The sequence below is a fragment of the Trachypithecus francoisi genome, unplaced genomic scaffold, assembly GCF_009764315.1.
Source record: "Trachypithecus francoisi isolate TF-2019V2 unplaced genomic scaffold, Tfra_2.0 Lachesis_group13, whole genome shotgun sequence".
NCBI classification, from domain to species: domain Eukaryota; kingdom Metazoa; phylum Chordata; class Mammalia; order Primates; family Cercopithecidae; genus Trachypithecus; species Trachypithecus francoisi.
The window spans coordinates 25,091,372-25,233,403 of NW_022681458.1; the positions used below are offsets into that span (position 1 = coordinate 25,091,372).

Below are 142,032 nucleotides of genomic sequence, written 5' to 3' on the forward strand. Positions count from 1 at the left end.
ATTGGAGTAATGTAGGACTGGCTAGCAGGAAGTAAAAAGAACTTGAACATGAGAATAGCAGAAATCAGGAGTAGCCTGCACTACTAGGGCTAAGACTGAGAGCTCAAAGAAGAGCCCTGGCCGGGCACGGTGACTGATGCCTGGAATCCCAGCACTTTGGGAGGCTGAGGTGGGTGGCTCACCTGAGGTCAGGAGTTTGAGACCAGCCTGGCCAACATGGTGAAACCCCATCTCTACTAAAAATACAAAAAAGTAGCTGGGCCGGTGGCAGGCGTGTGTAGTCCCAGCTACTAGTGAAGCTGAGGCAGGAGAATCACTTGAACCTGGGAGGTGGAAGTTGCAGTGAGCCAAGATTGCGCCACTGCACTCCAGCCTGGGTGACAGAGTAAGACCCTGCCTTTAAAAAAAAAAAAAAAGAAAGAAAAGAGCCCTCCACAGCACCCCTGGAGCTGACGCCCAGATTGAGTAGGGAGGACATGGTTGTGGCTCAGTGGAAGGCAGAGAAGTCACTGTGGTGCTCTGCTGGTGGAACTTGCTAGAAACCTGCCCTCTGGGGGCCTGAGGAAAACTGCACAGAGAGGTGTCCAAGCAGAGGCCTCTGATGCAAAACTCCCCACGGGAGGTACTGGGAAGCTGGTGCTGCTTAGCACTCCTGGGGAGCAGTCCGCACTGCGTGGATCAGGAAGCAAAACCCTCTTCCTCCTCCAATGTCTCTCCATCACTCTCTCCTGACAAAGCTTCAGAGCCCACTGGCCCAGGGAAACAACTTACAGGGCCCAGATCCATTTTCATGCAACAGAGAAGCAATACATCTGGAGCCAGCCGCTTGTCGACTGGCCATCCTGTGGCCCCTTGGTGTTCTTAAGGAGCAGTGCCACTTCAGGGCTCATCAATGGTCTGTGTTGCAGGAAGGCTGGACGTTCAGAGGCAGCAACAGCTCTGTTGACCTCGGTTAACGGGGAGTCCGTACTAATGGGCCGTCTACAGCCTCCCTCCATCCCTGTGCCTGTCACACCAGTTCTGGGCTGACCGTGATGAAGGCCAGCTATCAATCGACCGAGTCTTCTTGGCTGCTTGGTTGTTGTACGCCTCTTCCGTGAGGATTCCATTCTAGGGGCATTAACGTGGGAGGCGGAAATGACACTCCCCTGGAGCACCCACTCCCCTGGGCTCCTCCGTAGGCCTCTACCCCAGTCCTTATTTCCTGGCCACTGTATATATTCTCATCTTGGGCCACTTTTCATTCCCTTGTAGATACCAGTTGCTCCCTCGTACGCAGCCCATTAGAAAGCTTTTCCATCTCCACCATCAAGGGGCCACTCCTGAATAGTCCTATCATGAAGTTCTGTCAGCTGTGAAGGAGAGAAGGAAGGGAATTGGGTTGGAAAAAAAAACCACAGACTGCAGTACAGTCCAAGAAAGGGAGGACTAGGCGGATGGGAAGTTCTCAAGCCAAAGTCACCCCTGAGAGCCGCCCTTGTCCCAAGGGAACAGCCTAGATGGACAGCAGGACTGTGCTTGTCATGGGCCAGGAGCAGCCCGAGGGGGAAGGCAGTGGTGGATGGAGAGGGACAGCAGCTGGGACCCACAGCCAATTCATTTTGTTTCCCGTATCAGGAGGTCTAAGGGGTTTCTTTTCATGGCTGCCACTTGGCTCTTCTGCAACTGTAAAACTTCACCATTGATCTCATTCAGTTTTTAACACGACCTGCGGCTTGGCTCAAAGCAGTGCCACCTTGTGGTTAGTTGTGGAACACCAGCCTGTCTGGGCAGTGGCTTCTTAGGATTCAAGACCTGGCTGCAAAGCTTCAGCTTGAGCTTTAGTTTCTTCCTTTGGTATTTCTTTTGCACTCCTTGTTTACAAGGATTTCATTTCAGAAAAGGAGGCATCTATTGAAATAAGACCAACCAGCAGGAAGATTCTAAACCATATTCAAGAATGGTATACTACATCCAAACTAGCGATTATTGAGCCCAAACTGAATTATTTGGATGGGGGTAACATGGGGGAATGTGAGCTGACAACACATCAAGGTTACTGGGGAGAAACAGGACGGAGTTTTCACTGAGCCTGCCATAGTTTATGGTGGTTCGGGAGTGTGGCAGAGAGAGTGGAAGACCAGGTCCCAAATAGAATGTATGTTTGATGGTACAAAGTTATTGCCTTCTGACCTGGATTCTGCTCTGCAGGCCCTAGGAAGAACCCTGTATCCCTGGTCAGCCTCCCATGCTGGGTTAGCATTACCAGTGAGTCAGCTCTAGCATAAGCCAGTTGGGTAAATGGAGGGTTGCAAGAAATGGACAATGTCATCCAATTATTCTGTAGCATTGTTGTACCTGAGTTCATATGCTTTGAGTGGGGAAATTATATCCAGTTGGTAAATTTGGAAAAAAACTCAAAGAAATCAGCAAAGTAAAAACAATATTCCTTGTTTTTCTTGCATATTTTGGACAATTTGGCTTTTGTTTTCATATATCTGGACTGAGTTACAAGTTTAGTCAGAGTTTGTAGTTCTAAGTATGACTCAACGGAGTCAGCTTTTTCAAATGCAAATGATTATCATGGACTTAAATAGCAAGGATCTGAAGAAAAAGAGTCATTTCTGTAAGTGATTCACAGTAGATATAAGTCAGAATTTCTTACCCTGTAATTTTACCTTCTGCATGAAAAGCTGTCTACCAAAGGCTATTTTGTTAGATGTCTTTGGCTTCCTGTTCTCAGATGAACCAAGAAGACAGGAACAGCCTATTTCTGGTTTTACTGAAGCCTTTTAAAAATTCTTGATGATTTAAGAAATACAAAAATACAGAGAAATAGAGAGGTTCCATTTGAGTTTATAGTGAAAGATGAGGAGGAAGATGAGGTCCTCAGAAGAAGTTAGGTAAGACTTGCTGGGAGATTTAGCTGTGAGACATCGAATCTGGATTGGGATTAATGGGATTGATTGTGAAGTGGAGGTAGGCTGGCATGGACATTAGGGGAACTGGGGTAAATGAATGCTTTTATCCAATTCTTTCTTTTTTCCATTTTCTTTTTTGAGACAGATTCTTGCTCTGTCACCCAGGCTGGAGTGCAGTGGTGTGCTCATGGCTCACTGCAACCTCTGCCTCCCAGGTTCAAGTGATTCTCGTGCCTCAGCCTCCCAAGGATTACAGGCATGTGCCACCACGCCCAGCTAATTTTTATATTTTTAGTAGAGATGGGGGTTTCACCATGTTGGCCAGGCTGGTCTCAAGTGATCTCCCCGCCTCAGCCTCCCAAAGTGCTGGGATTACAGGGGTGAGCCACTGCACCTGGCTACCTTGTGGTTTTTGGGCTACTATTCTTACTTCAAAGTTAAGTTTCTCTTAGGGAGCTTCTAACTCTACTGGGTAATAGTGGTGAAGTGGTGGTGGCACGGCATTATTTGTTTAAAGATACTTTAATTCACATATTTTTTAGCTTCCAGCAAGTATATTCACACCATTTTTTTGTCTTTCTGTCACCAAATACCAAATGTATTACAGCAGAATATTCCTATCCCACTTTTCACATTTTACCAATAAGAGATGAATGAGTTCATCAAGTATCTTTGAATTGTTTGGAGTGTGCCTTTGCAAACAGATAATTATTTTGGACACCCTGAAATCTCTAAACATCATTTTTATTTCAAGAAACTTAAAAGAGTATATGTTCATAATACTTCAAACTCCTTTCGATGGAAAATATTCTTTACATGTAGACAGAAGTTATCTCTTATGTTTAAAGTACAGAGTTACATAATTTGGCTCTCCAGAGCCTACTACATGGATAGGATGCTTGATTTTAAGTACAGATAGTTTTACCTGATTTGCCTTGTGTGATTTAAGTTTGCTCTGAAGACAGAATAACATTTTAATAATTCCAAGTTATTAAAAAATTAAGGTTCTTATAGTAGAGGGTTTATTTTCATAAAGTGGGCTGTTCCCAGGGATTTTTGGGCTTGATTGTGTGTGTGTGTGTGTGTGTGTGTGTGTGTGTGTGTGTGTATGTTTTACCCCATTTCATTTAATTGAGGTGAAAACGACATAATATAAAAATTAACCAGTTTAGCCAGTTGCGGTGGCTCAAGCCTGTAATCCCAGCACTTTGTGAGGCAGAGGTGGGTGGATTGCTTGAGCTCAGGAGTTCAAGACCAGCCTGGGCAACATGGTGAAACCCCATCTCTACAAAAAATACAAAAATTAGCCAGGCATGGTGGCGCATGCCTGTAGTCCCAGCTACTCAGAAGGCTGAGACGGGAGGATCGCTTGAACCTGGGAAGGTTGCAGTGAGCCGAGATCGTGCCACTGCACTCCAGCCTGGGCAAGAGAGTGAGACTCCGTCTCAGAATAAATAAAATAAAATAAAATAAAATAAAATAAACCATTTTAAAACGAATGATCCAGTGGCATTTAGTACATTCACAATGTTGTGTAATCATCTTTGTCTAGTTTCAAAACTTTTTCATCATCCCAAGAAGAAACTCGATACACATTAAGCAGTTGCTCTTCATATTCCATCCCTCTCCCCTGCCCCCAGCAGCCACCAGCTGGAGTTATGTCTCTCTCTATGGATATTTAATGTATATTGAATCATATAATGTGTGACCTTTTGTGTTTAGCTTTTTTCACTTATAATGTTTTTGAGGGTCATCGACGTTGTCACATATGTCAGTACTTCTAGGGAAGAGTTTTCATCATGTTTATGTGGGTGAGACTGCTTCTACTTGTGGACAACTTCCTGAAATTTATTTCTAGAACGTTCCCTCCAAAGGGCCGAAGGCTTACGTGATCATGCCTGGAGGACTTAATCTTATGTTAAAGAAATCTGATAAAAGAATTCCTGGCATTTTGAGAGGAAGGAAATCCTGAGCTTGTGTGACTGCCCACAGGGATGGATTTTGGTGCAGGGATTGCCGGGCAGTGGCTGCTGAGATTGGTGGGCCCTAGATCCTCCCTCCGGAAGGAAGAAGCTGCTGGAAGTGTTGCCAGCCACGGCTCTAGCTGTCAGCCCACATCTGGGACAGCCTCCGCTGAAGAGGGCTGCCTCGGCCAAGGCCATGTTCCCTTCCCCAGTAGCCCTCATCCAAAGACTGATGTTCACGGAGGGGACAGAGAGGGCCAGTTCTCGCTCACCAACTCAGAACAGCTCTAAATTTTCATTCTGTCTTTAGAACTCCCCATAGGGTTGACTGAGGCCCAATCAGTTCCTTTGTGCCCTTCTTTTCCCCAGGTGTTGGTTCCATGCACATTCATAAGAAATCTATATGCTAAATTCCATCTCACAGTTAGCTTTCCTGGGAAGCTAATCGGCAGTACCAGATTTCTGGCCAGTTACGGAGAAGGAAGGAAGGTCTGCACTTCCTCTAAGTTGAGGAGCTTTGCTCTTTGGCTACTGCACTGTCTGTGGGTAGTAGAGGTCTTCTCTCCTAGTTTTACGATTTTTCCCGTTGAGATTTTAAATCAACCTCTTCTGGGTATCAGTGGGGCGGCAGCTAAGGATTTTGCCTTTGTTAATAAGTTTTGCCTTCCTACAAAACCATTCTCCTATGTTGCCATAGGAGAAAACATAAACATTAAAATGAGATGTGCATTTTCATGCATTCTCTTGCTTTTCAGGGATGTCATAGTGCCAGGAATCATGAAAGGGATACTCAAATTTTGCGTCAAACTGTTATGCCAGCACATCTTTATAATACGTTTTCTTTCTTTCTTTTTTTTTGAGACAGAGCCTTGCTCCATTGCCCAGGCTGGAGTGCAATGGTGTGATCTCGGCTCACTGCAACCTCTGCCTCCCGGGTTCAAGCAATTCTTCTGCCTCAGCCTCCCAAGTAGCTGGGATTACAGGGGTGGGCCACCATGCCCAGCTGATTTTTTTTTTTTTTTTTTTTTTTTTGGTTTTTAGAGATGGGGTTTTGCCATGTTGGCCAACCTGGTCTCAAACTCCTAACCTCGGTGATCCACCCACCTCGGCCTCCCAAAATGCTGGGATTACAGGCATGAGCCACCACACCCAGCCAATACATTTTCTATAGGCAAGAAACCGCATTTGTTTAACAACAACTGGACAGGTTCTGCTCTCCCTTGGACTGAGGAGTACTTGTGATAAGTCATTTGGCCTAGGGACAAAAGAGAGGGCACTGTGCCTCCTCTTTTTGTAATTTTTTGTACTTTTTTCTTTCAGACTGAGACTCACTCTGTCGCCCAGGCTGGAGTGCAGTGGTGCGATCTTTCCTCACTGCGACCTCTGCCTCCTGGGTTCAAGCAATTCTCTTGCCTCAGCCTCCTGAGTAGCTGGGATTACAGGTGCCCACCACCACGCCCGGCTAATTTTTGTATTTTCAGTAGAGATGGGATTTCGCCATGTTAGCCAGGCTGGTCTTGAACTCCTGACCTCAAGTGATCTGCCCGCCTCAGCCTCCCAAAGTGCTGGGATTACAAGCCTGAGCTAATGTGCCTGGCCAGCACCTGATCTTCTTACAGGGTATGTAGGAAAGATGTGTGCTATAGGGAGGGGTGGCTCAGTTTAAATTCCCTACCTGAAGTGACAAGACCTTTCTAGATTGAAAACAGCTCATGGAGAGAAGACCCTGCAAGGCTCGGCATGGGAAGGGAGACAAGCGCTTAGAGGCGGACAGTTTCAACTCCACAAACTGGTTCAAAGGGTATTCATGCATATGCTTGAAAGGGCCCTCTACTTTGGTCAAGCAAAATATCTAATATTAAGCATTTATCAATTGGAGAGGCTGGCCAGGTGTGGTGGCTTATACCTGTAATCCCAGCACTTTGGGAGACCAAGGTGGGCAGATCACTTCAGGTCAGGTCAGGCCGAGACAGCATGGCTGACATGGTGAAACCCTGTCTCTACTAAATATATAAAAATTAGCTGGGCATGGTGGTGGGCACCTGTAATCCCAGCTACTCAGGAGGCTGGTGCAGGAGAATCGCTTCAATCCCGGAGGCAGAGGTTGCAGTGAGATGAGATTGTGCCACTGCACTCCAGCCTGGGCAACAGAGAGAGACTCTGACACTGACACACACACACACTGAGACAGAGAGAGAGAAATAAAATGTAAAAACAAAAAGTTTCAATGGTTCATTTAAATTGCTTCCTTTGTATTATTTAAGAAATATATTTAGTGGCTTATACATTTTCCCATGGTTCTTAGGCTAATACATCAAATACCAGTGCTTAATAAGATGAAATGAAATAGTAATACAATAATCAATGCTATTTGGCACATGGTAGCCAAGAAAAGAGAGGACTTACTTATTGCTCAATTTAGCAGTGCCCTAACAGGTTTAGAGTTTAGTTTACAGCTAATTTAAATCTCCCACTTAAATATTACTATGTCCCTGTAAGCTCTAGGCTCATACAGGCATTGTGGCCACAGCAGCTTTCCATTTGTTGAGTAAAAGAAAGCTTCCGAACCTGTTTGAGATCCTTAGCCCCATCTCCAGAGACTGCAGTGAATTTACAATTGGAAGCCAGGAGGTGGCAGCACAGAGGATTATAGGAAGGTTTGTATAGAACCTTTGTAGGAAAGTCTAAGGTTTGTATATAACCTTTGTGGGGAAGCCTACCTGCTGTCTTTACTTTTGTAGAACTTGTCCGGAAGAGTTGCAGGGTTCTGGTCTGTTGATGTATCTCCTGAGTGTTGTGGAGAAAGAAACCATATAAAGGAATGGTGAACTAAAAACCCACAGGCATAAATTCGGTTATCTTTAACACTCAGATGGGGAAGGATCTGGGCTTCACATTGAGGCAAGCCTTCGGTGGCCTTTGATGGCAAATGTGAATGATGCTCAACTTTTCTCCTACTACAGTTTTTGATGCATATTTTCTCCTATTTTGTAACTTTGAGTCACCTTGCATATAGAAAGTGCTTAATAAATGCTTCTTAGAAACTCTGCTTCTGCTTTTTAGAGTTTAATTGAATTAGGAAGCACACCCATGATAGCTGAGTCCAGGCTTATGTTTAATTTTGGTTAGGTTTAATATGGAGAGACTTTGGAGAACACAGAAAACTTGGAATTGTAGGGGGCTTGTCTTCCGGAGGTAGGAAGAGGTTGAATTCCAAATCTCATCTCCAGGGCTGAGACTTGAGACTGTTCTGGGCATCTGGAAAGTGTTTGTTATGGCAGGAGAATTAGCTGTGACAACAGAGTTCGATATAGGAGTATAGTTAGAAATGGAGATATAATTAAAGTGGGAATATTGTTAGATGTAGCAGTATAATTAACCATGGGAGTCTAGTTAGAGATGACAACATAGCTAGCTATAAGAATCTACTTAGAGATGGCAGCATAGTTAATCATAGGAAAGATGGGGGTGAGGTAGGGAAGAAGATATGGTAGGAACCGAAGGATGGGTGACTCAAGGCACAGATGAATACAGAACATTTGAGTTTCATAATTTTCTACTTTTGGCTCTGGGTAGTACACTAAGGATAAGTACTGTTGTTATTATTTTTTTTGAGACAGAGTTTTGTTCGTCACCCAGGCTGGAACACAGTGGCACGATCTCAGCTCACTGCAACCTCCACCTCCCAAGTTCAAGTAATTATCCTGTCTCAGCCTCCTGAGTAGCTGGGATTACAGGTGCCAGCCAGCCACCACACTCAGCTAATTTTTCTAATTTTTGTGTTTTTAGCAGAGACGGGGTTTCACCATGTTGGCCAGGCTGGCATTGAACTCCTGACCACCTGCGCTGGCTTTCCAACGTGTTGGGAGTATAGGCATGAGGCACCACACTTGGCCAAGTACTGTTTATTTTTCTTCTTTGCATTGCAGAAGAGGTTGAGCACAGTGCCATGCTTACACAGTTCATAATAAATACTTGTTGAGTTGAATCGTTTCAGATGGTCACAGTTGCCTATGGAAGGTGATGGGGTTGGATCTGACTAAAGTATGAATACTTAACAATAATTGCAGCTAATGTTTATGCAGTGCTTCCCATTTCCCATGAAACTGTACTAAGGGCTTTCTGTGTATTATTTCACCCAATCCTGACAGCAGCCACAGGGAGGCACTCTCATGCCAAAGGCTATACTCTAAACAACCCCGCCAGTGGTTCATAAATTTGACATGCCTCAGAATTCCCAAGCCTCTGGAGCTTGGGAGCCTTTTAAAAACGCAGATTTGGCTGGGTACAGTGGTTCATGCCTGTAATCCCAGCACTTTGGGAGGCCGAGGTGGGTGGATCGCCTGAGCTCAGGAGTTCGAGACCAGCCCAGGCAACATGGTGAAACTCCATCTCTACAAACAAACAAACAAAAAACCAAAATATTAGCTGGTTGTTGTCGTGCATGCCTGTGGTCCCAGCTACTCAGGAGGCTGAGATTGGAGAACTGCTTGAGCCCAGGAGATAGAGGTTGCAGTGAGCCGAGATCGCACTGCTACACTCCAACCTGGGTGACAGAGTGAGACCGCATCTCAAAAAAGCCCAAAAAGCCCGAGAAATGGTATAAAACACAGATTCTCGGGCCCCTACCAAAGAACATCAATTCAAATGATGTCAAATAGGGCCCAGGAATCTGGAGTTTGGGTAAGCATCCCTAGGGATCCTAGTGCCAGGTCTTTAGGGTCATCGCTCTGTGAGAAACTCTGCTTCTGCCGACAGTCTCAGATGAGAGTCCCTTTACATTCAGTGAAATCATTTCTCTCTGTCTGTTTGGTTTGGGGGTAGATGTTGGTGAGGTCACCAGTTTTCTATCTGAATTTTTAAGGGACGCAGTGGGAGTCTGACGTTCCTCTTGCAGAGAGCTCCTGTAGTGTTTTGTGGGGCTTTGGCCCCACAGGACTATTCCCTGTGGAGTCCTTTCTGTCCATTCTAGATGGCGGTCCTCCTTGGATACACACATCCTGCTTGAAACAGTGCATTGGCAGCTGCCATTACCGAGAGTAGTGGATGTTTTCTCTGGCCCTGCCAGGATCCATTCCCCTTTTTGTGTTTCCAGTTGATTTTCCTTTGGAAATGAGACTTTTCCCACGCTTAGCCCTTTCCTGTCTCCCCAGTTCCTCTTCACTTGAGCTCTGCAAGGGTGTGCATGAGACTAGAATCTGCTAGGGAGATGTATTTCCTCCCTCTGAGCAGAGCAATTGGTTCTATTTGGGCCCAGGAGAGTCAAGGCTGGGCCTGTTGATCAACTGTCTGGGAAGGAGCTATCCTCTTTCTGCTAAGATCACTAACAGAAAAGAGGGTGCAATTCAGGCCTAGTGGGGACCTGAGAATGCCATAACTCAGAGCTCAGAGATGAAAAGAGACCAATGTTTATTTTATCTTTGGAGAGCCTTGGTCCAGTTATGTCTAAAGCTGGCATTACGTCTGAAGTTTCCAGTTACTTGAGGCAGTGCATTTCTTCTTATACTTAAACTCGTTTGAGTGATGTTTTTTGTCCTTAATAATTAGAAGATGATTAATATCCAGAGGATAAAGGTCATAAATCTCTACACAATAAAGGTGTTAGACACACAACAGGGCTAGAACCCCTTCATTGAAGGGCTGAAATAACCAAACTTTCTTGGAGAAAAACATCTTACTGTGCTCTACACCTCTTCCAGCCCAGCTTATGTGTATTTTTTTTTCTCCCTGGGAAAAATTACTTTCTCTTTTTAAAAGGGTAGAAATATTCCTGAGTATGAACTTGCCTAGAGAGTAATCTCTACTGAATTTTGAGAAATTATAATAGGTTTGTTGTTTGGAACTGAAGAATAAGAAAAGACTATGACTATTAAGATTTCCTAGAGTATATACTTTGGGGAAGGAGGGGAAGTGAAATTGACCAACAAACTGCATCTAATAAAAATAGTTTGAGGCTGGGCGTGGTGACTCACGCCTGTAATCCCAGCAATTTGGGAGGCCGAGGTGGGCAGATCACGAGGTCAGGAGATCCAGACCATCCTGGTAACATGGTGAAACCCTGTCCCTACTAAGAGTACAAAAACAATTAGCCAGGTGTGGTGGTGGGTGCCTGTAGTCCTAGCTACTTGGGAGGCTGAGGCAGGAGAATGGCATGAACCTGGGAGGCAGAGCTTGCAGTGAGCCGAGATCGCGAGATTGCGCCACTGCACTCCAGCCTGGTTGACAGAGCAAGTCTTTATCTTAAAAAAAAAAAAAAAAAAAAAAAAAAAAATTGAAAATGTAGAAAGTCATTTGTATTATGGGAAATGACAGGGTGATAGAACAGATAGAAACAGATAGATAGTGTCTGTTTCTCTTCAGGGAGGCGAAGCGAAGCAGATACACAGAAATAAAAATCTCACCTGACTAAACCCAACTTTGGTGTGTTGTACCCTGCCTAAAAGAGGGTTGTGTTCTTTCAGGATTAGCTCTCTCTCTCATCACAATTACCCTTTTCCTGCCTCTTAACCTACTTCAGGTGACTGTATGGGGTTAGTTCTGAAAGCAACAGACTCTAACACTGGTTAACTTAAGCCAAAAAAGAAAAAAATAATTAGTGTTGATTGACAAGTTATGGAGTAACCCATAGAATGATGGGAATACTAAACAGCTAGACTAAGAGACCTTGTTTCGGAAATGCAAGAGCAGGAAAGCTCTAAGCATCTAACGCCTAGAGCAATAGCGGTGGGCTGGCTCTTCAAGATGCTACCCTTAAAATCATTCATGCCTCAACTCCAACTGTTTTCCAACTTTGAGTCTTTGCCCTTAAGATGCAAATTATAGAAAAAGTGATTGGCTCATCTTGGTCACATGTCAATGTCTTGGTCACATGTCCATTTCTTGTTGAGGGTTAGGGATAAGGGATGGAGGGTACCTTCATTCTTATAGCCAGCCTATGGAATTGGGGGCGTGTTCTTCAAAGGAAAACAAAACGCTGTTACCAAAAGGCAGAGTGAGGGATACTACAGAGGCAGAAACAAGAGACTCTTTAAGGACCCGTGGCTGGATTTTACTTTGGTGATGTTAGTCATGTCACTCCCTAATGTGACTTCTCTGGAGAGGTGAGGCATGTTGCTTCTCTATCTTGGATCACTTGGGGTGAGTGATGATGCTTGGCTCAGAGTACTGGTTTATTTCAGAAGCTCTCTTTTTTCTCTAAGGAAGACGGTGCTTGTTAGTTTTTCTCTGCTGGATTTGGGGAGCTCATAAAAAGGCTCCTCAGAATTAAACATAACCTTCCATGCCAACACTAAATAGCTCTTTTTCTGTTTTCTTGCGCTTATTCAGCACATTTGTTAAGTGCGCACTATGTGCATGCATTGTTCTAGATGTTGTCGTATGGCAAGGTCTGCACTGTTCTAGATGTTGGGGATATTGCAAAGAACAAAAGAAAGTCCCTTACTCCATGAATGGACCCTACATTCTAGTTCACCATTGTATTCCCAGTGCCTGGCTTAACAAATTTTTGTAGAACGAATAACTGAATGATACCAGCTATTGCTATGTTGTCTAAGCACAACTTTTTGGTGAAATGTGTTAATGATGTGCCATAGGAGCTTAATTTTTTTTTTTTTTTTGAGGTGGAGTATCACTCTGTCGACCAGGCTGGAGGGCAGTGGTGTGATCTCAGCTCACTGCAGCCTTTGCCTCCTGGGTTCAAATGATTCTCCTGCCTCAACCTCCCGAGCAGCTGGGATTACAGGCATGTGCCACCACTCCTGGCTAATTTTTTAAAACATATTTTTAGTAGAGACGAGGTCTCACCATATTGGCCAGACTGGTCTCAAACTCCTGACCTCAGGTGATTCACCCACACTGGCCTCCCAAAGTGCTGGGATTATAAAGGCATGAGCCACCATGCCTGGGCGGAGCTTAAATGTTTTGAATTTAATTACTTCTTCCTCCCTGCCTATGCCTTTTCCTCTAACTCCCAGAAGTCGTCAAAAAATTCTTAAAGAGAGGGGCCTGCAAATTCTACTAGTTGTTTTCAAACCAGACTCTAGAGTTTCCCCTGCTATGGGGAAATCTGAAAATAGGAGCCAGCAGGTCTGCCTTGGAAACAAGGAGATAATGGGTCTGTGAGTCACTGATGTCAGGGGACTGCCTACTCCCCGGACATCAGGTGCCAAGGGGGCTCTTGGTAAAAGTCAGATGCTGCTGCCTGTGGTTGGCGGTGTTGGCTTCAACTCAGGCAGTAGGAGCCATCTAGCACCACTCTAAAAAAGGGGAAGCTTGCTGCTCCCCTGTGAATGCTATCTGAAATAGGAAATGGGATTGTCAAAATGTGATCTCAGCTACCACATTTGAATGTGAAACTGGAGAGTTTGGTCGTGTTTTCATTCCTATCAAAGTTGTAATTTATCAACAAGGAAACTATGAAGGCACTAAAATTCTGGGAAGATGAATGCTAAGAAAAATACTGATCTAAAAATCCCTTAAAACTTAATAAACAGAATACTCCCATCAGTTAATAAGAATGAGGTAGTATTATGTATACTAACAAGCATTGCTTTCCAAGACATATTATTAAGTAGATAAAGCTTGCAAATAGATGCATGCATGCCTTTTAGATAAACAAAATAAAACAAAACTCACTGATAATAACAGCACACACAATGATGCTACATCACAAGCACATATGTGTTTATGTGTCCAGAAAAAGGTTTGTACCATATTGATAATAATGGTTACCCTGGGGAATGTGGGGGGTGGAGGTAGAAAGGGGATTAGTGTTGTGGGTAGTCAACAGAGGAAATCTGAACTGTAATATTCCAATTTTTTAGAAGACTATTTCATTTAGAAGTTTTAGAACTTAAAATTAATTTTAAAAATGTTAGTAACTGTTAGAGTTGGCAAACATTCGACATAATCCTTAGCAAGGCAGGACATTAACCTCTTGATCAAGTTTGTTAAATAGATGTAGTTTTGTGGCTTTCTATAAATACCCTGTCTGAAACAAACCACATAAAAGATGTCAGTATATTGCAGAGGTACAAATGTCATATGCAAGCCAAGTAATGCTGGAGCAGACATTTCCCCCAACAGGCCTATATTATTTGAATTTGTTTAATAATATTGAATTCTGATATTTCTTCAGGGTTTTATAAAGGTTTTAAAACTGTCTCATTTGAGTCTCACAACTGTGTTGAATAGGGTAAGACTTGTCACCTCTATTTCACAGATTAGAAAACTGAGGTTCAGAAAAATAAGTGACATGTTTAAAAATCAAAGTTAGTAATGGGGCACAGCACCTATATTTTCCAGGAGCTGAATGCTCCAATTACTCCATTCTCAGCAAATCCAATAGTTACTAGTAGTTGTCCGTCCCTAGATTTCATTTTCTTGCTGAGTTCACATTTTGGGACCCTCCTTTACCCACTTTCTACTTGAACCTAGGTAGATTATCTTAAAATCCAAAATCCAATTTCAGAATATAGTCATTTTTACCAGGGGATTTTCCAGCCAGTAGGAAGTGTGCTTTCTAAAACCACACTCAGCCTTCATCCTGGCACCAGGTGCAAGTGGTAAGCGACATAGTGTGGGCATGACAACACAGTCCTGTGCTGTCTGGTGACAGCTGGTTCTCTGTCACATCCTGTTAATGTTTCATGATGGGTCCATATCCTGTCTCCTCAGCTAAGCCAGAGGCTGCAGGGACCTTCTGTTATTTTTACTTATCTGTTAGTAGCCTCTCAATGAATATGTACTTGGTAAGTCCCTTCAGCCTCACACTGTAGCTGGAACAGGACAAACCTATGTGTAGTAAGACATTTTTAAAAATAATTCACCACCCATGAGGACTGACACTTTCATAAGCTCTTGCTCCTCCTCCTCACCCTCCAAACCGGTTCCTCCCACACTCCTCTATCTCAGCCAGTGGAGATTCAGCCTGCAAGTTTATAAATCCAAAACTTGGGACTCACTTTTTTCTTTTTTCTTTTTCACACTCTTACAATCCTTCAGCATATTCTGTTGGCTCTACCTTCAAATTCCATCCAGAGTCCAGTCATTCCTTATCACCTAGACTGCTACCACCCACCACCCTGGTCTAAACCACTGTCATCTGTCACCCGGGCTATTAGAATGGCCTCCATATACATCTCCCTTGACACCTAGATTTTTCTCAAGACAGCAGCCAGTGGATCCTATTACCATCTTAGTCAGACCATATCGTTCCCTCTACTCAAAAACCTCCGAAGATTTGCTCAGCTCATGTGGAGCAAAATCCAGAGTCCTTGCAATCAATGTCCTACAACGTCCCATGTTCCACTATCTCCTATAACTCTTCCCCTTCCATGGCCCCCTTCTCTCTAGGGCCCCTGGAGTCCATACTCTCTCACAGGTACCCTATAGTTCATTCTCCCTCCTCTAGGGTTTTGCCCATAGCTTTCTCTCTGCCTGAAATACTCTTCCTGGCAGTATCATGGCTAGCTTGCTCACCTCCTTCAAGTTTTTCTTACATATCATAGTCTCCGCGAGGCCTTCCCTGACCACCTCATTTAAAAGTGCAGGCACCACTCCCCTCCACGCAACACACACACGCGCGCGCGCGCGCACGCACGCACATGTGCGCGCACGCACACACATACACACACCCCTCTCTCCCTGGCACTTCTTACTCCCTTCCTCGCCTTATTTTTCTCCATAGTACATATCGACTCCTAACATACTGAATAATGCTTTGTTTGTCTGACTTCCCACTAGAACGTTTGCTCCATGAGAGTAAAGATTCGTATTTGTTTCATTCACTGCTGTATTCCCAGCTCTTAGAAAATGCCTGGCACATAACAGATGAGATGCTTCATAAATATTTGTTGAATAAATCAGACTGGAAAAGACAACACTTCAGATTGAACCTTGTATTTGGCCAGGGTATAGGGAAGTAGACACTTTCATATGTTGCTGAAATATATCAGAGTGCAAATTCGGATTATTTCTTTGGGGAGCAATTTGGCAAGATCCATCAAAATTAAAAAGGCACCAGACCAATGACCCAGCAATTCAACTGCCAAACATTTATCCAATAGATATTCTTTTTTGTTTTTAATTTAATTTAATTTTTTTTTTTTTTTTTTGAGACGGAGTCTTGCTCTGTCACCCAGGCTGGAGTGCAGTGGTGTGATCTCGGCTCACTGCAACCTCCACTTCCCGGGTTCAAGTGATTCTCCTGCCTCAGCCTCCTGAGTAGCTGGGACTACAGGAGCGTGCCATCACGCCCGGCTATTTTTTGTATTTTTAGTAGAGATGGGGTTTCACCATGTTGGCCAGGAGGGTCTCGATCTCCTGACCTCGTGATCCGCCCCCCCCTCGGCCTCCCAAAGTGCTGGGATTACAGGGGTGAGCCACCGCACCCGGCCTATCCAATAGATATTCTTGCAGATGTGTTCAAATACGTTGGTTCAAGAACGTTCACTGCAGCATTATCTTAATAACAAAAGGCTGGAATCCACCCCATGTGTCCATCAATAGAGGTCTGAGTAAGTAACGTGTGGGCATCCTTAAAACTGCTTAGCATGAAACTGTTAAAATGAGAGGAGGATATCCACGCGCTGACATGGGACAGCCTCCATGATACACTGAGTCAAACAAACCAGGTGCAGAAATGTGTGGAGTTTGCCGCTGTCTGGGTCAAAGGGAGGAGGACAGGCACATATATTAACAAGTTTTTACAAGCACAAATAAACACAACTGCATATAAATAAATAACTCTGGAAACTCACAAGTGGTTGCTTCACAAATAGGGGCTACTTAAGGACTAGGAGGTTTGAAAACAATTTTTCAAATCATTGTAAATATATTACTTAAAAAACAACAACAACAACAACAACAAACTCCTACGTCTAGATGCATCAATCCATGCTCTTTTGGTAACTTTTTCTCTGTGTGGAGCTGACATCAAAAACATGCCCAAAACTCTGCTTTGAAGGCGTGGGGGTGGGGGTGGATGAAGAACTTTAATTTCCTCGCGCAGTGAAGCCAATAAAAGGTATGAATAGATTCAGCCCAACCTCGTGCTCTGTGGCTCCAGGGCTTTCCCCTCTCCGCCCTCCCCCAGCCTGGCTGCCAGTCTTCGGTGCCCTGGGATTTTGAGGACTGGCTGGAGTCTCTGCTTCCCCCTTAGAGGGCGGCAGCGGGGCGTCTCGGGGACGCATGCGCCCCAAATTGCGCTCGGGGAATTAAAAGAGAGGGAAAAAAGCCCCAAGAAAACTCACGCCCCAAACAAAACGCAAGTAGAGGAGGGCGCGCGGCCTGCAGCCCTCGCCCGCGTCCCCGGCCGCGGCGTGATGCGCGCGGACCAGCACGCGACGCCCGGGCTGCAGCTGTCCCCGCACCTGGACGCCGGCCCGGTGGCCGCGCCCCAGCCTCGATCGCTCGCCGCGGCGACTGGCCCCCAGCCTTCCGGCGCCGGTGGGGCCCCTCGCTCTCCATGGGGCTGAGGGACTGGCTGAGGACCGTGTGCTGCTGCTGCCGGTGCAAGTGCCTGGAGGAGCGCGCCCTGCCTGAGAAGGAGCCCCTGGTCAGGTGGGTGCACCGCCCGGGCCGGGATCTGGGCTTACCTGGGCCGAGGCCGGGCGCCGGGAGTGTGGACACCTGTGTGCTTGTGTGAGTTAGGGAGGTGGGCTTGCTAGTAGGGCACGCGGAGGCGCCATCTCAGCCCCTTGGTTCCTTATAGGATGTTTTGCGTTTAATTCTTGGGTAAGATTTTTGCCGAAAAGCACAAATCTTCGGAGACACCTGAGACCCAGCTGGATGTCTGTACAAAGTGCCAAGAATTCGGGTGTCCTGCCTGGGCAGGGAAGTAAGGGAGAGAAGTTGATCAGAAGTTTCCATAGGGGTCTGATAAAATACAACTGTGACTGGGTATTTGATCGGTATATTACAGTGAAACGGGCGACTGTGGATTTCTGTGTCATTCAGCAAAAAAAGTTGTCTATTTCTCATTAAATTCTGTTACCCAGAGAAGACAATTCCAGTGACTGAGTACGAGGAAATATTTTTCACATGAAAAAAATGCATGTTTCATCAAGGGGCAGCCTATTCACTAGGATGTTGATTCATTACAGGTTAAGCTATGAAGGGTGAGGAAATGTAATTCTCATTAGCAATAAGCTAAGAGGCTTTGTGAAGAGACCATACCAGCCCAGTTTTGTTCAGGGCTGTGATTTTAAGCAATGGTTTTCTATCTCGAGTTTGCTGAAATCGAGGCTGGACTAGGTCATGCCTCAGGGGTAGACATGACAGAAACAGAATATTTAAAATGGAATTAGGAAACAGTATTTCAGGTGGAACTCCAGGGTTGAGTAAGCCAATACTGAAGCCAGGGTTTCTTTCTCTGAAGTATGCAAGTCACGTAACACAGCTTGCACAACTTTTTCTAAGGGATGATTTACCTTTTCTTACTCTATCAAGTCCAAACACCCCCTTGACTTTGGAGATCTTACATAACCCCTTCCTGTCTGTCCACTGTGATTTTCCAGTACATTAAACAGTGTACACTTCTTGCGGCCGTGGGAATAATCCACTCATTTGCTCCAACCCTCCCTCAAGTGGTGACCTTTATCCTTGCTCCTCCTTACCAAAAGCTGTTTTGAAGGCCTTCTCAAGCAATCTTCTTTGATTACTTTGCCCTTATCCATCTTCTTCTTGTAGGATGTAGGACTTAGAAATTACCATCTACTCCTTGCTGTTTGGTGAGCACACATGTATATAAACATGTAACTCTTGTATATTATATATATAAAGTCATACACACAGTACACGGTGTTTTTGATTGCTCTTGTTGATGGCACTCCCACTTAGATGTTTAGATTATTGTGGGTAGGGAGAAATGGAATAATCTATCTCTAATCTAATAGGTAGTGGGCAACTACAATCTAGAATTTTATGCTTAGGTTATATGCTGAACTTGTCAGGGCTCTTAGTAACATGAAATACAGGCTTGAGCTTAGTTTCATCCTCAGAGGCCTGAGTATTTCCAGTTTTCTGTCCAGGATTGCTGTTTCAGTTAATAGTTCTGGTGGTTTTAAGATCTAGACCCTCTCCTGTCTTGGCTTCTATCCAGTGAGTACAAGTCAGTGAATTTTGCATGTGATTTTAGAAAGCCCCAGGGTCAATTGGAGCGGAATAGCATAGTGCTTGTGAATCAGGTTGCCTGGAAGGAGTCTGCTCACCCAACTGGGTGACCTGGCACAAGTTATTAAAATTATTTGTGCCTCAATTTCCTCATCTGTAAAATGGGGATGATAATGGTACATAATTCAAAGGGTTGCTGTGAGAGATGAAAAGAGATAATACATATAAAGTGCTTAGTAGAGAGTGTGACACATGGTTAACACTCAATAAATTGTAGTAATTAATTATCATTGTTATTCTGAGCATGTGGGTATGAGTGGACTGGTCTCATGTGGTTTAGTGTCATACTGGCATCATTTCCATGTAAGAATATTTGGGAAGAACAGCTTATTAATGGATACATGGAACAGTGGCATGTGTGTATATGGGTACCTGCAGGTTCTTTCCTATACAAGGCATCTGAAGATTGGATCTGAAAACTTTTTTTAGTTGATTTAAAATTTTTTTAAAGTATGCAATTCAGTAGTTTTTAGTATATTCACAAAGTTGAGCAACCATCACCACTACCTTTTTTTTTTTTTTGAGACAGAGTCTCGCTCTGTCGCCCAGGCTGGAGTGCAGTGGCGTGACCTCGGCTCACTGCAAGCTCCGCCTCCCAGGCTGACGCCATTGTCCTGCCTCAGCCTCCCGAGTAGCTGGGACTACAGGTGCCCGCCACCATGCCTGGCTACTTTTTATTTGTATTTTTAGTAGAGATGAGGTTTCACTATGCTGGCCAGGATGGTCTTGAACTCGTGACCTCATGATCCACCCACCTTGGCATCCCAAAGTCCTAGGATTGCAGGCATGAGCACTATCTAATTCCAGCAGGTTTCATCACCCCCAAAAAGAAACACTATGCCCTTTTGCAGTCACTCTTCCCTCTCTTCCTGCCCCCACTGAGGCAACCACTAGTCTACTTTTTGACTCTATGGATTTGTCTGTTCTGGACATTATGTATAAATGGAATTATGCAATATGTGGCCTTAGGTATCTGGCTTATTTCACTTCACAGAATGGTGTCAAGGTTCATTGTGCTTTAGCGTGTATCAGCACTTCATTCCTTTTTATGGCTGAAGATTTCATTGTGTGACTCTATCACAGTTTGCTTATCCATTCATTAGTGGATTGACATTTTGATTGTTTCTACTTTTGGGCTATTATGAGTGCTGCTGTGAACATTCAAGTACATACAGATTTCTGTGTAGATGTGTGTTTTCAGCTCCCTTGGGTAAATACCTAGGAGTGGAGTTGGTGGACCATATAGTAACAGTATATCTAACTTTTTGAGAAGCTGGCGTGCTATATACAAAAATGACTGGTTTGAAATCTTGATGTGGTGAAATCCTGTGGGCGGATGGTCTGAATTATTATTTTATTAAGAGCATCATTCTTCATGTCAATTTTTTCCATCTATAAAAAAAGTTTTGTTCAGACATCTTTTATTCCCAAACCAAATCCTTTACTGATTGAAAGAATGGTTTCCGTGTTTTCGCTCCCTAAGGCAATAGTGCATGGAAGAGGTGAGGTCAGGGAAGACATTTGTCACCTGTGTGCATGGTCACCTCCAGTCCTTTTCCAAAATGCACCAGGGACTCTGTTCATTCAGGAAAAACAATGCTTGGTCCCAGCTCATTTGCCAGACTGACAATACCACTGATGACATTGGTCCTTTTGACTTTGGTCCTTTTTCTTTTTCTGGAACCATGTCCCTGCGGGGGGAATGCCTGTGCTTTCTCTGATTTGCATCTGTATTTCTCTCTGGCCCACTAGTTTCCTTCCTTCCTTCCTTCTTTCCTTCCTTCCTTCCTTCCTTCCTTCCTTCCTTCCTTCCTTCCTCCTTCCTTCCTTCTTCTTTCCTTCTTTCTTTCTTTCCTTTTCTCTTCCTCCCTCCCTCCCTCCCTCCCTCCCTCCCTCCCTCCCTTCCTTCCTTCCTTCCTTCCTTCCTTCCTTCTTTCCTTTCTTTCCTTTCTTTTCTTTCTTTCTTTCCCCTTTGTCTAGAAATCTGCTGAGGCTTCCCCCAACTAAAAATTTATCTTGCTGTGGTCCTGCCCTTCAACTCCTGTTCTCTGCTGTTCACTGTATAACGCACAAACGTCTTTAAAGAATAGTAAACTGTACCCCCACCTGCTTCTTCACCTTTGTATTTTCCCCCCACTTAGAATCACCTGGTAAATTTGCTTAAAATGCAGCTTTTGGGACCTATCCCTAAAGATTGTGACTCACTGGGTCTGGGGTGGAGCCTAGAATTCTGCATTTTGGTAAGTATACCAGATAGTTTTGCTGAAGGTGGTCTAGGAACACCCTTTGAGAAGCACAGCTCTAAATGCTGATGCTCAAGATGGGACTGAAGGATTGCATCCATTTGGGTAGCATCCATTTATTAAGTGAGTAGTTATTGGGCTTCTACTGTTTGCCAGGCACTGAAATCTGGTTTCTGCCTCTGGTATAATTACATGAAAAGTGCTCTCTTGAAAGAGAAAGAAATTGGATGTTCTTTTCTCAGTGTACATGGAGTACCTCTGTGCAGACTATTCATCCTTTCTTTTGCATTTTCTGCTGCCCTGGCTTCTCTGATTTTGCTTTCTCTAGTCTTTTTGTCTGTGATCAACCTCATCATGCAGGTTTTCTTCCTGGTGCCATCGCCAATGCCATAATTGTTAGCAGAGACACCTTTTTGTTTTCTTTACTTTTTAAAACTCTGCTCAGATTTTAAAGACTACCTTTTCAGTTGCCACCTTTTTGATGAAGTCTTAGAAATTCTCCCCAAGAAGTTATGGTATCTCGTTTCTTTCTTTTTACCCCTCGAGTCACTTACTGCATTTTGCCTAGTATTACGTTATAAGGTGGGTGGTATAGTTCCAGTGAAATTGGAGAGGCTGAATCTTACCTTAGTATCCTCTGTGGTGCCCAGCACAGTGGTCTACATGGAATAAGAACTGAATAAATCCTTTTTTTTTCTCTCTCGAGACGGAGTCTTACTATGTTGCCCAGGCTGGAGTGCAATAGCATGATCTCAGCTCACTGCAACCTCTGCCTCCTGGATTCAAGTAATTCTCCTGCCTAAGCCTCCTGAGTAGCTAGGATTACAGGTGCACCCCACCATGCCCAGCTATTTTTTGTATTTGTAGTAGATACGGGGTTTCACCATGTTGGCCAGGCTGGTCTCAAACTCCTGACCTCATGATCCTCCCGCCTCGGCCTCCCAAAGTGCTGGGATTACAGGCATGAGCCACCGCATCTGGCCCATACTTTTTGAATAGTAATAATTACAATGAATGTTTGTTTATTAATTGCTTTCTATGTGTAAAAATTTTAAATGGTATTTAAAGCAAAATATTGTGAAGAATAATAAAGCTAATACCCATAGCTAGCTACCCTAGCACTCACCTTAAGAAAGAAAACATTAAATAGAGTTGAGTGATGCACATATTTCTCCATAGCCGCATCCTGCTCTCACCTGCAGTGGTGACCTTTACACTGAATCTGTGTTTAGTTTTCTTAAACATGATGCATACTGGCTCTATGAACCAAGCCTAGTGGGAGTTAGGAGACCAGGGTCCTCATCCCAGCTATTAACCAGCTGTGAGATCCTGGGGAAGTCTCCTAACTTCCTTGAACCTTAGTTTCTTCTTTTGTAGAATAAGGAGATCAGACTTTAATCATGATCTTGAAGGGCTGTTCCAGGCTTGATTGTCCTCTGCCCATGGACTTGTGTTAGCTGACGTTCTGTTTGACCCGACGTGGAATACAGAGCAGTGAGGCTGGCGGTAGTGCCCGGAAGGAGGCTGAAGACCCAGGAAATATGAATCCTGATCTTTTGTCTAACTCTTCTGTCCAGAGTTGTCTCAGCAGTGAATAATTTTGAGTGAGCAATTTTTATGGAAGGAATTTTTATTTTTATGGAAGGAGCAATTTTTATGGAAGCAATTTTTGTGGAAGGAAGAACAAGTCTGGGCCTGGAGAAAGGACACATGGCCTGATTCTAACACAGCCTTGATCCTAACCCAGGCTTCAGTCCCAAATATTTGAATCATCTACTTACTGTTTTCTCACGTTTTCCCCAATTTTAGGACTGAGTCATCTAAGAGTCACAATATCAACCGTCCGTATAAGGTTTGAGGTTCTGTATGCTACTCTCCCCTACACTGACCACATTTCTAAAACAGGGTAAATAGTGATCAAACAACAACAACAACAATAAACCGGTATGCATTGAGGAGAGGATAATGATGCAAATGGATTGTTTTGGTGTGGCTAGATCATTGATCATTTGTCTGTAAAATAGTGAGTGGCTTTTGGTTCAAAATTTCATGTTATTAATTAAAAGAAATACTTGGAGTATGTAATCACCAGTTTTCTGGGGTTGCCACCACCACTTCCCATAAATGTGGTAGCTTTAAAACAAGATAAATCTATTCTTTCACAGTTCTAGAAGCCATAAGTCCGAAATCAAGGTTTCAGCAGGGCCACAGTCCTTCCAAAGGGTCTAGGGGAGAATCATTTTTCACTGATTCCAGCTTCTGGTGGCTCCCAGTGTCCCTTGGCTTGTGGCCACAGAGCCTCATTGTTTGCCTCCCTTCATCTTTGATGTGTCTCTCCTCTGTGTCTCAAATATCCCTCTCTTTTCTCTCTTGAGGACACCAGTGATTGGATTTAGAGTCTGCCCTAAAACCTAGGATGATTTCATCTCAAGATCCTTGACTTAATTACATCTGCAAAGCCCTTGTTTTCAAATAAGGTCATAATTATAGCTACTGGGGATTAGGACTTGGACATATCTTTTGGGGGGAAACTATTCAACCCATTACAGAATGCCTTTGGAAAGATGTGTGAGCCCAAAGCATTGGTTATTATTTCACTTTTGTAGCATGGCTTTCTTCTGTCAGTGATAAGAGCATGCTCTTGCCATATAAAAATCTACCTGAGGCCAGGTGCGGTGGGTCATACCTGTAATCCCAGCACTTTGGGAGGCCGAGGCAGGCCGATCACCTGAGGTCAGGAGTTTGAGACCAGGCTGGCCAACATGGTGAACCCCGTCTCTATAAAAATTAAAAAAAAAATTAGCCAGGCGTGGTGGTGGGCACCTGTAATCCCAGCTACTTGGGAGGCTGAGGCAGGAGAATCGCTTGAACATGTGATTCTTCTGAGCATGTTTGTGTTCCTGGTGGCACAGCTGCAGTCACCTTTAAGGAGAGAGAGATGCTCAGGTCCTCTGGCACCATGGAGCCTACTGCCGTGTAGGAACTAATACAGACATCAGAGGCCTGGGAGATGCTGAGTCAGGACACAAAAGAGCTGGCTGTGGTGTAAACGTCATGCACCGAGGGATCTTTCACAAGGGTTACTTTGAACTTTTTCAGGGAAGTACAATTGTTACTCTCTAATTTCTATTAGCTGTTAATAACTGATAAACATCATTACATCTGTCTGATTTTTCAAAAGCAAAAGAAGAAATGGAAAGAATGAACAACGATAGCTATGTTTTTATGCGTGGCTCTCTCTTAAGCCACCCAAGAGGACCATATAATGAGCTTCCAAATCTATTTTGCTCCTTGTTCATCTCGATGCCCACCTGCAGCTTCCATTCATGATAACAAACTTGATGCCCTCTGCAGGCAATGAATGGAGAACAGATGTCACTGTTTTATTTTTCTACAGTGCCTGAATTCCTGTGAGGGAAAAGTAAAATAAAATCTCAGTTTGCTCTAGATGACTATTTTGTGCCCACAAAAGGATCATTCTAAAAAGAAATTGATCAGGGCCTTCAGGTGTGGGTCAAATTCCAAACAAACTGAATTTTCCCGAATGACCCACAGATAGAAAGCATTTACAACAGTGCCTAGTCTATCACAAGCCCAATCTGTGCAGGATCAGGAGCATGAGGGCAGGTAAGATGAACTTCCCTGTCAGAGACACTTTCCTCCTCAACTCAGTCTCTGCCCCAAGCAGTATGACTCAAACTAAACCATTTCTTCTGTATCTGTTAATAAAATCCTCACCATAGCCCTATGAGGCACAGCTGATTCTTGTTGTCTGTGGTAGTTAGATTCTGTAAAGTCACTTGAACACTGAATTAGTGAATACTGAACCATTGTTCCTAGGAGAAATACAGGGTTAGGTTCCTGTGAGCCGATGGCAGGATTAGATCCCTGTCAACCAATCAATACATAACGTTGTTTTTTGGGTTTCTGCCTAAAGACACCTTATTTAATATATATTGTTGATCTATCAATATTGAACTCATGGGCAACACCCTATATCCCACGTTGGAGTGAAGCTTATCCAACATGTATGTTAGCACTTCAGCACTACATTTTGGGAGATATTCTAAACAGTGAAATTGCCAGCTAAAAGTACAAAAATGAAAAAAAAAATGCCGCTAAATGGGGGTCAGGTGCAGTGGCTCACACCTGTAATCCCAGCACTTTGGGAGACCAAGACAGGTGGATCACTTGAGGTCAGCAGTATGAGACCAGCCTGGCCAACATGGTAAAACCCCGTCTCTACTAAAAATACAAAAATTACCTGGGCGTGGTGGCACATGCCTGTAATCCCAGCTACTCTGAAGACTGAGGCAGGAGAATCACTCGAACCTGGAGGCGGAGGTTGCAGTGAGCTGAGATTGAGACACTGCACTCCAGCCTGGATGACAGAGCGAGACTCCATCTCAAAATAAATAAATAAATAAAATGTTGCTAAGTGATCACAAAAAGGACACTTGTTTCCAATCTGATAGCTGAACCAAGAAGCCTGAGTATTGCCTTTTGACCGCATCTGGGTTGTGCATCTCAGGCAACTCTAAATTTTTTTCCATTCTAGGCATGTTCACGAATGGCCTTGGAAACATCACTAGTATTGATTTTGGGGTTACAGGTAAATTTTGATGAGTGGGCGAATTTTCAAATAGAGAATCTGCAAATAATGAGGATTGGCTGGAATTATGTCCGCCATCCCCACTTGGCCATTGAGGAAACTGAGGCATAGAGAACTTCAGTAACTTGCTTAGAGGCACACATGGTTGAACTGAGATTCATATGCTAGTAGATTTCAATGCCATAGAAAGAGCAGAGCCCTTCTGGTGCACCGAGAGGTATGGAACTAACTGCGTATGTGGTGTGTGTTAGAAATTGTGTTTGGAGTTTGAATCTGTCCCTGAATTGTTACAGCCTGGGGTCCAGAAACACTGGGCCTTTTCCTGCATTGAGGCTAGGGAAACCAGGTGCCAGTGGGAAAGAAGGGTGGGGGTAAGGCAGGGCTCACAACATGTAAAAGGGAATCACCACCAACTCTAGAAGTATCACAATCTTTCACATTTGTAGAGTTTTTCATTTTACAGTGTGGACTTGTGACCTTGGAGCTGATCAAATCGTCTTCTCCCCATTGGAAGGGCTTTTAGAGAGTGTTGACGAGTATGTTTATGTCAGTGAGATTTCTCAGACCGGGGCCCAGATGGCCTGACTTTTCCCACCACATACTATTGGATTTTGCAGAGCCAGGTCTCTGAGCAGATTGGGAAGATTGGCACACCTCATCTGTGGCTTCCTGCAGAAACCTGCAGTTTACAAAGCTCCGGGGCCAGACAGTGATTCACAGGAAGTGCCTGCAGGGGCACAAAGGGTTTGTACTGAAGGAAAGTGCCCTAGATGGAAGATTCTCATTGCAAGGCTGGCACTTTTGCCTGCTTGAAAGGCAGGGGAGTGATAGGGGAGGGCCAAAGGGGCATGAATATGCCCAACAAGTAGGAGGGAAGCTGTTTATAAGAAGTCAGCTGTCCAAAATTCACAAGGATGACTTTTAAAGGTTTTCTTCCCCAGAAAGCCACAGCATCCCTCTTCTTTTTTTGTGACTTGCATTAGTCAGTCTTAGTGACGTTGGAAGTTCCTGAGAAGATGAAATTTTTTTCTCCTATACATCATGTGAGAGTTTGCTGGAACTTTTTATTCTCTAGAATCTTGAAGTGATCTTATCAGTACACCACCTATGTTTAAAAAGTAAACTCTGCTTAAATGCTGGGTAAAATAGTTTATTCCATTAGCAACTGAAGTTGTTTTAGTCTTGTTAATAAATCGTTGTTTTGTGACAGTTACATACCGTGCACTCTATTCTTTTGTGCCCTTTTAGGAAATAATTTTGGTGATACAGTGTGCAATAAAAGAACCCTGAACTGTTTGACACTGTCCTGAATCGGCTTTTACTTAGCTTTTTTTTTTTTTTTTAACAAAAATCTTTTAAAAACATGTGTTCGAATATGTGATATTACAGACAAAAAAACATACACAAATATGTTCAGTATAAAGAATAACTATAGGCTGGATGCTGTTGGCTCAAGCCTGTAATCCCAGCACTTTGAGAGGCCAAGGCAGGTGCATCACTTGAGGTCAGGAGTTCGAGACCAGCCTGGCCAACATGGTGAAATCCCGTGTCTACTCAAAATACAAAAAAAAAATTAGCTTGGTGTGGTGGCAGCACTTATAATCCCAGCCACCCTGGAGGCTAAGAAAGAAGAGTCACCTGAAGCTGGCAGGCAGAGGCTGCGGTGAGCCAAGACTGCGCCACTGCACTCCAGCCTGGGTGACAGAGGTAGACCCTGTCTCAAAAATAAATAAATAAATAAATAAAATAAAAAGAATGACTAGAAAGTGAACACTCCTGTAACCACCTCCCATGGTGAGAGATAGCTATTGCCAGCCCCTTATCTCCTCCTTGATCATATCTAGACTTCTAGCTTTCCCACCTATGTGTGCACCTTAAAGATGTACTTTTGTATTGCCTGCCTTTAAACTTTGCATAAATGGGATCAAACTGTGTGTTCTCATAGAACTCACTTTGTTGGTGGAGCTTTGTGAGATTCCTCCGTGTTGTTGTGTGTAGGCTTGTTCATGGTTCTTATTGCTTTAGAGTGTATTCCATTTTGTTCCCCTATTCTGCTCTTGGTGGACTTTTGGGTGGTTTCCAGTTTGGGGCTATTAAGTATGGTTTAAAGTCAGCATATAAGGTGAAATTAATTATTCATCCTTCAGTCATACTGGCCTGCCCCTGGTTCCTCAAATATACCACCCACACCCCTGCCTCATGGCCTTTACACTTCCTGCCTGCCCTGCCTTGAAGACTCTTTCTCTAGTTTTCTGTGTGGATAACTCCTTCACTTTATTTAGATCTCTGCTCAAAGTCATTTTATCAGAACATTCTTCCCTGACCATTCTCTTAAAACCGTGCCCCACTCTTCACTGTGTCCCTTACTCACTATGTATTTCTTTATAGTCCTGAATATCATGTGACATAAACATATGTGCTTATCATCTGCTTCCTTCCACAAGACTGTAGGGCGAATTTTCATAAATTTAAACAGCTAAAAAATGTTAGGAGCTCATCTGTGAGCCTGAAGACACAGAGTCATACTCATCTGTACAGTTTAGAGCCCTGTGAACTTGGGAAACAAGGGTGCATTGGGTCAGGAAATATTTATTGAGCATTTACTATGTGCCAGGCACTGGTTTTTTTTTGTTTTTTTGTTTTTTTTTTGAGGCAGAGTCTAACTGTCGTTTAGGCTGGAGTGCATTGGCACGATCTCAGCTCACTGCAACCTCCGCCTCCTGAGTTCAAGTGATTCTCCTGCCAGGCACTGTTTTAAGCACTTGAGATATATCACTGAGCAAAGTAGATGCAGATCCCTGTCCTAGTGGCTTTTATTCTAGTCCTAGTGGCGGTGGTAGTGGTGGGGGGCACAATAAACAGTAATAAGTAAACTAGGAGATAAATAAGATAAATAAGTATGTAGGAAACAAAAGTAGAGCAAGGGAGGGAGCATGTTGCAATTTTAAATAGGTTGGTCAGGGCAGGCCTTGTTGAGGAGGTGGTGTTTAAACAAAGACTTGCAGGAGAGGGAGGAGTGAGGATATGGCTGTCAGGAGAAAAACATTCTAGGCAGATGGAGATCAGCCAGTGCAAGGCCCTGGGGTCAGAGTGTGACTGATGGGTTCAGGGAACCGAAGAGGACAGGGTGGTGGGACTGTCACTGCAGGCCTGTGGACCACTGCAGGACTTTGGCTTATCCCGTAGGCCAAATGGGTTAGCCACTGGCAGGTTTTGAGCTGAGGGATGACATGATCTGATTTACATATTAAAATGATCACTTTGGCCATCCTGTTAATAAAGAGAAATAGGTGGGTAAAAAAGACAACTGCAGAAATTCTTTTGCAAAACGTAAGAGGCCTTGGCTCAGGGTGTAGTGGTAGAGGTGGATGGTTTTTGAATGTGGAGCCAATAGGATTTTCTGATGGATAGGATGTAGGGGATGAGGGAGTGGGGGATGCCGTCAAGGGTCTTGGCCTGAGCAATGGGAAGGATGGAGTTGCCATCATCTGAGTGGGGAGCCTGTGGATGGGTTTAGTGGGAAGATCAGGTGCTTGGTCTGGACCACACTGAGCTTGTGTTTTCTGTGAGACATCCCAGTGGAGATGGGAAATTTGAAATTTGGGAGAGAGTACTGAGCTGGGGATTCCAATTCAGGAATCTTCCTCATGTAGATGATGTTTAAAGGCGTGGCACTAGATGAAGTGACCAGATGTGAATGAGCGCAGAGGAGACACCAAGGACTGGGTCTTATCTTCCTGAGCCCTCGTATTTCCTCAGCTGGATGACATAACAGTGCTTGCTTCACAGGGTGCCTGTAAGGACCATCTTCAAGCCTCGAAAGCAGGGCACAGATGTGTGAAGCAGCATCATACGGGGCTCTGCCTCAGTGTGAGAATAGAAAGCCCAAAGGATAGGAGCACATCAGAGTGGGATGCCAGGAAAGGGGTGCCCAGGGCTTTTCTTCCTTTACACTGAGGCAGGTCACATCTCTGGGGTTGAAGGAGGTCATGAGTGTAGGTGGCAAGTGCTGAGGAAAGTGCTGGAACCAATGGAACAATCGCCCCACGGCACCCCAGCTTGGGCAACAGAGCAAGACTCTGTCTCAAAAAATAAAAAATAAATAAAAAAAATAAGAAATAAACTTGGGAATAAAACATGTTTAAACACTGGATCAACTAGGTAAGACAAAGCCTGTATCTGAAAGAACAAAAGAAGGAGAGATAGAAAGAGAGAAAGGAGAAGGAAAGAGAGAATGAGAGAGAAGGAAAGAGAGAATGAGAGAGAAGGAAAGAGAGAATGAGAGAGAAGGAAAGAGAGAGAGGAGGAGAGGGAGAGAAAGAGAGAAGAGAGAGAGAAAGAGAAGAAGAGGGAGAGACAGAAACCAAGAAAGGAGAGGAAGAGAGAGGGGGGAAGAAAGAAAAAAAGAAAGAAAAGAGGAGAGGGAGAAAGGAAGGACTGAAGGAAAGACAAGGAAGGAGAGTGAGGAGGGAAGGAAGGCGATGATGGAGAGAGAGAAGATCTTTGGTTCACCTTCTCCATCCCAGGGAGGTCTCAATAGAGGGAAGAAGGGAAAGATCTTGAAGCCAGGGGAGGTAGCAGGCCAGCGACTTCCTAGTAGGAAATCAGACCAAAATCTGTGAGTGTCAAGGGCGTGGACCTGGCAGCCTGTTTTTCTGGACCATTGATTGCTGTTGACTGGAGATTTTCTTTCCTTGCTGTTTTCAGAGTTTCAGTCTTAAGCTAGTGGCCACTGCCACATGGCCTGTGGGGAGAGCAGTAAAGTCACTGGAACTGCTGGTGTCGGCAGCCAGCCTGTGTGCACTGTATTTTGTGGAGCCTTCCAAGGTCTTTTACATGCAGCCCTTGTTAGTAGTGAGGAATCCTGAGGAATTCTTGGTAAATGGCTTCAATGCTGACTGGCACTTTGCAGCCGTATCCCCAGGCAGAAGTTAGTACCTACAGACCTTTGTCTCTTGTTTAGCTGTAGATCATGTTGAAAGAAAAGACTCTGGATTGATTGGGTCTCATTCCCCTGGGTGGGATTAAGGGTGAAATCTGAGACTTTTCTCACCCTACCTTTTGAGAATAAAAGCAGCTTAGTGTGTAATCTCAGAGCCACCTCTCAAATGCCTGATGTTAATAAAATATTTATCATCAGCAGATGGTGGCCAGGGGAAAACAACCACTCTCACTTTCTTTAGAGCCTTTTAGAACTCATGATATGGGGGAGGGAGGGAAAGGGAAGTTTCTGATTTCTGGTCTGCTTCCCCTCATCTGTCTTCCCAGGGGTTTTCAGGCCCAGACCCCTGGGCCTTTGCACTAAATTCTCTTGGCACAGGCCCCAGAGCCCTTCATGGTCTGGGATACATAGAGGTTCCAAAGCTGCTTCTCCTTAGGCCATTTGCTGTAGGCTTCTCTCTGTTCTAGTTTCTCTGTCCAAAGTGGCTTGATACCTTGACCTGATGGCTGTGAAGGAGTGAAAGGGGCAGGCCCAGAGAACCGGACCCAGGATCCGGTGAGCCAGGCCAACTCTCACAGATGCTTCTGACGCTGCTGAATGAGCTCACAGCCCCTGTGCATTTTCACCAGTATTTTGAAAAAAGTTCTTTCTTTATTTAACAGTGGCACCCCACCTTTCCTATGCCCCAAAGAAACCTTGCAATTACTGAATAAGAACGAAACAGGAGCCAGGTCTGGGTCTGGAGAGGGAGCGGGGCAGAGTGGAAGAGGCTGCTCTGTGGCCACGAGCAGGTCAGATCCTGCTGGGAAGGGCCCAGGAGCTCACAGAGATTACCACTGCTGGGAGGCATTGCCCGTCCAGGGGCATAGCCGTTGGTTCTCTTTCCTGATTTACATCATTCCCTGAATATCAGTGACGAGGCAGAGTTGGAGGCTTGTTAGGGGAACACTGCTTCTAATTAGGGCAGGGCTAGATATGGTGAGATCCCAGGAGGCACTCACCTTCTGGAGACATGGGCACTTCTAAACAGGCTGGGGTTGACCTTCCTATAGAGCTTTACTTGGGCTTGTAGATTAAGGATGAGAGGCTAGTGTTTTATGCTGGCTGAAGTCATGTGTGTATGTGTGTGGATGGATGTGATAGGCGAGAGAAAGAGAGGAGAGACAGAGATGCAGAGACAGCTAGAGAGAGGAGAGGAGACATAGAGAAAGAGGAAAAGAAGCGAGAGTGAGAGAGAGCAAGAGAGAGGAAAGAGAGACAAAGACAGCTAGAGAGAGGAGGGACAGAGAGACAGAGAGGTTGTGAGAGGGTGGGGAACTGGCCAGGGAGGCAGCTGAGATCGTCATTTTAAAATAGGAAAATAAATTGTGGCTTAGTAAAGTAAAAGGTGGCTAAATTATTCATGGTCTAATGTTATTTTTACTGATTTTTCAGGTGCATACTGGCTCCTTTCTAAAGCTCCTGCTTTAGGGAAATTTTTAAAAGGCAGTAACCATGAGTTATGTCTGGGATTTCCTTCAGCAGATTTTGGGGTTACAGCGCAGTTTGTTGCATTCAACAAGTACTTTTAAGGCAACTGCTGTGTACTAGGACCCTGCTAGGTGATGTGGGAAAGAAATGTAGAAATGTAGAAGAGAAACTGGATACAACCCCTGCCCTAGAGGAACTGACCCACCTGTTGAGGAGACAAGACATAGAAATGAAACCCATCTGGGAGAAGATGGAAGACCGATGTCAGGAAAAGTCCCAGGGTTTCATTGCCCCAGAAGTTCATTTATTGTGATGTTGGAAGCCATGGTTGCCACTCTTGGTAGAAGCTCTGTGCCAGGTCTGGGTGACTCAAGGACAGTGCGTCCTGGAGACAAGCTCCCAGGGGAACCTGCTGGTTTGTACAGGGAGCATCCACATAGGTAGTCATGATCTGAGCTGCTTCACTGGCATTTGGACATTGAGTTATATGACAGTGGCTTGTCTGAGATCCCCACCCAGGAACTCATGTTGGGGGGACTGTCAGCTGGCTGCCTGGCCCAGAAGAAGTCAAGCACTGCAGTATTCTTATCCCTATCTGCAAAGGATGGGTCCTGACACCAGGACCCATGCTTGTGTAACATGAGGGGTGGAATGCAGGAGCGCTTGTCTCAAGCCCTGAATATATTATGCAGTGGTTGCATATCATCGGCTGCAGAAAGAAATTGGAGTCAGCATCCTTCATGTTATTGACACTTCTCTGGCGTCCACCTGCTCTTTGGCATTCCTCTTTGTCCTGCCTGATCTCTCTTTCTGGACTCACCTATTCTCTTCTGTCTCCTAATCCCCTAAGACTGTTCTTGTGATTCTCTGACCTGCTTCTGTGATGCCATGAAATGTTGTGTATTGCTCCCACACCTAGATCTCTGCCCTGTCCTCGCTCCTAAACCCAGGTCCCTGACATCTCCGTGAACATTCTGCAGACTCATGAGGTCAGTCTTGGCTTCTGCCCCATACATTGCAGTTAAAGGCATCACCTTTGCTGGTATCTCTGTGCCTCCCACAATGGGCTGCTGTCACCCCTCTCAGATGCTGCTGGAATCAGTCCTCATTGCCACTCTCACTGCTATTTCCCTCACTCTCAACCTCACTTACTTTTATCTCAATCATAATTTCAGAGTGTTCAAAATTATGTATTTGTTTAGCGATAGAACCCCATTTTTCCTGTTCCTCAAACAACCTTCCTTCTAGCTCTAACAAAGACTATTTGAATGGAGAAGCTGCTCTGGTTGTGGTTGGTTTGTGGGTTCTTTCTATCTCTGCCAGAGAAGCCCTGTCCATCTCTTTCTCTATTCCTGCCCCACTGTGGTCCCAAGGCCCCCTGACACCAGGACTTCAAAGAGCATGGCTTGAAAATTACACCTACCCCCATGTGACAGTTGATTGTGACACCCTCCTAAGCCATCTTCTTGTTCTTCCTTCACCCAGAGTTATTTCTCTAAAATCCAGACCTGACATGGCTCAAAAGCCTGTTGATAATGTTGCAGTTCTCAGAATGAAGCTTGGACGTCAGCACTACTTTTAGTCTGACCCCATATTACCTTTTCTTCTTCATGTCCCTTCATTTTCCTTGCTCCATGCACCACATGCTGCAGTCATTCAGGAATACTTCAATTCCCCAATCCTGTGGGCTCCCAAAGCCCCCATATCCTGCTTTGACTTGAGCTGATCTTTCTTTCTTTTTTTTTTTTTTTTGAGACGGAGTCTTGCTCTGTCTCCCGGGCTGGAGTGCAGTGGCCGGATCTCAGCTCACTGCAAGCTCCGCCTCCCGGGTTTACGCCATTCTCCTGCCTCAGCCTCCCGAGTAGCTGGGACTACAGGCGCCCACCACCTCGCCCGGCTAGTTTTTTGTATTTTTTTAGTAGAGACGGGGTTTCACCGTGTTCGCCAGGATGGTCTCGATCTCCTGACCTCGTGATCCGCCCGTCTCGGCCTCCCAAGAGCTGATCTTTCTGCGAGGAATAGCTCTGCTCTTGTGTCTCTTCCTGCTGGAAGCCTGTTCAGTCCTCAGGTCTGGTTAGTTCTTGAACTTCCTTCTCATCATACATAACTTATCACTTCTTCCAGTTTGTTCCTACAACAATCTGTGCATGCTTTTTTTTAAAAAAAAAAATGTACTGATCTCATTGCATTATAGTTATGTTAAGGGCAGAGACAATGTCCCATTTATCTTCATGTCCCCATGGCACCCAGCGCAGGACTCAGTATACAGCAGGCATTTATTCCACATTTGTTGAATAAACAAACAATGGAACGAATGAAATGAATGAATTTGACATGCTCATTAAAGTTCACATGGGCAGCGCCCAAAGGCATCATTTTCCTCCTCTTTCACTGGTTCCTCATTCTCAGGAAGAGTCAGGCTGTAGGGCTGCCTGTGTTCTAGCTTTTGTGGTATCAATCAGTAAAAACAGCGTGGTTCTGAGCATAGTGTGCTTGAGCTGTGTCTGGTTTCCCATCATCTGCACCTTTCCCCATAGGGCCAGGTACTTTGTTCAGTCCCAGACCCTAAACTTCTGACCTGCAGCCACAGGGATTTCAGGAGCACTGTTCAACATTCAGTCTCTAAACTCCATGCTGATTCAGGTAGCTGGCCTCCTGCTAGCCTTGGTTCCAAGGTTCTGTCCTCACCTTTTGCCCTAGTTTTTGTAAGTGGGCCCTGGTTGTTGTCCCAGTTTATTTTATTTTATTTATTTTATTTTTTTGTGAGCTGGAGTTTCGCTCTCGTCACCCAGACTGCAATGCAATGGCGCGATCTCAGCTCACTGCAACCTCTGCCTCCCCGGTTCAAGCAATTCTCCTGCCTCAGCCTCTCGAGTAGCTGGGATTACAGGCATGTGTCACCACACCTGGCTAATTTTTGTATTTTTAGTAGAGATGGGGTTTTGCCATGTTGGCCATGCTGGTCTTGAACTCCTGACCTCAGGTGATCCACCTGCCTCAGCCTCCCAAAATGTTGGGATCACAGGTGTGAGCCACCGCGCCTGGCCCTGTCTTTCAAAATTTGAGACTGTGATTGGCAGTCTGACCTGTACATCATCACTCTAGGGCTGGAGCCCCTCCCTAGCTGGGTGGGTTCCTGCTGCTGAACCCCAATCTGGGGACTAGCACTTTGCTTCCTGTTGCAAGATTTCCTTAGTGCCAACTTCTGAGCATCTCATATTGACATCTTAACATTTCATGTTTCCTTCCACCCCAGGCCTTTGAAGATGCTGTTTCCTTTGCCTGCAACTCTGTTCCTGTTTTTCCACTTAAAGGTGGAAAAACCTTTAAGAAGAGGTGCTCCAGCACCTCTTCTTTGTGACGCCTACCTGATGCCTGCCTTCGTGAGGGTTTTCTCTTAGCAGCTTGCATATGTTCTCATGGCCTCCTGAGCTCCCCCTTAATGGCACTTATCACAATTCTTATTTTATATGAAATATATGATCATTCATTAATGTGTTTCCCATACTAGTGAGATCCAAGGGCAGGGATGATGTCTGTTTTGCTCACAATTTTATTGAGCCCTATGATTAGCATGTGGTCAGTGCTTTATACATATTACTAGATGAAGTGAATAGCTTCAGTATGACCCTACCTGTCCTTCCCACAGAATTCAACTGGGGGTTACAGAATTAACTGGGGCTGTGTGCAGGCATGCCCCAGATGTGATGTTCTGTCACTGATCTCTGTAAGTCCACACCCAGGTACCACCTTATAAGGCATAAATCATAAAACAAATGTACAAAACGGGACTGCTGAAATTCTCACTCAACATTCTGTCTTGTTTATTGAAAGTCTTTGGGTATGCATATATATTACTTAATTTTCCTGGTGTAAGGAATTTTATAGCTATTATATATCATTGTACTCCAAGTTTACTGTGCTTCCTTGAACTCAGAGCCAGTCAAACGTTCACCCCTTCATGTTACTCGTTTTCTTTTAATCACACAAGAATTCTATTCCTGGCTGGGCACGGTGGCTCACCCCTATAATCTCAGCACTTTGGGAGGCCGAGATGGACAGATCACTTAAGGCCAAGAATTCAAGTCCAGCCTGACCAACATGGTAAAACCCTGTCTTTATGAAAAATACAAGAATTAGCCGGGCGTGGTGGCAGGCGCCTCTAATCCCTGCTACTTGGTAGGCTGAGGCAGGAGAATCACTTGAACCTGAGAGGTAGAGGTTGTAGTGAGCTGAGGTTGTGCCACTGCACTCCAGCCTGGGTGACAAAGCGAGACTTTGTTTCAAAGCGGAAAAAAAAAAAAGAACTGGATATCCTTTGTTGTCTTAGCTTCTGGGGTACTCAGTGCTGAATTTCATATTTAACTGTAGTAATTACATCTGCTCAGGTACATCTGTTCTCTGTTCTTTTTAAAGTGATTTATTTATATTTTTGGTTTGTTTTTACTGCTCTATTGTGTTATGCTTAATTATTAAAGACAATTGAGACCTTTTTGACAATATATTTATATATTACATTGTATAAGTTTTAGTTGATATTGTATGTTGCATGCATATGATATATAACATTATATATATTATAAAACCCCAATCTTTCCTTTTTTCATACAACAGTGATAGCAATCCATATTCCTCATTTGGAGCAACTCTGGCGAGGGATGATGAGAAGAATTTATGGAGTATGCCCCATGATGTGTCCCACACAGAGGCAGATGACGACAGAACCCTGTACAATTTGATAGTCATTCGTAATCAGCAGGCCAAAGACTCAGAGGTGAGCACCTTTTGAAGTCTTGCTGTGTGCAGATGATACTGTATAGCAAAAAATAGTAATTCCTGAGAAGATCAGCTTGAAATAACAAAAAAATTGAAGGATGAGATGTTTGAAATGAAGGGCAGGTGTTTCAGCAGCATATATTATCACTGGTTGCTAATTATAACTAGTCTTGATTGACCTGCTTGATATAGAGATAAGGCTCATTTCTAATTCCTATCTTAATGGCACAAATTACATGCAAGGCAATGCTGTTGAAGTTTGTGAAGATAGTTTGCCATCTTAAATGGCTTACCCCGTCCATCTCTAATCTTTCCAGTTGTTTACTAAGCCACAGTTACTTGATTCAGACTGAAATTTGAAGGGTACTTTGCCTTATCACTAATTTTGAATTAGTGAAGCCTGAATTATTTTTCCCCCCTGTTTAAAGATCCTTAAATTGTGCATATTGATCAGACAGCAGTGGATCCACTATATATTAGAGATTCTTCTTGTGATAAGGCTTGAACCCTCGCAATAACTCTAAATCCAAAGTGATTGATTTAAGAACACTAGAATATTAAAAAGGAGAGAACTCTGTAAGTTAAGAGAAAACAGCAAAGAGGATCATAGTCTTTTTCTCCTTTCTTTCAAAAGTCATGTTTGAGTTAGGTTTACCGACTTCTGTGTTCATCAGCTAGCTCTGAGGAGGAACCTGTGCTAAATATACACTCCATGCTTCTTTGTGTAGAGGAATTGAGCAGGGTAGGGAACCTTATAGTTGGGTTTAGTATGTATGTTGGCAGTGGGGGGCGGGTGGAGGTGCTGTGGAGCTCGTCTTTTCCTTATTGAGGTTTCTTTATTTTTGGTAATTAATTGCTATCTCTCCCCTCCCCCCCCAAAAAAACATATTTTAGCAGGAGGTGATAACTTTTAGAAGTGCCATGTGTCCCAGTCCTTTTATTCTGATGTGACTTGGATGCTTTGGAGGGGTTAGAGATGCAGATCACAGGGTCGGGGAAGGGCCTGCAGTTGCTTCTGCTCTCGAGGCCTGGGGAAGGGTGGACTGGGACTCCTTCAGTGGCTGCTGTGTAGCATCCCACTAGTGACTGAGCACCCACTACCTCTGGCTGCCCATGTCCCCAGCAAAATCCCCTCTGTGATGAGCAATGCTGAAGGCAAGTCATAAAGCCTGCTGCTGCCAAGAACTGCACTCCCTGGCTGCTCTTTCTGAGCATATATTTGGGAATGTGTGGCCTTGTTTTCTCTTTAGTAGAAAGAACAAATTCTTACACTCCTATATTACATTAACCAGCTAAAGTTTCCGCTGGTGAAAACAGTCAGTTCTTCTCTTTTCTTCCTCTTCTTCCCTGACTCTGCCCAAAGCAGTAAGAGCAATATGGAAATAATGTATAGTGTCTCTCTCCCTTTCTCTCTTTCTGTCTGTCTCTCTCACCAGGCCCCATGCAAATGTGAAAGGGGCTGGAAAAGGTATTTGGCCTGAATTTGGCAGCTCTCCCTGGAGGAGCTCCCACCTTTCTGCTCACTTATCTTTACTTTTCAAAAGACAGCAGAGGCAACATGAACTACAAAGCCCCTCGAAAAGCACAGCTTCTAAAGTGGCCCATTGTGTCTTTTTTGTGTGGTCCTTGGGCCTGGTGTGATGGGTCTTCCAGAAGCCACTGCCTCTGCCTTCGCCTCCTCCTCCTCCTCCTTCCTCTTCCTCTCCTTCTTCCTCTTCTTCCTTTTTTTTAAAAATTATACTTTAAGTTCTGGGATACATGTGCAGAACGTGCAGGTTTGTTACACAGGTATACACGTGCCATGGTGGTTTGCTCACCCATCAATTGTGATTGCTCAATCACAGACCCAGGTCTGTGATGTTCCTCTCCCTGTGTCCCTGTGTTCTCATTGTTCAACTCCCACTTACGAGTGAGAACATGTGGTGTTTGGTTTTCTGTTCCTGTGTTAGTTTGCTGAGAATGATAATTTCCATCATTCTCGAGAGCAGAGGCAACTGAGAATGATGGAAACCATCATTCATCCATGTCCCTGCAAAGGACGTGAACTCATTCATTTTTACGGCTGCATAGTATTCCATGGTGTATATGTGCCACATTTTCTTTATGCAGTCTATCATTGATGGGCATTTGGGTTGGTTCCAAGTCTTTGCTTTTGTGAACAGTGCTGCATTAAACATACGTGTGCATTTGAGATACGTTCCGTCAATACCTAGTTTATTGAGAGTTTTTAGCATGAAACGGTGTTAAATGTTATCAAAGGCCTTTTCTGCCTCTATTGAGATAATCATGTGGTTTTTGTCATTGGTTCTGTTTATGTGATGGATTACGTTTATTGATTTGCATGTGTTGAACCAGCCTTGCATCCCAGGGATGAAACTGACTTGATTGTGGTGAATAAGCTTTTTGATGTGCTGCTGGGTTTGGTTTGCTAGTATTTTATTGAGGATTTTCACATTGATGTTCATCAGGGATATTGGCCTGAACTTTTCTTTTTTTGTTGTGTCTCTGCCAGGTTTTGGTATCAGGATGATGCTGGCCTCATAAAATGAGTTAGGGAGGATTCCCTCTTTTTCTATTGATTGGAATAGTTTCAGAAGGAATGGTACCGGCTCCTCTTTGTACCTCTGGTAGAATTTGGCTGTGAATCCGTCTGGTCCTGGGCTTTTTTTTGGTTGGTAGGCTGTTAATTACTGCCTCAATTTCAGAACTTGTTATTGGTCTATTCAGAGATTCAACTTCTTCCTGATTTAGTCTTGGGAGGGTGTATGTGTCCAGGAATTTATCCATTTCTTCTAGATTTTCTAGTTTATTTGCATAGAGGTGTTTATGGTATTCTCTGATGGGTGGTTTGTATTTTTGTGGGATCAGTGGTGATCTCAGCTTTATCATTTTTTATTGTGTCTATTTGATTCTTCTCTTTTTTCTTCTTTATTAGTCTGGCTAGCGGTCTATCTATTTTGTTAATCTTTTCAAAAAACCAGCTCCTGGATTCATTGATTTTTTTTTTTTGAAGGTTTTTTCGTGTCTCTACCTCCTTCAGTTCTGCTCTGATCTTAGTTATTTCTTGTCTTCTGCTAGCTTTTGAATTTGTTTGCTCTTGGTTCTCTAGTTTTTTAATTGTGAGGTTAGGGTGTCAATTTTAGGTCTTTCCTGCTTTCTCCTATGCACATTTAGTGCTATAAATTTCCCTCTAAACACTGCTTTAGCTGAGTCCCAAAGATTCCGGTACGTTGTGTCTTTGTTTTCATTGGTTTCAAAGAACTTATTTGTCTCTGCCTTAATTTTGTTATTTACCCAGTAGTCATTAAAGAGCAGGTTGTTCAGTTTCCATGTAGTTGTGTGGTTTTGAGTGAGTTTACTAATCCTGAGTTCTAATTTGATTGCACTGTGGTCTGAGAGACTGTTATGATTTCTGTTCATTTGCATTTGCTGAGGAGTGTTTTACTTCCAAGTATGTGGTCAATTTTAGAATAAGTGTGATGTAGTGCTGATAAGAATGTATATTCTGTTGATTTGGGGTGGAGAGTTCTGTAGATATCTATTAGGTCCGCTTGCTCCAGAGCTGAGCTTAAGTCCTGTATATCCTTGTTAACTTTCTGTCTTGTTGATCTGTCTAATATTGACAGTGGGGTGTTAAAGTCTCCCATTATTGTGTGGGAATCTAAGTCTCTTTGTATATCTCTAGGTACTTGCTTTATGAATCTGGGTGCCCCTGTATTGGGTGCACATATATTTAGGATGGTTGGCTCTTCTTGTTGCATTGACCCCTTTACCATTGTGTAATGCCCTTCCTTGTCTTTTTTGATCTTTTTTCCTTTAAAGTCTGTTTTGTCAGAGACAAGGTTTGCAACCCCTGCTTTTTGTTGCTTTCCATTTGCTTTGTAGATCTTCCTCCATGCCTTTATTTTGAGCCTATATGTATCTTTGCACATAAGATGGGTCTCCTGAATATAGCACACTGATGGGTCTTGACTCTTTATCCAATTTGCTAGTCCGTGTTTTTTAATTGGGGTATTTAGCCTATTTACATTTAAGGTTAATATTGCTTTCTGTGAATTTGATCCTGTCATTATGATGGTAGCTGGTATTTTGCCTGTTAGTCGGTGCAGTTTCTTCGTAGTGTTGATGGTCTTTACATTTTGGTATGTTTTTGCAGTGACTGGTACTGGTTTTTCCTTTCCATATTTAGTGCTTCCTTCAGGAGCTCTTGTAAGGCAGGCCTCATGGTGACAAAATCTCAGCATTTGCTGGTCTGTAAAGGATTGTATTTCTCCTTCACTTATGAAGCTTATTTTGGCTAGATATGAAATTCTGGGTTGAAAATTCTTTTCTTTGAGAATGTTGAATGTTGGCCCCCACTCTCTTCTGGCTTGTGGGGTTTCTGCAGAGAGATCTGCTGTTGGTCTGATGGGCTTCCCTTTGTGGGTAACCCGACCTTTCTCTCTGGCTGCCCTTAGGATTTTTTTCTTCATTTCAACCTTGGTGAATCTTACAATTATGTGTCTTGGGGTTGCTCTTCTTGTGGAATATCTTTTTGGTGTTCTCTGTATTTCCTGAATTTGAATGTTGGCCTGTCTTGCTAGGTTGGAGAAGTTCTCCTGGATAATATCCTGCAGAGTGTTTTCCAACTTGGTTCCATTCTCCCTGTCACTTTCGGGTACACTAATCAAATGTAGATTTGGTCTTTTCACATAGTGCCATATTTCTTGGAGGTTTTCTTTATTCCTTTTCCTTCTTTTTTCTCTAATCTTGTCTTCTTGCTTTATTTCATTTAGTTGATCTTCAATCTCTGATATCCTTTATTTTGCTTGATCGATTTGGCTATTGATACTTGTGTATGCTTCATGAAGTTCTTGTGCTGTGTCTTTCAGCTCCATCAGGTCATTTATGTTCTTCGCTAAACTGGTTACTCTAGTTAGCAATTCCTGTATTCTTTTTTCAGGTTCTTAGCTTCCTTGCATTGGGTTAGAACATGCTTCTTTAGGTCGGAAAAGTTTGTTATTACCCACTTTCTTAGGTCTTCGTCTGTCAATTTGTCAAACTGATTCGCTGTCCAGTTTTGTTCCCTGCTAGCAAGGAGTTGTGATCCTTTGGAGGAGAAGAGGCATTCTGGTTTTTGGACTTTCCATCATTTTTGCACTGGTTTTACTCATCTTTGTGGATTTATCTACCTTTGGTCTTTGATATTGGTGACCTGCGGATGGGGTTTCTGTGTGGATGCCCTTTTTGTTCATGTTGATGCTATTCATGTTGATGCTATTCCTTTCTGTTTGTTAGTTTTCCTTCTAACAGTCAGGCCTCTCTGCTGCAGGTCTGCTGGAGTTTGCTGGAGGTCCACTCCAGACCTGTTTGCCTGGGTATCACCAGCAAAGGCTGTAGAACAGCAAAGATTGCTGCCTGTTCCTTCCTCTGAAAGTTTTGTCCCAGAGGGGCACCAGCCAGATGCCATCAGGGGCTCTCCTGTATGAGGTATCCGTTGACCCCTGCTGAGAAGTGTCTCCCAGTCAGGAGGCGGAGGGGTCAGGGACCCACTTGAGGAGGCAGTCTGTCCCTTAGCAGAGCTCAAGCACCGTGCTGGGAGATCCACTGCTCTTTTCAGAGCCAGCATGCAGGAACGTTTAAGTCTTCTGAAGCTGTGCCCACAGCCACCCCTTCCCCCAGGTACTCTGTCCCAGGGAGACGAGAGTTTTATCTATAAGCCCCTGAATGGGGCTGCTGCCTTTCTTTCAGAGAGGCCCTCCCCAGAGAGGAGGAATCTAGAGAGGCAGTCTGGCTACAGCAGCTTTGCTGAACAGTGGTGGGCACCACCCATTTCAAACTTCCCAGCGGCTTTGTGTACACTGTGAGGGAAAAACCGCCTACCCAAGCCTCAGTAATGGCGGACGTCCCTCCCACAACCAAGCTCAAGCATCCCAGGTTGCCTTCAGACTGCTGTGCTGGCAGTGAGAATTTCAAGCCAGTGGATCTTAGCTTGTTGGGCTCCGTGGGAGTGGGATCTGCTGAGCCAGACCCTTTGGTTTCCTGGCTTCAGCCCTTTTCCAGGGGAGTGAACGGTTCTGTCTTGCTGGTGTTCCACTGCCACTGGAGTATGAAAAAAAACTCCTGCAGCTAGCTTGGTGTCTGCCCAAGTGGCCACCTTGTTTTGTGCTTGAAACCCAGGGCCCTGGTGTTCTAGGCACCCAAGGGAATCTCCTGGTCTGTGGGTTGTGAAGTCCGTTTTAAAAGCATAGTATCTGGACTGGAGAGCACCCTTCCTCACAGCAAAATCCCTCACGGCTTCCCTTGGCTAAGAGAGGGAGTTCCCTGACCCCTTGCTTTTCTCTGGTGAGGCAACACCCCACCCTGCTTCAGCTTGCCCTCTGTGGGCTGCACCAACTGTCTAACCAGTCCCAATGAGATGAGCCAGGTACCTCAGTTGGAAATGCAGAAATCACCTGTCTTCTGCATTGATCTTGTTGTGAGCTGCAGACTGGATATATTCCTATTTGGCAATCTTGAAAGAACCTCTTCCTCTTGCCTAAGAAATGAATTCAGGCTCAACTGTAGAGGAACAGGAACTCTGTTTCCAAAACAGGCACTCAAATAAATAACATGAAGATGTGATGATACTTATGCATGAAATGATTCGAAATAACTCTTTTCATCATACTTCCTTTTTTTTTTTTTAATTTTTTTAAAAATTTTTTATTTTGAGACAGAGTTTCACTCTTGTTGCCCAGGCTGGAGTGCAATGGTGTGATCTCAGCTCACTGCAACCTCCGTCTCGTGGTTTCAAGCGATTCTCCTGCCTCAGCCTCCAGAGTAACTGGGATTACAGGCATGTGCCAGCACACCCAGCTAATTTTTGATTAACTATCGGCTAATTTTTGTATTTTTAGTGGAGACAGGGTTTCACCATGTTGGTCCAGCTGGTCTCGAACTCCTGACCTCATGTGATCTACCTGCCTAGGCCTCTCAAAGTGAGCCACTGTGCCCATCCACTGTCTTCTTTTACATGTGTAACAGTAATGTAGTTTTAAAAAGTTGCTTATGTTGCTGGGTGTGGTGGCTCATACCTGTAATCCCAGCACTTTGGGAGGCTGAGGTGGGTGGATCACAAGGTCTGGAGTTTGAGACCAGCCAGACCAACATGGTGAAACCCCATCTCTACTAAAAATGCAAAAATTAGCCTGGTGTGATAGTGCTCGCCTGTAATTCCAGCTACTCAGCAGGCTGAGGCAGGAGAATCGCTTGAACCTGGGAGGCAGAGGTTGCAGTGATCCAAGATCGTGCCACTGCACTCTAGCCTGGGAGAGAGAGCGAGACCTTGTCTCAAAAAAAGAAAAAAAAAAAAAGTTGCTTATGTTTTCTTCTAAAATGTTGAAATTCATTTTCCCTACAGATTGGATCATATATTATGTACTGTTCTGTACTTTGCTTTTTTCCCACTTAATATATTTTGGACATATTTGCATTTTAATATGCTTAGATTTACTTTTTTGCTTTAGGTGACTCTCTAGTATTCTCTTGCATGGATTCACCATCATTTATTCAACCAGTTCCTATTGATATTTAGGTTGATTTAATTTTTTTCCTGTTGAAAGCAGTGTTGTAGTGGACATCCATATATATTTGTATGACCTTCCATAATTTTTTCAGTAGAATTGTTGTATCAAAGTATGCACATTTGAAATGTTGGAATTGTGACAGTGCTTCATGTATTAGTCTGTTCTCATGCTGCTAGTAAAGGCATGTCCAAGACTGGATAATTTATAAAGGAAGGAGGTTTAATTAATTCACAGTTCCTCATGGCTGACGAGGCCTCACAATCATGGCAGAAGGCAAAAGAGGAGCAAAGTCATGTCTTACATGGCAGCAGGCAAGAGAACTTGTGCAGGGGAACTCCTATCTATAAAACCAACAGGTCTGGTGAGACTCACTACCACTAGAATAGTATGGGGGAAACTACCCCCATGATTCAATTATCTCCACCTGACCCTGCCCTTGACATGTAGGGATTATTACAATCCAAGGTAAGATTTGGGTGGGGACACAGTCAAACCATACCACTTCATTCTTGGGAAACTAGGAAAAATACCTCAAGGTGGAGAACAGAGGTTGCAACCTCAGATCTCTCCAGGGACTAGGCAGTAACATCAGTGAGGGAAATGGGCACCCCCTACCCTTCACCGCACATATTGAATGGCATTGGAAACTCATACTGCTTTTAATGGGAGCAGCTGTTAAGCTCTAGATAACTGTTTGCCATGTTGAGAATGTGGAGCCACTGGCCATGTTGAGAATGTGGACCTGCAAATACTGCAACTTTTAATTTGTCAAAAGAAGCTGAAAATCCAAATTTTCATATAAAATGTCCAGAATTTAAAATAACCCAATTAAAAAATATGTCAGCTAACTAAAATATGTTTTCTTTCCAGTAGGAGATAGCTTAAAATAAAATAAAATAAAATAAAATATGCCTATGGGCTACTGATATGTAAAGATGTTTGTAGCAAGGACTACTACTACTTATGATTATTGTTGTTTTGTCCATGATAATTGAAAACTGAATTCACCATTGATTTAGAAGGTGAAAGTGGGAAGCTAGAGGGGGGTTGTTTTTAACTTTGAATGATTTCCATATTTATTACTATTGCTTATTTTCTTTTCCACACAGGATAAAATTGGTACAGATTTTAATTTAAAAAAAGGATTCTGGTTTTGGAGGAAAATCAAATTTCACTTACTAAGGAACAAGGAACCCTAGATATATTTTGTATAATACAATTTAGAAGCTCAAGAAAGGTATTAAGAAGAATGGAACATAATATTTTTCCTTGAGTAGCAACAGCACAAAAGACCTAGAAATGTCCATATTTGGAATTCTCTAAATGATGAAAAATAATTTCAAGATAGTGTATGTATTATCTGCATTCCCCTTGGAATCTGAAGCTGGTAGAGGAAGGACCACAAATAATTAAGGCTAAATTTACAGTATTCCAAATTGAAAAAGAGTCAGGAAAAAAAAATATACATATAGAAGAGCGAATAATGAAACAAAGGCATGAGCTTGAAGTCAGTTGGTGTCAAAAAATACAAAACAACATTATTTAAATCTCATAGACAGAATCCACCTTCATTTACATAAGCCTTCTGGAGCTGATGGAAAACAGACCTTCAGCAGAAGAAATGATGCATTTGCAAACCTCTAAGTAGTGGAAAAATTATTGCTCTTGTCATTGAATGATGCCATAAAGAATATTATGTTTGCCTAAGAAGTAGTAAACAGCCTCAAAGTCATGTCCCTAAATTATCCTTATGTTCATTTTCATTATAGTTGTACTTTACATAACACGCTCTGCTCTAGGGAGCTGAATAATTGTTAATGAAATATGGATACAACTTATTATGTAATAATTGTAATCATACTGAGTGAACTTATTCTCTAAGATATTAATAATAATGAAAATAGTGCCAGGCACTGTTCTAACCACTTTGCCTATATTAACTGTGTCCTCTTTAACAACAACTCACTGAAGCAGACCCCATTATTATTTCCATTTTAAGCAACTTTTCCAAGGGCACACAGCTGCTGAGTTTGGATGCAGGATTTGAATCTGGGTTTGTGGCTCCAGAGATATATAATGAATATCAGGATTGAAATGGACAGAAAGGAACAGATATTGTTTGTGATTCAATATAGATTTCAAAATGTATAAGCCAAGTCTGCTCATAAGTCTGTCTCTGTGTCTTGTTGGTGCCAGTGAGTATGAAAGGGATTTTCATGTCAGTGGGATGACAGCTGCGTTTGGTCTGAGGATGGTGACCATGTTTCAGGAAGTGCTTCCAGGCACAACACACATGTTTCCCAACTTACGCTTTTCCATGGTGATTGCAACTGGTTAAGACTTACTTTCCGGGCTTCTGTTTTATTACCTCCAAAATATTTCATTCTACTCTTTTCCATCCCTTCTTCACTTTGTTTAGTGTTCTCTGACCTGTTTTAGTGCCTGTTTCTATGGTTTGGCAGTTCCTTTAGGAGTTTGTACGTAGCTTTAACATTTTGACTCTGCTAAAAAAGCCTTAATTTTTATTTTTATTTTATCTTATTTTTTTGGTGACAAGGTCTTGTTCTGTTGCCCAGGCTGCAGTACAGAGGGGCAATCATAGCTCACGATAGCCTCGACCTCCTGGCCTACAGCAGTCCTTCTGCCTTGGCCTCCCACACAGCATTGGGATTACAGGCATGAGCCACCGTGACTGGCTGCTTTTACATTTTTGATTAAGGAGATATATGCTAACTAATACGGTTTGGCTGTGTCCCCACTCAAATCTCACCTTGAATTCCCACATGTTGTGGGACGGACATGGTGGGAGCTAACTGAATCATGGGGGCAAATCTTTCCCATGCTGTTCTCTTGATAGTGAATAAGTGTCATGAGATCTGATGGTTTTAAAAAGAGGAGTTTTCCTGCACAAGTTTTCTCTCTTAGCCTGCTGCCATCCATGTAAGATGTGACTTGCTCCTCCTTGCCTTCTGCCATGATTGTGAGGCTTCCCCAGCCGTGTGGAACGGTAAGTCCTATTAAACCTCTTTTGTAAATTTCTCAGTCTGGGGTATGTCTTTATCAGCAGCATGAAAATGGACTAATACACTGACTATCAGATCATTCTCATAAACCCTTTCTAGTACTGTTTTGGTTCAAAAATAGATGATGTTTATTTGACATAATGAGTGACAGAAATTCTACGCTTATCCTTTAAGGCTATTAAGTAATTGTATGCTCACAAATGCATATCCCTCTCATGACATGTGTCTGCCTGCTTGTCATTCATCAGCAGGAACCACATGGTCATCAGATGCTTGTGTGGCTGGAGTGATCTCTGAAAACCACACTTGGCCAAACCCCCTGGGAGCAGCTAAACTTTATTTTTTTAAAACTACAGAGGCAATACTTCCTAAATACATACAAGTATTACATATCAACTAAAAATAAAAGTGAAAAATTAATACTGCAGAGGCAGACACATAAATGATCCTTGTTTATAATGTATTTGCCCCTAGTACATCAAGACTACCTGCTAGGGTGTTGCCAGACATTGTAAACAGTTCCTTAAAAATGTTGAAGATAGGAACAGACCTTCCCAGGGGCTGTCTCCAATGTGTGGGTCATACACTTAGCCTATCATGTCCCTAATACAAAAAGAGGCAACAAAGCAGAGTTGATTGGAATAATTGGTGGGAGAAACAGGGAAATGGGGGTTGAATTGATCGTGTACCAGCCACAGAATGCTTAAGCACTCAGAAACCCAGAGATTCCAGTTTGACTCTGTAAAACTGTGTCTCAGCATGTCCCCAAGAATTGGACAAAGCCCACTCTTTCGGGGCCATCTGATTTCTCCAGAAGTGGGTGAACATTGGCTACATTTGGAGATAGGACTGCAAGTTTTACCCCAGCCATGGAGGAGCAAAATAACTGGAAAATGGAAGTGATTCTGTAGATAATTTTGGGATCCTCCAAAGGCCTCTTTCTTTGAGGTCCAGATTATCTGGATTATTGAATGCATTTATTCTTTCTTTTACTTTGCTAGTGACTATTTGGGTTTAGAGGATTTGGGGCAGGGTGGAGGGAGAGAATAAACAAGCTTACTAGGATCTGAGAATCAAGGGTTCTTGCACTCTATGTTCTAGAGAATAATATTTACAGAGTATTACCCTGTGTGCTAAGCAGCATGCTTCATGTTCTCCAGACAAATACTGAATCCTCACGGTAACCCTCTGAAAGAGGCATTTTGACTCAGATGATTAGAGACTTTGTCACTGCTACAAAGTGTTAGAGGAAATGACTGGGAAAATTGGGATCCCAGCTCAGTTCGGTGTGACCCAGAAACCTGCATGACTGGAAACAGTACTCCAGGCTCTCCAGTGAGTTTAGAAAGAGCTTCAGTGGAACCTCTTTGGTCGAAAACAAAGTTACCAAGTGGATGTTGGCTTCCTTCCTCGAGTAGACACTCTGGTCTGTGTTTGCTGATCATTACTCACCCTGTGTCAACTGATTCATGGAGTGACTGGTTTTGGTGTTTTTGTATCTACCTGCTTTGGGGACTGTGTATCACATGGCCCTGATGCTGTTGCACCATTCGGTTACTAAAATCCACTGGATTATACCAGAAGACATTTTGTTCATCAGTCTGTGATGTTTCTACTCTTTGCTCATCCCCTGTCTCCTTTTTAAAGAAGACATAAGCATTTCTTTTGATTAGCATTAAGAGAATCTTTCTTTCTTTCTTCTTCTTTCTTTCTTCTTTCTTTCTTTCTTTCTTTCTTCTTTCTTTCTTTCTTTCTTCTTTCTTCTTTCTTTCTTCTTTCTTCTTTCTTTCTCTCTCTCTCGCTCTCGCTCTCGCTCTCTCTCTCTTTCTTTCTTTCTTCCTTTCTTTCTCTTTTTTGACAGAGTTTTGCTGTGACAGAGCTTTGCTCTTGTCACCCAGGCTGGAGTGCAATAGTGTGATCTTGGCTCACTGCAACTTCTGCCTCCCAGGTTCAAGTGATTCTCCTGTCTCAGCCTCCCAAGTAGCTGGGATTACAGGCATACATCACCACATCTGGCTAATTTTTGTATATTTTTAGTAGAGACAGGGTTTTGCCATGTTGGTCAGGCTGGTCTCAAACTCCTGACCTCAGGTGATCCACCTGCCTCAGTCTCCCAAGGTATTGGGATTACAGGTTTGAGCCACCGCGCCTGGCCAGTGTTTCTTACTAAGTAGGTAGCACATCAGTGCTCCATGTAAGTCAGCAGAATTGACACAATAAATAGTGGCAAACCTGATGTATGCCAGGTAGCAACATCATTAGCAATTCTGCAGGATGTGTGGTGGTGAAGAATGTGGTCTCTGGAATCAGACAGGATTGTGGATAAGAATCATACCTCTGCCATATTCTAACGAGATGACACTGAATAGTTGTTTAACCTTAGAGTGATTATACTCTCTGTTTTCCAGTTTGGGACATACTCACCTAAGTTCTTAAGTAAGAGGAGAGGGGCTGCTAATATTAAGTATTCCGGGCCAAAAATATAAACTGGGACTGCCCTAGACAAGGATCACCTTTCTTTTTTAATTTAAAATGTATATAACAAAAATTTCCTATTTTAATAATTTTTAAGTTAAGTGGTACAGTTCGGTGGCGTTGAGTACATTCATATTTTTTGGCAACAATCACCACCATGCATCTTCAGAACTTTTTCATCTTTCCAAACTAAAACTCTGTGCACACTAAAAAATAACTCCTCAGCTCCTGGCAACTTTCTACTTTCTTTCTCTATTAATTTGGCTACTTTAGGTACCTACTATAAGTGGAATCATGCAGTATTTGTCCTTTCATAGCTAGCTCGCTTCACTTAGTGTAATGTTTCCAAAGTTCATTCATACCGTAGCAGCCGTCATAATTTCCTTCCTTTTTAAAGTGGAATCATATTCCACTGCGTGTATGTGCCACATTTGGTTTATTCATTCATCCATTGATGGACACTCGGGTTGCTTCTGTGTTTTGGCTCTTGTGAGTAACGCTGTTGCAAACACGGGTGTACAAATATCTGCTTGAGTCTCTGCTTTTGGTTCTTTTGGGCATGTATCTAGAAGTGGAGTTGTTGGATCATAGAGTAATTTAATGAGTTATTAATTATTTAATTTATTTAAGTAATTTATTTCATTTGTTAAATTTTTTGAGGAACTGCAATACTGTTTCCCACAGTATCTGTACCATTTTGCATTTTCATCAGCAAGGTGCAAGAGTTCCAGTTCCTCTACATCTTTGCCAACACTTGTTGTTAATCTTCCCTTCCCCTCCCCTCCCTTCCCCTGCCTTCCCCTGCCTTCCCCTGCCTTCCCCTGCCTTCCCCTCCCTTCCCCTCCCTTCCTTCTCCTCCTTCCCCTCCCCTCCCCTTCCTTCTCCTCCTTCCCCTCCCTTCTCCTCCCTTCCCCTCCCTTCCCCTCCCTTCCCCTCCCTTCTCCTCCCTTCCCCTCCCTTCCTTCTCCTCCCTTCCCCTCCCTTCCCCTCCCCTCCCCTCCCTTCCCTTACCCTCCCCTCCTTTCCCTTCCCCTCCCTTCCCTTCCCCTCCCCTCCTTTCCCTTCCCCTCCCTTCCCCTCCATTCCCCTCCCTTCCCTTTCTTTCCCTTTTCTTCTTTCTAAGCCAGAGTCTTGCTTTGTTTCCCAGGCTGGAGGGCAGTGGCGCAATCTCGGCTCACTGCAACCTCTACCTCCTGGGTTCAAGTGATTCTTCTGCCTCAGCCTCCCGAGTACCTTGGCCTCCCCAAGTGCTGGGATTACAGGCATGAGTCACTGCACCCGGCCTCTATCACTTTTGTTAACCTCCAAATTGCTCAATAAAAAAATAGCCGACAGCTTCATACTGATCAGTTTTCGCACCTGCATAAAGTATATGCACTGAAACTGTGGGCCAGTCACAACCACTCAATATCATCATGAGGGATGTAAACCTGGAAGAGGCTGATATCTGGTGGAGCCTCCCTCGAAGCTGCTTGGCCATGGAAGGTAAAGGAAAGGACAGGAGACTGAGGAGCTTTTGGTAACTGAATTCTACTCTGTTTTCTGGGCATTCATATTCTAGGATGTGATGACCAGGCCTCCTTGTTTTACTATTCTTTAGAGTCTGTCCTCATTGACCTCCTTCCCCTGGAGCCCCAGAAAGATATATGAAGGCCAAGGGTAACGTAACTTGTGAGTCCTGACAGGTCAGTGAAATAGGAAGGATGGATAACAAGTTGGGGCCCTCTAGGAGAATGCAGTGCCTGGAGGAAAAGGGCAGACACTGGCCAACTTTCTCCATATCCAGAACCTCGCTGTCACAGCAACATGTTGCTGGACCTCTGCGTTTCCTGCATGTTGTGCTTGTGATGGTCAAAATTTCTGGAAAGCCACATATTAATTGGGAGGCATGTGCAGGATAGTTTGCTGACAGAAATGGGCTCTTTCCATTAGTTTATTATTATTTTTTTCACATCTTGCATATAACAACTGGGCCTGAAAGGAAACTGAAACCATAAAACTGCCTCAAAGGTTTTATTTTTTAAAAATCAGTCAATGACATACACATTTTGAAACACTAGGGATTAATACCAAGTCAAGCCTCCAGTGACCTACTCAGTATTGACTTTGGTTTTTCTTAGAGTATCTGAGATCATTAGAGATGGCTGCCTGTCATACAGTCAAGGCACCTCCTGTAGGCATTTGCTGGCTTCTCATAGCAGTCTTTTCAAATAAATAAACTATTTATTTTAAAAGAGAGTGAGTGAGAAACCCAAAGAGGTTAAGTGACTTTTCTCAGTAGTGCCCAAGCAGAAATGCACTTCTTACTTGGTGTCAATGCTATTTACTATAAAGTGGAGAAGGAAAGCTACAAGGTTCAGTGAATTTAGGGCAGATAATTGAATACCTTTTTTTTTTTTTTACCATTTATTATTATTATTATTGTTTTTGGGACAGAGTTTCACTCTTGTTGCCCAGGCTGGAATGCAGTGGCAGGATCTCGGCTCACCACAACCTCTGTCTCCCAGGTTCAAGTGATTCTCCTGCCTCAGCCTCCCGAGTAGCTGGGATTACAGTCTTGCACCACCATGCCCGGCTAATTTTGTATTTTTAGTAGAGATGGGGTTTCTCCATATTGGTCAGGCTGGTCTCGAACTGCTAACCTCAGGTGATCCATCTGCCTCAGCCTTCCAAATTGCTGGGATTACAGGCGTGAGCCACCTCGCCTGGCCTATCTTTTATTTTAAATGTGAACAGGAATAAGCTTATAGGCATACAACTTTGTAGAAAAAAAAATGTAAGATAGCGTCCAGCTTACTTCACTCTTATGAGAACTCCAATGTGTGATTGTTATTTCAAAGGCATCTAGGCTATTGTCATACACAGGGCATGCTTTAACAAAAGCTCAAATTCTACCTGATGTGTCCATTCATCAGTTAATTTTATTTAAAATAATGTGTCTCACATTAAATCAGGAAGCTTTGATTAGTAATTAGAGTGTTGTCATTTCTTCATACACCTGAAAGGCTACTTTTTGTTTTGAGTCTTGATGGTAATTTTGGCCTAGGAAATTCCTTTCTGTTTTTCCTAGATTCCTCACCTCTAAAGTCAGTATGAGAACTGAGTGGTCGATATTGCCACACATTAGATTTTCTCCATCCGCCACCATATGGGCCCACTTCCAGTTTTGCATCTATTCTTAGGGTCAGCATGGTAGATGTGTGAGGAGGGAGGCTGGTCGATTGTTCATGCAAAGCTCACAGACTTGCAGTGCCATCGGTGTGGTGACTTCTGCTCTGATGATCAGCTGTGCAGGTCTCTGAACTTGATTTTTTTCAGGGCTAGGGCTGTTTGAACTTAGTGGGTGTATTAGTCAGCATCCTCTAGAGAAGCAGAACCAACAGGATGGAGAGAGAGAGAGAGAGAGAGAGATTTATTTTGAGGAATTGGCTCACGTGATTTTGGAGGCTTGGCAAGTTCAGAATCTGAAGGAAGCCAGCAGGCTGGAGGCCCAGGGAAGAGTTGTAGTTCAGATCAAAAGGTAGTCTGCTGGCAGAATTCCTTCTTACTTGAAGGAGGTCACCCTTTGGTCTATTAAGGCCTTCAACTGATTGGATGAGGCCTGCCCACATCATGGAGTAAATGCGCTTTATTCAGAGTCCTCTGATTTAAACATTAATCTCACCCAAAAACACTTTCAGAGAAAATCAGAATAATATTTGACCAAATATCTTGGCACTGTGGCCCAGCTAAGTTGACACATAAAATTAACCATCACACAGGGTTTCACTAAGACTAGCCAAGTTCTCAAAAACTGCTGTATAAACCCACATGCGTATAACCATCAGGTGGGACATAAACTTGACTGGTCAGTGCGGTCTCTCCTCTTTAATAGAATCTGTTAGGGAAGAGAGTGAACATACAGGAAGGTGACTTGATAAAAAGGAATCAGATAATAAGAAAAATGACAACTGACATTTATTTATTTATTTATTTAATTATATTTTAAGTTCTAGGGTACATGTGCACAACATGTAGGTTTGTTACATAGGTATACACGTACCGTGTTGGTTTGCTGTACCTATTAACTCATCATTTACATTAGGTATTTCTCCTAATGCTATCCCTCTCCCTGACCCCCACCCCACAACAGGCCTTTGTCCAAATGTTCTCATTGTTCAGTTCCCACCTATAAGTGAGAACGTGCGGTGTTTGGTTTTCTGTCCTTGCGATAGTTTGCTCAGAATGATGGTTTCCAGCTTCATCCATGTCCCTGCAAAGGACATGAACTCATCCTTTTTTATGGCTGCATAGTATTCCATGGTATATGTGTGCCACATTTTCTTAATCCACTCTATCATTGAGGAACATTTGGATTGGTTCCATGTCTTTGCTATTGTGAACAGTGCCACAATAAATATACGTGTGCATGTGTCTTCATAGCAGCATGATTTATAATCCTTTGGGTATATACCCCGTAATAGGATGGCTGGGTCAAATGGTATTTCTAGCTCTAGGTCCTTCAGGAATCACCACAATGTCTTCCACAGTGGTTGAACTAGTTTACCCTCCCACCAACAGTTTAAAAGTGTTCCTATTTCTCCACATCCTCTCCAGCATCTGTTGTTTCCTGACTTTTTAATGATCGCCATTCTAACTGGTGTGAGATGGTATCTCATTGTGGTTTTGATTTGCATGTCTCTGATGACCAGTGATGATGAGCATTTTTTCATGTGTCTGTTTGCTGCATATATGTCTTCTTTTGAGAAATGTCTGTTCATATCCTTTGCCCACTTTTTGATGGGGTTGTTTGTGTTTTTTCTTGTAAACTTGTTTAAGTTCTTTATAGATTCTGGATATTAGCTCATTGTCAGGTGGGTAGATTGCAAAAATTTTCTCCATTCTGTAGGTTGCCTGTTCACTCTGATGGTAGTTTCTTTTGCTGTGCAGAAGCTCTTTAGTTTCATTAGATACCATTTGTCAATTTTGGTTTTGTTGCCATTGCTTTTGGTGTTTTAGTCATGAAATCTTTGCCCATGCCTATGTCCTGAATGGTATTGCCTAGGTTTTCTTCTAGGGTTTTTGTGGTTTTAGGTCTAACATTTGAGTCTTTAATCCATTTTGAATTAATTTTTGTATAAGGTGTAAGGAAGGGATCCAGTTTCAGCTTTCTATGTATGACTAGCCAGTTTTCCCAGCACCATTTATTAAATAGGGACTCATTTCCCCATTTCTTGTTTTTGTCAGGTTTGTCAAAGATCAGATGGTTGTAGATGTGTGGTATTATTTCTGAGGGCTCTGTTCTGTTCCATTGGTCTATATCTCTGTTTTGGTACCAGTACCATGCTGTTTTGATTGTGTAGCCTTGTAGCATAGTTTGAAGTCAGGTAACGTGATGCCTCCAACTTTGTTCTTTTTGTTTAGGAATGACTTGGCAATGCGGGCTCTTTTTTGGTTGCATATGAACTTTAAAGTAGTTTTTTCCAATTCTGTGAAGAAAGTCATTGGTAGCTTGATGGGGATGGCATTGAATCTATAAATTACCTTGGGCAGTGTGGCCATTTTCACATTTATTCTTCCTATTCATGAGCATGGAATGTTCTTCCATTTGTTTGTGTCCTCTTTTATTTCGTTGACCAGTGGTTTGTAGTTCTCCTTGAAGAGGTCCTTCACATCCCTTGTAAGTTGGATTCCTAGGTATTTTATTCTCTTTGTAGCAATTGTGAATGGAAGTTCATTCATGATTTGGCTCTCTGTTTGTTAATGGTGTATAGGAATGCTTGTGATTTTTGCACATTGATTTTGTATCCTAGACTTTGCTGAAGTTGCTTATCAGCTTAAGGAGATTTGGGGGCTGAGATGATGTGGTTTTCTAAATATACAATCATGTCATCTGCAAACAGGGACAATTTGGCTTCCTCTTTTCCTAATTAAATACCCTTTATTTCTTTCTCCTGCCTGATTGCCCTGGCCAGAACTTCCAACACTATGTTGAATAGGAGTGGTGAGAGAGATGACAGTTTTCAAAGGGAATGCTTCCAGTTTTTGCCTATTCAATATGATATTGGCTGTGGGTTTGTCATAAATAGCTCTTACTATTTTGAGATATGTTCCATCAATACCTAGTTTATTGAGAGTTTTTAGCATGAAGGGCTGTTGAATTTTGTCAAAGGACTTTTCTGCATCTATTGAGATAATCATGTGCTTTTTGTCGATGGTTCTGTTTATGTGATGGATTATGTTTATTGATTTGAGTATGTTGAACCAGCCTTGCATCCCAGGGATGAAGCTGACTTGATCGTGGTGGATAAGCTTTTTGATGTGCTGCTGGATTCAGTTTGCCAGTATTTTATCGAGAATTTTCACATCGATGTTCATCAAGGATATTGGTTTAAAGTTGTTGTGTCTGTGCCAGGCTTTGGTATCAGGATGATGTTGGCCTCATAAAATGAGTTAGGGAGGATTCCCTCTTTTTCTATTGACTGGAATAGTTTCAGAAGGAATGGTACCAGCTCCTCTTTGTACCTCTGGTAGAATTCAGCTGTGAATCTGTCTGGTTCTGGACTTTTTTTGGTTGGTAAGCTATTAATTATTGCCTCAATTTCAGAGCCTGTTAGTGGTCTATTCAGAGATTCAGTTTCTTCCTGGTTTAGTCTTGGGAGGGTGTATGTGTCCGTGAATTTATCCATTTCTTCTAGATTTTCTAATTTATTTGCATAGAGGTGTTTATAGTATTCTCTGATGGTAGTTTGTATTTCTGTGGGATCGGTGATGATATCCCCTTTATTATTTTTTATTGCATCTATTTGATTCTTCTCTGTTTTCTTCTTTATTAGTCTTGCTAGTGGTCTATCAATTTTGTTAATCTTTTCAAAAAACTAGCTCCTGGATTCATTGATTTTTTTGAAGGGTTTTTTGTGTCTCTGTCTCCTTCAATTCTGCTCTGATCTTAGTGATTTCTTGCCTTCTGCTAGCTTTTGAATTTGTTTGCTCTTGCTTCTCTAGTTCTTTTAATTGTGATGTTAGGGTGTTGATTTTAGATCTTTCCTGCTTTCTCCTATGCACATTTAGTGCTATAAATTTCCCTCTACTCACTGCTTTAAACGTGTCCCAGAGATTGCTGAACATTGTGTCTTAGTCCTCATTGGTTTCAAAGAATATCTTTATTTCTGCCTTCCATTTCATTATTTACCCAGTAGTCATTCAGGAGCAGGTTGTTCAGTTTCCATGTAGTTGTGTGGTTTTGAGTGAGTTTCTTAATCCTGAGTTCTAATTTGATTGCACTGTGGTCTGAGAGACAGTTTGTTATAATTTCTGTTCTTTTACATTTGCTGAGGAGTGCTTTACTTCCAGCTATGTGGTCAATTTTGGAATAAGTGCGATGTGGTGCTGAGAAGAATGTATATTCTGTTGATTTGGGGTGGAGAGTTCTATAGATATCTATTAGGTCTGCTTGTTGCAGCGCTGAGTTCAAGTCCTGGATATCCTTGTTAATTTTCTGTCTTGTTGATCTAATATTGACAGTGGGGTGTTAAAGTCTCTCGTTGTGTGGGAGTCTAAGTCTCTTTGTAGGTCTCTAAGGACTTGCTTTATGAATCTGGGTGCTCCTGTATTGGGTTCATATATATTTAGGATAGTTAGCTCTTTTTGTTGAATTGATCCCTTTACCATTATGTAATGGCCTTCTTTGTCTCTTTTGATATTTGTTGGTTTAAAGTCTGTTTTATCAGAGACTAGGGTTGCAAACCCTGCTTTTTGTTGCTTTCCATTTGCTTTGTAGATCTTCCTCCATCCCTTTATTTTGAGCCTATTTGTGTCTCTGCATGAGAGATGAGTCTCCTGAATACAGCACACTGATGGGTGTTGACTCTTTATCCAGTTTGCCAGTCTGTGTCTTTTAATTCGGCATTTAGCCCATTTACATTTAAGGTTAATATTTTTATGTGTGAATTTGATCCTGTCTTTATGATGTCAGCTGGTTGTTTTGTCCGTTAGTTGGTGCAGTGTCTTCCTAGCATCGATGGTCTTTACAATTTGGCCTGTTTTTGCAGTGGCTGGTACCGGTCTTTCCATTCCATGTTTAGTGCTTCCTTCAGGAGCTCTTGTAAGGCAGCCCTGGTGGTGACAAAATCTCTCAGCATTTGCTTGTCTGTAAAGGATTTTATTTCTCCTTCACTTATGAAGCTTATTTTGGCTGGATATGAAATTCTGGGTTGAAAATTCTTTTCTTTCAGAATGTTGAATATTGGTCCCCACTCTCTTCTGGTTTGTAGAGTTTCTGCTGAGAGATCTGCTGTTAGTCTGATGGGCTTCCTGACAACTGACGTTTATGGAGCACTCCCTGTACTCCAGATGCTGCTCTAAATATGTTACATATACCACACCAACTACCATTGTCCTCCAGGTATGATAACTTGGTGCTTTCCTCTCCAGTATAAAGTTATTCATGTCATTTGGCTAGAACCTCCTGTCCTTTGATGGTGGTAGATGGTAAATTCTGAATGTCATCCCTAGATGAGTAGTAGCCTTAAGCACTGGGTACATGCAGAAATTTGGGAAGGAAGATAGCAGAATGTGGAATCAAGGCAAATCTAGAATAATGTAACATTGTGTGAATATGGGGCCAGGAGCAAGGGATGTATTTCAAATAAAGGCTCCAGTTGAAGAGGCTGGGCAGATACCCAGACAGAGCCAACAGATTTGGAATAGAAGGCAAGATGCATGGGATAGAATGGAAGGTAGAGTTTCAAGAAATTGTAGTCCGAGTGAAACACACAGATTGTTGCAAGTAGAACTTAATGCACTGCCAAGGCTCAGTGAGGAAATAACATCCTACTGTCCCTTTTTTTTTTTTTTTTGAGACGGAGTCCTGCTCTATCACTTGGGCTAGAGGGCAGTGGTGCGATCTTGGCTCACTGCAACGCCTACCACCTGGGTTCAAGTGACTCTTCTGGCTCAGCCCAGCTCCCCCGCACCACGCCCCCCATGAGTAGCTGGGATTACAGGTGCATACCACCACGCCCTGCTAGTCTTTGTATTTTTAGTGGAGACAGTGTTTCCCCATGTTGGCCAGGCTGGTCTTGAACTCCTGACCTCAGGCGATCTGCCTGCCTCAACCTCCCAAAATGCTGAGATTACAGGTGTGAGCCACCATGCCTGGCCCCATGAGACTTCTTGACTGTCTTCCCATCAAATAATGATATCATCTCTGTTGCCCATTGATAGTTACACTTTCCCAGCTGAAGGCTCATTCATTTTCTTGATTCATTATTTAATATATAAAGCTGACTGAAGGTACAGATACCTATGAGGATATTAAGCTTTGGGGAATCTCTGTCCGAATGGATTGTGGCAGTGTCTAGTAAAGATTTACATTTTTCTCTTGGCTGAGCCCATGGGAAGTGGCTGCCCCCAAATGGTATTCCTTGTGATCAAAACAGCTCCTTGGCTTCTGTGTCAGTCATTTAGGTTGCTCTGACTAGCTCTTTTTAAGGTAGAATAGCCTACATATTGCATCTAAATTAAATCAGCTCATCCAGCAGTTTTGCTGTCAATCTAGCCTACGGTCAGTGGGCACCATTCTCACACTGCTAAACAAAGTTATATGTCTCCTGGAGTATGGTTATGCAAGGCAAAAGTATAGAAATAAAACTACCTAATGAAAGTACTGGTTAAGTATATCTTAAGTAGCTTCATTAATGAATGCTATATACCTTGAAAAATAATGAGATAGGATTTATAGATAGTGAATTGGAAAGATGGTTATGATTTATTGCTAAGTGGGTATGTATAATGTTATCCCATTTGTGTAAAAGCATATATGCTAATGTACAGAGATAAGGTTTGTGGACAGTTACCTGTATTAGAAGTAGGTGGAGGGAAGGAGGCTTTTACTTTCCTTTAACTTTATAGTTTTCTGTACAGTTTGAATACAATTCAGAGGTATTATTTCATATATATATAATTCATATAAAATGAAATTCTCTCCCTATTATTTCCTAACACATTTTGTGGTGGCTGTTTCCCTGGGTTTTTCTAAACTGTTTTGCTTTGATTTACTGTGGGTGGCTGGAGAAAGTGGGAGGTGGAGAGAGAGAGAGAGAGTGTGTGTGTCTGCGTGTGTGTGTGTTTAGGAATTGTGTCTGTGTGTTTAGGAACTGGAGCAGGCTTTGAGGAATTGCACCAGAGTAGATAAAGCAAAAAGGCGATGACGCCATTGGTTAGCATTTATCTTTCCAAGGGTCTGAGATTCTTCCTTTACATTAGGCCCTTTCTTTGCAGCTGTCTTCCCCTCCACCTACCTGTGAAGTCGCATGATAATTAATAGATCTTTGTGTGCTGCCTTTTTCACCACTGTGCCCTCAACACCACTCCTAGCCCTGCCTCTTCACCTTGGTTGTTCTTGCTCCTCTTACAGTTAATGAAAATGGCTCTTAATTGCATGGATCCCAGGAGAGCCCCAGATACAGACGCAATGGAACCTCCTGATGTATGTGGGCTCGGGTGGGGCATTGAGGAAGGTTCTGAGGAGCCCTCCATAAGAACACTGGGCTTGCTCTCTGGCTTTAATTGAATATGTGGGGAAGTGGGAGCACCTGCCCAGTTCTGATGGGGGCTGAGACCTGCTGCTTCTCAGACTTAAATCTGCAGGGTTCTGGAAAGAGACTGAATTTTTCTTGACATGAAACAGTCCTTTCCTTTGGGTGCCAGGTCCCCAGATACCTGTTGTTACATAATCCTTACACGGGGTTGTGCTATTTACAGCCCAGGAGTGAGCTGTGTCATTTTATGGTTTTGCAATCTAGGAGGCAGGCCACACAGCAAATGAATACAAGCTGGGCACACCCTCTTGAAATAATTGCCATGTTGAATTACAATTTAGGTGAGGTAAAGTCACACCCAAGCTCTTTTATCAATATGCTGTTGACTTTGTTGTTAATAAAGCACTTAACGTGGGGTGATTTTCAATGGACCCAAGTCCAAATTAACCTAGTTTCTTCTTCCATAAAGAACATGTTTTGCAACAGGAGGCCACAAGCATGCAGGAAGTGTGTTGGAGTCACAGATTGCCAGACCTGGCTGTGGAGTTGCATTTTTCAACTAAGAAGTAGAAGGTCCAGGTGCCCTTGACGATTAACCAGGCCCAGGTATTGGGCTGTCCTCAGAGAGGGCTGTGATGGGAGTAAGCCTGTTGCAGCACAACCAAAATATTTTTTGTTCCAGTGTACAACCGAATGTACTTTAATCTGTTCTAGTTTCTTTTCTTTTCTTTTTCGCCAGTGTTGGTGTGTACCAGAAAGTTTGGAAAACAGGTCCAAGTGGTAGAGATAAAAATCTACTGCAGTTGAATTCATTGATAAGCCCAGGACATGCCTCAGGGATGTGGCATTTATCCATTTGCTCCAATCTCTTTCCCAGCAATCACTTAACATTTGGGGGAGTTGGAGGATAGCTGGGAGTAGGCATGCAACAGCTTGTAAGGAGAGAGAGGCCTGTGGACTGTGGACTGGACAGGGTGTCCACTCTTTAAATCCAGGCTTGGCAGTCTACAAAAATAAATTCGAATATGTTCTTTGTTGTCTTATGCTGCATGTGGTGTTATCTGTTTAATGTTGATGAGGTTTCAGCGTGAGCCATTATCCTTTTGCTTCTCCAGGCAGAAGTTTGGAGGGAATGGGCTTTGGAGTAGGACTGAGCTACCCAAAGATGTATTTGTAACCAGCAAGGTGGGCTGCCTTTGCATGCAAGGTCATTTTCCCTATTGTCCTGGGCTCTCCTCTTAACTCCCGGAGGGCCCCTTCTCCAGGGTCATCCAGCCTCAAGGGTTCTTGCCCTGTCATCCTCTGCCTGTGCCCCTTTGGTTGCTCCTTACCAAGTTTAGCTCACCCCAAAAGGACCCCAACACTCATATTTTTTTCTCCCTTCTTTTCACCCAGTTACATGTCCATTGACGCTACCTAGGCTTAGCTCAGCTGGGAATTGTTAAGAAGCAGGTATTAGGAGACAACCAGAGGAGTTCAGTGAGGGGTGTGAATGGCCAATGAATTTAACCTGCTCTGCAATTTTGGAAGAGGAACTTGTAAAGCGAAATTCATCGTAACTGGTGAAATTGAGGGAGAGGAGAGGTTTTCTGAACAGAGAGGCCAGTTCAATGCTTTCTTGCCGGACTTCCAGATAACCTATGGATAATGCTGCTGAAGTTTTTTTTTTCCCAAGTTGGAGTTGGAGCAGCCTTATCATCTGAGAAACACCACCAGAAGCTTGATTTCCAGGATTCCTAGGAAGGAGACAGGGTCCTGAAGGTAGAGGACGTGGCACTGGACCATCCAGGTGGCTTCTTGTCCAAAATGACTTTGTGGAGCCCAAGGGCTGAATGGTCTAGAAGGGGTGATCCCTGGCATGAGCTAGCAATCAGCACCTGGAACATCTTTGAGTTGCACTGTTGGGCAACTCACTGTGGGTGCCAGGAATGTTTTTCCCATCTGATGGGTTAAGTAAGGCAGCACGTTTGAGAAATGACCTCCCTTCTCACAGGCAGATCCTTGGCTGACGTTGAAACACAAACTGTCCTTCATATACTCACTCTACCTGTTCATCTGCCCTAGTTTCGAAAGGTGTTCTCTTGTTCTTTTGTCTCTGCTGCTTTGGACTCTTTGCCCAGCTACAGTAAGTTGAGAGCAGGGCCGTGTAACACAGGCAGAAAAGGAAGTAAGCAGGACTTCTGCTCCTTTGATCCATTTTTTTCTTCATTCAGCTTGCCCAGGATATTCTACCTCATTCTGTCTGTGCCTGTCTTTATGCGAACTTCTCATCTGACACAGGGCAAGATCCGGTCATCTGGAGGAACTGGCTCCGGACCAGATATATCTAGGCTTTTGATTGCTAGGTGTCCAAAAACATAAAATTTCATTGACTCCTTAATATTTTAATCCATGACATGATATTTACTGCTTGCCTGTTTTGAAGTGATGTTTGCGGAATAAAAAGCACCTTAGGGTATATAGAAACTAGAGAGAGGGCATATGCTGACATGTGTCAGAATGATGATTTTCTATTGAACTCCTGCCTCCAAGCATGGATAGCAGTTGTAGTTGTCACTATTTTATTTTATTTTTTAAAATTTTACTTTAAGTTCTGGGATGCATGTTCAGAACGTGCAGGTTTGTTACATAGGTATACATGTGCCATGGTGGTTTGCTGCACCCATCAACCCATCATCTAGGTTTTAAGCCCTGCATGCACTAGATATTTGTCCTAATGCTCTGCCTCTCCTTGCCCCCATCCCCTGACAGGCCCCAGTGTGTGATGTTCCCTTCCCTGTGTCCATGTGTTCTCATTGTTCAGCTGCCACTTATGAGTGAGAACGTGCAGTGTTTGATTTTCTGTTCCTGTGTTCGTTTGCTGAGAATTATGGCTTCCAGCTTCATCTATGTCCCTGCAAAGGACATGGATGAACTCATTCTTTTTTATGGCTGCATAGTATTCCATGGTATATATGTGCCACATTTTCTTTATCCAGTCTATCATTGATGGGCATTTGTGTTGGTTCCAAGTCTTTGCTATTGTGAATGTCACTATTGTTTTTTTAACCCACTGTAGCAGCTGAAGCTGTGATTATCTTGTCCTAATAATTAACATTTGTGCAGTACTTTTCTTTGCAGCGTGCTCTCTTGTGTAATGTTTGAGCTCCACAAGCCTATGGCATTGGCAGGCAAGTGTCTTTCACTCTACAGTTGGTAAAACTGAGGTCACAGAGGCTGAATGACTTGCTAGTCAGGGGTGAAGCTCAGATTCAGACCCAGAGCCCATGCATTTCCATACTGCCCTTGTGCATGTATGGCTGTGCAGATGAGTAAGAGACGCTTGTTAAAGAGGCTTGGGTCACAGTCCTTTGATGCAGAAGTCTCAAAGTAGAAAAACTCATATTTCATTACTGGCTCTGTTTATTTGATTCATCTTGTGAATTCAAAATGGAAAATCCATGCATTTAGTGGCTGTATTGTTTGCTGGGGCTGCCATTCCAAAGTACCATTAACTGGGTGGCTTAAACAACAGAAACTTGTTCTCTGACAGTTCTGGGGGCTAGAAGTCTGAGATGAAGGGTTGGTTCCTCCTGAGGGCAGGATGTTCTCCAGGTCCCCCTCCTTGGCTTGGAGGTGGCTGTCTTTTCCCTGTATCTTCATGTTGTCTTACTGTGCACGTGTCTCTGTCTAAAGTTCCCCTTCTTATTGGGAAACTAGTTGTACTGGATTAGGGCCCACCAGAATAACCTCATTTTAACTTGATTACTTCTGTAAAGAGAGTGTGTCTAAGTAAGGTCATCTTCTGAGGTGCTGGGGCTTAGCACTTCAACATACCAATTTTGAGGGGACTTTATTTAACCCATAATGATAGGCATGCAGTTGATAAAACAAAAAATGTAGGTCATGGTGAGAATTTTTAACTCTGTCCTAAGAGTTAAATACTTTCTAGTGAATACTAGAAAATACTAGAAAATTCTAGAAGTGAATACTTCTAGAAAGTGAATACTTTCTAACTAAATGAGTAGAAAACCCTTCTTTGTCCCTTTGCAAGGTTTTCTCCTTCCCTTTGAACCCTCTGACTCCCAGCCTGAGAAGCTTACATTGGGAGTTCTAAGTAGGCCTAGCTTTAACTGCACCCCCACCCCTCCATGACTCCCACATTGGGAGACAGTTCTCCCTGGGTCTGCTGGTCTCTGCACATCTTGTGAGCAGAGGCATCATTTGCCCTTTGTTCTGGACTACTTTTTCAAAGATGTTTATATAACGCATGGCCTTGGGAGGTGGACATATTGTCTCCCTCTGGCACAAAGGGCAGGCAGGATTATTGCCCATTATAAAAGATTCAGGTTCCCTAAGTTCAGGGTTTCTCCTTTGTAATGCAATCTACTGTATATGCATCATTTGTTTTTCTTTGCCTTACAATATGAAAACTGGGACTCGGAGATATGGCATAAAAAATACTGATCCAGGAATCTCATTTCTTTTGCCAGCACCCATGAAATTGGCAGGAGAACTTGTTAGCTTGTAAAGGGGGTAAAATCTCAGATGCTTTACAATTCTTGACACACTTAAAATAGCTTGTGTACTGGCATTGCGGCTCATATCTTAATCATGGGTCAATGCTTTGGCATAAGTCTGTGCTTTTTATGCTTTTTTATGTTATCTCTGAAACTCTTTTCCCTCAAATGAAATCCAGCAGGAAACTAATACAATTAAAGCTTCTCTGGATCAATGACATAGGGGTCATTGACTAGAAGCCTAGATTTCTAGAAGCCTAGATTTCTCCATCTTAGCTCTAGAGACGTCTTTGGAGAAGCTGCCCAATTTCAAAAGCATTGTGTTGGGCTACTAAAGACCCCTTTAAAACTCAAATCTGATGTCTGGGAAGAATAACACATTAAATTCTTATCAGACAATGCCAGGTGCAGTGCCTGACGCCTATAACCCCAGCACTTTGGGAGGCTAAGGCAGGAGGATTGCTTGAGCTCAGGAGTTTGAGACCAGTCTGGGCAACATAGCAAGACCTCATCTCTACTAAAAATAAAAACAAAATTAGCCAGGCGTGGTGGTGTGCGCCTGTAGTCCCAGCTACTCTGGAGGCTGAGGCGGGAGGATTGCTTGAACTTTGGAGGTTGAGACTGCAGTAAGTCATGATTGCGCCACTGTACTCTAGCCTGGGTGACAGAGTGAGGCCCTGTCTCAAAGAAAAAGGTCTCATGAGACAAATTAATTATATTTAGCAAAAAATTAAGTTACCAGTTACTCATAGGTCAGCACAAATTCGTTTTTCAAAGGATTGGGCTCCAGGACTAGTATGTTTTGATTGTAGGCTACAGAGGGGAAGTTTGTGAGAGGGAACACTGCATCGGCGAGCCCTGGGCATAGGGCAGGGCTGAGAGGTAGAGGAGGGGAGTGCTAGAACTGAGAGGTGCTAAGAGTATAGTAGATGGTAATGAAAGTCACTTTTGAACTACTTGGTTTCTGTGATTATTAGGATCCCTTCAAGCTGTCCTATGAACTTTGGGTAGGGCCAGGCAGTGGGAGAGAGGCACCTTTCTTCCATGTGTATTTTATGTTGGGGTTCTGTTGTGAGGCATCATTTGAAAAAATTACTATCCTGCTGAAGCAAGATTAAAAGCTCATCTTTTTTACTCTCTTACCTGACGCTGTGGTAATGAGTGTTGAAAAGTAAAACAGATGCTTGTTCCCTAGAGCACAAGAGGAAGGTGGCTCAGCAGAAAGGGTTCCTGGGGTTGGGCCCAACTCTGCTACTGTCTTTTGACTCTACTGTGAATTTGCTATGTGACCTTTGGCTGGCCACTCAACTTCTCTGGGCTTGTTTTCTCATCTAACAGAAGGGATACCTCCTTCTGGAGACATGATTTCAAAAAGTCCCCATATTTAAAGGCTGATGTACTGTGAAAAGGTGATGTAGCTTTTAACCCCAAAAAAACATTAAACATTGGATTCCTATGTGTTTGCATCTTAAGCTGCTAGACCTCATTCATGCCAGACCTCATTCATGCCCTTTGAGCAAGATGCATGCACTTGACCTGAAGTGGAAGTTGTGGGCATTTTTGAGAGTAAAATGTGTGGATTTGATTCCTCCTGCTACATTTCCCTTCACACTTAGGACACACTATGACACGTGGGCCAAATCCAGTTTGCTGCCTATTTATAAATAAAGTTTTATTGGAACACAGTCGTGCCCATGAGGTTACATACTGACTATGGCTGCTTTTGTGCTACAAATGATGTTTCACACAGAACCCCAACATAAAATACACATAAAAAGTTTGCTGGCCTCTACTTGAGGCCACTTGGTGCTCAGTAGAGTTGGCCCAAATGACTGTGTTGATTTAATTTTTCATACAAAAAGGACACATGAGCAACCTCTTTGAGGAAGACTTCTTATACCCACTGGTGTATGATACTTTGGAAGAAGAGATCCTCTTTAGAAATTGATAGAATCTTCTAGCTTTTTCATTTATGGGTATAAAACATTTTTCATTTACTGGTGATTTCTTTCTTTTGAAAAATGGCTAAACAGTGCTCTATTATGTGAGATTAGTCTAAGTGAAAAAGTGCACTATAATTTTCAAATATATTAAAATGCACCCTCTCTTGGGCTAGTGCCACTCTGCTGTTTTCCTTTCATAATCTGGGGTTTTAAATCCACAGGAAATGTTTTAATGGCTTTGTTTGAAGCCTATCATGTTGACAAGGAGGCAGGCAGATGACTGACAAGGTAAATGTCTCAGAAACTGGGAATGGCTGCAGAATTCAGCATTCACAAGGTAGCTTCCTAACTTGCTTGGTGAGGAGTCATTCATATGTCTATAACAGCGAGGAAAGACTGGGGTAATTATAAACAAATGTGTTAACCAGTGAGTTTCCAGACAATCCCAGGACTGCTTCAGCTTAAGTGACTATTTTGCCTGAGGCTTTTGGCATCAGGGTTTGTAAGAGTAAACCCCAACACTTGAATAGGGGAGGCAGAATCTGCAGGCTCAGTTAAAGATTATGGGTGAGTAAAAATGGACAGTGAATGGGATACTAGAATTGTAACGGAAAATGTTTGCCAGGTGCGGTGGCTCGTGCCTGTAATCCCAGCACTTTGGGAGGCCAAGGTGGGAGGATCATGAGGTCAGGAATTCGAGACCAGGCTGACCAACAGGCAAACCCTCATCTCTACTAAAAATACAAAAATTAGGCAGGTGTGGTGGCGTATGCCTGTAATCCCAGCTACTTGGGAGGCTGAGGCAGAATAATTGCTTGAACCTGGGAGGCAGAGGTTGCAGTGAGCTGAGATCGCACCAGTGCACTCCAGCCAGGGTGACAGAGTGAGACTCTGTTTCAAAAAAAATAAAAATAAAAATAAAAAAATAAAAGGGAAAATGTTTTACAAGGCTTGAACTTAAGTAATAATTCTTAGCTGTTAAAGGAATCCTGTTGCCATTGACAAGCACAACATACTGTCCCTTTTATTAAAGGATCAGTGTGACCGGGTTTGTTTGTAGGGACACAGTGTGCTCTAGATGTGCTTGGGGTGATTAGGGAAGTGGTTTAATTTGTGGCTCTGAGTCTTAAAAAAAGAATATAGGTAATTTGAGAAGATCAGGGGTAGGTCATGAAAATATGAAAAAATTAGAAAGTAGAAATCAAGCTATGGAAGTGGGGCGGGATGAGCAAAACCCATTGTCAAATCAGATCCACACGGATCATAAATTTTACCCATCATTAAGCTTTACTAATAATTCCAAAGAGGCAGGCAATTGAGAGGCTCAGATAAAGCAGAGAGATGTCTGGGACACTGAGGATGTCTCCCTGGGACCTCCTTGCCCTCCCTAGACCTGTCCCTCTGACTCACAATACTAAATGGGTCTAGGTAAAGTGTACAATGCAAAGCTTTTAAGTTATAAAAGAACTCCATTTGATACCCCTCATTATTTTGTTGGCTACATGACATTTTCCAGGGAGCCATGCCTCAAAAATTTTGAGTATTGCAACTCTAAGAAATCCTTTGGTCAGAGACATCCTTCTAAGGGTATTCAGTAGGCAAGGTTTTTCCTCCTAGCAAGGATCATTCCTCTCATTACCTGGAGGTGCAGTTCATGAAAAATTAGATAGGATCACCTGTCTTCTTTCCTTTCTTCCTAGGATCATTCATCCCTTCTCACCACCAAGTCCCCTACTCCCTTTAGTTGAATGAATGGATCACAGCCCTGCTGCTTTAACTTCTTCCTCCTAGAGAGTAAAGGTAAAAAGGACTGGAATTGTTCAGTGTCAAGCAGAAATAAACAACTTGACAGCTTGCAAACAAAGGAAGAGCAAATGTAAGTAGGGTCCATGGTCATAGGTTTCCTGAAGAATAATTAGGAAAGGGTTCACCACTACGACAAGAAGCTTTTGGGCTAAAGAATGAGAAACTCAGATTCTAGGATTGTTGGTTTTTCTATAAAAGCACATTTTAACTTTCTAATTTCTTCTTTTCCTTCCTCCCTCTGTATCCCCTGCCTATCTCTGCTGAATGTTCTCCCTTACCCCCTGAGATGACCTCAACTCTGCTGGGGCTCCTGTCCTTGTCGTCACCTTGTTCTTGTTGTCGCCATGCTCCCTGTCTGCCTCCTCCCCTTTGAGGCTGGCAGAGATCCTGGAATACAGGGTCAATGCCCTGTAGAAGCAACAGTGTTGTCGGCTGAATTCGGGGACATGCACAGGAACCTGCAAATTTATCAATAGGACTTTCAGTTTAACAAAATTCTTTGAAATCAAATGAGCTATGGCCTGTGAGTTGCCATCCTAAACATAGCAAATACCTTTTAAAATAAATGTAAGTTATAATAGTACTCAGACCTAGACTTTTCCATTTTTGAGCTAATTAGATGCTAGATTAGGTTTACAAAGGAAGCTTTAAAAATAATCATTCTTAGGGATTTTAAAGTTTCTGTTCTGATTATAAAAGAAGTATGTGAGCATTGTGGAACATTTGAAAAGTACAGGAGGAAAAAAGTCACTCATATGTAATCCTAGTCAAGATAAATACTATTGTACTATTTTATTGCATTTTTCTTCTGGTATTTTGAAAAGAGATATCTGTCCTTCTATCTATCTATCTATCTATCTATCCACCTACCTACCTACCTACCTAGAGTCTTAGAACTGGAATTCTTGGGTTAAAGATTTTGCCCATTTTTATATGCTTTGATACATCCTGCCAAATAGTTTTCACAGAAAGTGACAAAAATTTTATAACTCAATCATAATACAAAATAGCCCCTTTCACTAGACCCTCTCAAGCACTGGCAACTTCATTTTATTTTTATTAGATAATTTGGCTAGACAACAATAGCAAAACAGTGTTCATTGTTTGAGAATTTATTTGATTATTATAGGGTGGATATTATATCTTAATTGATATTTTTGTGAATTATCTCACTGTCTTTTGCTCATTAGTGTGATTCTCTTCTCTTTCTCTCTCTCTCTCTCTCTTTCTTTTTTTGAGACAGAGTCTCACTCTGTCATCCAGGCTAGTGTACAGTGGTATGATCTTGGCTCAACTTCAACATTGACTTCCTGGGTTCAAGCGATTCTGGTGCCTCAGCCTCCTGAGTAGCTGGGACTACAAGCATGCGCCACCACACTGGGCAAAGTTTTTGTATTTTTAGTAGAGGCGGGGTTTCCCCATGTTGACCAGGCTGGTCTTGAACTCCTGACCTCAAGTGATCCATCTGCCTCAGCCTCCCAAAGTGCTGGGATTACAGGTGTGAGCCACCATGCCTGGCCTGACTTTCTTTCTATGTTAACCCCCTGCTATATTGATATCAAATACTTCTTCTGGTATTTTCTTGCCATTTTATTGTGATTTTTTCCCGTAACTGTATAAAAGTTTCAAAATTTTACTAGTCACGTTTATCTTTTCTGTTGTCTTGGAAGTCTTTTAAAAGTAATGAGACGTGTCTAAGTGTAGCTGTCAGTTAAGTGAGATTATGGATATGAAAACATTTTTGTAAAACGAAAGACACTTATTTCTTTCCCTTCACATATAGAAGTTTCAGATTTGTATTTAGTAAAATTTATTTATCTTTTTCTTGTCTTAGGGGTCTTTTCAAAGCAATGACGTTAGTCTAGGTGTAGTTATCAGTTAATGAATTAGGGTTATGAAAGCATTTTTTTAAACTGAAAGACACGCTTCAACTATGGGACTAAAAGGGCGATGGATCTTCACCTCCATTGTCACCTGGAGAGGGCCTGAAATCCTGAAGGATCCACACGAGAGTGTTTTCTGGTGGCATTAGGCTAAAGAGACATTCCTTTGCAAGTTTTGCCATCCTTTAAAATTAAACAATTGAGTATAATGTTGTGTAGATCAGCACTGCCCAATAAAAAGGCAATGTAAGCCATATAAGTCATTTTAAATTTTCTAGTAGCCACATTAAAAAAGTAAAAATAACATAGGTGAAATTAAATTTGATAGTCTAATTTAATCAGTTATATAACAAAATTATCATTTCAACATGTAATCAATATAAAAGTTCCATTTTTTGTTTGTTTTTTTTGAGATGGGGTCTCACTCTATCACCCAGGCTGGAGTACAATGGCATGGTCACGATCTCAGCTCACTGCAATCTCCGCTCCCAGGCTCAAGCCATCCTCACACCTCAGCCTCCTGAGTAGTTGGGACTACAGTATTTTTGGTAGAGGCGAGGTTTTCACCATGTTGCCTAGGCTGGTCTTGAACTCCTGGGCTCAAGCAGTCCATCTGCTTTGGCCTCCCAAATTGCTGGGATTACAGGCAGGAGCCACCATGCTTGGCCCTTTCTTCTTAAGTCTTCAAAAATCTGATGCATATCTTACCCTTACAGCCCATCTCAGTTTGGACCAGCTACACTGAGGTGCTCAGTAGCCATGTGTGGCTATTGGCTGCTGTATTGGACAGCACAGGTCTGGATGTGAAGGGATAGCAAGATGTTTGAGATGTTTTCTCTACCCTGGATTCAGAGTTCAAATTAAATTTGGGTCACTACTTTGAAGAAGTGGCCTTTCCCAATGGTACATGCTTAAACTAATTGAACGAATTGGCAATTTCTGCCTTGTTAGAAATGTAAGTCTTCTTTTTCTATTCACGAGCAGGAATTTAGTCATGTTATCCTTTGTCTTTGCTGTAACCAATTATCTTTCTTTCTTGCAGAGCCCCAGAACTCAGAGGTGGTTCCAACTAGTTGATTAGGAATAACAATATCACATGGAAAATGGCAAGGCCCAGCCCTCCCACTGACAGCAATAGCAAAATCTCATCCTGAGTTTTGCTCTTTTAACCCTAATGAGGTAGGAGTCCCCAAATTAGACAAAACTAGCTCGAATCTTATGCTTAGTGGCCCCTTCCTGTGGCTTTGCAGACACACTTGGGCAGCAGGAGCTGTGAGCTCTCCCTTGGCTTAATCTGGTTAAAACCAGGATAAAGAATTAGGTCAGGGGCCTCTGGCTGCAAAGCAGTCTGTTTCCAGAACTCAAGTGGAGCCGTGGAGTAAAAATAAATAGAATTGGAAAAGCATTACTCAGCCTTCGCATTTGACCTTTTCTAGGTCAAAACTCTAGCTTGGATTCAGAGTAAAAACAGATAAGCATTGCAAAGAGTGGTGGGACTGCATTAGTGACCAGGCTACGCATGTACCTGTCTAAGGTACTCTAAGCAGTAACTCCAAGGTGCGATTTGGGATTTGAGGCTCTGCATGGTATATAGAGATGAACTGCCCCCAAATTTCACTTTATTAATCTTTTAAGTATCAGAGCATCTGGGGTGGGGCCTTAGGGCCTGGTGATGGGAGCAGCAGGTGGTCCTAGGCCTGGGGGCATCGTGAACTCCGCTAAGACCCAGTTTTTCCTGGGATTCAGTGAAAGGGCAAGTAGATAGCTCTGGGTCAAAAAGGAGAAGAGGCTGGGTGCAGTGGCTCACGCCTGTAATCCCAGCACTTTGGGAAGCTGAGGCAGGCAGATCATTTGAGGTCAGGAGTTCAAGACCAGCCTGGCCAATATGGTGAAACCCCATCTCTACTAAAAATACAAAAATTAGCCAGGCATGGTGGCGGGCACCTGTAATCTCAGCTACTAGGGAGGCTGAGGCAGGAGAGTCACTTGAACCCAGGAGACGGAGGTTGTGCATTGTGCCACTGCACTCCTGCCTGGGTGACAGAGCGAGACACTGTCTCAAAACAAACAAACAAACAAACAAACAAAAACCTACATGTGAATCTGATACCTAGAAGCTGGTTCTCATCTCACTGAATGGGTAGGTCTAATGAGGCATGGAGAGAGATACCTACATCTGAGTTTGACCTGCCCAGCCAAAAAGGCTCATTTTCATCAGCTCTGGTTACCAACAGACAAACCTTTCTTAAAGTGAGTGCTCCAAGGTGATGAGACATCCAAGCTAAAGCATTAAGCAACCATTGTTGGGAGTTATTGAGGGCCCCTCTAAGTCCTGAAGGTGCCAGGCCACTGGGCACAGGTTCCTCCTGGCCTCCACCCCCTCCCACCTGCTAGTCCAAGATTAGTCCAGTCTTTTGCTTATCCTCTAAGTTACTATGTTTCTTTGCTGTGTCATTTGATCCTTTTCCATTTGGGCTGAGGAGAGGGCAGACAGTTAATGAGTGCACCAGCTGTCTAGGAACAGTGAAATATGATCCTATCTTTTTCGCTTGCACACCATGCCTGGTAGATGCAGAAAGTCAGCTTTTGTAGTGCTGGAAGAAGATGACACCATCCAGGCCCAGGTGTGTTTAAAGGAAGCTTGGAGCTTCTTCTGCATGATCCCCCATCCCTCATCTTCCCTGCCAAGTGTCCTCAGTCTGCACCTTCCCCTGGGATCTCACGGCATTGACCTTCCTACAGCTGGCAGTGAGAAGGGTGTTGGTGAGGGCACCTGGAGAATGGAGGAGGGAGGCCCATCTGTATTCTGGACCTGAGTAGCCAGGCCAGAAGCTACTTTTGGAAAGAAAGTTTCTGCTCACTATGTTCTGTTTCTTTCTTTGTGTTTCCACATTGGTGACAAGGAAGGACAATATGGTGGACTCAACTTGGACCTAATTGTGTGGCAGCTTAGAGTGCTGGGAGTAGCATAGGCTTTGGAGTCAGACAGACAGAATTCTGGGCTCCCCACTTACCAGCTGTGAGATCTCAGCTGAGATGCTTAATCTCATAGATCCTCACTCTACACATGTCAAGAAAGGGATCCATAGCCTCACCCATCTCCTGGGATTTTGTGATGAATGCAGTGACACATGTGGAGTGCCTGGGACAGTGCCTGCCACACAGCACATCCTCAGTGTTGATGACTTAAAGAGACGTACTGAAAAGTACTTTTCAAATATCAAATGCTTAATTACGCACAGAGGAGAAGAGGTGAATGGGTCATTTTGTTTTATTCCACCTTTCTTGAATTCATTCTATTTTCCCAAAATATTGGAATCCAATTTTTGTTTGTTTGTTTGTTTTTAGATGGAGTCTCGCTCTGTCACCCAGGCTGGAGTGCAGTAGTGTGATCTTGGCTCACTGCAACCTCCACCTGCAAGGTTCAAGCGATTCTTCTGCCTCAGCCTCCCAAGTAGCAGGGATTACAGGTGTGGGCCAATATGCCTGGCTAATTTTTACATTTTTGGTAGAGATGGAATTTCACCATGTTGGCCAGGCTGATATTGAACTCCTGACCTTAGGTGATCCACCTGCCTCGGCCTCCCAAAGTGCTGGGATTATGGGTATGAGCCACCGTGCCCGGCCCAAATATCTTAATTATATAAACCTTCCTTGTTCAGAATTGGCATGGATTATAGCCCAAGTGGCTTTTTCCAATAAAATTTAGTGCCGCTTTCTATATTCACAATAGGCACTTGAGCACGGCCAGAACTTGGCTTTTACATGCATCATCATGTGCAGTGCAGTTCAGCAGCCCCGCTGGAGGACCTGCTGTGTACAAAGCACTGGGTAGGACCTGGGAGAATCCTGGTTCTTGTGGTCAGGTAGCCTATACTCTGGTAATAAAGGAGACATTATACATACCTATGGTATAAAAGTGTATTGGCCGGGCGTGGTGGCTCACACCTATAATCCCAGCACCTTGGGAGGCCGAGGTGGGTGGATCACGAGGTCAGGAGATGGAGACCATCCTGGCTAACACTGTGAAACCCCGTCTCTACTAAAAATACAAAAAATTATAAAATAAATTTAAAAAAACAAAAATAAAAAATAAAAAAATAAAAAAATAAAAATTAGCCGGGTGAGGTGGCGGGCGCCTGTAGTCCTATCTACTTGGGAGGCTGAGGCAGGAGAATGGTGTGAACCTGGGAGGCAGAGCTTGCAGCGATCTGAGATCATGCCACTGCACTCCAGCCTGGGCGACAGAGCGAGACTCTATCTAAAAAAAAAAAAAAAGGAGTATCTATACAGTCAGTAACTCTACAACAATTTTCGTAAAGGAGCTGAGGAAGTTCAAAGCAAGCAGCAGTTACTTTCAGTTGGTAAGAACAACAGAGACTTCTTAGAAGTGGTGGCATTTGAGCTGAGCCTTGAGGGGTGAGTAGGATTTAGATCACAGAGGAAGGAGGGCATGAATGAACATGGTCGAGGCATGCAGGTTCAAGGTGTGCTGGAGGATAGAGTGGTGGTCCCGAGTGACAGAGGCAGACTATGTGTGGACAGCTGTCATTGGGAGCAAGACCAGAAAGGTCAGATCATGGGTAACCTTCTTGGGACTGAAACTTTATTCAGTAAGTGATATGGAACAACTGAAGTTTTCAGAGAGGGAAGTGACCCAGTCTCATCTTTGAGAAGACAGCAGGTTGGGAGGAGATTGGAGAATTTAGCTTCTGGAAGCAGAGGAACCAATTTCTGCAGGCATTCAGGCCAATTAAGGCAGAAAAGAGTAAGAATCTTTTGCAGAGGGAAAGTCAACAAGTTGAGGTGGCTGGCTTAGATTTGGAAGATGGGATTAAGGGAGTGAGCAGCAGTTGACAAAGTTGGGAACATAAGGTGAAAGGGTGACTTATGGGAGGATGGTGGAGTCTGATTGGGCTCATCCACATGTCAGCAGCCTGTCCACTTGGACACATCCAGCAGAAAGGTGGAAATTGAGACCTAGAGCCGAGGCCTGGGGTGAGGACTAAAGTAAGAGACTTAGGAGTCACTAGAGAGAAGTAATAACAACAGAAATTGAGGCATTAGGGGAAATTATCTAGGGAGAGAGAGGTGAGAAGACCTAGGACAGAGCCTTAGGAAAGGACTGCAAAGGAAGAGATGAAGGAAGAGGAACCAGCAGAGGGAAGAGAGCTGAGAATGAGGGGGATCAGTTGGAGGATGTGCTTTAGAGGCAGCAGATCCCAAATCCCAGAGTTCCTCCTGACTTAGACTCTAGGCAGGATACTGTCGCTTTCCTCCCCAAAATAGGGATAATAATACCCACCTCACAGGGTGGTGGGGGACTTACCACCCATGGCGCTCAGTGGGCACTTAATAAATGCTCATCTCCTTTTCCCTTTCCCATAGAAACCTAGAAAGGCACGTTAAGAAGGGTATGGCCATCAGGATTAAATACTTTAGAGGCGGTGATGGTCTTTGGGAAGGACTATAACACTCCCCTAAATCAGGTCACTAGTGGGATGGGGAGAAGTATTAATACTTTAGCCCTTTCCATAGAGAGCAGGCCTGAAGAAGGCAGATTGCTGGGGGCTGGTGATCAGGGGGTAGGAGGAAGTGAGAAGAGCAACGGAGGCTCCCAGTCTAAGCCATTTGGCAGTGAAGGGAGGGATGGAGAATGGATTGGAGCTTGAGGAGGTCAAGGAGTTTGTTAAGGGCAGGGGGCTGTGGCTGCTTGCATCAGTGCAGCCAGCTGTCCTCTGAAGAAAAATGAGCTTGTTTCTTGCAGAATCCTTTTTCTCTTGGGTGTGGCAAATGCCATCAAGCATTTGGATGTTTGTTAAAATGTGCAGCTGATTAACTCTGGGAGGAAGAGGCCCATCATGTGAGTGAGTGAAACTGGTTTGCTGCACGAACTCTGAAGAGGACTTGGCTGGGTTCTGAATCAGGAGTTCTCGTAAGGCTGTCATCTCACAGGCCTGGGGTAAGAAGGGTGCATGCTGTCCAGGGAGGTTTCCAAGGAGAGGCTTCCTTTTGAGATAAGAGCTGGGGGAAGGAAGTGGGAAGAGCAGAGGAAGTACCTTAGGTAAGTCTTCCTGGGGGTTTCTCAGTCTGGAAGACTGAAACCTCATTTCAGAAAAGTATTAGGGAGTCTCACAGCCCTCCCTGCTGCAATCACAGCTCAGTCCTAAATATTTACCTTCTCTCCTCAGTCCTTAGAATCTCAGACCTCTGCGGCTCCTGCCCGCTTCCTCTCTTTCTTCCTCTTGAGGGGAATGATTTGCCTTCATCAAACTCCTTGAAAGATGAAGTGGAGACAAGTGGAGAGGAGGTGTGGGGGAGGGAGGGATGGGAAAAGTAGGAGGGGCTGGAGGGTCCTGCCACTGGCTCTGAGGAGGAAGAGGAGCGCTGAGGTCCTCAGAGGAAGCACCAGGGCGCTGTGTCCCATGAATCCACCCTTCACAAAAAGATCGTCCCTGAGTTTGGCAATCTCTGCCTCTAGAAAAGTTGTGTTTCTCCCAGATTTCAGTCGTGTTTTCCTAGTTCCTCCTCAGGCGTAACTGAGGAAGCGTGGCTTCAAGTTGATCTTTTCTCAAATCAGTTGTTTTTTCTCTATTTTTTCTACTTCTTTTCCTTCCTTCCTCCCTTGCCCACCCTCTCCCGTCCTGTTCGAAGAGGCAGTGTGGACGGTGGCTCAATGTGTTGGCCGCACAACCAGACTATCTGGGTTTCATATCCCAGTTTTTCACTTACCTGCTGTGTGCGCTTGGGGAAGTTACTTCAGTCTCAGTTTCCTCATCTTAAGATGGATTATAAGGGTATCTGTCTCATAGGGTAACATAGCCCTCCCCAACTGGAACACTGAAGTATAATTTTTAGACTTTATATAGAAACACACTATATGCTTTTTAGTCCACGTATAGTGACTCACACCTATAATCCCAACAATTTGGGAGGCCAAGGCAGGAGGATCACTTGAGCCCAGGAGTTTGAGACTAGCCTGGGTAACATAGTGAGACCTCATCTCTACAAAAAATAAACAAAATTAGCTGGGTGTGGTGATGCACACCTGTAGTCCCAACAACTCGGGAGCCTGAGGCAGGAGGATTGCTTGAGCTTGGGAGGTCAAGGCTGCAATGAGCCATGATCATGCATGCCACTACACTCCAGCCTGGGCAACAGAGTGAGACACTAGCCCAAAAACAACAACAAGCAACACCAAAAGAAATGAAATGTACTATAAAATTTTTAATTTCTAGAAATTTAATTTCTACAGGCTATTTCAATATAACATGTTATTTCCTGTATTGCCTGACAAAACCCAAAAAGGATTTAAAGGCATCTGCAAAAAAGGGCAGATAGATGATTGATAGATTAGATAGGTAGGTAGGTAGGAAGGTAGATAGATAGATAGATAGATGCAATATTTGCAGAGTATTTACTATTTCCTAGGCAACACTCTAATCTCTTAAACTCATTAATCCTCATGAATGCCACATTTTGGGTAGATTGTAATGTTTGGTTTATCCAAGCCCTCAGCCTTTCTTTCACATGAACTGCTGTGTAGGCAGTTCTGCTGCTTTGGCTGTGTTGATTTTTTCAACCTAAAAATAGAGGTATTTTTATTTATTCCTAATAAATTTTGGTCTTTAGATTGTGCCTCACAGGCTTTATTTGTTATACATTTGACATTATAATTCCATGTACTAGTAGTAATCCTTTCTACTTTTGTGATCTTTGACTTCATCGAGTCACTGATAAAAATCAGCTCCAAAATTGAGCCCCACAGTGCATTACTGGAGACCTTTCTCCAGACTGACACCAACAGTTCTGTGTACTCTTTAATAGTGGTAGAACTACCCTAGTCTGCATTATCTATTCCACATTTCTCTGTGAAAGGCAAACATGAGAGGATTTCTTAGATGCTGGTGGCAATCCAGATCCCCACCGCGTATTATATGTCTTTCTCCACCTTATCTGATATTTCCCACTACCTACAAAATGAGAGAAGACTAAACTGGAGAAGCAGTCAATACAGGTTTTCTATCTTTTAGATGATCCCTCTTCGTTTTAAGTAGAAGCAGCATAAGATGATGTCAATGGGTGAAAACTGGAAGAGACAACAGTCATCGTATTCAAAGAATTCATTTTACCAAGAAGTTGCCACTTTCAAGTAAAAGTATTTAACAACTCTAATTCTTAGTCTGTGATTTAGATGTATTTAATTTTTGTAAAGCAGTATTGTCATCATCCCAGCAGTGTGGCATATTCTTTTAGTGTGTGGTTTGAGTTGAAATGAAAATTCCTGAAGGGTTGTATATAGTGCATGAATCCATGTGGAAACTTAATACTTTTCAACAGTGATATTGGAAAGAATGACTAGGAAGCAAAAAAATCTTAAGGAATGTTCAAGTTTTAAGACACATGTAGGAAAGTATTTTTCTGTCTATACCAAATGGTAAAAAAGTCAAAGAAAGAGCCCAAATCTTACATTTTCGTAAAGACTGATTACTAAAACATATTATAAAGTCAAAAGTGCAAGGTATAATATGCTACTATTTATGGGGAAAATGCTGCTAAAATTGGTAACATTAATTACCTGTAGAGAGAATACTAGTGACTGGGGGACAGAGCCTTTAGTACTTTTTGAATCATATAAATGTATTACCTTAACAAATAATGAATGTGGCCAGGCGAGGTGGCTCACGCCTGTAATCCCAGCACTTGGGGAGGCCAAGGTGGGTGGATCACCTGAGGTCAGGAGTTTGAGACCAGCCTGACTAACATGGTGAAACCTCATCTCTACTAAAAATACAAAATTAGCTGGGCATTGTGGTGCATGCCTATAATCCCAGCTACTCGGGAGGCTGAGGCAGGAGAATTGCTTGAACCCAGGAGGCAGAGGTTACAGTGAGCTGAGATTGTGCCATTGCACCCCAGCCTGGGCAACAAGAGCGAAACTCCTTCTCTAAAAAAATAAAATAAAACAATTGAATGCATAAGAAAAAAGAAGCAGGATTTGAGGAAACAACAATAGTCATTCTTTTCTGTTTTTTTCTTTTTTATAGGGTCTGTGGGCTTTGGAATTCGATGCATTTAGATTTGAGTTCTGGCTTAGCTGCTGTTTGCAGTTGGGCATGGGGCAAATTACCTAACTTCACCAGAGTGTCATCTATAACATTTTGAGTGATACTCTTCTGGTTGTTCTGTGTGCGCGCGCGCGCGTGTGTGTGTGTGTGTGTGTGTGCGCGCGCGCGCGGATCAAATACAATAAGGATCATTTTAGCCTGAGTTTGAACATCTTCCCCTGAAGATGGTTTTTCACCATCCAAGAAAGACAAAAGACAAAGTCATCTTAATGGTTGGTCTTCAGACGGTGAATAGATTTTAGCTCCAAGTTTTTAATCAAATGTAAACTTTGAACTGGTCATTACATCCAGCCAGAAGGATTCAACCTGTCTTCATAAGAGAGTTGAATGGTTAAGTCAATCATAGTTAGACCCTTCTCACTTGAATCTTCAGAAGAAATTAGCCAATTAGATATAAGCCACCTCTTTCCTTTGTTATAGCAACATCTCATGAGAGTCAGAGGCTTTGCTCTGCTGGACAGAATTCAGGGGAGGTACCATAAAGTAAGCCCTGGCTACAGACAAGGGCTGCTGTTATATCTGTGTCATTGCCTAAGACACTTTTGGGACAGAAAGATGGGGATCTAGGCAGAGCCATTAACACTACATCCTCTGTAAGCTCTATCTATTCCCAGTTAGATAAATCCATGCACTGAAAATTTTTCCTGAGGGCGAGGGTGGGAAAATATGAAACTAACATTTTGTGTGGTATCTATATTGTCCTTTATATACTCAATGAGTGGGCTTTGCAACATGAATCTTTCTAATGCAAGGGCTAGAAAAAGAACTCCAGTTGTCTAAACCCAAATGGATTGGCTAAGATAACAGAGAGTTCCTGAAGTAGGTCTGACTTCAGACGAGAATTGACCCAGAGGCTCAGAATATCCATAGGCTCTATATCTCTGTGATTGTTTCAACTTTGTTCTCTGAGTGTTACTTCTTGTTTAATCTGGCTCTTCTCAGGCTAATCAAAGTGATGAGAGCATTTCCTGATTTTGCAGCTTCATATCACATTATGCAGGAGAGAGAAAACACCATTCCTGATTGCTCCAGAAGCTTCATGGATTTCACAGCCTCTCTTTTGGCTTGAGTTGGGTTATGTGCCCATCCCTGAACCAATAGGTTATGCCAGTTGGCTTAGGTCATTGGATTGCAAACCTGGAATCCTTCAAGGGATTCTGATGTCATTGGTCTGGGAAGTGAATCCCATCCATGGTTATTTTAGAACACTCCTTGGATGATTCTAATATATAGCCAAAATGAGTTTATTGGCATAAGCCAATCAGTGTCTGCTCTGATAGCTAAGACTACAACTGTTCTGCAAGGGAAAGTCTCGGTATACTTAATAGATTGATGGGAGAAGGGGATAACAGATGTTGGCAAAGAAAACATCATATTACTTGTTATTAGCTACTTGTTAATAGCAAACATATTAGCTGCCCTGGTGTTCATGCCCTTTATTTCTTCCTTGCCATCAGAACCCAGTTTTTGTTTGGGGCAGCAAGGTGCCAACCTTAGGCGACGAATTGTGGTTGTCCAAAGTGCTATTGATAATCTGCTTCCTCACTTTTCCAGCCTCCCTTGCAATGAGATAGAGGGGAGAGAGAGAGAGAGAGAGAAAGAGAGAGAGAAAGAGAGAGAGTGCACATGTGCACAGAGGGAAAGCTAAGGTACTCTTTGTTCATAGAGGGAGTACAAGGAAGTTTAAAGTTAACACATGAGAAAATTGGAAGTATAAGCCTATTCTTGGCGTTATGGAAGTAGCTATCAGAAAAAGGAGAAGAAGAAATGTTGAACAGTAGCTATCTCTGAGGAATTAGACTGGAAGAAGAGGATTAAATGAAAAATGAAAACCTTTAGTTTCATTTTGTATCTTTCTGTTCTCTTTGTTATTTTATTTCTATGTGATTATATTATTATTATTATTATTATTATTTTTTGAGACGGAGTCTTTTTTTTTTTTTTTTTATTATACTTTAAGTTCTAGGGTACATGTGCATGACGTTTATATCATGTATAACTCCCCAATGCAATCCCTCCCTCCTCCCCCCTCCCCATGATAGGCCCCAGTGTGTGATGTTCCCCTTCCCGAGTCCAAGTGATCTCATTGTTCAGTTCCCACCTATGAGTGAGAACATGCGGTGTTTGGTTTTCTCTTCTTGTGATACTTTGCTAAGAATGATGGATTCCAGCTGCATCCATGTCCCTACAAAGGACGCAAACTCATCCTTTTTTATGGCTGCATAGTATTCCATGGTGTATATGTGCCACATTTTCTTAATCCAGTCTGTCACAGATGGACATTTGGGTTGATTCCAAGTCTTTGCTATTGTGAATAGTGCCGCAATAAACATACGTGTGCATGTGTCTTTGTAGTAGAGTAATTTATAATCCTTTGGGTATATACCCAGTAGTGGGATGGCTGGGTCATGTGGTACATCTAGTTCTAGATCCTTGAGGAATCACCATACTGTTTTCCATAATGGTTGAACTAGTTTACAATCCCACCAACAGTGTAAAAGTGTTCCTATTTCTCCACATCCTATACTGCCCAAGGTTATTTATAGATTCAATGCCATCCCCATCAAGCTACCAATGAGTTTCTTCACAGAATTGGAAAAAACGGCTTTAAAGTTCATATGGAACCAAAAAAGAGCCCGCATTGCCAAGACAATCCTAAGTCAAAAGGACAAAGCTGGAGGCGTCACGCTACCTGACTTCAAACTATACTACAAGGCTACAGTAACCAAAACAGCATGGTACTGGTACCACAACAGAGATATAGACCAATGGAACAGAACAGAGTCCTCAGAAATAATACCACACATCTACAGCCATCTGATCTTTGACAAACCTGACAAAAACAAGAAATGGGGAAAGGATTCCCTATTTAATAAATGGTGCTGGGAAAATTGGCTAGCCGTAAGTAGAAAGCTGAAACTGGATCCTTTCCTTACCCCTTATACGAAAATTAATTCAAGATGGATCAGAGACTTAAATGTTAGACCTAATACCATAAAAACCCTAGAAGAAAATCTAGGTAGTACCATTCAGGACATAGGCATGGGCAAGGACTTCATGTCTAAAACACCAAAAGCAACGGCAGCAAAAGCAAAAATTGACACATGGGATCTAATTAAACTAAAGAGCTTTTGCACAGCAAAAGAAACTACCATCAGAGTGAACAGGCAACCTACAGAATGGGAGAAAATTTTTGCAACCTACTCATCTGACAAAGGGCTAATATCCAGAATCTACAAAGAACTCAAACAAATATACAAGAAAAAAACAAACAACCCCATCAAAAAGTGGGCAAAGGATATGAACAGACATTTCTCAAAAGAAGACATCCATACAGCCAACAGACACATGAAAAAATGCTCATCATCACTCGCCATCAGAGAAATGCAAATCAAAACCACAATGAGATACCATCTCACACCAGTTAGAATGAGACGGAGTCTTGCTCTTTCGCCCGGGCTGGAGTGCAGTGGCCAGATCTCAGCTCACTGCAAGCTCCGCCTCCCGGGTTTTACGCCATTCTCCTGCCTCAGCCTCCGGAGTAGCTGGGACTACAGGCGCCCGCCACCTCGCCCGGCTAGTTTTTTTTTTTTTTTTGTATTTTTAGTAGAGACGGGGTTTCACCGTGTTTGCCAGGATGGTCTCGATCTCCTGACCTCGTGATCCGCCCGTCTCGGCCTCCCAAAGTGCTGGGATTACAGGCTTGAGCCACCGCGCCCAGCCGATTATATTATTTTTATAATTAAAAATGAATTGATCTCTTTTGAAGATGTTCCTAAGAGTTTAAGGTGATTTAAAATGTATATGTTATTGTTAGAGTATATTTCTTTAAGTGTGTAAGTCACCTTTTTATAAGAAATAAAAAGTACTTTTAAACTATCCCACTTATCTACAATCAATAATATAGATGAGAATCAAATGTTGTGTTTTAAAATATTTAATTGACAAGTGAAAGTTATATATATTCAAGATATACAACATGATGCTTTGATATGCATATACATTGTGTGGTGATTGCCACAGTCAAATTAACACATCCATTACCACTCATAACTACCATCAGTGTGTGCCCGCGTGTGTGCATGCAGTAAGGACACTTAAAATCATCTTGAATTCCAAGTAAACAATATAGTATTATTAACCATAGTCACTATATACACCATGGGGATGTATATCTGTACCCCCATGTTCACTGCAGCATGGTTCACAATAGCCAAGATATGGAAACAACTTAAGTGTTTCTGGATGAATGAATGGATAAAGATAATTTATTAAATATATTGCAATGGAATACTATTCAGCCTTAACAAACAAGGAAATCCTGCCACTTGTGATAACATGGATGGACCTAGAGGTCACTGTGCTAAGTGAAATAAGCCAAGCGCAGAAAGACAATTACTGCATGATCTCACTTATATGTGGAACCTAAAAAAGTCAAACCCGTAGAAACATAGAATAGTCATTGCCGAGGAATAAAGGGTAGGGGAAATGGGAAGATGCTGGTCAAAGAATCAAATGTCATTTTAGTTTTATGCATGAGAAAGTGATCTGAGGAGCTTAAATCAGGACTCAAGGTCAAGGTCAGCTCCTGGGGATCGAAAGCTGGAGGAGAATTAGCCATTGATGGTGGCAGGACATTGAGTTCTTTCTGCCTTTCATCTTGTTGCCTCAACCTTCTTATCTAGCAACCCTAATCTGATTTGGCCAACAACTGATGAGGAAAAAAAACCCCAAGAATTCAGCTATAAACATCTTCAGTTATTGATTTTCAATTATGTTTTTCAGTTTGACTTGTTCTCAGGTATCTTATGAAATTAGCTCAGTATGTTTTCTTTTGCTACACCTTTGCTAATTTACCCGTTGTTAAAGTTCAGGGCCATGGCATCACATTGATCAGAATATATTATTTCAGAAATTAAGGAGAAACAAATAATATTATTTTAGAAAATAAGACTTTAGCTTTTGATGTCTGGTAGAATTGCATTGAAGTCACTTGGGAAGAATATGTAATTGACCTTTAACTGTTATTTTCAAATTATTTGTTTCAAACTTAAAAAAATAAATCATTACTATTTAAAAATTGGAGAGGGACATCAGAAGACTTGCTCTAACGCCAGGGAGTAGGGGAGTTAGTTTCTTTAGTTGTGGAGAGACGTAACTGGATAAAATTTTTTACATCACTATTTTTCATTTGCTGCATTTCGACCTGTATTAGCTTGTTCTCACACTGCTATAAAGAACCACCTGAGACTGGGTAATTTATGAAGAAAAGAGGTTTAACTGACTCACAGTTCCACAGGCTATACAGGAAGCATGGCTGGGAGGCCTCAGGAAACTTACACTCATGGCAGAAGGGCGAAGGGGAAGCAAGCACCTTCTTCACACGGTGGCAGGAGAGAAAGAGAGAGAGACAGAGAGAGAGAGAGAGAGAGAGAGAAGTGGGAAGTGCTACACGCTTTCAAACAACCAGATCTTGTGAAAACTCTATCACGAGACAGACAGCACCAAGGGGATGGTGCTAAACCATTAGAAACCATCTCCATGATCCAGTCACTTCCCACCAGGCCCCTCCTTCAACACATGGGGATTACAATTCAACATGAGATTTGGGTGGGGACACAGAGCCAAACCATATCAAGATCCAATTCTTTAGAGTCACATGTTTAAGAGGAATCCAGATTCTCCTCTTACCAATTATTTAATCAAGTGCCTATTCTTAGTTAAAACCCTACCAATGCTTCTACTGGTTTTAGAGCTTTAAATTTTGCATAAAATTTCCAGATACTTTCATGTATGATTATTCATGACTATCCTGTCAAAAGAAGACAATAATAATATGGAAGTATGACATCCATGTTTTCATTCCACTAATTTTAACAAGCACCTGCCATGTGCAAGCTGTCCCCAAACCATGGTAGGGGAAGGTGGGATCCAAAGATGCATCAACTATGGATTCATCCTTAGCAAATCTTTAATCTCATATTGATTACTAGTTATGTGTTGCTTCCCCATAAAATGTTTTATCAGAATAACAGGCACTGAAACAGAATGAATTCATATAACATTCATTGTGGATATTTAGGAATAGCAAAATGACTAATAGGTGGACAGCAGGAAGGGAAGGATATTTTAGAAGTCCAAAGCCTGGATGATCCAATGATGAATGGGTCTCTGAAAAACGGAGATTTGGCTGCACTTAGAACAAGGCCTACAAGGCCTAAGACATCAGCCTATGGAGCTAAAAGAAAAATTGGTAGAGACCTCTAATTGCAAGTTGGCGAAGCCACCTAGTGGTTTGTTTCACAAGTTAAAGTTGTGTGAACATATGAGGCAACTCATCCGTGGATTGAGTGGGTCTCTAATCAAGTGTGACTAAGAATCGGGTCACTTTTCATGAATTCCAGAAAGCAGGGTCATTTTCATTGAGAGTAAGCACAGTGTAATTCTGCCTAATATTTCGTTTATTTTACTGCCATCTTTTTATCTAAAAGGAGTTAAGGCAACTTACATGAAAATATAGTGAGATAAGATAAACTAGAATAAGACAGGAAAGAAAGAAGAAAACATGAATAAAGACATAAAAAGTAGCCAGAAATTGAAGTAATTCAAAAATGCTTGTGAAATCCTGTATATATATATATTTTTTCCTGAAAGGACTTGAAATTTTCAGGCACAAATGGAAATGGATCAGTTATAAAATTTATAGCATCCAGAAAGATGAAATAATTTTTAGGAAAGATAAAACCATCTGATACTTAGAACAGATAAATTTTTCTTCTGGAGGTCCTCACAAACTGCATACTGTATAATGTAATGTATCATGTCTTCCATGCTCATAGTAGAAATAATTCTGAGTCCTAGAGGAATTTTTTTTTTTTTTTTGAGACAGACTTTTGCTCTGTTTTCCAGGCTGGAGTGCAGTGGCACAATCTCAGCTCACTGCAACCTCTGCCTCCCAGGCTCAAGCAATTCTCCTGCCTCAGCCTCCCAAGTAGCTGGGACCACAGGCACACACCACCACACCCGGCAAATTTTTTGTATTTTTAGTAGAGGTGGGGTTTGACCATGTTGACCAGGCTGGTCTTGAACTCCTGACCTCAAGTGATCCGTCCGCCTCAGCCTCCCAAAGTGCTGGAATTATAGGTGTCAGTCACCACACCTGGCCTTCTGATTTTTTTTTTTTTTTTTTTAGACAGAGTCTCACTCTCACCCAGGCTGAAGTGCAGTGGTGTGATCTCGGCTCACTGCAACTTCTGCCTCCTGAGTTGAAGCGATTCTCCTGCCTCGACCTCCTGAGTAGCTGGGATGACAGGTGTGCGCCACCACCTCCAGCTAATTTTTGTATTATTATTATTATTATTTTTAGTAGAGACAGGGTTTTGCCATGTTTGCCAGGCTGGTATGGAACTCCTGACCTCAAGTGATCTGCTCACCTCTGTGTCCGAAAGTGCTGGGATTAAAGGTGTGAGCCAGCACGCCTGACCTAGGATTGTTTCTTAATTGTGCTACACTGATTTGGAGGAGCATGTGGACCAACCTCCATTTTAAGGGCTTGTATTAACTCATCTGATCCTCACAATAAGCCAATGAGGTAGGTTGTTTTATTATCCCAATATTGCAGATGAAGCAACTGAGGAACAGTGAGGTTAAGAACTCTGAAGTCAGGCTGTCAGTAAATAACAGAGCTGGGATACAAACCCAGACACTCAGGCTTAGCACCCACAGTATTTTCCAATATGCTATACTGAGTGGCCAAGTAAGTATAATAAGGCCCATCCAATGAAGACAGCAGTACTTGAGTTTTTCCCCCTACAACTTATATAGTCTGTGGGGGATGAGATAGGTATGCTTTAACATGATACCAAAGATATGGCCAGGGTTGCATATTTCTTATATGACTTAGTTAACTTTGCCCTCTTCCAAGGTCACAGACTTTGTCTCAGACCCCAACCACCATGCACACGTGCACATGCACATTCAACATGCCTTTGGTAAAATACAAGAGGACCAGGCGAAAGTGTTCAAACTTGCCACTTCCTGACTTCTAGAAAATAGCTGAAAGCCCATGGCCTGCTGATGGCACATCCGCAGATTCAAGATCTAAAATGCAGTCATAACAAAACACAATTGGTTTTGCTACTTTTTTTTTTTTCAAAGTGGTATCTATAAACATTTGGGAAAGGCAGCTAAATTGGGTTTTCTTAACCAGTCATGAGTTGATTAGCAATCAACAAGGCAAGCCTTGAGCAGAACTTAGTAGAGAAATAATGGCATCATTGAAACATTTTCAGTTAGAGGAGTCAAAATATCATATAACTTGAGTCCTAAATTGAGCATTTAGAATGATGTTCTTTTGGGCTGTGCATTAGGATAGCTGTGTGGTTAATGTCTTTGCTAAGAAACAGTAAAAGGTATACTCTATAAAATGACTGCTCCATAGTGACAAGGCTCGTTAAAAACAAATTTCTTTGACATTTTAAAGGCACACTTATCTCAATAAAGATCCTAATGCTCCTAAAAGATTCAAGTTCTGTATTGGAACAACATGATGGCATCCTATACATAGGACTGATAAAGAACTTTAATCAGTTGATAAAGTTGAATTTGTGACAGATTCATCCTGTCAAAGGAATATAAAAAGAATGTTGCTGAGATATGGTGAAGGAAACATTGCCCAGGAATCAAGAAACTTGGGATGTTCAGGTCTACTTTATTCTGATTACAAAAGGAGACATAGATTTTTGTGTGTGTCAGTTTCTTATGAACTTTGGAGCCAGACTTGGGTTCAAATATCTATTCTGATACCTATTAGCTGATGACATTGGATTAGCCAATGAAGCTTTTTGAGCCTCAGTTACTGTATCTGTAAAATGGCTTTAATAATATATAGATTTTATTAGGTGCTCACTGTATGCAGATATTGTGCTTTCTGTATGCCATCAGTCTTTATAACATTCGTAAATGGAATATTTATCATTGTTAACTCCACTTTACAAGTGAGATCACTAAGTTGAGAGACTATGTAATGTGAAGAGTTTCAGTAAGATAATTTATGCAAGGTGCCATATCACCTGGTGCAGAGCAGATTCTCCAGCAGTGGAAGCTGATACTATTCCTATCAACTTTATCTCATCCGTCTCCTTCTCTTCTTTTAGGCATGCTTTGAAGATTAATAAAAGAGAAGAGCCATGTGTTTAAGCAACATGAAGTTTGGGAATGAGATAGAGGTTTAAGCCAAGGGGTATAAACAAAACTAAACTTTTATTTTCCTACAGGAGTGGCAGAAACTCAACTATGATATCCATACCCTGCGGCAGGTTCGAAGGGAAGTGAGAAACAGATGGAAACGCATCTTAGAAGATTTAGGTAAGTCTGAAAGAGATTGTGAAATGGTAAAAATAACTAGTTATGATCATTATTCTTCAATTTCTCCACCATGGTTTTTATAAAAGGAATGTCAATAATTGACTGATTAAGGCTACTGTGTACTAATTATTTTCCCAATCTTACTCTTATATCCTCAAGCATAAATGCCTGATGTTTCTGTTGTCACCAGTCCATGTCTTCTGGATACACTCTGCCATGTGTTACTACATCTGTCCCTAGTATAGGGTACACAGGCCAGTGCAGTCATATAGGCACTACCATTTTTTTTTTTTTGGCATTGTACATTAATTTAATTAGATGTGGGTATTGGCCAATTAGTCATAGCTTTGTATGATGAAGCATGTTGGGAGAAATATTGTTTGCAAGACAGACAGCAAAACTCAGTGTAGAATTTCAGAAGAAATATGGAAGAAAAGCTTCAAGGTTGGCAAAAATACTTGTGACATTAGGTTGGATACCTGCCCTCATCACTAATGGTTAATGATAATGATTTTTCTCAGTTGTCCCAGGATTGTGATGTAATAAATGTGACCCCCACATTATAAAATAATCCTGCTTCAGTGTTTAAAAAGTGAATTGATCAGTTCTGAAGTCCTTGATCCTTTTGCTTTGGAAGAGAACATGACATCTTGGCATCATCGCTTTTCAAGTGTGGAGTGCCATGTGACCAGTCTCTGTTGCTTTGGTTGGCATGCAATGGGATGGGATGGGACCTCTGCCCTCTTTGCACATCCAGTATTGTTGTGAGCTAATAGTCATTTTTTTTTTTTAAACAATGTAAGTTACTCCAAGTAGGTTTAAGTCTTTGAGTTCTTTATACTTTTGGGTAAGTGATTTTTACCAGCTAATCATATTACCCTGAGGAAAGAAATCTAGGATTGGAGAAGGACAGCCTTGAGGGAACCACTTTGCAGGCTGGGAGGCAGGTAGGAATTCTGGGGACGGGGAGAAGGTAAACAGTAGGAAGGACAGGAAAGAGGGCTTCAAACCAGACACAAGGTGGCAAGTAGCTGGTGGATGAGTATCTGAGGCTCTGAGGGAAAAGTTAACAAAGAGAAAAAAAAAATACCAAAAGAATTGTAATTAAATATCCTGCCAATCACAGAGATCTGGGAGGCAGCACATGGAATGGTGCCTTTGGCTTCAGTTTTCTGATGCTTTATACTTGTACAGAATCCACATGGGTCTGCTTGTAATCTAAAAGGAGTTAAGGCAACTTACATGAAAGTATAGTGAGATAAGATAAACTAGAATAAGACAGGAAAGAAAGAAGAAAATATGAATAAAGACGTAAAAAGTAGCCAGAAATTGAAGTAATTCAAAAATGCTTGTGAAATCCTGTATATATATATATTTTTTTCAACAACAAGTGCAGGACACTTGTTAACTTGGGACCACTATACATGAGTGGTACATTTTTCTACCTTAGGTTTTCAAAAGGAAGCTGACTCTTTGTTGTCAGTGACTAAACTCAGCACCATCAGTGATTCGAAAAACACAAGGAAAGCTCGAGAGATGTTGTTAAAACTGGCTGAAGAAACCACTATTTTCCCAACAAGTTGGGAGCTCTCAGAGAGATATCTCTTTGTTGTGGTAAGTGGATGCTTTTTGTCATCTGCCCTAATTTTGCCTTAATTATTTGCTTTTTAAAAACTATTCACTATCCTACTTATTCCAGCACCACCATCACTATCACATATGAGGTGGCAGATGCTGGCATTATATACTCTGATTCCCGGTAGCCCGCAGCATCAGAATCACCTAAAGAGCTTTAAAAGTTCAGATTTCTGTATCACATGTAGACCTACTGAGGCTTGGGTTCCAGCTCAAGAGTTTGTATTTTTTCAGTGGATTCTACTGCGTAGTCTGTTTTCTGAACCATTTGTAGGTCAAAGAGATGTGAGAAGTATTGTTTATATAACCTATAAGACTAAAAAATAATCTGAAAGGACGTTAAGGAGTGGGGAAATGTTTCCTGGATAATGTAAGTAAAGGATTAAGGTATGTCTCTACATTTGTTAGGAAAAAATTAATAAACATCTTACTTGCTCATTGTCATTTCCAGGGTGAGTTTTGTTGTTGTTAGATTGATTTTTCCTATTGACATGTCTTGGTTCCTATCTTGCCAGCAGGTTTTTGGTTTGTTGTTTGTTTTTGCAGGACCGTCTCATTGCACTTGATGCTGCAGAAGAGTTCTTTAAGCTTGCTCGTCGAACTTACCCCAAGAAGCCTGGGGTTCCATGCCTGGCAGATGGCCAGAAAGAACTGCACTACCTTCCATTTCCAAGTCCCTAAAGGAGAGGCTCAGGGACAGAATGGGAATTCTTCCATGAGGACTCAGCAGTCAACCAAATTTGGACAATTACATGTAGAAGAGAGTGAGCAAATAGTTTGTTTAGTGAAAAATGATAATGAATTCTACATAAATGCAAAGTCTTTAATCTGAGGACCCTGCCCCATGAATTGTGCAGGGTGCACTGAAACGCCTTGGTGATCTCACATTTAGGAAGAAAGTTACAGAGTTGGTCAGATGGATAGTTCATAATGGGTGGTTCCATTCCAAGACCTGATTGCCCCAGCTTTGGTTTTAGTTGTATCATAATCTCTGATCGTTAATCCTACTGACAGAGTGTACTATTTCAGTTAATAAAACAATATGATTAATAGAGAGAGCTGTCACTGAGTCCCAAAATGGATTACCAATTTTAAAATAATTATTATAAGATGTATACTAACCCCAAAATAATACTAGGCATGATGTGACCTCTCTGATTTGGTCACCTCGTAGAACCTTGGAGATGTCAGGGCATCGCTTTGAGTATCAGTTTATGATTATTCAGAGGTATAGATGTATCAGATGACAGACATGACAAGGAGTGGCTGGGCGTGGTGGCTCACGCCTGTAATCCCAGCACTTTGGGAGGCCAATGTGGGTGGATCATGAGATCAGGAGTTCGAGACTAGCCTGACCAACATGATGAAACCCTGTCTCTACTAAAAATACAAAAATTAGCCAGGTGTGATGGCATGCGCTTTTAATCCCAGCTACCCAGGAGGCTGAGGCAGGAGAATCACTTGAACCCGGGTGGTGAGGTTACAGTGAGCCAAGATTGCACCATTGCGCTCCAGCCTGGGTGACAGAGTGAGACTCCATCTCAAAAAAAAAAAGAAATGACAAGGAGTGCTGCTCAGAGGGGAGACCCAAATGGAGGTTCCTACAGCTGCATTTAAAGAGTTCTGTGTTCATGTGTGGTACATGCATTTTAAATTCCCAACATTATTGATACCTGGTTCTCTTATCTTTTTATATTGTCCTTTTCTTTTTTTTTCTTTTTTTTTTTGAGATGGAGTCTCACTCTATTGCCGGGGCTGGAGTGCAGTGGCCGGATCTCAGCTCACTGCAAGCTCCGCCTCCTGGGTTCACGCCATTCTCCTGCCTCAGCCTCCCGAGTAGCTGGGACTACAGGCGCCCACCACCTCGCCCGGCTAGTTTTTTGTATTTTTTAGTAGAGACGGGGTTTCACCGTGTTCGCCAGGATGGTCTCGATCTCCTGACCTCGTGATCCACCCGTCTCGGCCTCCCAAAGTGCTGGGATTACAGGCTTGAGCCACTGCGCCCGGCCTATATTGTCCATTTGTATTCCAAAAGCCTTTGGCTTTTTTTTTTTTTTTTGATGGAGTCTTGCTCTGTCACCCAGTCTGGAGTGCAGTGGTGCAATCTCGGCTCACTGCAACCTCCACCTTCCGGGTTCAAGTGATTTCCCTGCCTCAGCCTCAGGAGTAGCTGGGGCTACAGGCACATGCCACCACACCCAGCTAATTTTTTGTATTTTTAGTAGAGATGGGGTTTCACCATGTTAGCCAGCATGGTCTCGATCTCCTGACCTTGTTAGCTGCCTGCCCCAGCCTCCCAAAGTACTGGGATTACAGGCGTGAGTCACTGTGCCCGGCCATGCCCTTGGCATTTTATCTGGAATAGCATCTGTAAAATGAAGCGTTTGACCTCTGTTTTCTTCTCTTGTCTTTCATCTGTTTCTGGTTCATTGACTGGCAGCTCCACCTGTCGGGGGACCTCTCATGCAGACTTTTGCACATATGCAGGGAGTATTGCACTGAAGATCTTTGCTGGACCTTCTGTTCAGAAGATAAGTTTCAAAACGGAGCAATGCTGCGAATGCAGGTTGCTTCTCCCTACAGATTGAGAAGTCCAGCTTCAAAAGTTACTTGCCACTTAAGCAAGGAACTTACCAAGAGATCATGGTTTATTTTACTGAAAAGACTTTAAGGATTTGTAAGTTTAATCCATAGATTGCTGAGAACATGACAATATTTTTATTTTTACAGATTTTGCACTTCTGAATTCAGGTTAAAAACTAACTTGTATTTAGTCTGCTTAGAGGATTGTGACTTGAAAATTTTTGTATACCAATGAGCTTTTTGGTAGCGTCCACAGTGTTTAAAATATTTCATAGGCAAGATCCGTGTTCTCCATTTATTAATGCATTGCAGACCAATTTAACTGCTGTGTTTCAGGAAAATTCTTCCTAGTTTAATAAGTAAACTAAAAGTTTTATTTTATATATTTAGTGCTTAATCTTTGTCTCATGTTATGTAAAATTAGCCTGCAGATATTTTCTCTCACTTCTGTAGGCTCTTGCAAGATAAACATTCAAACAGCGAAACAAACAATAAAATAAACAAATCTAAGGATGTTGTGTTGTTTTAATCTCTGTCTCAGAATTTGCATTTTGCCTTTCCGCCTTTTTTATGTCAAAATAGATGAGATTGTTTGCATCTATAGAGTATAAATTGTTACCACAGTATTTTTGATAATGAATAAGTATAGGACTATCTCTGTGATTATTAAAATACATGGAATTATCCAGGAAATTTTCCTTACAAGGAATTAAAAGACTCCTGTATTTACATTTCAGCTGGATGTGTGTTATATTTCTGACATAAGAAGGGATAGATATTCTTTCCCATAATCCCTTTAAATTAAAGGGCAGAGAGGCTGAAACACTCATGGGTTTAAGGACCTCCCATCATCCTAAAGCTAGTCAAGGATTAGATGTGTGCTAAAGTCCACTGGACATGGCAGTGCATGAGAGAGGTGCAGGGGTGCCTCAGGTGGCCACTGGAGATGTCACAGTGTGCTTGGCAGGACCAGGAGCCACAGATGTGTGGGAGGCCAGAGAGTTTCCCACTTTTTGTCTCCCTATCGACTACTTTAGTACTCCTTTTTTATTTTCTTACTTTAGTACTTTTATTATTATTATTATTATTATACTTTAAGTTCTAGGGTACATGTGCACAACATGCAGGTTTGTTACATATGTACACTTGTGCCATGTTGGTGTGCTGCACCCATCAACCCATCAGCACCCATCAATTCGTCATTTATATCAGGTACTTTAGTACTTCTTAAAGGCTCATCTGTGTATGCAGGTTGATTTTGGGTGGTAGAGGGATTGAAGTTTTTATATTAGTATTTATTCTAATACACACCAGGGGAAAAACCCTATAACTAGTAGATCAAACACCTGGTTTTACAGTTCATGGATGTATTGCACAGAATGTTATTTATGCTTTCTTAAGGGCAAAGGGACACCCAGGAAGGCACAGAGGACACATGTACTAAAGGGATAAGGAATGCATTGGTCAGAGGGCACCAGCATCCCTGAGAAGCTCAGTGGCAGTTCTGAAGGCCAGATGCTGTTACAGAAGTGAGCTCACTGACAGCAATGGACATGGAAGAACAGAGGCCCAATGGCAGTGAGTCACTATCAGAAGACAAATGGATACAATTATCACAATGAGTGGCCAGGTTGAAGGATTCCTGCACAGAGCTTTGGAGACAATTAATGGAATATGGCATCTTTAGGAGCAAAATATGTATAAAATGAGTATTGCTCAAACGATACCTTCAAAAGACCTCAAGGGTGGGTGATCAGGAGATAGGGCACAGCCTCCTTAATAAAAGGTTGTAATCTTTTGCCAAATTTTCAGACCTTTGTTATTTTCCAAATGCAGAAACTGCTGATTGAAGGAAAGTCTAGGTCTCCAAGAAGGTCTTTGTAAAACCACTGCAAGTGTGTATAGCAATGATGTCCCTGTGGTTATTTACTTGGATAACTGTATACTGGGGAAGGGGAGTACATGAATAATCTGAGGGCGCTGAGACACAAGGTCCAAGCTGACATTGATACTTCAGGACCAGAGTATCACTAGAGTCCACCTTTTGGAGCGAGGGGCATATGGGATTCAGATAATACAAGGAGTTCTTTTCCATGTATTACTTAGCACTAGGTCCACTGAATTCACGGCTCTACCCAATGGTAGGGTCCCTGTCGATACTACTTTCAGAATAAATGATCATTTCCCTACTTAGACTCCCTGTCATCTCCTTACTTTCAGAATAAATAATCAGAGTGAACATACTTGGGAGTTGACAGAACCGCCATTCCTTTCTTGGTGTGTGTGTTAGAATTGTCTTAAACGGAAAGCCATGTGGAAGCCTCTGAAACTGCCCCACCTCCTGGCCAAGATGGTAAACCAAAATTAATATTCCATCCCATGTGAAGGCAGAGATTAGTGCTACCCGTCAAGACCTAAAGCGTGTGGGAATGTTGAGCCTTATCATAATTCCATTTAATTCACCACTCTGACCTCTATAAAAACTAGACACTGGAGGATGAAAGTGGACTATTGAAAACTCAGCCAAGTAGTAACCCTAACTGCAGCATCTGTACCAGATGGGAAACCTTGGCTAGAATAGATTAAGACAATGTCAGCTACATGGTTTGTGGTCACTGCTCTGTCAAATGTGTTCTTTCTCTACCCATCAGAATGGTAGATCAAAAACTGTATTCCCTTGAGATAGAAAATATTTATGATGGCCACACACACACACACACACTCTCTCTCTCTCTCTCTTACATTGCTCCAGAGTTCCCTATTAGGTTGGCTGAGGCTTTTGTTAAATCTCTCCCTTTCTCCAAGTCTGTCTTCCTTCTCTCCTCCACAGGAATTTGCTAATAGACTTCTTTCATGCCAATCTCCATCTCAAAATAATTTCCCTCAGGGAACCCAACTGTGACAGTATCTGAGTTGCCAATACAATCACTATCACATATTTTCCAATGTGATGGTTTTTCAAGACTATCATCAAGTATCCTTTCTTTAGTGAGGACATTAAATGTAAGTTTCTCTAGGTGTTATCTGACTAATGGCAGTAACTTTTGGAAGAGAAATCGATTTATCTGACTACTTTCCAATGCCCAGAGAGGGATCATGGCACAGCCCTGGCTTCCTTTCCATTGAATTAATGTATTTATTCATTTCCTTGGATCACTTTCTATTACTAATATCACAAGAAATATTTTGCAGTGAAGAGAGTATACTCTCATAACTTCTAAATCACAACCACGTACAGGATGAAAATCGCCACTTTGAACTTGCTATTTACAATGTTTCAGCAAGTGTTATTAACTTCTAGAATATTCTTCCATCTTCTGTTTTGACACACTATGGATGGACATTTCGGTATCCAGTTTTCAAGTCACTTAACCTATGGGTTTAGAACACTGGGTTGTGGAGAACTAAGTCAGGCAATCAGATTTTAGCTTGAGTCTCATCGTTTGATCACTTATTAGCTATAGGGGATTTATTTGATATTGTTTCTCACCTATGTTCTAAGTATGTAAAGATAATCAATTTGGAGAGAATAGAATTAGAAATACAAAAATAAAATTATGACATAATAGCTAGAAGAAGCTTAAGCCTACAGATCATTACTTTTTAAAAAACCAACATCCGGTTTACTCATTCTGCCTCAGCCTCCCAAGTAACTAGGACTACAGGCGCCTGCCACCACGCCCAGCTAATTTTTTGTATTTTTTTTTTTTTTCAGTAGAGACGGGATTTCACTGTGCTAGCCAGGATGGTTTCGATCTCCTGACCTTGTGAATCACCTGCCTCAGCCTCCCAAATACCCGGCCAACATCTGTAGTTTTTATGCAACAATTTATTTTAAACATTTTTGACATGAGTAGTGTGAAATATGCATATGTGTAACTGAACTTTATCATATATTTTAGAGACATATAGTTAGCATTTGAAGTATCTTCATCAGAAATCCACTTTCTAAAGATGGTTGCTTAATCATTTCAATTATCTTCATCAACATTTGTATCCAAAAGTTTATTAAGCTGTGTAAAGGATACTAGGAATACTCTTCTGTCTGGTTTCCGTCACCTTTTTGAGGAAGAAGATACTAAAAATCTGTCAAACCCAGCGGTACTCAAGGCCTAGAGCTCTATTTGTTTTTTATCTGTCTAGTTCACACACCTGACAATATGTTGTCGGATCTTATTATTGGAATATTGTTGTGTCTGCCTAAGAATGAAACTTCGCTCCCGTTTCATGGAAACTTTTATTTCAATAGTTGTGCCTGAGAACAGAAAGGAGGACTTATTTGGGATTACAGGAAGCAAAGGTAGAATTTCTGAACAATAAGAGTTATACGTTTAGAAGAATTTGGGCCAACACTTGCTTTCATGGTAACATGCCACCTGGTTACAAGATTATGAGGAAAGAAATATATGGTCTTCACTTTCTTTTTTTGTTGTTGTTGCTGGAGATGACTGGTATTTACTAAAAGACTGGATATTTACTGACAGGTCACATTGGCTCAGGTTTCTAATTTCTAATTTCTAACCCATTTTCCAAACAAAAGATTAGTGCAGAAAATTTAAAAAAAAAAAGAAAATTAAAAAAAATTATATTATCAACTATAATATCAGAACTGTAAGACACCCAAGCATTCATAGCAATTTGGGATATTTCATTGTTTTTTATGTGCATATTTAAAATTTATATGTATAATAATAATTTTTTTGAGATGCAGTCTCCCTCTGTCGCCAAGGGTGGAGTGCAGTGGCGCAATCTTGGCTCACTGCAACCTCTGCCTCCCGGGTTCAGGCAATTCTCCTGCCTCAGCCTCCCGAGTAGCTGGGATTACAGGCACCTGCCACCACACCTGGCTAATTTTTGTATTTTCAGTAGAGGCGGGGTTTCACCATGTGGGCCAGGCTGGTCTCGAACTCCTGACCTCAGGTGATCCGTCCAGTTCAGCCTTCCAAAGTGCTGAGATTACAGGTGTGAGCCACTGTGCGTGGCCTATATGTATAATTTTAAACCCTGATTTTAAAATTTAGGTCAGGGATTGTGAACTTCAATGCTTTCAAGAGTCATTGGATTGGGACTGTGGATCAAAGGGGGTTATATGTTTTTTGTCCTGAAAGGAATAGTTATTACTTAGCTGCAAATAATTGTCATGTACAAGGGCTCAGTTTTGCCAGTTATTCTGATTTTTTGAGTAGAGTCAAACAAACATATTTTTGTGTAAATTTTCTCAGTATGAAAATGTTCACTAAATTAAAATTTTAAAAACATTGTATAAGCCAAAGATATAGATATATGATCTGATAGTTTACCACATTTCTCAAGCCATAAACATTTTATGTTACTAAATAGCCTCTGAGAACATCATTTTTACAAAGCTATATAATATTTGAGTAGATGCAACAAAGTTTACAATCTTTCATCTATTTTTGGACTTTCAGAGGCTGTTCCCAATTTTTCTCTGCAGTGAACATCTTCATGCATATTGCTTTGTCCGCTGTTCTTAGTGAAATTGCAGAATCAAAGGTCATGAATATATAAATCATTTTTTATGCTTATCATCACGTATTTTCCAAAAGACCTGTACAAATTTATGCTATCACTTACCAGTGATGTATGAGAACATAGTTTCACTATATCTTTGTCATCACTGAAATATACACTAGTAAAAAACATTGGTAAGGAAAAAAATTGGTACCTTCTTGTTGATTTAATTTGCATGTTTATTAGTTAGGTTGAACATTATTCCATATGCTTGTTTACCATTTTTATTTCTTTTGTGACTTGTCTATTTGTTTTCATTGTCCCTTGTCTGTGGGGAAGAAACTCTACTTTGAAATTTTAACAATGTCAATCTATGCAGCAGCCAGGTATAAATAAACATCAACACCTGCTTCATGTTTAAAACATCTGTTTTATGGGGCTTTTCTGTTCTCTACTACTTGTCAGCTTTTATCCTTGGGTCTCTGTCTCACATGGCAGCATTCGTAATAGAGGCAAAATGGATTGAAAGGCATCTTTGAATGCCTTTGATACTGGCTGAGTTCATGTTGTGGGACATCATTCTCAAGGACTAAGACTAATCAAGTTTTACATTTACCTTTTATCATTAGTTTCTGAATTATGTTCTAAATTATTTTGAGTTTACAAGTTTTAACGCTGTGATACTGGGTGCAAGACTAACTCCTGGCTTTGAGATTCCATAGTGAAAACTCCAGAGCTCAAATGGATCTTACAAGTCTTCTATTCCAAACTGATCATTTTGCTAATGTGGGTTCAGGTCACTGCTCCAAAGCCATAAAGCTGGTAAGTAACTGCAACATGGTCTACTACCTGTGACTCTGATCTCAAGTTTAATTGTCTTTCCTCTTCATCATGTTCTGTTTGCATGTTACCGCTACATTTTGCAATATAATTTGGTCCTGATATATCTTAATTCAAGTAAGGAATGGTGGCATTTTCGTTATATTCATGTCAGAAATCTGTTACAGAGGAGTAGTTACTTAGCTCTTTCAAGCCTGATGAAAAATTTCCGGAACCATGGAAAACTTTTATAAATATTGGTTTTGTTACTCTTCTTTTTTTTTGTTTTTTGATACGGAGTCTCACTCTGCCACCCAGGCGTGCAGTGGCACGATCTCGGCTCACTGCAAACTCTGCCTCCCGAGTTTGCGCCATTCTCCTGCCTCAGCCTCCCGAGTAGCTGGGACTACAGGCGCCCTCCACCACCCCCGGCTAATTTTTTGTATTTTTAATAGAGATGGGGTTTCACCGTGTTATCCAGGATGATCTCAATCTCCTGGCCTCCTGATCTGCCTACCTCGGCCTCCCAAAGTGCTGGGATTACAGGCATGAGCCACTGCGCCTGGCTGGTTTTGTTACTCTTTGAGAGATACAGTGGTGAACCAAGATGCAGGACAAATTAACCATCAAATGTTTTACTTTGTTAATGGCAGAGTGCAAAAATGCAGTTTAGATATCTTATTAGAGGTAATTTTATTAGCATCATTACTGCAAGAGGCTCAAATCCAATTATGGGACAAAAATTGAACTGATAATTTCTATTCAGAGGCATTTGATGGCAATAAAATACACGAGACAAAGGAACTGGCTGCTATGTTATAGAAGCTAAGTATCTACTCTTTAGTATCCTGAACTTCATCTCTGTTGAAGCTTCTGAACCTTTCTTTCGGGCAGGTGAGCAGGTGGCTGCAAGGGTAAGTGTAGTAGGAGTTCCAGCTAAACCTACATTAGTTTTCAAAACTGGGGGTCTTGTTGGATATGTAGGTGCCTGCATCCCACTCAGGATAATCTAATTCTGAAGAACTAGCATGAGGCCTGAAAATAGGCATTTTTTTTTTTTGCAAAGATTGTACAGAAAGTTTTCGTGAGCTGGGTGCAGTGGCTCATGCCTGTAATCCCAGCACTTTGGTAGGTTGAGGTGGGTGGATCACCTAAGGTCAGGAGTTCAAGACAAGCCTGGCCAACATGGTGAAACCCCATCTCTACTAAAAATACAAAAAATTAGCTGGGTGTAGTGGCAGGGGCCTGTAATCCCAGCTACTAGGGAGGCTGAGGCAGGAGAATCGCTTGAACCAGGGAGGCAGAGGTTGCAGTGAGTAGAGATCATGTCATTGCACTGCAGCCTAGGCAACAAGAGCAAAACTCTGTGTCAAAAAAAACAAAATAAAGTTTTCATATACTCCACATCCAGTTTTCCATGTTATTAACACCTCACATAAGTATGGTACGTTAGTCATATCTAGTGAACCAATATTGATACATTATTATTAATTAAAGTCTATCCTCTCTTCCTATTTGCTTGGTTTTTACCTAATGCCACATTACATTTAGTTGTCATGTCTCCTTAGGTTCCTCCTCTTGGGCATGATAGTGTCTTGGACTGTCCATGTTTTTGAGGTGTACTGGCCAAATATTTTGTAAAATATTTTTCTTGTGATTAGACTGGGGGGAAGGCCACAGAGATAAAGTGTCATTTTCATCACATCATATCAAGGTTACACATTAACAAGGCGACTTAGTGTGATGATGTTGACCTTGATCACCTGCCTGAGAAACTACACAGCTCTCATGATCCCTCCTCCAGGATAGCTTGATGCAGGTGATCTCTGGAGCACCTTTGGAGAAAGAGTGGATGTTGCGTCCACTCAAGGATTCCAGCATGTCTGAAGGTGTCTAAGGGGCTTATATCCGAAAGACAGGCAATAACAAATGCTGGCAAGGATGTGAAGGAAAGGGAAGCCTCATACACTGTTGGCAGGAATGTAAATTAGTACAACCATTAGGGAGAACGGTTTGGACATTCTTCGAAAAACTAAAAATAGAGCTGCCACATGATCTGGCAATCCCACGGTTGAGTGTATACTCAAAAGAAAGGAAATCAGTATATCAAAGAGATAATCTTCACTCCTATGCCTGTTGCAGCACTGTTCACAATGACCAAGATTTGGAAGCAAGCTAAGTGTCCATCAACAGATGAATGGATAATGAAAATGTGGTGCATATACACAAGAATGAGATCCTGTCATTTGCACTAACATGGATGGAACTGGAGGTCATTGTGTTAAGTGAAATAAGCCAGGCACAGAAAGACAAACATTGAATGTTCTTACTTATTTGTGGGATCTAAAAATCAAAACAATTGAACTCATGGAGACAGAGAGTGAAAGAATGGTTATCAGAGGCTGGGAAGGGTCGTGGAGAAGGGGTTTGAGGGTAAGGTAGGGATGGTTAATGGGTACAAAAGAAATTAGAATGAATGAATAAGATCTAGTATTTGATGGCACGACAGAGTGACCAGGCAATAATAGTTTAATGTACATTTTAACATAACTAAAAGAGTGTAATTGGATTGTTAGTAACATGAAAGATAAATGCTTGAGGGATGGATGTCCCATTTTCTATGATGTGACTATTATGCATTGCATGCCTGTATCAAAATGTCTTATGGACCTTAGATAGATGGATAGATAGGTAGATAGATAGATTTCTCCTTTTGGTTATGTTTCTTGGAAGAATACTGACTAATAATGTGAGTGACCTTGGGCAAGTTATTTAACCACTTTAATCCGTAGTTTCCCCTATAGTTAAATGGGTGAAATACTTGTTATAAAGTTTAAATGAGCTAATGCATGGGAATTGATCAATTCAGACAGCACCCACTAAGATCCCACTTGAAGTGGTTCCAGCTGTGGTTTCTGAGTAAATCAGGGGCCCAAAGATTTTGGAAGGAATTTTCAAATTCCTGAGGTGAGGGTGGCCACAGTGAGTTGAGATGAAACTAGAGAAATTTTGTTATGTGACTGCTCTTGAAACTTTATAGTAACTTCTTAGCTGAGATGTCCTGAGAAATGTAGTTTCACACATGAGGGCAAGGTTGAAAAGATCTGATCTAACTCTTGTTTTTCTTTTTACTGTCCAGGCCTCTGGAAGAGGCAGCACATCCACCCAAGACAGTGATGGTGCCAGGGAAATTACCAGCTCTTCTGAGAGTTCTGCTGATTCTGTTTAATAAACTGGGGCTTGGAATTTAGAGGAGAATGGAACAGAGTGGTGGAGAGCATAGGCTCTGGTGCTGGAGGGCTGGACTTTAAGATGAGTTTAGTTGTGTACAGTTGGGAAAGTTATACAGTCTTTTGTGCTTTGGTTTTGTCAACTTAAAACAGGAGAAATAAAACCATCTAATCTGTCTAGGTTTTTGCATGAATTATATAACTAATTTATAAGGTAGTGACTTTTTTTTTTTTTTGAGACAGGGTCTCGCTCTGCCACCCAGGCTGGAGTACAGAGGCACCATTAGGGCTCACTGCAGCCTCAACCTCCCAGGCTCAGGTAATCCTCCTAACTCAGTCCCTCTGAGTAGCTGGAACTACAAGCATATGCCACCATGCCCAGCTAATGTTTTGTATTTTTTAGTAGAGATGGGATTTCACCATGTCGGTCTCGAACTCCTGTACTCAAGCAATCCGCCTGCCTTGGCCTCCCAAAGTGCTGGGATCACAAGCATGAGCCACCGCACCTGGTCAAGGCAATGATTCTTATATAACAGGGGAGGGGAGCAATTTTGCTCCTCAGGGGATATTTGGCCATATCTGGAGACATTCTTAGCTGTCACAACTGGAGCAGGGGTTGGGGGAAGCAATTCTCATGTTGTGGGTGGCCAGGGATGCTGCTAAACATCCTACAATGCGTAACACAGGCCCCCATCACAAAGAACTGTACATCCCAAAATACTAGTAATGCTGAGATTGAGAAATCCTGAGATGAAGTATTGAGAAGAAAGCCTGTCTTGTGGCAATTGCTCAGTGTTACCTATCATTAATAAGCTTTGAGTAAGAATGACATACATCTGACACATAGTTTACTGAGTGAAAGAGATGGAGAGGAATCTTCATTTTATTCTCTGATAAGCCATACAAATGACATTTCAGCCATAAGGGCTGGCTTCCAGGTTTTTTGTTGTTGAGAAGATGCTGTTATTATTATTATTTTGAGATGGAGTTTTGCTCTTGTTGCCCACACTGGAGTGCAATGGCGCGATCTTGGCTCACTGCAACCTCCGCCTCCTGGGTTAGAGTGATTCTCCTGCCTCCACTTCCTGAGTAGCTGGGATTACAGGTGCCCACCACCACGCCCAGCTAATTTTTTGTATTTTTAGTAGAGATGTTGGCCAGGTCGCGAACTCCTGACCTCAGGTGATCCACCTGCCTTGGCCTCCCAAAGTGCTGGGATTACAGGCATGAGCCACTGTGCCCGAGCTTATTATTTTTATAATCTGGGTAAACATGTAGTTTCCAACCATAACAAATGCTGGCCTTTTGGTTGGGGTAGTTTGGAATATGCCCAATTATGCTTTCTCAGTGAATGAATAAGTGAATGAATTAGTAATTATAGAGGAAGCTCCAAGGCACATGGTATTAGGAAGATGTCACAGGGAGACCTGAAGGATGAGACAGTGAGAAGGGTGTTATGCCTGGAAAATTGGCTGTGGGATACTGCCCACTGAGTCTCCTTTCAGTAACACTTCAGATTTTTGCTGGCACTGTCACCAGTAACTTGTATCTATGGGCAGACAGGTTGGCAGCCCCCGGGAGGGCTCAGGAGGGTATAAAATCTCACGGAATGGCAAGGAGAATTTCCCAAAGGATCTGATGGCATCCTTAGCCAAAGACATGGTGCTATCAGCAAAGTGATGAGGATGAAGACAGGGCACCTTGGTGGGTATAGAAAACAAGGGAAGCTTGTCTTTCCAACTGGCAAAATGCTGCTAAACCTCCTGCTTTTTGTAGCTTTCTGTGTCTGCTAGGTTACATCTTAACCTATATTAATGTACCTTGTATCCTTTGCCCAGGTCTGTTGGGTGCCTTTCTGTCACTTGTCTCCTAAAGAAAACAGATCCAAGTTTAAAAGGCTTGTGTTATTCTAAGGAGGACCTAGGTCTTGGCAGATAAGCCTCAGAAGCTGGGAGTGGCACGGGGCTGGGCCAAAAGGGTGGGAGGCCAAGGAGAGTGGGGTGAGGAGAGGTAAGAGAACGGTGGGAGTTCTGGAAGGCTGAGTGGCTGTAGATCTGGTTTTTCTACACCAACCCCCCTTTAAAGAGATCAGCTATAGATTACGTATATGTATCTATTCTTTGTAATGTTGTCATTCCAAATATCTCATGTTTTTCCCTTAAAGAATTTCATTGCTGGGGAAAAATGTTGAAAATCACTGGCATACACAGATCCAAAATCACCCCTTATTTATAGATTGTAGCCGATTAAACAGTTTCCCCAGAATTCACTATTCACTGAAGAGTTCAGGGTGTCCAGAAAAAGTTAAGGCAAAAGCAGGATTATTTCCAACAATTAACACAATCTATTCCGTTTACTCCAGACAAGGCTGTTAAACCATCTTAGAGGGCTTCTCGCCTTCAGGAACTCTCAGGCACATAGTCCTGTCTTTGTGTTTGAGTCTGAGGGGAAGCTGAGTTGAGGCTAAGATGGGCGTGAGATGCATGCCAAGGCTGTGTGATGTTCGGTCTCTCTGGAATTAGGACAACCTGCGTCCTTCTCCTGTGAACATCTGTGGAAGCAGCACCATAAACACGCCGGTGAGTGCTTCTCAATGATTTCCATGGGTGGATAAATGTAACTGATTTGCGTCTTAGAATAACAAACAGATCCTCCCATCTCCAAAGAGGGGCTTTGCAGGATTGCGATTGAACGCTAGATGCCGCTGTTGACTCACTTTGTGGTCTGAGCTTCACGCTATCATCCCCCAGTCTCCATCAGGAGAGACAATTTTTAAAAGCCTGAGTCAATTTACGAAGTTCTATTTTTCTCTCATTTAGTGATTGATTTAGAGGGTTTTTCTTTATTTATTTTTTGGTGAATTTCAGGTGTTGTCTTTTTCTTGGAGAACATTTGGAAATTGGCAGAAAATGAAACGACGAAAGGGCATGGATGTCTTTTAAAGAAGAAAGGTCAACTCAGATAAAGGCTTGTAAATTAGATCATTTTTGGACTTCTGAGTTTCTGCTCCAGAGAAAATTCAAGTTACTCTCAGGTCTACCTGTTTCTCTAGCTCTGTAGCATGCCAAATTGTGTTTGTCTTCAGCATGTATTTGAGTATTATAATGTGAGATATGCCGAATAGCTGCCTCTACCGCATTCCGGGTTACTAGTGTCATTATTGGTTTTCTACCCTCTAAAACAACTTTTTACTCTGGCAAATTTTTAAAACGAAAGGGGAAAGACTAGTGAAGTGTGCTGCAAATACCCATTCCTTTTAAACCTACCAAATTTTAAATAATCATCTAATTAATTTTCCTCTTAGGCAGGTTTTGCTATCTTAATTTGATAAGCAGTAAAATTAAGGATTAGAGAGATTAAGGAGTTACCCAAATTCATACAGCTAATTGTGCAATCTGATTCAAATCTTTATTTCCAAAAAAGTTTCAGCTTGACTTTTACCAGATCTGAGAGCATGTCTGAAAGGTATATCCTCTTTTGAAGACCAAACGTACATAATACGTTCTCAAAGGTTTTTGAAATATATTTGCAGAATCTTCTAAAGAGAGAACAGTTTATTGTTACATTTAACTATAGCTAGATTTATAAGAGCTGTACATATTGTAAATGTGTGTATATTTAGGCATTGTGTTCTACAAAGTAATTCAAAACTACCAGAATCTAGTTGAGATTTCTTAGAAGCTATACACTGGCACACAATTGGATGTTGTAAATGACAGAGACCGTTCATATTTCCAACCTGGAAAGACCCCTATAGGAATTTCCTTGGACATCTCACTGCATTCATAGAAACTGAATATTTTGGCCGGGCGCGGTGGCTCAAGCCTGTAATCCCAGCACTTTGGGAGGCCGAGATGGGCGGATCACAAGGTCAGGAGATCGAGACCATCCTGGCTAACACGGTGAAACCCTGTCTACTAAAAATGCAAAAAAATTAGCCGGGCGTGGCGGCGAGCGCTTGTAGTCCCAGCTGCTTGGGAGGCTGAGGCAGGAGAATGGCGTGAACCCGGGAGGCCGAGCTTGCAGTGAGCCGGGATCGCGCCACTGCACTGAAGCCTGGGCGACTGAGCGAGACTCCGTCTCAAAAAAAAAAAAAAAAAGAAACTGAATATTTTAAAAGCAAAGCTGGGCTAACTCTTGTTCTCTATAGTTAGTCACCCTCAATCTTCAAAACTATCTACCACTCCTTACTTTTATTAAAGTCCTGGATGCCTCCTTTGGTAACTCCATAACCTTGGGCCACAGAAAACCATGGAAAGTTGGTTTCCCCTCACATACGATGTAGTCTCCATCCCGTTTTATAAAGCCGGTCAGTCCTTTTATTGTTATTACTTTAGCAAACCAAGCACTAAAGAAAAATAGGCCAGTTAGGACCCAGTTTCAGACTCCAAGCAATTTGTTAATGTGTGGTAAAGGGAATCCCTCTCTCAAAAGGCAGATTACTAAAAGTGATTTAGAAACACAGAACATCGCAAATACAATTGGAGAGCCCTTGCTCTATTTTTTTTGTCTTCAAAATTCCTTGATTCTTCCAGAACAAATATGACTTAGACTTAGAGAGAGCTTTATCTCTGTGCTTCAATAGCAAAAGTACTCAAAGTATTTGTCATATTGAACTGAAATACATGTTTACATTACTGTGTCTCTGTCCCCCAGAAAAGAAGACCTCTTTTAGGGTAGCACCAAATCCTGGTCAACTACAAATCCTGGTTATCTTTGTATTCCTGTGACCTGATCTTTTCATAGTGCCTGGCCTACAAAGATGTTTTTTCAATCCTGACTTCATGTCAGAATACCCTTGGAGTTGCAAATGTACAGATAGGTTGGCCCCCTCCAGACCTCCTGAATCGGGCTCTTGGACAGCATGGTTCAGAGAAAAGAAAACCAAAGACTTGGGCAGTTATAGATCTGAATCCTCCAGGACATGTGACCAACTCCTTTAGAAGAATATACATGCAGGCCGGGCGCGGTGGCTCACACCTGTAATCCCAGCACTTTGGGAGGCTGAGGTGGGCAGATCACCTGAGGTCAGGAGGTCGAGACCAGCTTGGCCAACATGGGGAAACCCCGTCTCTACTAAAAATACAAAAATTAGCCAGATGTGGTAGCACATGCCTGTAATCCCAGCTATTCAGGAGGCTGAGGCACGAGAATCTGTTGAACCCGGGAGGCAGAGGTTGCAGTGAGCCAAGATTGTGCCGTTGCACTCCACCCTGGGCAACAGAGTAAGACTGTCTCCAAAAAAAAAAAAAAGGAAGAATGAAGAATATACATGAATTGCCAGCTTTGCCAGCTTCTTTGAGTTATAACTTGGGAAAAGTGTCTCAAGAACTCTGAGACATTTAAGTTTAGAAAATAATTCAGCTTTCAGTTGGGGAACCATACCCAGAAGAAAAATACTTCACTAATTAATAAAATCTACACACAAAGCAGAAAAAATTTATAAATATCTCTTTGGAATTATGTATGAGGGAAATCCTCAAATGTTGAATTCAAAGTTGGGTAATAAACGGTGAAATGAATTGTACTGTACCCAATATTATAAATTTAAGTTCTATAAAATATTATCAATATTATCTTTGTTTTGTATGCTATTGTTATTGCTTTAGTTCAGCAACTACAGAAATAGTTGTGAGGTCTTTCACAGGTTTGCTGGGATGCTGTGATCCTGATTTCCCCATGATCATCAGTGTTTCTTCCTGGAGAATTCTCAGTTACGTAGTGCCTTTGCAGTCTCCTTTGCTGGATCCTTCTGTTATGCGCGTCTGTGTGAAGAAACCACCAAACAGGCTTTGTGTGAGCAACGTGGCTGTTTATTTCACCTGGGTGCAGGCGGGCTGAGTCCGAAAAGAGAGTCAGCGAAGGGAGATAAGGGTGGGACCATTTTATAGGATTTGGGTAGGTAAAGGAAAATTACAGTCAAAGGGGGGTTGTTCTCTGGCGGGCAGGAGTGGGGGTCACAAGATGCTCAGTGGGGGAGGTTTTTAGCCAGGATGAGCCAGGAAAAGGAATTTCACAAGGTAATATCATCGCTTAAGGCAAGGACCGGCCATTTTCACTTCTTCTGTGGTGGAATGTCATTGGTTAAGGCGAGGCAGGGCATTTGCACGTCTTTTGTGATTCTTCAGTTACTTCAGGCCATCCGGGCATATACGTGCAAGTCACAGGGGATGTGATGGCTTGACTTGTCAGAGGGGCCTGACACCTTCTCTAACCAATCTTAAAATGCAGGAGTTTCTATGACTTTCATTCACTCTTTCATTAAAAACAAATGTTGGCCATTGTGACATGAAGTCAGGATTGAAAAAACATCTTTGTAGGCCAGGCACTATGAAAAGATCAGGTCACAGGAATACGAAGACAACCAGGATTTGTAATTGACCAGGATATGGTGCTACCCTAAAAGAGGTCTTCTTTTCTGGGGGACAGGGACACAGATGTTTAATGTTACTCCTGTAATTCAAACACTGTAGGAGGCTGAGGCGGGCGAATTGCTTGAGCTCAAGAGTTCAAGGTCAGCCTGGGCAACATGGCAAAACCCCGTCTTTACAAAAACAAAAACAAAAACAAAAATTAGCCGAGCATGGTGACGTGCATTTGTAGTCCCAGCCACTCAGGAGACTGAGGCAGAGGATCCCTTGAGCCCCGGGAAGTCAAGGCGGCAGTGAGCCGTGATCGCACCACTGCACTCCAGCCTGGGCAACAGAGTGAGACCCTGTCTCAAACAAAAACAAAAAGCAAATATTTATAGAAGGCATTTGAATAAGAAGAAAAGATTGGATCCAGTTTCTAGTGGGTAAGGCAGATGAGAACAGAGTAGACAAACAAACAAGGTAATTATAATTTCAAGCAGTGCCATAACATGAACACTGGATGAGATAAGATGGAACTGAGTGGGGCCTCTCTGCACAGGGTGGTCAGGGGCCTCTTCTCTGAGAGAGGTCTGGGTGAGATCCTTAAAGGATGAGTCACAGTCGTCAGTCATGCAAAGATGTGAAGGAAGAGTGGCCCAGGCAGAGGGAACAGCAAGTGCAAAGGGCTGGAGGCAATAAAGGCTTTGGCATAGCTGAGGGTGTAAAGGAACAGAACATGCCTGGAGTAGCCTAGGGGGTCATCATGAGCACAGCGCTAGAGGCATGAGGAAGGGTGGATCTTCAGTTCCTGCCTTGTGCGACCAGAGAAGGGTGTCTGCCGTGGAGAACCAGGAGCTGACTTACGCTGTGAAACAATAATTTGCCATGCATTGTGAATGGATCAGAGGATGGCAAGAATGGGAGCAAGATGAGTCAGAATTGAGAGAGGGTGATGGTTTGGAGTAGGTTGGTGGCATTGAGGAGGAGCATAAAGGGGTGAAGTGTGAGGTGTAGTTTGGAGAGGTAATGGACAGGAGTTGCTGATGGATTTGAATTTGAGGGATGGTGCAGGAAAAGGAGAAATCAAGGATCACTCATAGCTTTCTAGCTGTGGCAGAGTGTGGGGCCATTTGCTGAGTTAAGGATGTCTGGGAGAAGAGGCTGGATCAGAACAGAATCAATTTTGGATCAGTTTTGATGAAACCCCATGAGTTCCTCCCCGGATCCCCAATAATCGGAGAACGTATTTTGTTTCTAAACACGTATGGAATATTGTGGATTTTTTTTTTTTTTGGTAACAGCTTCATTCAGGTATAATTAACATACTATGCAATTTACCTGTTTCAAATAGATAATTCAATGGTTTTCAGTATATCCACAGAGTTGTGCAACTACTACTACAATCAATTTTAGAATATTTTCATTACCGTAAAAGAAACTGTACCCTATTGCAGTCACTCCTCCTTCATTCTTCACATCTACCTTCCTCACTCCAAACCTTAGGCAGCCACTAACGTAGTTTCTGTCTCTAGATTTATGTGTTGTGGACATTTGTGTAAGTGGAACCTATGGTTATATGGGACCCTTTGTTCCTGACTTCTTTCACTTAGTCTTGAAGGTTCAACCATATTGTTGCATGAAGGCGTTTGAATAAAAAGAAAAGGAATACAATGATTGTATTCCTTTGTATTGTGGAATAATATTTGTATTCTTTTGTATTGTGGAATAATATTTCCTTTGTTTTTATGAAATAATATTTCATACAATATTATAACATTTTATGGATCCATTTATCAGTTAATGGGCATTTGGGTTTATCTTAGTCTGTTTGGCTGCCATAACACTCGCTGTGGCCTGAGTGGCTTAACCAACAGCGGTTATTTCTCACAGTTCTGGAGTCTGGAAGTGTGTGATCAAGTTGCTGGCTGATTCAGTTCTCAGTGAGGGAGCTCTTGCAGGGCGCCATCTTTATGCTGGATCCTCCTGCGGCAGAGAGAGATGATCTCTCTCCTGTCTCTTCTAACAGCACCGATTCCATTCGCAAAGTCTCGTCCCTCATGACCTAATTACCTCCCAAAAGCCCCACCTTCAAATATCATCACAATGGGGATTAAGACGTCAACATATGAATTTTGGAGACATTGCATTCATAGTGAGGTGGTTTCCACTTTTGGGGTATTATGAATAATGTTGTTAGGAATATTTGTGTGCAGATTTTTGTGTAGATATCCAGGAGTTTTGTTTCAACATGAGAATTTTGCAGTGCTTTTAGGACAGTGTTTGTAGGACAAAACAAGCTGCTGCCCTTGGTTCCGTGCCGTCTTCTCGCAGCTGACCATCCTGTGACCTTTGCCCATCCTGTGACCTTTGCCACTGAGTTTAGGAGACTCCATTCCACTGTAGACAAACCAACCTGAACCCTCATGTCTCCACCTCGTGTCTCTTTCTGTTTTGTATTCAGCTGCTACATATTTCGGGAGGAAAGGCCCTGCGGTTGGTCTCTTGGTGAGCATTTATGTGGGAGTTGGCTCACATTGTTGATGTGTGAAGAATGATACTGTTGGCTCATGAGAGCATGGGGCGGCTTCCTGGAGGAAGGAGGACAGCCTAACATGTATCACGAGAGGGAAGCTATGAGGGCAAGAGAAGCTGCAGCTAGGTGGGAGTCCTGGGTGGGACCTCCAGCTCTCCACTTCCTAACTTGGGCAGATTGCTGGAACTTCCTGACCTTCATCTGTAAAATGGCAATGCCAAGTAAGATTTATTTCATCAAGCTGTTGCTAGGAGTAAATAAGATCATGCTGAGCACTGTCCTGGTGTATAGTAATTTCTCAATAGCGGACGTTTATTATTATTTTTATGTAGCTACCTCTTCATGGGCTACAGATTATTCAACTCAACATAAATTCATTTGTCTCCGGTCAGTCTGGCCATCTGTCAAGTCTGGTGATTCTCTCACCCTCCATCAACATCACGTGGAGGTCAGCAATGTGGCTCATGCCTGCAATCCCAGTGTTTTGGAAAGCTGAGGCAGGAGGATCAATTGACCCCAGGAGTTCAAGACCAGTCAGGGCACCATAGTGAGACCTCATCTCTACACAAAATTAAAAAAATAGCTGAGTGTGGTGGCATGTGCCTGTGGTTCCAGCTACTCAGGAGGCAGAGGTGGGAGGATTGCTTGGGCCTGGGAGGTTGAGGCTGCGGTGAGCCGTGACCGCACCACTGTACTCCAGCCTGAGTGATAGAGGGAAAAAACAAACAAACAAACAAACAAACAAAAAAACCAACACGTGGATAATAAGATATGCTTCATACGTTATTATAGAGGTTAAATGAGATAAGAACTGTACAGGATTTGGCATAAAATATATCATCAATCAATGATATCTATGATGGTGGTGACTGTCCCTTTGTTAAGAATGTATCTTTTTTTTTTTTTTTAACTTTAAGTTCTGGGATACATGTGCAGAATGTGCAGGTTTGTTACACAAGTATACATGGTGCCATAGTGGTTTGCTGCACCCATGAACCCATCATCTACATCAGGTATTTCTCCTAATGCAATCCTTCCCCTAGCCCCCTCCTCCCCTATAGGCCCCCATGTGTGATGCCTCCTGCCCCATGCCCATGTGTTCTCATTGTTCAACTCCCACTTACGAGTGAGAACCTGCAGTGTTTGGTTTTCTGTTCCTGTGTTAGTTTGCTGAGAATGATGGTTTCCAGCTTCATCCACATCCCTGCAAGGAACGTATCTTTTGAACGCCTACTGTGAATTGCTGTTCTAGTCATGGGAATGCAGCAGTGAATAGAATGAAGTCTCTGCCCTTGAGGAATCCGCATTTTCACCATCACTGTTATTATTGCCAGTCTGGTCTGTGCTGTTAGGAACAAAAGGGAAAGAAGAACTAGGCATATCTCAGGTGATGCCTAAGTAGGAACATTGGCTGTATTTCTACTTAAAGCAGGCTTGGGACTTTGGACTTTGGTCTCTTTCCCCTTCATAGGAACAGATAAACAAAAATCCGAAAGAATTCAGGCTGTTAGGATCAGAGCCTGTTGACTCTCCCCTTGAACTTTCCCATAGTCTTTGCCTGGGTCCCTGAAGAGTCCCACTGTTCAGTCAAGGCTGCCTGTTCACAGACTATGGTGATACATTCTGCTCCGTGTGTGCCGTTTTAAGTTGAATTGCCTGCAAACCTAAAAATTATTATTGATGTTTTTAACTGTTTACTAGTGTGGCAGCGACTATGATTTGTGCTTTAATATGTTTTTCAAAGCCCATTTACTTTGTAAGTTCAATTCTAAAGTGCTCAGGGGGGTTCCCAAGTGGCAGACGCTAATGGACGGCTGTGCTGGATGGCCTGTCGGAAGATGGCAGTAGAGACACGTGTATGCAGACCTGGATCTCTTAGGCAGGGTTTGTCACACCTTACAGTATTCAAAAAACAAACTTATTGTTGCTCTTGTTTGGTTTTTCATGTAGGTTTCACAGATAATCCACTTAGGTTTTTCTTCTGGTGCCCTGAGAGGTCCGCATCCTTCCAGGAACAGGACATTTTAAGGGATCCATTTGTAAAAGTGGACAAGATTGTTTGCAGATAGGGTCTTCCGTCCCTTAGCAATTGCTCAGTAAATTGTTGCCGATTGACTTGCGGTAGTAGATTAAAAGTGATTAACAAGAAGCAAAGTGATGGAGCCTACCTTGCAGGTTTTTAATAGGTTTTAAGCTTATTTATAGGTTTGTGAACAATCCAGAACATTGAATGAAAAAGGACTGGCAAGAAGAGGATGGACATGAAAGTGGATTTTATTTGATTACAGATATTAAGATTCTTGTCCTGGATCATTTTTGTCATCTCTGCAAGGATGATCAGAGTAGAGCCCTGCTGCCCTTGCAGGAAAGAAAAGCCTCTGCAGCTTCTTTCCAGCGTCTTTGAGAAAATGTTTATGTCGCATGATCTGCTGACTGCCACTTGGTGCCCTGTATGGATTTTCTAGACAGTTTGATGGGCAAGAAGAAAATATGCAGACACTTCGGAATCCACGACACGAGTCTACTTTCCAGCTTCAGCTCTGTCATAACCCAAAGAGGGGTTTCAAAAACAGAAGGAAAACATGCACCACGATGATAAAGTGGAATGTTAGGAGTGAAAAAAGAGGGTAGTGGAGAACATATGCTTCTGCTGCATGAAATGGCTGAGTGTCTCTTGCACAGGCATTTGCGTTCAGGGTCAGCTACATGATGTGCCCAGGACAAAAGGAAAATATGGGGCCTCTCATTCTCTCTTGCAAAATTACTGAGGATTTCAAGTTGGTGAAGCAGAGGATTATATCAAGCACAGGAATGGTTCTGAGTATGGACCCTGCTCATGTGCATAGGTTTTAGCCCTATGAAGCCAGCAGTGTGTGGTGTGTGTGTGTGTGTGTGTGTGTGTGTGTGAGAGAGAGAGAGAGAGAGAGAGAGAGAGAGATGGAAACAGAGACACACACAAATATACACATGAGAGAGGGAGGAGTTTTCTTAATATTCTATTTTCACTGCTTTACATTTTAAGGCAGAGATTCTCCACTTTTGCACTAAAGACATCTTGGAACAGATAATTCTTAGTTGTGGGGGTCATCCTGTGCATCACAGGGTGCTCAGCCTTCTCCTTCTTATTCTTTACCCACTACATGCCAGCAACACCTCCCAGTGCCAGTTTTGACCATCAGAAATGTCTTCAGACATTTGTCACATGTTTCTTTGTGGGACAAAATCACCCTGGTTGAGAATAACTACTTAAGATAAGATTTACCACATTCCCAAAGAGAGCTTAATGGCTTATCTTTCTTTCTTTTTTCCTTACCCAAGCATGAATAAAAGTATGAAAGACCCGAGCCCAGTGGGAGCAAAATACCAACTATCCATACTAGGCTCATCTGGTTTGGGGTGAAGGCACATCCGGGTTCTTCATATGCGTAGCTTATTCTGGCTGCCTTGGGTGAATATACATTTCACAGACTGTCTGTTCTCTGAGCCCTGAAAATGTATCCTTTAATCTTCAACTAAGAAAACCCCTTGACTCTGGAATGAGACACCAAAGGCCTTCCAGTGACAGGCGGGGAGTGGGCTGTTTAGATTGCTAATTTGTTTTCACTCTTTAGTCTGTTTTTCCTTCGTGCTGATGTTCCTCTTTAGACCTGGAGTATGAATAATTCTGCGTAGCCTGAGGGGAGAAGCAGGCGGCCTGCTTGTAGAGTTGTTTGTACTGTAATGAAATAGAAAGTTTAAAAGCTTACTGAGCCTGAGCAGTTGAAAAGGGAGGGAGGTCTAGTAAGCACTTTCAAAATTACTCATAAAATATGACAAATTCTGGATGTCTCTTGGTGGTCAGGGAAATGAATCACCTATTTCACTTAACAAAGACACCCCCAAGCAGAACAGCTCCCCGAATGTCAAGTCCAAATGCAGAGAGGTCCAATCAAGAATGCTCATCAAGATAGTCTTCCTAACTCTGTATTTCATGAATTGTGAACCTGAAAGCCAAAGTCAGCCCTGACATTTTCTGGCTTGTAAGTAGTAACTTGACAGCTACTCTCTGAGATATCTCACCTCTTCTACTTCATATTCAGAGAGGTTCTGGTCTGGAGATGGCTGGGCTTATTAAAACTTAATGACAAAAAATTTAAGGACCTTATGCTTGAGTGCTTTGCTGAACCTTTGGTTGAGTTAACTAGCCACAGGCTGGACATCTCCTTCAGGACAGCTGTTCTGAAAATGTACAGGTTTATTAAGTGCTGCATGGCTACATTGTATTATAAATATTCATTTATGTGAAAGTGACCCTTTCAAACTGTGAGCTCTTTAAGGCCTATGAATCCCCAGCAAATAAAACAATGCCTACCCTATAGTAAATGCTCAATTAATGACCTGAACTGATTTCAAGCCATAAAATAGATGAGATGAAAGAGTGGATCAGTTAAAAACATCCTCATTAGTTTGTACCACTGCACTCCAGCCTGGGCAACAGAGCAACACCCTGTCTCAAAACAAACAAACAAACGAAAAACATTCCAATTAATGGAAGGACAAATTAGCAACCTACCATTTTAATAAAAGAAGAAAGGCAACAGCATGGCAGAAGAGAATAGTTTTAACTGCTCTTTCTCCCCTTTCACGGAAGGAATCTTTGACTACCGGAAATCGCATAACACACTCAAGTTTGGACAGATGGATCATGAATACTAGCACCGGGAAGATTTATTTTTCTTGCAGCTGTAATATGCCGAGGGAACGGAAGAATTAGAATATTCTTCTCTCCTCCTTTCACATGGAACTGGCTGCCTAAGAATCTGCTCTAAGTGTTACAGGAAAGGGGTCCCGATCCAGACCCCAAGAGAAGGTTCTTGGATCTCATACAAGGAAGAATTCAGAGTAAGTCCATAGAGTTAAGTGAAAGCAAGTTTATTAGGAAATTAAAGGAATAAAATAATGGCTACTCCATAGACACAGCAACCTTGAGGGCTGCTGGTTGCCCATTTTTATGGTTATTTCTTGATGATATGCTAAACAAGGGTGGATTATTCATGCCATATAGGCATGTAGATAACCAGCAGTGATACAAACAGTTCTTTGTCCATAGACATGCAAGTAAATTTTGTTCTCTGGAAATACACCATTGGTATTTCTCCATAACCTATTTTAGACCACATAGGGTAACTTCCTGACGTTGCCATGGCATTTGTAAACTGTCATGCACTGGTGGGAATGTAGCAGTGAGGACAACCAGAGGTCTCTCTCGTCTCCCTCTTGGTTTTGGTGGGTTTTTCCAGCTTCTTTACTGCAACCTGTTTTTATCAGCGAGGTCTTTCTACCCTGTATGTTGTGCTGACCTCCTATCTCATCCTGTGACTTAGAATGCCTTAACTTTCTGGGAATGCAGCCCAGCAGGTCTCAGCCTCATTTTACCCACCTCCTGTTCAAGATGGAGTTGTTCTGGTTCAAACACCTCTGACATAAGGGTAAATCGCTAGAAAGACTGAGAAGACTTTAGGAGTGGAAGTGGGGAGAGAACAAGGTAGAGACAAGACAGGAGGGGCGATTTGAGGCCCACCTGAGGTGGACTTCATGGATTCTTCAATAAGGAAAGTAAAGAACAATTTTGTACTGTTCTCTGGGTTTTATAATTTTAAAAATATAATACAATCACAAATCTCAGATATAAAATGAATACACATTAGAGATTTTATTTAAATCATTAATTAATGAGAGAACTAGTAAGATGTTACAACTAGTTCAAAGGAAAAGTTAAAGAACCAGCAAACAACGCTGCAATAAATTTACAAATAGATGTAAAACTGTCTCTTTCCACAGTGGGGGAGGAAAACCTTTGGTGTATTTTTAGAGAACAAAATTGACTTGCGTGTCTGTGGACAAAGAACTGTTTGTGTCACTACCAATTACCCACAACTGAAAGAGTTGTAAAACAGTGAAAGTCAAGGAAAGGCACAGAGACTTCATAGAGTCACATAACCTGAAATGATGTATTTAGACAATCCCTAGTTCTCTATTGAAGACACCTTACAATAACTTTGGTCCATTTCCAAGTACTTTATATTTTTGGTTCTATTTATATATGTTTGATTGTCTGATAGTAACACTTTCTTTGATGTAACAGACTGTACTTTCAGGAAAAGAAACTGAGCTGTAACTTCCTCTTCGAACAATTTCAGCAAGCCAGGATGAAACATTTGTGGATAGTGTCTGAGTCCATTTAGAGTTTCTATACAGAAATACCTGAGGCTGGGTAATTTATGAAGAAAAAAATGCTTATTTGGCTCGTGATTCTGATGGCTGGAAGATTGGGCATCTGCTGAAAGACTCAGGCTGCTTCTGCTCCCGGTGGAAGATGAAGGGAAGCTGGCGTGTGTAGAAATCACATGGGTGAGAAAGGAGGCAAGAGAGAGAGGAGAGGTACCCGGCTCTTTTTAACAACCAGCTCTCGCAGGTACTAATAGAGCCAGAGCTCATTCATGACCGTGAAGACAGCGTCAAGCCATTCATAAAAATCCATCCTGGCTGGGCACAGTGGCTCACGCCTGTAATCCCAGCACTTTGGGAGGCTGAGGTGGGTGGATCATGAGGTCAGGAGATCAAGACCATCTTGGCCAACATGGTGAAACCCCGTCTCTACTAAAAATACAAAAAATAAAATAATAAAATAAAATAATTAGCTGGACGTGGTGGCAGGTACCTGTAGTCCCAGCTACTCAGGAGGCTGAGGCAGGAGAATCGCTTGAACCTGGGAGCTGGAGGTTCCAGTGAGCTGAGACCATACCACTTCACTCTAGCCTGGCAACAGAGTGAGACTCTGTCTAAAAACAACAACAACAACAACAACAACAACAACAACAAAAACCAAAATCCATCGCCATGACTCAAACACTTCGTACTTCCTATTAGGTTCTGCCTCCAACAATGGGGATAATTTTAATATGAGGCTTGGGGAGACAAACATCTAAACTATAGTGGGTAGCTCTCAGGTTAAGGGGGGAATGGTGAGCAGAAGTCCCTTTTGTGTACATAGGTATACCTCCTCTGAGACAACAGTTACAGTTAAGTTTTGGACCAAGTTTTAACCTAAGTTGTTGCATCTAGTGTAGTCTCTACCCTACCTTGAGCTACATCCTGTGGGCACATGAAAGTCTTGAAAGGTTACAATTTGGAGCTCCTTCAAGAGCAGAAAAGCATAGCATCCCTCTTCCACAATTTTTTTATGCTCCTGTGGGTAGGCTCTGCTAGGTATTAGGGGAGGAAGAAGTGTCTATCAGAACAGTCCTTAATGTGAAAAGGACTTGGATAATGGAGAGGTGGTCTTTGAAGTGAAAGGAACATCATGAGAGGAGAGCACTCAGAAACCTCTACAGTAATGGTTTTCTGAGAACATGCGTTCTTTCTTTTTGTTAAAATAATTAATTAGGAGGCCATTAGACTGGCTCCTATGTAAGCAAATGGAAACCCAAGTCAGTGTAAATGGTCATATTCTAGGAAAATGAAGCTTAAGCTTAACCAACCTGAACTGCCACTTAATTTCTAATTAGGGACTTTCCACCGGAATGGTCCACATTAGACTTCTGCTGCATTTTAACCAACTGTATTTTCTTTACCTTGCTTCTGAGAGTCACCCTATGAAAGTTTCACCCTATGAAAGTTTCATCCTATGAAAATCTTCCCCTCATGCCCTACTGGTGGAGAGCACCAACCACCTGCAATCTGGAGCTGCCTGATTCATGAATTGCTATCTGCTCAAATAAAATTTTAATGTGGCTAACTTTATCTTTTAACACTTTCATCAAAGTATTGTCACAAGGATGTAAAAATATATATAGCTGAAAATTCAGTTCTGATTGGTTTTTGTTGACTTCATAGCTCAGACCAAAAGAGGTCGTTTAAAGTTGAATGGTGAAAATAAAAAAGAAACTTGTACTTTCTTTTTTTTTTTTGAGATAGGGTCTCATTCTATCACCCAGGCTGAAACTCAGTGGCACAATCATGGCTCACTGCAGCCTTGACCTCTTGGACTAAAGCGATTCTCCTGCCTAAGCCTCCCCAGTAGCTGGGACTACAGGCATGCACCATCATGTGAAGCTAATTTTTAAAAATTTTTGTAGAGGTGGGGTCTTGCTATGTTGCTCAGGCTGGTCTCAAACTCCTGTGCTCAAATAATCCTCCCACCTTGGCTTCCCAAAGTGCTGGGATTACAGGCACGAGAGGAATTTATACTTTTTAAAGATGGAGACATGGATATTTAGTTAGGAAAACCAATGTGCCTGAAGCGGTTCAGTATTTCTGAGTCATGAGATCATGGATGAAATTAGTGGTGAATACAAAATCATCCTCCGGGTTTGGATTGAAAGGTGACTCTTGAGGATTTACTTTTTGATGAGGCATTTAGTGCAAGCTATTGCTTTAAATCACAAAGCTCTATCTGCTTGCTCACTTTTTTTGCTCTTTCTCCAGTAAGTAAACATTGGTGGAGAGGTTTATCCTCTCCTTGCATTAGAATTTTTGAAAATCCATTATGAATAATAGTAGTTAATCGAACTCCAAGCCTTAGCACCATGGAAATTGAACAATTTGGTCTGAAAAGCAAGGAAGAAGACACCAACATTCCTTTAAAACCTTTAAGTTTTTTTTTTTTTAAATACAACGTGTTGCTACATTACATCTGTGCATTACAGATAGCTTGAAAGTCAGACATAATTTGTGTTTCTAACTAATTTTCATAATTTTAGCTTTAATGCAAAATAGCTGGGGTTTTTGGATTGGGTTAGAATCTTGCTGTAAAAGTATGAAAATGAAACTGTAGATTTGATCTCCTTTCTTAGTAAACATACAGACAAAAATATGTCTGTGAAGCTTGAGAGCATATGATAATTTTTTTTTCTTATGGGAATACTTAGCACAATAACAAAGTAACCCAGAATGGAGAATTACTTCTTTCTACATTGTATTTATATCAAGTGCAATATCTCAAAAATAAGTTGGCTCAGAATCATTGATTTAAAGTAGGTCATTGGTGAATTAATGAAACATAACACCCCAAATTCTCAGCTGAATTAAATAAATAAGCCAGATAGAACCCCTGGTAGATACAAATGTCTAGTTTATATCTCCCAAGTTACTAAGACAGTGATTACTGAATCGGGGAAGAAGGGTAGAGTTTGACACATGGAGTGATTTATGAGTCCCTGTTACATGGGAAAACATCAGGCTGAAATCAATTCAGGTTTTACTTGCATTGTATTCTCTTTCAAACTGTACGAGGATTCAGGAATAGTCGGTATGTTAGGTGTGCAAAGATACAAATTCACATTGTGTGCTTGGAAGTGTTTCTCCTCCTGTAGGTGAGTCTCAATAGTGCATGAGTAAGATTGAGGAGGACAGATGAGGTGGTCTCCACTGCTTAATCAACACTAGAAGCTGAAGTTAAAAAGTGACAATGGATAATTGAAGATATTTTAGCATTCTGTTTGGCACCTAGAAAAAGTGGGAGTTATGTTTTTTGAGAATTGTGCATTTAGATTTACCACACCTATAGGACAGCTGGAAAGAAGACAAGTGAGAAAAACAGAGACACAGAGAAGGGCCTTAATTCCTTAGTGGTCGCACATTCCTAGGCTACCCAGCGATGGCCAGGTCCTTGGCTGTCATTTGGTCTTCAAGTTCTCTGTTGCTTGTAAAAGAGATTAAGGGCTAAAGTGCTCCCTGGTGAGGTGGAAACATCAACTTTTGCTTGACCTGATAGAACCGTAAGGCTGGAATATCCCTGGATGGCTGTTCCAGAAGAGCCAGCTTATCCATCCATTGCTGTTATTCTTATTACTAAAAATTTATTTCCACTTGACAACAGTGGCTGCTGTAAAATCGCCTCCCCAGTGACAGTTGTTTCAAGGAGCAGAACTGCCTGAAGTCCCAGAGTGTCTGCTAATGGCTGTCTTCTGAGTGCCTCCCAGATGGCTGGGGGATCATGGTCTCTGGGATTTCCCCTTCTTGTCTGGGGTATGAGATTGACGGTAGAGATGATGCCAGGTCCAAGGAGCTCCTGAGGGAGGATAGCACAGATATTCTGAGTGGGAAATGGAAGGGCTAGAATCGCAGTGGTGCCATAAACTTGAAACTTGAAACTGAGTGTTGGGAATAGAGACGTTGAGAAGACAGCTGAAATAATTGAATAATATTAACAGTGTTACCAACCTTAAGATAACTCCTTCTAATTACATATAGGAACAATTGGACTGTGACTCGTGAAGTCATTCCTTATATTTTGAGACCTAGAATCTGTAAGACAGAAAAATATTTCACAGAGCAGTGAGATTGTCCCTTGCAACATCAGCCGGGTATAGTTGATGGCCATGGAATGACCTAAGAGGTGTGAGTGTGAGCTAGTGAGACTGGCTCTTGTGTGAGGATTAAGTAATTTATGACTTCTTCATGTTTACACTTCATTTAATGTTCTGAAAACAGTGAAACACAAAACCAGTGGGAGGCAAGAGAAAACCCTCTTTCATCCTCATCAGTGGCTGAAACATCTCAACTCAGAGTTGGCCCACCCATGCCTCTCAAATCTTACAGCAACTCTTTAAACTGGGGTAAAAAAGGGATTCAAATTCACCCAATCTTTAAGCAAATTATTTTTCTTTAAAACAATTTTTTAAATACTTTAATAGGGTTCAGAACACATTACACCAAGTCATCCCAAAATATGCCTCTTTGGCATAAGGATTATTTTGAGCTGGTTATTTTGAGAACCTGCAGACACAGGAGACACTTTGAAAACAGAAGTTACCTTTTTGTAAGAGAAATTTATACCTATGAAGGAAATCTTGACTTTTAAGGATATCTCCCTCTCTGCACCAGGAAGAGAGGGCTGACTAAATCACTAGAGACTCTCATCAGTGGAGAAAGTGTGGACTTAAATCTGCAAAATAAACCTGGTTCTTGTTTATTGTACTTTTCCTGACCACCTCCCCATAACCATTTCTTTTGCCACACTCCTCTTTCTTTATTTCAGGGTACAATAGTATGTAAGCCTGAAGTCGAAGACAATTCTTTATCTAGTCTTGAGATTTAATCTTTGAGATTTCCCAAAGTTATTGCCCATATATTAACATGTATATAGGAGGTAAACATGTTATTAAACTTCTGTTTATTTTTCTCTTGTTAATCTGCCTTTTGCTGCAGGGAATCTCAGCTAAGAACCATGGAGGGTAGAGAAGAAATTATTTTTCCTCTCTTTTACTTACTTGCACAAGGCAAAACTTTTAAGTTAGCACATACAAATGTGGAGGAAAAGTAAGTTTCCATCCCCAACCCCTAATTCTTCTTCCCAAAGACAATAGCTGAGAATATTTTCTGGTATAAGCTACCAGAGGCAATCTTTCCAAATTGAAATGTGTATGTGTGTATTTATGGATCTATCATCTTTTTGATACACACACAAAGTGTGTGTTTCCCTACCTTCATAACTATTAGCATATTATGCATACTGTTCTGCATTTTGCTTTTTTACATATCTCAAATAGCATTTCCTATGTTTAACTGTCTCATTTTTTAATGCCATAGTTAATATTTTAATACACTTTTCTTTGTACATAAATAAAAATAAATCTGTGGGATCAGTTCCAAAAGAGTAGAACTGCTGTGTCAAAGAGTATATGCATTTTAAATTTTGATATATATTGACAAAATTTCTTCCAATTCATACTTGCAAGGGAGAAAAGAGATTGTTTTCTGTCTACCCATCTAGATTCTATGGTTGAGACCCACGAATCAAACTGATAAAAGACAGGTTGATAAGAGAAAAAGGTTTTACTTGAAGAGGTCCTTTACCCAGCCATCCCACTACTGGGTATATACCCAAAGGCTTATAAATTACTCTACTACAAAGACACATGCACACGTATGTTTATTGCGGCACTATTCACAATAGCAAAGACTTGGAATCAACCCAAATGTCCATCTGTGACAGACTGGATTAAGAAAATGTGGCACATATACACCATGGAATACTATGCAGCCATCAAAAAAGATGAGTTTGCGTCCTTTGTAGGGACATGGATGCAGCTGGAAACCATCATTCTTAGCAAAGTATCACAAGAAGAGAAAACCAACACCGCATGTTCTCACTCATAGGTGGGAACTGAACAATGAGATCACTTGGACTCGGGAAGGGGAACATCACACACTGGGGCCTATCATGGGGAGGGGGAGGAGGGAGGGATTGCATTGGGGAGTTATACATGATATAAACGTCATGCACATGTACCCTAGAACTTAAAGTATAATAAAAAAAAAAAAAAAAAAAAGAGAAAAAGGTTTTAATTACAGATGTATGTATGGGAGTTCATAAAGAAAATGATGGGTCAAGGAGGTGGCTACAAGATTGAGGCTTATACACTATTTTTGGGTAACTAAAGAAAAAAGGATTTGGGGCTTTTGAACAGGGCAGCAAATTATGGAAAGGTGAGGATGTGACTGCCCAATAGGTTTACTTTGCCCACTGCCTAGACAGAAGTGATTTGTCAAGACAGGGGAATTGCAATGGAGAAAGAGTAATTCACACAGAGCCGGCTGTGCGGGAGACCCATGTTTTATTATCACTCAAATCAGTCTCCCCAAGCGTCTGCGGTTCAGAGTTTTTAAAGATAATTTGGTGGGTAGGGGCTTGGGATGTGGGGAGTGCTGATTGGTCAGGTTGGAGATGGAATCGTAGGGGGTCGAAGTGAGTTTTTCTTGCTGTTTTCTGTTTCTGGGTGGGCTGGCAGGACTGGTTGAGGCAGATTACCAATCTGGGTGATGCCAGCTGATCCATCAAGTGCAGGGTCTGAAAAATATCTTAAGCACCAATCTTAGGTTTTACAACAGTGATGTTATCCCTAGGAGCATTTTGGGGAGGTTCAGATTCTTGAACCCTAAACTGTAATTTCTAATCTTGTAGTTGATTTGTTAGTTATGCAAAGGCAGACTGGTCCCCAGGCAAGAACGGGGTCTTTTTGGGAAAGGAGTTTTCTTTTTTTCTTTTTTGAGACGGAGTCTCGCTCTGTCACCCAGGCTGGAGTGCAGTGGCGCGATCTCGGCTCACTGCAAGCTGCACCTCCTGGGTTCACGCTGTTCTCCTGCCTCAGCCTCCCGAGTAGCTGGGACCATAGGCGCCTGCCACCACGCCAGGCTAACTTTTTGTATTTTTAGTAGAGACAGGATTTCACCATGTTAGCCAGGATGATCTGGATCTCCTGACCTCATGAGCCGCCCACCTGGGCCTCTCAAAGTGCTGGGATTACAGGTGTGAGCCACCGTGCCCGGTCTGGAAAGGACTTTTATCAATTTTGTTTTAGAGTCAAACCATGAACTGAATTTCTTCCCAAAGTTAGTTCGGCCTATGCCAGGAATGAACAAGAACAGCTTAAAGGTTAGAAGCAAGATGGAGTTGGTAAGGTCTGATTTCTTTCACTATCATAATTTCCTTGGTTATAATTTTGCAAAGGTGGTTTCAAGGAGAGAAAATGTTTGGTAACTAAAGATTGTCTTTTATTCAGATAAGAGTCTCTCATGTGATAAGAATTGTCTCTGGAAATAGCTGTCTCCCTGGTTAGGAGACATCTTTACAAATGGAAATTTCTTTAAAAAATATATTTCCTTTATGCAAGGGGAAATGTATATACTGTTTTTAGGCATTTTGAGGGAGATAAAGGGGTTTTTCTGTATCTGCTGGTTCTCAGTTGCCTTTAGCTCAGAATATTCTCTATGCCAAAGTGGCATATTTGGGGCCACATATTCTTCACACTCACACCAGCAATGCATCCAAGTTGCTTTTTCCTTAACTCCTGCTCACATAGCCCAGGTTTTTGATGGAGCTAACAACAATTTAATGTCTTCTTTCTATCACTCTCTTCCACCTATCCAAAGTGAGATTTTTATGTAAAATTAGCAACTTTCAAAAAACAAATTGTTGCCTAGATAATGCAGCTCTTCTCACATACTGTTCCTGTTGTCTGAAGTTATGGGAGCTGCAGTATTAACAGAATAAATGCAGTTGATTTGATTCGGTAGAAAGGGCTTGAATTTAATCTAATATTTGCTTCTAATTTGATTATATGATTGTCCTAAGTCCCACTACTGAAAGCAAGAGGACATAGTTCTTACTTCCAGGTAGCTTAAATTGTTTAGCAATTAAAAGGAAAACAAAAGACCTGGAAAAATTGTTAGTAAGACGCTTTGAAGTATTTGTGGACAAAAGTGTATATCTGGATATATATCTCTTTTCGGCATACAGAATTGCATGAAAATCAACATATACTTGTTTGCCTGAGGCTTGAATGGAATCTGAATGTGGTAAAAAGTAAAGGAATAGACCAGCAGTGAGTTGAAGCTGTCCTTTTGGTGGTCAATTCCAAGGGAGTGAGGAGCAGATTGAAATTGAGCAATCGGAAGAATATAGTTGGCTTTTCAGGAATTTGGCTATGATAGGAAAGGAGAAGGAAAGGAGAATAGGAAAGGAGAGTCATTGGAAAAGAGAAAATACAAGACTCAGAGAAAAAGGTTGTGGTGGAGCTCAGAGAGGCTGGGCTCCCAGGTATGAGAGTAAAGGAGGGAGGACCCTGCTGAGAAAGGGGAATGGGCAATTAGTGATGTCCATTGAGATAGCTCAGAGCAGAGGTAAGAGGAGTTGAAGTTTGTTTAATAGAGGGGATAGAGGACTCAGATGTCAGCCAGGTGTTAACCCTGGGTCAACCATCCCTAGGTTTATAACCTTTACATGTCTGGATTGTTTTGCTTTTAATGGAGGTGTTCTGGTTATCATAAAGCTGAAGGTCTGAGGCACAGGAAAATGTCTGGTCCCATTAGCTTGGGAACACAGAGCATGGTTATCAACGATGATGGCTTTGGGAGATGTGGGTGGACAGGAAACAATGATATAGGAGCTAAAAAGGAACTATTTAGGCAGACAGTGAGGGTACGGGAGTCCTCAGTAAGGTTTTCCTTTGAATAAAAAGCAGTCCCCAAATCATTTTCTTTTCTAACAAAGAACAGCCTATAAAATCAAGCTGCAGACATAGACAAGCACGGTGGAAGCTTGCATGGGTGAATGCTGGCAGTTGTGCCAATACGAAAAGGCTATCTGGGACTAGGCATGTTCAAAATGGTGGCTCCATCTCTTCTCTTTGCCAGCCATGTGTACAGTAAGAAGCAGGCAACATGGCGCTAGCCAGGCAAAGACCTCATTTACATAATAAGATTAGGGTGGGGCAGCCAGCTTCCCCATGCATTATATAAACGTCACACCTGGCCCAACCAATCTTTGGGCCCTATTTAAATCAGACACCATTTCCTCAAGCCTGTCTGTAAAATCTGGTGCACTCCACCATGGGCCAGAAGTCCCATTTGGGTGCCCTCGTCTGACCCGGGAGAAAGAGATGTTCTTCTTTCTCTTTCTTTTGCCTATTAAACCTCTGCTCTTAAACCCACTTCTTGTGTCAGCATGCTCAATTCCCTTGGCCAGAGACAATAAACTCCAGGTATTTAACCCAGATGACACAGCTTCAACATTGTAAAGCCCATCTTTAAAATACAAGTGTTTAAATACATCTCTGCATTAAAGGAATGGTTGAAGGGAATAATCCCAAGTAGCCACATGAATATGGCTGTTTAGAGACAACCAGGACTATTATTTAAAAAGTGATCTATGCCTTTTCAATAGGCAGTGGAGGTAGCTTAGGAAAACTACTGGCAGGACTGGACTATAAGCATGGAGATAGGTCAAACAGGACCACATGTGACAATCTTTCAGAAAGAAAGTAAACTTATGCTTTTGGTCCATTTTCTATTTGTACTGTCATCCTCTGAGGTGTTACCAAGCCTTGAACAACCCCCGTGTTATCGAATACAAAAGCAGTGAAGGGCAGCACTTGGGCTATCAGTATATTGGTGCACTTGCAACAGATTTTGAATAATTTCCTTGATAAGATCTGGTCTCCAAAATACGGCCTGTATTGTTTCAGGAAAAGAGTTGCTTTCTGCCCATGTTAGGAGTCTCTGGTTTGGCCAGCAGAGGTATAGAGATAAGCCATGTGGGATTCAGGAGATGCTTCCCCTGCATCAAGAGGTATTTATTTATCTTGCCTTTCCTCTCACAATGGCCAGTTATCAGATAACGTTATCTCTTATATGAGATGTATTCTCCAAGGTAAAAAGTGAAGTGGTACAGGGCTCAAAAGACATCCTCTGACACTGAAAGGTGTTGGAATCAGGTAGGAGCTCCCAAAAGGGATTATTGTAAGGGTTTTACTTATGTGTTACCGATTACTGTTCCCGCAAGGATATCAAAACACTACAAGCATTACGTTACTTATTCTCATTTTAAATTGATAACGAAGAGAAGCAGAAATGAGCTGAGATTAGATGCTTGCCCCACTCACAGGATCAGTTAAGAAAACATGTTACCCCCAGGGTGAGGACTGGAGGCGTTTTCATGTTGGAGGAGCTCCCAAAAAGGCAAAGCTAAAGATCCCTCATCAAGGTTTATGTTTATATCCATCTTTCCAGATGGCCACAACTTCAACCTGGCTGAAAATTTGAGAATGCAACCTTCAGCACTGCCTGCTACCTTGAAAAAAAAAAATGGCATGGCCATTGATTGAGTGTAATGACGCGCAGCTGCAGGGTTTCCTCACCACTAGCTCTTCCAGGGGAAATAGGGCTATAAACTCAGACCCCTCTTGAGGCATGGAGGGAAGAAACTGTCTGGGTCCCTCCTTGACACCTGGACCTCACTGTGGTGCAAAGTGAAACTCATCAACTCAGGTGGCCAAGAAAAGCAGATGTTTAGCACAGCTAAGTGTAAAGTGTGGGGGAAATGGCTTTATGGGTCTTTGGCTGAGATGCTCACATTGAATGTTCTGCATAGGAAGTCATCAGGTACTGGAATAGTATAAACAGACCTTACTTTGTGGAGTAATTTATTTTGGATTGGTGGCAACAGCAACAATTTCTAGCACAAAGGAACATAAAGATCTACTTTTTATTTGAAAGGTTTTCCAACCAGCAAGGGCTGCTTGTAATGAAAAATAGGGGCATTGCTTCCTTAATTTTAAGTGGTTATTCATCATCAGAGTGGATGATTTGACTTGTGGTGACAGTATTTCCCAAAGCACTTTCCATGGTATGATTGCCTTCGTCTGTCCAATCACCCGTGGGACACGTAGGAATTATTGTCACTAGTAAACCCATGGGGAAACTGAGGCTTAGACGGCTCGAGAAATTTGCTCAAGGGCACACAACCAGTAAATAGTGAGAAAGAAACTGAAGTTAAATCTAAGTTCAGACCTCCTTTCACTCAACTGGTGTTTCTTAAAGTGTGGTATGTGCCACTGGTGGGACATGAGATAATTTCAGGTGGTGCATGAATGGAAATAGAAACATTTTAATATTTAGGCTTTTATTTTAATCTAATTTAGAAGGGGGACAAGAAGAATGGCATAGAGGTTAACTCAGGTGAACTCAGGCTAAACTCAAGTTCCAGAGCCATCCGACCTGGATTCTAATTCCAATTCTATGACTTATGATGTGATTATTTCCTCATTAGTTTAAGCCTCAATTTCCTAATCTGTAAAATGGGGATAATAGTAGCCCTACCTCATAGGGTTATTGTGAAGATTCAATGAGTTAATATTTGTAATGAGTTAATATTTGGTTACATTATAAGAGTTCTATAAGTGTTTATTAAGGAAATTAAAAAACACATGGAACTTATGATTGCATTGGATATTTTGAATTTAAAGAGAGTAAAATAGGCATTTAAGTAAAAGAAAAAGATTGGAATAATTTGAAGTAAATTAGGTAACTAATAGCACAGGTAGTGGTCATCTATGAAGACAATGACTAGTCTATATCAGGTAGGACAATAGCACAAAGAAGCCTGAGCCCACTGGGAGGCACTGGGGGCTGTACTGCGTTGCCTCGCTTCTGGAGGGAAAGATGGCAGTGGGAGTCATCAGCCTGTATCAGGACATTTGCTTACGTTTTATATTCATTTACCCTCTCCTCTATTCTGAAGAAGTCATCTTCTCAGGCAATGTTCCTTAGACCCAATGCATGAAGACTCACTTTAGCAAGGAGTACAGTTCCAATCACTCTACCAGGCCCCAGGACAAGAAAAGCAAGAAAAGCCACCTTGGTTCCTTGCTCTGAATGCTTTAGTTGGAGTGTCAGAGGCAGAAAGGTGGAAGCCAGGACAGACCCAGGGTGCTGAAGGCAAGGGACCTGGGGGAACTGGGAGAAGGAGAGGAACTATCAATTCAAAAAACCAGACACCATGACCCTAAGAAGGAGACGGGAGGAGAAATGCTTTAAAGTGAGTCATCCTGTTTCAACACCAGACAGTTACCTCAGTGAAATGAAGGGGAACAAAATTTGCTGATACCATCACTCCCATTCACCAATGGCAGGAGAAAAAAATGAATATGCCATTTGTAGTGATTCCCCTTTAGGCACAGATTTACCATAACCTGCTCCTCCCTGGCTTGAGGTCTTTGCTCTGGCCAAGGATCATACAAGGATAAAAGCATCCCTGTCTTGTTTACTTGAGTTTGACACCCTGTTCCCTAATTAGCTGCTTCTCTGAGACCACTCTCTACTTGAACCTGTGTACACTGACGACATTCTTCCCTCAAGTCGCTAATAAACACAGCATCCTAAAATCACAGGGTGAAGTAAGTGGAGCAACAGGGCTTCTTCCTTGACGACAGTCACCAAAGGCTGTGGGCTGGAAGCCACATAGGCTTCAGGTCACTTGTCACTCTGGGCCAGTGGGACGTTGAAAGTTTTCAGACTCTCGGTAACTTGAGAAATCTGAGCTTCAGCAAAAGTCCTATAGTCAGGTAGGGTTAGACTACCTGGTTAAGATGTGTTCTTTCTCCTCTGGCTACTGCAAGGTAATTCAAGTTGATAAATTGTAGTAGAAAGGTACTGATCAACATAAGCAAAGGTTCAGTTTACTGGAAGGATTGGTGGTAGCTAAGAGACTTGAAGAAATAACTGGATCATCAGATCTTGTAAGGCAGAGAAAATAGACTATCCCAGAAATATCCAGTAACAATAACTAACATTTATTGAGAGCTTACTATGTTCCAGCCCTTGTTTTAAGCCCTTGGCATACACTAATTCATCTGCTTCTTGATACAGTGCTGTAAGTTGGGTATACTTATTATCCTGTGGGTAAAAGAGTTACAAAACCTAATTGACCTTTTGTTAACTGCCTGTTCTCTGGAAACTAGTTATGATGCTATGTGTCAACCTTGATGCTAGGAGACATTGTTTATGGTAAAAAAAAACCCTTGATTGGGAAATTGCTCCTAGACTGACAGAACTATAAATACCTGTTAGGAAGCTCTAGTTTTGGGCTTCTCTGACTTTTACAACTTACATATCCTTATGGGAGGACCTGAAAGCTATGCCTCTGGAATTGTTATAAGAACTACCAGTTATTTGAGAAGAAGAGGGTGAAGGGGGAGGAGAGGTCACAAGGTTTTTAATCCAGAGCAATTCCCACCTGATGTGGATCTTAAAGCTAACTTTTATTGCGTGGACTATTGAAAGGACTCTTGTGCTGAAGAACATCTGATATGCGTCTCAATAAACTGATACCAAATGTGGAGCTTGTGGAGCTTATTGCTGTCTTGTGAGTCTAAATGTTTATTTGAACCTAAGACAACCCTAATGGGCAGTGCATATTGCTTTTCTGCAGAAAAAAATGAGGCAGAGAGAAGTAAACCTAAGTAATCCATGGTCACATGGACAATAAATAGTAGAGCCATATTCAATCTTGGGCCAGCTGGTTCTAGTACTTATGTGGTGCCACATGTTGCCTCTCAAACAATTGTCCAGTCTCTGTAGGGCACAGCCTTCTACAGGAGGAATTTGCTCCTGTTAGTTCCAGTTTTGGGTCTCTCAGTTCAAGATGCAAATTCCTGGGGAAGAGAGGTGTCCTCACTGTGCCATGAACCCATTTCTGGCCAGGAGAGGGACAAGTGCTTTGAATGAAAATCCCAAGAGGCAAATCAGAAGAGAGTGAGTGTGGATTTGATGAAAGCAATGAATGCCCACTTTCACTGGGGTTGGATTGGGCTCTAGGACAGATCCATACTGAGCATTCGTCTGCAATATGCTTGTCGTTGCTATTGCCATTGGTGTTAATGTTGAACACATATCAGGGGAACCTCTATTTGGTAGATTCTCACAATACCCTCTGTATTTAGAGACAGTATTTAGAGAGCCCTGAGAAGGGAAGTATTCCGCAGTGTGGTTTTGCAGTATCAGGAAGGAAAGGTGTCTTTGGGTGAAACTGTGAAGTAGCTAAACTCCTTCAGAGGCTGGGGACACAGCTGGTAATTGACAGTTGGAGGCAAGTGGGAGAAGAAAAAGCTTGTTGTGGGGAGAGGCTTTGGAAGGCCAGAGCTTGCTGGATCATGGGAACACATTGTGCTGGGTCAGGAAACAGGTCTGGTCCCCTCTAGGAGACTAAAGGGCAGCAGTTTGGTAGGCTTGGAGAGGGTGAGGTTTGCGATAGAACACAGAGCTGGATAACAGGATAGGTGAGGTATTGGGAATCGAGTGATAAGTTCCAGTGGGGTCATTAAAGAAGAGAGGAGTTAGTGAGTTTGCTGTGTCAGGAGCATTTGCCAAGGATGTGCCCTCAGGGGATACATCACATTCAAAAAATACATCTAGGACCACAGTGTCCACTGACAGTGACAGCTCAAGGCTTCTGGGATGGCTGTGACTGGTGGTTCAAGGCCTGTTTCTCTGAGGGCTGTGGGTTGAGCAGGGGTCTCTGTCACTGTCTGTCTTTGAATCTGCCCTCTCTTCAGGCTTTAGTGCCTCCTCCACATCGCTGTGACTCTCTCTGGGCCTTGCCTCCTGGTTATTTCATACTTTGAAAGTTTTTCCTTCTTCCCTCCTAACCCAATGTCTCAGGGTATCACTGGTTGCCTGGCTAGCTAATGTGAGAAATAAATTCAAAGAATAAGGCTGGTGTTATGACTGAAGAGTTTACTTGTTTTAGAAAATATATTTATATTTAACTAGTCCTTTGGAACACAATGTGGGAATCTCAGACATTGAGACATTTCTTCTGATTGACAGAAAGAAATATTTTTAAGCAGAAGGACTTTTGGCCAGACCTCAAACCTTATGAGAAATTTGGCCAGGGAAGAACTTGCAAAAATGAAACCTGGCTAACATGTATGCATGTTGCTTTGTAAAGTAATGCCCTCCTTGTCACTGGGTGTGTAGACGCAGAGTGTTTACCAGTTAGAATTTTCTCAGAGATGCCGATTAGGAAGATTAGATTAGTGATATTCTTTTACACATGACTTTTTTTCTGTGAGACTTCAATGCAATGAGGTAGAAATGACTACTGTATTAGGATTCACAGACTTTTTTTCATTTTCCCTGCCTGCCAAAGGTTCATACGGGCTACAGCAGCACCTGGGCTTTGCCGTGTAGGACAGACTCAGGGCAAACAAGGGGAAAACAAAAACCCAACTGGAGAAGCCAGACAGGCTAAGCTGAGCTACATAAAGAGGGACTGAGTCAGAAAAGGGAGGAAAGAGAGGTGGAGGAACCACACAGGTTGGATGTTGTGGAAAGTTTTTGTTCTGGCTGTGAAAGTAGGAAGCAACATAAGATTTCAGGAAGCACCTGCCACCTGGGTGAAGGAGATTAAGAATGGCAGCAATTGGGAGTAATGGATTTTAAAGATATCTTGGTGTGCATTAAATGTGTACTTCACCCCTTGGGCTTTTTCTTTAGAGACTGAGTATAGATTTGAATTGCTTTAGATTATGTATTTTTTCAATGACAGCTGTTTCTTTGAATGTGACTACATGCCAAGATTGGACCACAAAGCTGTCTGGCATTTACAGAAGCCAAATATAACATAGATCAATGGTAAACCACTCTTCATGAATGCAGAATGGACATCTCAGAGACCCCGTTAGCTTCACCCGTGTGTCCTGAGATGCTGGCTCTGATCCTGGGAGTTCTGTGAAGCCCAGTCTGAAATCGCCCTCTAAATCCACCCACAGTCCCTTCCAACTCTAAAAGTCATTGTGCAATGCCAGCCTTGCCTCACTTTTAGTCACAGACACTGGCCACAGGGAAATGTAGACTCTTTCTGATTACACATCTGAGTTGCCACATTTTGGAAAAGATGCCCTCGGCACGGAGCCTCTCCCGGCTCTGGGTCGTGGGTGTGGTTTTGTGAATGGGACCCACTGTGGTGCCGTGGAGTCCGGGTAACATGACCCAGTTCTCTGCCTTGCCTCAGAGCGGACGTCTAGTTACCACCGCCAGTCTCTGCAAAACTGCTCTGATCACCCAATATTTTCCTCTTGTCTGCAGACATGACTTCTCATAAATCCGTTTGCTGTCTCCCTTTGGGAACAGGGCTCGAGGGTTTAAACCAGTTTGTTCAGCGGGACCCTGGACATCAGGCAGACAAGGGATCATTTGAAATATTTGGGAGTGGCCCTGGTCTCAGGCAGGCAGACTTAGGGGACACTGCAGACAGCCTTCCAGAGCAGAATGTTGATGAAGCAAACACTTGCTCCATCCAGGCTAAAGGAACACAAGAGAAGCCCAGGTGCGGAGCCGCGTCTGAGAGGCTGAACGCTGGGTCCTGAGAAGATGTGGCATTGGTGACGACCAGCTGGATGAGATTCCTGTTTTTCCTTGCTTCCCACTGGAGCAAGCTGGAATTGTCTGTCCCTGAGAATTTCCATATAGTCATCTGTCTGAGAAGCCTACTTTTATCCCCCACAGAACCCTTAACAAAGACTCATGATTGACTTCTTAAATTACAAAAGTAATACATGCTTGTTTTGACAGATTATAAAATCCCAAAGTCCATGAATTTAAAAGCATCTCCTGCTTTCCCCTACAATTTCCTTCTGAGAGGTAATTGCTGTGAATGAGTTGGTGTATGCCCTTCCAGAATTTTTTCCACGAGAGGCTTCCATCTCAGTAGATAGAGGATGCAAAATGCCAATGCTATCATTTTAGATTTTGGGAGACAAGCAGGATTTGAGTGATGGGGGCTGCAGAAGGCCTGGTGAGATGCAAGGGCCAAACCCCTTGTTCTGATCCAATGATTTTTCCAGCAACCAGGCTCCCATCTCATGGGCTACATTTGCTCATACATATATTGTTTTTTTTTTTTTTTTTTGAGACGGAGTCTCGCTCTGTCGCCCAGGCTGGAGTGCAGTGGCCGGATCTCAGCTCACTGCAAGCTCTGCCTCCTGGGTTCACACCATTCTCCTGCCTCAGCCTCCTGAGTAGCTGGGACTACAGGCGCCCGCCACCTCGCCCGGCTAGTTTTTTGTATTTTTTTAGTAGAGACAGGGTTTCACCGCGTTAGCCAGGATGGTCTCGATCTTCTGACCTTGTGATCCGCCCGTCTCGGCCTCCCAAAGTGCTGGGATTACAGGCTTGAGCCACCGCGCCTGGCCACATATATTGTTTTTAATGCAATTTTAATAGCCCACACATGTGTCTGATTTATCTACTTTTAGGCATGAGCTGTGTCAGTGGTCTGGCGCAAAGTCCTCAGCAGGGTGCTTGGCAACTCCCTAGTTGCTTCCTGATGAAGAGCTACTTTTAGTTTCTGAAAATCCTTAAGATTTTTGTAATGAACTGGGGATGAAGTGGTGGAGGGAATCACATGGGACATAAGTCCTTGCCTGTGCAGTATTTCTTTTTCCCTGTAGGAATTTCCAGAAGTCTTGGGAACAAGGTAAATTCTAGCTCTCCTGTTGAATGCCATCCAGGCTGGGCTTTAGCATGGACTCTTAGGTTGAGACTTGTTGGTTAAAGGTCTGTGTTTTAGAAACTCTATGAGGAACGAGCAGTACTATGTTAATAAATATAAAGGCCTGTGCAGGGCCTAGCAGAGAGTAGGTCCTTCTTTCCCTTTTACCTCTCCTTCAGTTAACAGCTGGGCTTCTTAAATACACTGATTAGCTGTTGATAACGTATATTCATTCAATAAGTATTTATGGAGTGTCAGGCACACTTCTAGGCACTTGGCATACATGGGTGAACAAACTAAATATTCCTGACACCAAGAAGCTTACAACCAGTGGGAGAAGAAACATGTAAACCATAGGTCAAAGAAGTAAGTAGATTTTATAGCATATTAGATGGTGATAAATATTCTGGTAGGAAGAAAAGGGATAGTGTGGGCATGAGGTGAGAAGTAAGTGGGGTTTTCAACAGGGTTGTTCAGGATGGAGCCCCTGAGGAGGCGGGATTCGAGGAAGCTTTGAAAAAAACATAAAGGAATTAGGGAAATGCCCAAGGGAAAAACTTTGGCTATTGTCCCAGACAAGGACTAATACTCTCAGTGCTTCCCTTCTGCATGCCAACCCAATCCATTATGACATTCTTAATAATTTTAGGAAACTGTAAGTTCTTGATTAGGAAATGACTGAGGAGCAGAGGTGGGGAGTGCCCAGGAAAAAGGGTGAGTTTTGGCTCTCCCCAAAGAAAGAAATGACCACAGCTGTTACTCCAGATACCAACAATGGCAGAGCCATGCACCGCTGTGTGGCACTTGAGGGTGGCGGAGCACTCAGCATGGCTAGAGAGTGAGACGGGCAACAGCATGGCAGGGAGGTGTAGGCTTGGAGGCAGAGGCACCCACAGATGTGATTGGCACACCCAGAATGATCTCTCTTGCTCCTAGACACTCCTGCCTGAAACACCCATCATCAGAATAGATTCTTTTGATTTCCTCTTTAAAAGTGCACACAGCATTATGGGGATAACACATAACTAAAATCAAAATCATGTTAGTGATTTATTAGTGTTCTTCTGCTGGGAGAGACTCAGAATACAGGGCTCTCAGGAAAGGGCAGGGGAAGGGTGGAGACAAGACACAGAGAGCGTTGGCCGGGCACGGTGGCTCACGCCTATCATCCCACCTCTTTGGTAGGCTGAGGCGGGCAGATCATGAGGTCAGGAGTTTGAGACCAGCCTGACCAACATGGTGAGATCTTCTGATGACCTTCACTGTCATCAGAAGATCTGATGGTGGGGCATTTTGAGATCTTCTGATGACCTTCACTGTTTGGGCCTGGTTCTCCAATTTGTACAACGGTTCTCAAATTTGAGTGGGCATACATACCAGCTAGGGGGCTTAAAAATTCAGAGTCCTTAGTCACGCTTGCTATTTTAATTTAGGAGGTCCACGTTCAGCAACACCTCAGGGTGGTTCTGGGGCCCATGGCATGGTGGACACATTTACCAGGATATTGGCTCACAGCCACTCAGAAAGCTGCTACTTAAGTGTCTTGAAGCTTTGAGGACATCAACTAGAAACTCCAAAAGTGAACATCTTGTTGATCTCACCTGAAGTCTGAATTCAAACACTTCTCAGGCTTTACTTGTATTACTTACTTTGGCCGATGGCTGAGGTTTTTCACTACCGTCTTGCCATGGTGTATGTGTTTTTATTTGGTTGGAACTTGGGCTGGGGAGCAGGGATGATTCCCCTCTTAAAATACCTTCTACTTTTTACAAAGATCAAAAGCACTAGTTGTGTCTGGAGGTCACTGAACTAAATGTCCCATCAATGACTCTCAATGATGCCAGGAGTCGTTTCCAATTGCTCAAATACTGCACCTGCTTCTCTTCTTTCCTTGTTAAATATTTGCTGTCTGTCTGAATTGGGAAAGGTTATTTTGCACCAAATGCAAATGAGGATGGTTTTGACTGGTGCTTCATTGTACTTTTATGTGGCTTCCTTTTCTTGAGAATGTGCCGTGGATAGAAGTGCTGTCTATCACTCTTCCTAATGGGCTATTCATAAATGTGCTCCTCTGGTCAATCAGCTTGTTTTGTCTGTTCTGTGGCTTTATGGAGGTTTTGTTTTCTCACCTGTAGCAGATGTATTTGGACTCCAGATGTTTTAAAGAATCTTTCCAGGTGGGCCTATATTATGTTATACAGCAGCAATAACTCTTTTAAAGGGGTGGCTTTTTAAGAAGTTCTGATTGCTTATTGTTTGGGAAGTGTTTGTGGTTCCTAATTAAGCATTTCATTAGAAGCTGCCAAGGTCTTTTGGTCTACAAAGTGACTCTATTAAGTTGATTTTTTTTTCTAATTCCATATGGTGTTATGTCTACGCTTTGGTGACATGTAAATTTTGTGAAATCGAGACCCACTTATGAGATACTTAGTAAATGATTTTTACTAGATGATGATGATGGTAAAAAAAAAAATCCACAGAAACTTAGTAAAAAACATGTTATATTGAAAAAACTTAGAGGAAGCAAAATCTAGCAGACATAGGGGTGTAGGAATTTTAATATTAAAAAAATTTTTTAAGAAAAATTTTCAACACATACAAAAGTAGACAAATAATATGCTGATCTCCCCTATACCTGTCACTAAATTTTGACAATGTTCAGCTTGTGAACTGTATTTTTCTATGGCTTTTCTTCTTCCCCCTTCCCTGGATGATACTAGGCAAATCCCAAGTCATGTTATATCATTCATATAATTTCATATGTAAATATTTCAGGATGCATTTCTCAAAGACAAGGACTATGTTATTACAATGTAATCGCAATACATACAACAGACAACAATCATATCCTCGAAATTGACAGAAATTCCATAATAATTGGAATAATCAGATATCCAATTAGTCTTCACGTTTCCTTAATTGTCTTAAGAATGCTCCCTCTCTCTCACATGCTTTCTCTCTCTCCCCAACTTAAAAAAACTCAGGATTCATACAATGAAATTAGTTAAATATCTTTTAAATCTCATTTAATCAATAGAGACTCTCTTCCATTACATTTTATTTTTCTTAGGATTTTGTAGTTGTTTTGGTTGGACAAATTATGTAGTTTGTCCTAGAGCTTCCAGTTTGGGTTTTGCTATTCCCACGATTATGTTAGATAAATTTTATTCCCATAATTATGTTAGATAAAATAATATACATCGTGTGTGCATACTGATCCTTCCAATTGGAATTCAGGACTAAGAAGGGCTTTTACCATTTATATCTTCTTTCTCTCAGTCTCCAAAATCCCAGTTCTTATCAAAAGCTACATAATTACTTATTTGTTTATCCTATACTATGCACAAAACAATTTCAGAATAACAATTCCAACACTACTATGAAGACTATGATTACTGAAGCTAATTCGTGGTAATTTTGCTTTGTAATTACTTTTGTCATTGGGTATGTAGAGTTGAATTCAGTGATGTTCTGGTAAAAGTTTAACAATCAGTATGGTGCAAACAAACAAATAATACAAGACAGGAACCAAAGTAAATGAAAACCTGATTTGCAGAATTTGCTAATTTCCATAGTATAAATACCCTCACTGTGGCCACCTTCAAGCAATGATCTTGAAGTCACTGAATGCAGAGGTGAGAAGACATGCTCAAAATCAGAGATCCCCTACTGTCTGGCTACAGTACACTGTGGGGAAACTCCTCTGTTTTGAAGCCACTTGAAAGAATTCTTCACTGTGTGGTTGTGCCACCAATTGGACATGTGTTTTATTTCATTTTAAAGTTTTAGAGATTATTTTTCAAATTTAAATATTTTATAATTTTGCAAAGTATTTATGTGGTTTCAAAGTCAAATCTACAAATATTCAAAGGTTAGCTTCTATCCCTATCATCTTCATGCTATGCTCCTCCTTCCTCCATAGGTTTTAAAAATTATGGTTTTAAACCATCTATTTTAAATTATTATTATTATTATTATTATTTTTTTGAGACGGAGTCTCGCTCTGTCACCCAGGCTGGAGTGCAGTGGCCCCATCTCAGCTCACTGCAAACTCCGCCTTCCGGGTTTACGCCATTCTCCTGCCTCAGCCTCCCGAGTAGCTGGGACTACAAGCGCCCGCCACCTTGCCCGGCTAGTTTTTTATATTTTTTTTAGTAGAGATGGGGTTTCACCGGGTGAGCCAGGATAGTCTCGATCTCCTGACCTTGTGATCCACCCGTCTCGGCCTCCCAGAGTGCTGGGATTACAGGCTTGAGCCACCGCGCCCGGCCTATTTTAAATTATTATGGTATCCTTCCATTACTTCCTTTTTAAAAAATTTATATATATATGAGATCTCTCTCTCTCTCTCTATATATATGTATATTCTCATTCTTAGATAAACAGTAGCAGTTTTACCTAAGCACACTTTTTTTACACCTTGCTCTTTCACTTAATATATCCTGGAGATAATTTCATAGCAATAAATTGTACACACACACACACACACACACACACAGACACACATTTCATTCCCTATTTAGCTGAATAGGACTACTCCATTTTTTAGATGGAACATACTTGATTTAACCAGTCTTCTATTGATGAAAAGCTGAGTTGTTCAAATAATTTTAATTAATTATTATTATTATTTTTTGAGATGGAGTTTTGCTCTTGTTGCCCAGAATGGAGTGCAATGGTGTGATCTTGGCTCGCTGTAACCTCTGCCTCCTGGGTGCAAGCGATTCTCCTGCCTCAGCCTCCTGAGTAGCTGGGATTACAGGCATGCGCCACCACACCTGGCTAATTTTGTATTTTTAGTAGATATGAGGTTTCTCCATGTTTGTCAGGCTGGTCTCCAACTCCCGACCTCAGGTGATCTTCCTGCCTCTGCCTTCCAAAGTGCTGGGATGTTTATTAGATAGTACATTCAATAGTTTAAAATCCAGATGATGTAAGAGTATACAGTGAAAATACCCTACCCACCTCTTTTCCCAGATAGCTAGTTCCTGTCCCCAGAGGCAATCTGTTATTTGTGTCTTTAGCTTACAGGCATTCCTATTTGTGCTTGTAAGGTGAAGACACTTATTGTCAATCCTACTTAGTAAGAAGGGTAAATAAGAGCTAGAGCACCCAAGTGTCTCACTTAGTCAATGCCATATCACTGGATATGGGACTAGGGATCAGGCCTCTAGATAGCAGCAGTTAGCTTTTTTATTCTATGAGTATGCATGCCCCCTTTCAGCTCCCACAGCAGAATAACAGTTACAAAGGTATTATTTGTTACATTATCTTTGTCTCAGTTGAAATCAGTTAGTAGTGATCTGTGAGGAGTAACCACTCCCATCATCATTGTAATGATCAAATGATGAATTTGTTTTAATTATTATAGTCTAATGTGAACAAAAATGGCATCGTGATGAGAGTTAGAGAAAGCAAATTAAATAGGAAACCATTATCTAAAGTAAATGACATTGACCCAGACTCATCTATGAAAATATACAAAAGACACACATTTTGTTCTATCAGAGGCAGTGCAACAAGAGCCTAGCATCTAAAAAGAAAAAAACAAACATATCACAATTAGCAACTGCCAGTATTAGAAACAGTGGTGAGAGTTTGTGGGTGTCCTGTGAGGAGAAAGGTGAAAGTCTGAGAGTTCCTCGTCAGTGATAATCTTTCAAATGCTCCAGTGCTCCAGCCTTCAATCCCTTGTGTGGTCTCCTCTCACAATGAATTATGCTGACTCTATGTGACCAATAAAATAGGGTGGAAGTAACAAACACTCTGTGACTTCCAAGGTTGGGTCCTAAGAGGCTTGCAGCTTCTGCTTTGGTCTCTTGGATTCTTGCCCAGGGGAAAGCCAGCCACATCTGGCAGGATGCTTAAGAACCTCCACAAGAAGAGAAGCTGAGGCCCCCAACCAACAGCCAGCCCAGTTTGCCAGCCATGTGAGTGAGCTGCCTTGGAAGTGGATCCTCTCTCTCCAATCAGTAGACTACAGGTGACTGCAGCCCTGGTGGCATCTGACTGCAACCTCATGAGGGACATGAGCCAGAACGACCTGCTGTGCCACTCCTGAATCCCAGAGCCACAGAGAAATCATGAAGATTGTTGTAGTTTTAAGTCACCAAGTTTTGGAGTTTCTTACCCAGCATAGATAATTAATATGATATCTGAATTGCAAATTAGTAGATAATAAGAATCTTCATGACAACTTTGAGGCAGGCATTTTCTAAAATAATATTTATTGCTCCTTCCTGATTATAACAGTAGGAAAATTGGAAAGTACAATAAAATTTTAAGGAAAAATAGAGAGCACTTTTAACTATAAGATAGGCCCTATT

At 42.2% G+C, this 142,032-nt stretch overlaps 1 protein-coding gene across 1 annotated transcript; it reads left to right on the plus strand.

Moving 5' to 3' along the window:
• The first annotated feature begins 16,960 nt into the window (after positions 1-16,960).
• Positions 16,961-91,962, plus strand: MREG (melanoregulin). The gene is made up of 5 exons (XM_033230346.1): positions 16,961-17,425; positions 36,918-37,077; positions 89,179-89,269; positions 90,720-90,883; positions 91,451-91,962. Exons 1-5 carry the CDS (start codon positions 17,331-17,333, stop codon positions 91,583-91,585), a joined length of 645 nt encoding a protein of 214 aa, XP_033086237.1. The 5' UTR covers positions 16,961-17,330; the 3' UTR covers positions 91,586-91,962.
• The last annotated feature ends 50,070 nt before the right edge of the window (positions 91,963-142,032 follow it).

Excerpts from the sequence above, each read along its gene's own strand:
- MREG (XM_033230346.1), top strand. The coding sequence starts at position 17,331 with ATGGGGCTGAGGGACTGGCTGAGGACCGTGTGCTGCTGCTGCCGGTGC. Across the intron at positions 17,426-36,917 it reads GAGAAGGAGCCCCTGGTCAG|TGATAGCAATCCATATTCCT; the intron begins GTGGGTGCACCG and ends TTCATACAACAG. Across the intron at positions 90,884-91,450 it reads AGAGATATCTCTTTGTTGTG|GACCGTCTCATTGCACTTGA; the intron begins GTAAGTGGATGC and ends TTGTTTTTGCAG.